The 144,179-nt window shown below is 42.9% G+C and overlaps 3 protein-coding genes, 1 non-coding gene and 1 pseudogene across 4 annotated transcripts; 3 read left to right on the top strand and 2 right to left on the bottom strand.

The window, feature by feature from the left end:
- Nucleotides 1–30,198: 30,198 nt before the first annotated feature.
- Nucleotides 30,199–68,749, bottom strand: LOC147900301 (heme binding protein). Its single transcript, XM_087377281.1, has 8 exons — nucleotides 68,461–68,749; nucleotides 57,970–58,037; nucleotides 56,990–57,056; nucleotides 43,454–43,608; nucleotides 43,216–43,286; nucleotides 43,015–43,092; nucleotides 31,409–31,509; nucleotides 30,199–31,246 (listed from the first exon to the last, which is right to left on the bottom strand). Exons 1-8 carry the CDS (start codon nucleotides 68,734–68,736, stop codon nucleotides 30,953–30,955), a joined length of 1,110 nt encoding a protein of 369 aa, XP_087233407.1. The 5' UTR covers nucleotides 68,737–68,749; the 3' UTR covers nucleotides 30,199–30,952.
- LOC147900302 (uncharacterized) lies at nucleotides 32,555–40,455 on the top strand. Its single transcript, XM_087377070.1, has 4 exons — nucleotides 32,555–32,689; nucleotides 35,119–35,365; nucleotides 38,310–38,822; nucleotides 40,451–40,455. The coding sequence occupies exons 1-4, from the start codon at nucleotides 32,555–32,557 to the stop codon at nucleotides 40,453–40,455; spliced, it is 900 nt and encodes a 299-aa protein (XP_087233196.1).
- Nucleotides 68,750–90,967: 22,218 nt separating the features above from the next.
- Nucleotides 90,968–91,120, top strand: LOC147900303 (5.8S ribosomal RNA). Its single transcript, XR_015541365.1, has one exon. It is a non-coding gene; the product is annotated as a 5.8S ribosomal RNA (ribosomal RNA).
- A 245-nt stretch (nucleotides 91,121–91,365) lies between these two features.
- Nucleotides 91,366–93,959, top strand: LOC147900304 (25S ribosomal RNA; annotated as a pseudogene).
- A 4,960-nt stretch (nucleotides 93,960–98,919) lies between these two features.
- On the bottom strand, nucleotides 98,920–108,172 carry LOC147900305 (uncharacterized). Its single transcript, XM_087377298.1, has 4 exons — nucleotides 107,375–108,172; nucleotides 107,182–107,265; nucleotides 106,916–107,081; nucleotides 98,920–99,477 (listed from the first exon to the last, which is right to left on the bottom strand). Exons 1-4 carry the CDS (start codon nucleotides 107,528–107,530, stop codon nucleotides 99,473–99,475), a joined length of 411 nt encoding a protein of 136 aa, XP_087233424.1. The 5' UTR covers nucleotides 107,531–108,172; the 3' UTR covers nucleotides 98,920–99,472.
- Nucleotides 108,173–144,179: the final 36,007 nt, after the last annotated feature.

Here is a 144,179-nt window from a genome sequence, read left to right on the forward strand (position 1 = left end):
TGTATGCATGCATGCATGCATCCATGTATGTATGTACACACACACACACATATGTATGTATGTATGTATGTATGTGCACTAAAACTACTAAAACTATATGCATCAAATAATGTTGTTGATCAATTTTTGGCATACCCCACCAAAATCAAGACCCCCATTGCAAAGAAAGGTAAGGAACACAAGTGGTTGTTCTTATGCTCATGAGACAACAAAATGCATGACATAGGCAACCAATGGGGTCTTACTTTTGATGTTTGTATGTATGTATGTATGTATGTATGTATGTATGTATGTATGTGTGTGTGTGTGTGTGTGTGTGTGTGTATGTATGTATGTATGTATGTATGTATATATATATATATATATGTATATGTATATGTTGATGCATATATGTATATATTGATGTATATATTGATGCATACAATTTTGATATATGGAGAAAATGGACATGAAAACCATCTAAATTGGTTCTTGTTGTTCGATTTGATATATGACATGATCCTATTTGGATTTGTAAGTCCAAAGATATGGGGTCCTACTTTTAGGGCCTGAATGCCTAAAATAGATAGCGCGTTAACGCGCTACCTATTTCATGCATTTAGGCCTCAAAAGTAGGACCCCATTGGTGGGGTCCTAGTTTTAAGGCCTAAATGCATGAAATAGACAGCGCGTTAGCGCGCTGCCTATTTTAGGCATTCAAGCCCTAAAAGTAGTACCCCGTATCTTTGGACTTGCATATCCAAATGGGGTCATGTCATATATCAAATCGAACGGCAAGATCCACTTTAGATGGTTTTCATGTCCATTTTCTCCATCAACTAAAACTATATTCATCAAATAATGTTGTTGATCAATTTTTGGCATACCCCCCCAAAATCAAGACCCCCATTGCAAAGAAAGGTAAAGAACACAAGTGCTTGTTCTTATGCTCATGAGGCAATAAAATGCATGACATGGGAAACCAATGGGGTCTTACTTTTGATGTTTGTATGTATGTATGTATGTATATATATGCATGTACATACATACATACATACATATACATATATATATATATATATATATATATATGTATGTATGTATGTATGTATTTAAGTATATGTTGATGCATATATGTATATATTGATGCATACAATTTTGATATATGGAGAAAATGGACATGAAAATCATCTAAATTGGCTTTTGCCGTTTGATTTGATATATGACATGACCCCATTTGGATTTGTAAGTCCAAAGATACGGGGTCCTACTTTTAGGGCCTAAATGCCTGAAATAGGCAGCGCGTTAACGTGCTACCTATTTTAGGCATTCAGACCCTAAAAGTAGCACCCCATATCTTTGGACTTGCATATCCAAATGGGGTCATGTCATACAATTTTGATATATGGAGAAAATGGACATGAAAAACATCTAAATTGGATCTTGCCGTTCGATTTGATATATGACATGACCCCATTTGGATATGCAAGTCCAAAGATATGGGGTGCTACTTTTAGGGTGTGAATGCCTAAAATAGGTAGCACGTTAATGCGCTGCCTATTTCAGGCATTTAGGCCTCAAAAGTAGGACCCCATGGGCAACACAATGGGGTCCTACTTTTGAGGCCTAAATGCATGAAATAGGCAGTGCATTAACGTGCTACCTATTTTAGGCATTCAGACCCTAAAAGTAGCACCCCATATCTTTGGACTTGCATATCCAAATGGGGTCATGTCATATATCAAATCGAACGGCAAGATCCAATTTAGATGTTTTTCATGTCCATTTTCTCCATCAACTAAAACTATATTCATCAAATAATGTTGTTGATCATCTTTTGGCATACCCCCCCAAAATCAAGACCCCCATTGCAAAGAAAGGTAAAGAACACAAGTGCTTGTTCTTATGCTCATGAGACAACAAAATGCATGACATGGGAAACCAATGGGGTCTTACTTTTGATGTTTGTATGTATGTATGTATGTATATATATGCATGTACATACATACATACATACATACATACATATATATATATATATATATATATATATGTATGTATGTATATGTTGATGCATACAATTTTGATATATGGAGAAAATGGACATGAAAATCATCTAAATTGGCTCTTGCCATTTGATTTGATATATGACATGACCCCATTTGGATTTGTAAGTCCAAAGATACGGGGTCCTACATTTAGGGCCTGAATGCCTAAAATAGGGAGCGTGTTAATGCACTGCCTATTTCATGCATTTAGGCCTCAAAAGTAGGACCCCATTGGCAACACAATGGGGTCCTACTTTTGAGGCCTAAATGCATGAAATAGGCAACGTGTTGACGCGCTACCTATTTTAGGCATTCAGGCCCTAAAAGTAGCACCCCGTATCTTTGGACTTGCATATCCGAATGGGGTCATGTCATATATCAAATCGAATGGCAAGATCCAAGTTAGATGGTTTTCATGTCCATTTTCTCCATGAACTAAAACTATATTCATCAAATAATGTTGTTTATCAATTTTTGGCATACCCCCCCCAAAATCAAGACCCCCATTGCAAAGAAAGGTAAGGAACACAAGTGCTTGTTCTTATGCTCATGAGACAACAAAATGCATGAAATAGGTAACCAATGGGGTTCTAATTTTGCTGTATGTATGTAAGTATGTATATATGTATGTATATACATACATATATATCTATATGTGTATATGTGTGTGTGTGTGTGTGTGTGTGTGTGTATGGATGTATGTATGTATATGTATATGTTGATGCATATATGTATATATTGATGCATACAACTTTGATATATGGAGAAAATGGACATGAAAACCATCTAAATTGGTTCTTGTCGTTCGATTTGATATATGACATGATCCCATTTGGTTTGTAAGTCCAAAGATATGGGGTCCTACTTTTAGGGCCTGGATGCCTGAAATAGGCAGTGCGTTAACGCGCTGCCTATTTTAGGCATCCAGGCCCTAAAAGTAGGACCCCGTATCTTTGGACTTGCATATCCAAATGGGGTCATGTCATATATCAAATCAAACGGCAAGATCCAATTTAGATGGTTTTCATGTCCATTTTCTCCATCAACTAAAACTATATTTATCAAATAATGTTGTTGATCAATTTTTGGCATACCCCCCCAAAATCAAGACCCCCATTGCAAAGAAAGGTAAAGAACACAAGTGCTTGTTGTTATGCTCAAGAGACAACAAAATGCATGACATTGGAAACCAATGGGGTCTTACTTTTGATGTTTGTATGTGTGTATGTATGTATATATATGCATGTACATACATACATACATACATACATACATACATACATACATATATATATATATATATGTATGTATGTATGTATATGTTGATGCATATTTGTATATATTTTTGTATATATTGATGCATACAATTTTGATATATGGAGAAAATGGACATGAAAATCATCTAAATTGGCTCTTGCCGTTTGATTTGATATATGACATGACCCCATTTGGATTTGTAAGTCCAAAGATACGAGGTCCTACTTTTAAGGCCTGAATGCCTGAAATAGGCAGCACGTTAACACGCTGCCTATTTCATGCATTTAGTCCTCAAAAGTAGGACCTCATTGGCAACACAATGGGGTCCTACTTTTGAGGCCTAAATGCATGAAATAGGCAGCATGTTAACGCGTTGCCTATTTCAGGCATTCAGACCCTAAAAGTAGCACCCCGTATCTTTGGACTTGCATATCCGAATGGGGTCATGTCATATATCAAATTGAATGGCAAGATCCAATTTAGATGGTTTTCATGTCCATTTTCTCCATCAACTAAAACCATATTCATAAAATAATGTTGTTTATCAATTTTTGGCATACCCCCCCCAAAATCAAGACCCCCATTTTGCTGTATGTATGTAAGTATGTATATATGTATGTATATACATACATATATATCTATATGTGTATATATGTGTGTGTGTGTGTGTGTGTGTGTGTGTGTGTGTGTGTGTGTGTGTACACACACACATGTATGTATGTATGTATGTATGTATCTATATATATATATATATATACATACATACATATGTATATATTAATGCATATATTGATGCATATTTTGATGTATATATTTACGCATACAGTTTTGATTGATGGAGAAATCAGGCATGAAAACCATCTAAATTGGCTTTTGCCGTTCGATTTGATATAGGACATGATCCCATTGGGATTTGTAAGTCCAAAGATACGGGGTCCTACTTTTAGGACCTGAATTCTTGAAATAGGTAGCTTGTCAATGTGCTGCCTATTTCATGCATTTAGGCCTCAAAAGTAGGACCTCATTTGGTCCTACATGGGGTCCTACTTTTGAGGCCTAAATGTATGAAATAGGCAGTGCATTGACGCGCTGCCTATTTTAGGCATTCAAGCCCTAAAAGTAAGACCCCGTATCTTTGGAATTACAAATCCAAATGGGGTCATGTCATACATCAAATCAAATGGCAAGAGCCAATTTAGATGTTTTCATGCCTATTTTATTGATTTAATAAAACTATATGCATCAAATAATGTTGTTTATCAATTTTTGGCATACACCCCCAAAATCAAGACCCCCATTGGAAAGAAAGGTAAGGAACACAAGTGCTTGTTCTTATGTTCAGGAAACATTAAAAAAGAGGCCTAGTAGCCCAAAAATGGCAGCGCATCAATGCACTATCATTTTTGGGTTGCCAGGTCTCTTTTTTATTGTCTCACGAGCATACATATGGAGGTTATTATACAATATAACTAAGAAGTAGTATTGAAGTAGTTCTACAATTTGGATGCATTAAGAGCATTCATATAGCAAGGAAGAATATAATAATTGAATACATTTTTTTTTCAATACATATTGCTAGTGAGACTACCAAAAAGAGGCTCTACCCCTCATGATGTCTCTGGATACAGAATATGAGATTGCTTGATGCTTGGATTGCAGCTGGAAACATTGCGTGGGCAAAGCCACTATATGCCTCAAGTGTTGGAAATTGATATATGGCTCAAGTGCTAGAATGTGCAAATCATGGCCAAAATCAAGACCCCTTAGAGATTCCATGAGGGTTATCCTTTTACTACTACACACATCACCTTTAGTCGAGGGAGGAACCATTCGTCGTCATAGGCAGGATGTTCATGGGACCCCATCCCATGATCCAAGGCATTATTCAAAGACAAAGTATTTCTGACCATTCCCAAATTGAGTTTGCCAATTCCTAATCTGATTGATTTCATTTACTGGACTTGCAATGCTTGCAAAGCCCTTGCTTAAGCTTGAATGAGCCTCTTGATTTTGGGGGTATAATGGTAAAAAATGGCTTAACACGCCCAAAATCAAGAGGCTCATTCAAGCTTAAGCAAGGGCTTTGCAGGTCTTATTTTTGGGTGGCAAAAGCACGAAAAATGACAGCGCATTAAGGTGTTGAAAATCTTATGCTTCCCCCCTCCAAAAACAAGACCCCCAAGCTAGAGACACCAAAATGAGGAGAAGGATGATGTGAGGAGTAGAGGAGCTGGCCAATGAGGGGAGGGACAGCCTTGGAATTGCCAACAACAAGCATGATGCAAGGAGGTGAGAAGGCAAAGAAGCAAGGAGGTGAGGAGGTGAGGAAGCAAGGAGGCGAGGAGGCAAGAGGCAGTCTTGAAGGGCAACAAGAGGGTGGAGGTGGCCGAAAGAGTAAGCAGGAAAGGGAGGGATGGAGATTGCTTGTAGGAAATGCTTGGATTAATGCTACAAATGCCATTTTTTTGTGTGTGTTTTGCAGCATGAAATGTTTATGGCATTTTTCTTTTAAAAAATACAAAATTGCTGTGATTAATTGCGCTACAAACAACTCAAGCCGTAAAGCACCATGGATTAGTACAACAATATACATCACAAATGGATGCATACACTCATATACATCACCGATGGATGCATACACTTATACTCACATCGATTTCCAATATTGTATTAGATATACCCTTAGCATATATGTGTGCATAGAAGACCATTTCCTACATTGATCCCTGATTTCATAGTTAAATTATTCCCTTTCTCACATTCTAACATGTGAAGATTTAATGTACACGCATTATGGGCACATTATATTGCAGTTTATGACTAACTTTTTTTATGAATGCATGATACTTGTATATGGTCAAGGAAGGTATATTATCATTTTTGAATGACAACATTACTCTATGCTCCATTTTATCCTATATTAGAAACTATGATCACTAGATATTACATAAATGTATTGCTCCATTATATCCTATACTAAAAACTATTTTGACCCAAATACATAATGCCAATTGAGGTTAGTACTGATGACAAGTGATGAAAACAATCTAATGGTATGAATGAGATCTTGTAAATTTTGGATATATAATATGGATACTATGTTGATTGAGCTATTTTTCTAAGGGAATATTTTCAACTTAATTACTAAATACATACTTACAATGGTGACCTAATTCCCATCTATATGTATAATCAAGTTTTACTTTGTGTTAAAAAAAAAGCTTTTGCATAAGGTTAAAATTTGAATAGTATTACCCATTGAGCTGGCTCCTATCCTTATATTGAACATGATAATGTTCATAAAGACTTTATGAATACAAATAGATAGCATTGGCTCTCTTTTTAGTGGTTGGGAATGAACCCTAAAATGACTATGTATTCCCTTATTTGTAGCATGGAAGTGATCATGGTAGAGTGGCATAATCCCTATTTTGCTTTTTTCATACGTTCTTTTGCTACTCATGGTTGGCGGATACACCACGGCATAGATCCAAATAGATATTTGGTTTTTTGCTTCAACTTGCTTGACTAGACTTTCCTTGATGATTGTTTGATTGTGCATGATGAGTAGTCACTGGCTTAATTGATGCATTAAGTGCAATGTTTTCCTTAAAGTTTTTCATACTACAAGATACGAGTTTGCTTATACGGGTGGAAATAAAAGCTTGTTAATGCCTGGTGCATATTTTCCGTTAGATGCAGTAGGATACTAGTTACCGAGTGTCTTTGCAAATTATTTCACTTGAATCATGCTCCTCTTATGCTTGAGTTTGTGGTCACATATTGAGTTTAACATAATAGTCTACAGGATACTGGATGAGCACTCAACATAGTGGTTAGATGCATTCATTTCTAGTTTCGATAGAACCATCATTCAGACATTGGTCATAATAGAAATATGGAGGGCTAAAATCCTTTTTTGGCTCCCTAAGTTTTTTAAAGCATGGTATTGTCCAGATTACATAGGTATTTTCACTAAGCAAAATTAATCCTTATGATGAAAATGTGTTTTTTTTCTTTTGACATAGTTAGTTCTGTTTCCATGTTTTTGGATCGAATGTATGGATGACCTTCTGCAAGCATAAAAGACATGATATGTATATGTAGCACATGATCATGTTTACATATTTTCAGTCATATATTCTACATTGTGATCTATCATTATCTTGCTGTGTCGATGTTCAATCTGAGTAGTGTTTGCTTTTTTTATCGCAAATTTTATGTATAGTTGTGTCTCTACCTCTCCACAACAACTCAAATTGATAGTATGGGGATGAAAGAGAAGTTAATTGTGAGTTTTAGGCATGCCTTCATTGTTGGAATATGTTTAATTTGCTTATGATCACATCAATTGTTCCAATGATATTGAGAGGAATAAGATGCTGGATGAGGTTCTCGCTCGCTTGAAACCTATTTAATTTTGCTCGCTTATTTGGGGCTGCTCACTTTTCTTCGCTCGCTTTTTGGTAATCCTTTTCTACTCTTGGTTCCATTCCAGTACCCTTCCTCGATGGGGGAGTGTTAGGAAATGGAGTCAAGTTGAGTCAATTTTGGTTTGTTCTAGTGAGTCCTAGTGTGAGTTTTAGTCTAGTGAGTCCTATGGATGCCACGTGTCACATCGGGAGCTATCCCATATGCATTGGTACTCATGTGTGTGTGTGCTCTATATAAGAGCTGTACTTGTCACTTGTCACATCAATCAAGTATCAAGCCTACAAGCTCTTTGGTCTACATGTGAGTACTTTCATTTTGTGCATTGCTCTTGCCATTTCGTTTCCATTTCATTATGTCTCTCTTTGAGTATCATCATCTCTCTCCCTAGCCTACCCTCTCTCTCTCTCCCTCTCCACCATGCACCTTTAATTTAATACAAAATTTTATTTCATTTGAAGACCCAAATGGGCTCATCAAATGTGATACAATGATGTTTACATGACCAGCCTAGACCAAGTCAAGGAATTTTAAATGTGCCACATGTAATGATTCTAATGGATTGCCAAAAAGAAAACATAGAGCAAGAAAAGCATAGGGGCCTCTCTAGTCCCTTGTAGGGGTAAATTTCTTGGTCCTCGGAGAAGATTTGGCAGAAATGAAAATTTTCATATATGATAGGTGTGTTAGATATCAATGCTCCACTCTCGTGTAACTATGCGGGAACCAGCTAACTCTACTTGTAAGCCCCCCCATATGAGGAGAAGGCATTTGAGTAGCTCTGTTATCTGGTAGGCCCTGGTTTGGACACCAGATGGGGGCCATGTGTGGCCTGATGGCTGGACGACTTCAGATAGAGTTGGCACACCGCCAACTAGGCTACATGCAAGTGTGGGAAGGTATCCCTTGACTGACCGCACTGAGGGTAGACGGAGCATTTCTCGGGGCAGCCCACTCTTGGGTTGCGAGGCCCGTTTAGAGCCTCAGATGATCCCGGATGGCTATGGGCCGAACGGACACCATAGGTAAGTTGCTCTGTTTTGCGCACCCATTCTATCGTATGGTCGGTGGCCTATTTCGAGACCGACCCTCAATCGACCGTTTTGGGTGGACTAGGTCGGTCACCCAATTGAGCCTAATTGACTACGACTGGTGGCTATATAAGAGCAAGCCCGTGAAGCCCATTTTATCACTAGCTACAACAACCCTGATTCCTTAGCATCCAGCCTCTGTCTTCTACTATTTCCAGCATGCCATCAAAGCTTCTTTCACAGGAGTACACGATTGGGAGGCAGCGCCATCTATTGTATTAGTTCTATAGTAATCAAATTTTTTATTCTCCATACTATCTTGTTTTCTCTCTTGCGTACGAGATCCTGTTATCTGTTGAGCACAGACGTTGTATTATTTTCTTACATGGTATCAGAGCCTGGACTCTAGCAAGAAGATTTGGTAGTGTGTTTCTGTTTGCGAGCAGATTGTGAGAGATGGTCCAGCCCGCAACACTGCGAATCCCACCGTTCGGCGAAAGCGGAAAGTTGGACGGCTCTAACTATCCACTCTTGAAGTTCAAGATGAAGACCATCCTAAGCGCATATGAGCTTTGGGACACTGCTACTGGGGTGGACGTGAGGCCGGTTGCAAGACCAGATCCAGCCAATGCAAGACAACAGATAGTACCAACTGTGGATGAGATTCTCACGTGGACAAGAAGAAATGCAGATGCGCTGTGTTCTATTGTCTCCAGTGTTAGTGATTATGTCATGGCGTTAATTGAACATGTCACCACAGCGGAGGAGGCATGGACAGTCTTGAAAAATCAGTTTGAGACCACGAATCAGACGCGGATTCAGAATCTGGAGACTCAACTCACGAACGAGAATCGTATGAGTCTGAAGGAGCAGAGAAGTTCATCATTAGGGTGAAGAATCTGTGCGATCAGATAACTGCGATTGGCATCACCATCACCAGCAAGAATCTAGCACGAAGGTGCATACGGATTCTCCCACCAAAGTACGATGGTCTTGTTACGGTGCTAAATACATAGAACAGAAATCCACCCCTCAACTTTGAGGATGTCAGCACGATGCTTCTGGAGGAGGAGATGCGTCAAAAGACAAGGACTGGAGAAGATTTGGCTTTTTGGACTGGATCAAAGAAAGGTAAGGGTAAGGACTCTGGTAACCCATCTTCTTCTGATGATAAAAAGAAAAAGAAGAAGATCAAGTGCTTCTATTGCAACAAGGCAGGACACAAGCAGAATAAGTGCCCAAAGAAGATTGCAGATGAGAAGAATGGAGTAAAGAAAGAGTCCAGCAATAGCACGCAGGCAGTACCAGTAGAGCTGTTCGTCGTAATTGAGGAGATTTGCACGGAGGCAGTTCATGTACCTGCAGATAAACCGTGGATCATTGACAGTGGTGCATCGCACCACATGACCAGTCGGAAGGATTGGTATACCTCTCTTCAGCGGTAGGGAATGACATCCTGGTAGCAGTCGGCAATGATGCAAAATGTCCAGCAAAAGGAAAAGGTACGATTGCTCTCAAGTCAGATGGAGTTGTAAAACAGTTGTCCGATGTTCTTTATGTGCCAGATATCAAGAGGAACTTGTTGTCTGTTTCCGCGATCACGGATCGGGACCTCAAAGTTCAATTTGATAAGAATGGTGCACAGATTCTGGATCTTCAAGAGAAGGTCATTGATAAAGGTACATGGCGCAACAACATTTACAAACTCTCAGCTTTCAATGCTCGAGTAGATGTGAAGAACACTAAGCTGTGGCATGAGAGGTTTGCTCATCTAAACCTTAGTTCTTTGAAGGAGATGCATAAAAGTGGAATGATTGCAAACCTACCAGAAATTTCAGATCTGCTCGATGTATGTGAAGCTTGCATGATGGGCAAGCAGCATCGACATCCCTTTCCTAAAGAGGCCAGCAGGGCAAAGGCTCCTCTAGAGCTCATTCACACGGACCTCTGTGGAAAGATGGAGATGGAAGCTTTGGGTGGTTCCTACTACTTCATGATGCTGATCTCGATGACTACAGTAGAAGGATATGGATATACTTCCTGAAGAATAAAGACGAGGCTTTTAGTAGGTTCAAGGAATGGCATGTAATGGTCGAGAAAGAAATGGGGAGGAAGGTGAAGAAGTTGAGATCAGACAGAGGCGGACAGTTCACATCCACTGAATTCGAAAGTTACTGCAAAAGTCACAGAATCAAGAGGCAGAAACCCCCGCCACATACATCACATCAAAATGGAGTAGCAGAATGCAAGATGCATGTCATCTGCGAAATGGGCCGGAGTATGATGAAAGGGAAAGATTTGCCAAAGACTTTCTGGGCTGAAGCATGTAACACTGCAGTCTACATCCTGAATCATAGGTACACGAAGGCTGTGAATGGGATGACTCCACTGCAAGCCTTTTCTCGTAAGAAACCTTCAGCTGCACATTTTAGAGTTTTTGGATGTGACTGTTTTGTGCATGTCCCTGATGCTACTAGGACCAAATGGGAACCGAAGAGCCGGAAGTGTATTTTCTTGGGCTATAGTGAAGAGGCGAAGGGTTACCATCTCTATAACCCTGTTACCAAGAAGGTAATTGTAAGTCGCAATGTGGTCTTCTCAGAATAGCCGCATCAATTGGAGGAGGATGCTTCCTTCCCAGACAACCAGGACCAAGATATCCATCCAGTACTACCACCAATAGCAGACCAAACTCCCCCAACGGTGCTTGGGAGGATTCAAGACAAAGAAGATGAAGAAGAGCCTACAGAACCACAATGGCAACGGTCATTCTCGAAGTGGGTAAAGTAGCTTTTGGATGGCAGAGAACCTCTAGCCATTGAGGAGGAACCATCCAAACACCACCGGTCCAAGAGATTAGAGCAGCAAAGAAGGGCGCAGGAACACTTGGTCAACTATGCTTTGATGACAGAAGTGATCCGTGTTGATGAACCCAAGTGTCTTGAAGAGGCACAAGGCAATGATAGGTGGATGGAGGCTATGTAGTCAGAGTATGGCTCCATAACGAAGAACAACACTTGGGAACTTGTGGATCGACCACCAAAACGCAAGGTAATCAGAACCAAGTGGGTGTACAAGACTAAGTACAAGTCCGACGGCACGTTGGATAAGTACAAGGCTCGGCTCGTGGCAAAAGGATTTCCACATGTACATGGTTTTGATTATCAAGGTACTTTTGCTCCCACAGCTCGACTAACCACAATTCATAGTGTTTTGTCTTTAGCTGCCCAGGGACATTGGCCTATGTTTCAGATGGATGTGAAATCTGCCTTTCTGAATGGAGATCTCAAGGAGGAGGTATACGTGGAACAACCACCAGGTTTTGAGATCCCCAGTTCAGAAGGTAAAGTCTACAAACTGAAGAAGACACTTTACAGGCTGAAATAGGCCCCACGAGCATGGTACCAGTGAATTGATGCCTACTTTCTATAAAACGGGTTCAAGAGGAGCCCATCTGATGCAAATTTGTATATCTTCAGAGAAGGAGGCAGGTGTATGATCGTGGTCCTTTATGTGGACGACCTTGTCATAATAGCAAACCATGAAGAGAAGATCTCGCAGACGAAGCATTTGCTAGGAAGAGAGTTTGAAATGACAGACCTCGGACTGATGCATTTCTATTTGGGGATTGAAGTTTGGTAGGAGCCGAAATAGATCTTCATTTCACAGTTGAAGTATGCTGGAGATATATTGAAGGCATTTGGCATGGCTGACTTTAAGACAGTTGGTACCCCTATGGAGGTTGATGCGAAGCTCTCAAACGAGGATTCATCACCACTGGTGGACAAAGCGAAGTACAGAAGGCTTGTGGGTAGCTTGATTTACCCGTGCAACACATAGCCGGACATCAGTTTTGCGACTAGTGTACTAAGCAGGTTTTCCAATAAGCCCCGGGAGAACCATTGGAGCGCAGGGATGCGGGTGCTAAAATACATAAAAGGCACACTTGATTATGGCATCACCTATACCAAGGGCAACATCTTGACCAGATTCTATGACTCGGATTGGACAGGAGACGTGGACAGCAGGAGATCAGTGACAGGGTATTGTTTCTTACTTGGATCTGGAGTTGTGTCATGGGTCAGCAAGAAGCAACCCAAAGTTGCTCTTTCTTCTACCGAGGCCGAGTACAAATCTGCATGCTTTGCTTCTTGCAAGGCAGTGTGGTTGAGGAGGATTTCAGGGGACATGGGTGCAGTGCAGAACAAGCCTACGCAGTTATCATGTGACAATCAGAGTTGCATGGCGATTGCAAAGAAGCCGGTGTTCCACGCTCACACAAAACACATTGAGATTCAATATTACTTTGTACGCGAGCTCATCATGGATGGAGAGGTTGACTTAGTGTACTGTCCGACTACAAAGAATGCTGCGGACATCTTCACGAAGGCTCTTGGAAGAGACTTGCTGGAGAGGCATCTTCATCGACTTGGTATTGGGCCAAAAAAGTCAGTTCACTTGCGGGTGGACATTGAGGGGGGGTGTTAGATATCAATGCTCCACTCTCGTGTAACTACGCAGGAACTAGCTAACTCTACTTGTAAGCCCCCCCATATGAGGAGAAGGCATTTGAGTAGCTCAGTTATTCGATAGGTCCTAGTTTGGACACCAGATGGGGGCCATATATGGCCTGATGGCTGGACGGCTTCAGATAGAGTTGGCACACCGCCAACTAGGCTACATGCAAGTGTGGGAAGGCATCCCTTGACTGACCACACTGAGGGTAGATGGAGCATTTCATGAGGCAGCCCACTCTCGGGTTGCGGGGCCCATTTGGAGCCTCAAATGATCCCAGATGGCTATGGGCCGAACGCACACCTTAGGTTAGTTGCTCTGTTTTGTGCACCGGTTCTATCGTATGGTCGGTGGCCTATTTCAGTATCGACCCTCAGTCGACCATTTTGGGCGGACTAGGTCGGTCACCCAATTGAGCCTAACTGACTACGATTGGTGGCTATATAAGAGCAAGCCCGTGAAGCCCATTTCATCACTGGCTACAGCAACCCTAATTCCTTAGCATTTAACCTCCGTCTTCTACTGTTTCCAGCATGCCATCGAAGCTGCTTTCACAGGAGCGCACGGTTGGGAGGCAGCGCCATCTATTGTATCAGTTCTACAGTAATCAAATTTTTGATTCTCCATACTATCTTGTTTTTTCTGTTGCGTATGAGATCTTGTTATCTGTTGAGCACAGACGTTGTATTATTTTCTTACAAGGTGGGCTGATGTGGTAAAGTTTTTAACTGGATTGATTGTTCCAAGTTTCTATGCTTGGAAAAAAAATCCCAACTATAGGGGGAGTATGTGATCCTAGCGGAACTAAGATCACAAGTGTAATGTTCCCTTTAAGCTTGATGCTCGTTACTCCATTTAGGGATCTTGACCCTGGCTCACTAGTTTTTCTTGGCCACAACAAAGAAGTAGAATATCAAGGCAATCCTCTAATCAATCCCCTTTAAGGTTTTGGTCTATAGCTTGGCCTAGTTGGATGTCTTGGTTGGTGTTATATAAAGGGATTCGATTGAAGGTTTTCATTCTCCTTCGAACTTTATTTTGTTATAAGTACAAAATAGTCATGATTCAAGCACGCTAGGATGATGTGGCTTCGGTGAATAACAAGATTCAAACCCGTGTTTTAAAATACCAACTACTCTAAATTATGGACCCTTCAAGTTAATTTTGTGCATTTTTTATTGTGTATGGGAAGGAGTGTTGTGGTATGATGTGGATTGTGCTAGTGAGATAAAAATATTTGGCATCTATGTCTAGTTTCTCATTTGTGTGATCTTAGAAAGTAGCAAGGTAATTACCATAGATGAAGTCTAGTGAATCATCAAAGCTATACTAGTAGTATGCTAAGGAGGAGGGCCTATGGAGAAGGGTAAAATTGAAGGATACATGTGAGTGGTCTGGCTCAACATTATGGGGTGTGCTATGATGCTAGAAATCTCTAATGTGAAGACATGGATCCCCACTACACTATGACCTTGATGTAGGCAGCAAGATATCCCTCTAAACCTTGCAATCTCTTAGTCCTTTCTAGATGAGTATCTCATGACTGGTGCACATAGAACATATCTCCTACATTACAAGATGGGAGATCCAACATGGGTGTCATCCAAGTGTCATCCAATCTACAACAAAACTCCCCAATCTGGAAGTCACTTAGTGCTAAGACATTACATTAGCCTTAGAAATCCAATATCTTTGCCTACGCATCCTTCTTTGAGCATTGAAGTCCCCCATGAGAAGGATACCTCTATCTTTAGATGCCCTCATAAAATTCTAGGAAAGGTGGGATTATGCCTCTCCCTAAGGTCATCCTTGCATAAACGGGTGTCTATAGAGTAAAGTACCATGCTACAATGTTCACGTCTATGGTGTGAGATATCCTTAGTTGGATCCATCTATAGAAGACATGCTCATCCATCTCGATGACTGTGATCTATGTGTGTAGGTGGGACGATTGCACTCTTCCACCCTCTATCTGTGTATATTATTGACCTAAACATAGACTCCAATGTGTATCAATGTACTAAAATTATTAATCCTTCCTCTATGCTCTACTGTGTCTCTATGAATACTATGAGATATTACCCCACAAAAGACTTTGCAAATTTTTGTATTAAGTCCAAAGTCCCATTCTAAGAGTAGGTGACAAATCATTGGTGTCCCCACAAGTTGTGCACATGTATCTCTCCATATTTCTATGCCCAAATGATAATGTAGCTCTCCCATCTCCTTCACATCAAGCTTTGATGTGAGCTAACCTTTTACTTCTTAGACTAAAATGATCATGCTATTAGATCTTGTGAGGATTATATCATCCACATAAAGAACAACAAGAACAATGTTCTATGAAGTCTTCCTAATGTACACAGAAGGATCTAAATGCGATGTGTGAAAGACCATACTGATAAAGTTACGATAGAGCTTTGCATTCCATGCTCTTGGTATGTGTTATAATCCATATAAGCCTATTCGTGCAATTCACTTCTTGTGCTCTTGACCTTTGACAATATAATCTTTTGGGTGTTGCATATAGATATCCTCATCTAGACTTTAAGAAGCATTTTTAATATTCATTTGATGGATTGGCAATTCAACATGTGATGATAGAGCAATAACCATTCTAATTATTCTCATGTTTGCAACTAGTGTAAAATTTTCTTGACAATCTAAACCATATCCTTGTGCATAATCCAAGCTACAAGCCCATTGCATTGCATCCCTTGAATAGCCCATAAATCCATAGTGCATGAAAAGCTCTAAGAAATCTCCTTCCTAATGAAGTCCATGCAAGCCACAAGCTTTCCCTTCAACATCTTCTAGGTCGACATGCATATGCCCACATGTAAGATCAAACACCTTTGTCGGACGTTGTTGCACCCTCGGGTATGTCACTTGAGTGATGCATCATGGTGGGAGTCACTTAGCCTTCATTACTAGCTCAGCTATGTAACATATATTTTGCTACTTAGGGGGCTCAATCCTCAAGGATTGTCCTTGTATCATTGGATGGTGCACACTCAAAATCATAGTCTAAGAGCATGATGTGCTTATGGGATTTAGCATTTATGGCTCAGCCTATGAGATCTGTTCCTTCTCGGATGGGAACTAATATCTTGTTAGAGAGATGGAGTTGTGAGCCTATGACCCTTGCCCCTTCCTTGAGTTGGTAGCAATAGCAATTTGTACCAGTGCAATTTGTTCCTAATGATTACATCTCTAATCCACCTTCTTTGTCCTCTTGCCTAAGAAATCCAAGCAATCCTCTAACCCTCTTACATGAATCTACAATTTAGATGATGTATAGATTCTCGTAGAGTGGTTTCAACTCTTACATTTTCATAAATGAGAGCTTCAACATGCTTAAATTGCAATTAGTGCATATTGTTGTTTCTAATATTTTAAATAGTTAATAATTAAACTAAATTATTTTGATTTATCTTTCTAAATTATATAGATGTTTATCTATACTTATTTTTATTAAATAATATAACAAAAGCTACAAAGAATATTGATTATTTGCATAATGATTTTGACATCAATACTATATTTATATTTTTTATATTAATAATATTATACGTATTTATATGATATTGGTGATATTTTATGTATCACAAATATTATACAACTATTAATATATTTATATCGATTATAGTCATAATATTAGGCTTATAATTTTGTAAGAGGTAAAAGAGAAAACAAATATAATAAAATTATTAATATATTTATATCGATTATAGTAATAATATTAGTCTTATAATTTTGTAAGAGGTAAAAGAGAAAACTGTTAGTTTGTTTAGTTATTCGTCTTATGGATCTAGAAGAAGTCCCAAAGGTATTGCATAAATAATAGTTTTGGAGGAGTTGCAAAATGTAATAAGTTCTATTCAAAAAAAAAAAAAAAAAAGAGGAATGTGTTTCATATGAAAGAGGCTAAGAGGCAATTCAGCATCTTGCAACACCTTGCTAATTTAAAAAAATAAGCAATAGACTTTTAAAGATGCTGTGTAGTACAAAAAAATTTGGGAGGCGATTCACTTGTTAGCACCACTCACTTGTTGGCGCCACTCACCTGTTAGTGCCAAATCTTGAAAATTTTGCAAAAATGAGAAATGAGTTGAGATATAAGAGAACCTGAGAAATGGTGGAATGAATTGTGGGGTGAAGGGATTTGGTACTTATAGATGTTGAAAAAACCTAAAAATATCATGCTAAAGAGCTAGAACAAAAAGGAAAGTAAACCTACACCTAAAACTACATATCTTCCTATGTAATTCCCACTCTCTCATCATTCTCCTCTTCTCACTCAACCTCTCTACTTTGTTGTGGTTGACTTTCCCACACACACACACACTTATGCTTGTGTATACATGATTTGGGTTGGCAAGCTTATCTTTGCTAGACCGTGATGATTTTTCTTCATGATATACATCTGATAGAGAATTGATTCCAAGTCTCTTCTAAGTTAAACATGGGTGTACATCGCCGAATAAGTTATATAGATTAAGATAAGTTTTATGGCCCATACTTGTTGACTTGCATTTGCAACTATATAGACTAAGATATGCCTATGATTGGCCTGTATCAAGCATTGTTTACAACTATATGCAACCGGTAAGAACTTGTGATGGAGGTTGAACTCATATAGCATGAAGTTTTATCTATAAAAAACATCGACAGCAATAGATTGAGTCTCATGATACATATACTATAACTTGAATGCATAATCACCATAAGAGTGCTCATAGGGGTACATAATTTTCATCAAAAAATTGCATGAGATTCATACAATTACTCATGAGAGGTGTACATGATTCTACATTAAACTGCTCAAATGAATCGGTATAGATGCTAGAAGGTGAACTGACTGGGTCGGTTCAACCATGGACTATCTATGTAAGGTCCCCGTGCATAGCTAATATCTCATACATGGCTATTTGCTTCATAAGCTAATGCAATATTCGACTAGCTACTCTCACACTTTGGTTTTCCTCCCTAGCCGTTGCAACCTCCCATACGTGATCATCAAGTAGGTAGTCATCACTGTTTTTGTAATATACTAGACTAAGCGACGGGTAATCTTCTCGTGAAATATCACCTTGGATGTAGCCACCTCCCATACATGATTGTGGAACTAATAGTCGTTGATTCGTTAATATAGAAGGATGGGAAGATAATGGTCTTCGTGTGAGTGGTAGCCAAGGCCCCTCAGGCACTTTACGTAAGGCAACACCCTAGAAGACTATTCATGTAGTGAGAGCGCTACTTGTAGCAAGGCATGGGTTTTCTACTATTCCTCAGACTCGTGATAGATGGTGCAACATGCTAAAAGCTCAAGCCAAGCCTGATAGTGGAACGTAGACATCCACTCTAGTTGAAGACATTGAGGTAAGAGGTGACTACCTCATTTTTTATGATGGGCGCTAGTGTGAATACTTTCTCTCTACTATTGTTTGTTTCAAAGTGATGAATCTCCTCATCTAATGTATTAGCTTACAAATCTTTTTTTATTACGACTGTGATTTACACGAAAGGCTACCTACCTCTATAGAGAGATTTGAAGCTCGCAAGCATATAGAGAGCCTCTGGTACAAACAAAAACCATTGAGTGACTCCAACGCACATAACGTGTACATGGTGCTTCTAGGTCTATCAAAAGAGATCTATTGCATTTGAGATGGGTACAAGATTTAGCGACATGGGGTACATCCTTCTTACTGCACCAAACTAGTGGGAGCAATATTTGAAGCTGAGTACTTGAAGGTAAAACCTTACTCCTTGACTAGTGTTGTAACATTCATTTGTTATCATTATGGCACTTTTCCATGAGCTAATGTTAATCCTACCTCTCTGAGGCTCTGAGGAGCCTGTTAATAATGGTTATGATACTTCCTTCCTCAATGCCCTATGAGGATCTAGTGAGGCAATTAAAGCCCTGTAAAGATCTTAAAGACACAGTGCAAGACGACTGCTACATGATCAACAAATTTGGCGTCTAAAGTAGCACTGACGACGCTTTGGTATACCATCATAAGTTGGGTCTACTGGTTATAAAGCAAATTTATGTATACATGAATAATTTTTTATTGTACTAATTCATCTCTAAAAGGAATAATCCCCAAACACCAATACTTGGGAGTATTTCCTTACGTGACCTATCATATGTGTAGTGTTTTGAAAAGTATGGACTTGGACAATCCTTTTACATATTGTCTTCATTTTCTATCTCTCTCTATATGAATAGAGAAGGAGGCAACTACGTTCTTAGTAGGGAGGCAAATACGACTATTGAGGATTATCAACCATGACCTCCATATAGGAAGTTGAGCCTATTACTATGTGTAATATGATAAGCGTGGCATAATGGTTTATTGTACTATCTTTTGGACATTGTTTGAAGGAGGATACCAAAAAAATGGAGATACGTAGTTGGTTTTGATCCCTTACTTGGGATAATCTGTAAAACTGTGTTTCAGAAAGTGTGAAAACCTTCCACCATATACATGGAGCATCTGGAGACCTGTGACTCTAGTGTTGGGTGCCACACCATGTACCATCGTCCAATGTTGATTTAATTTACTATGAAAAATAGCTTATGATATTGTGACATTGATAACAAGTGGAGCTGCACTTTGAAGCATGCAATCCCACAATTAAGGGTTCTTGTGCTAACTTGTCCTTGTTGTAGATGGATGCAGGTGATTGGAGCTCCTTCAATATCATTTGATATTTATAAATTAGTAAATTGAATATTTTGAGAGTTTTTAAACCCTCCTTGTAAATATTATCTTGTCACGTATTGTCTTGATTGATAAGCCTAAGATGGATAATATTTTGTCTTGAAATACACACACACACACACACTTAGGGGGATGGAGAAGGGAGGGTAACCCTCGTCTATTGCCATCTGTAACATTTATCCAATCTTTTCCTTATGTGTCTGGAACTAAACAGGAATATTGTTGGCATGATGATCTGCTAAAAGTGGGATATATTGATCCCCTTTCGACAATCTTCTGGGACGAGGTGTTTTCCAGGTTGTCTTTGACACTCCGGAGGCTGCAGGCACCGTGCTCAAAGCTGAGTTTTTACACCTGGGACACAGGAAGATTTTCTTTGATGCCTTCAATATTGGTTTAGACCCAATGGAGGCAGACAAGGAAATTTTTTTGCTCTTCATCAAATTTCCCGGGCTTCCCTAGGTTTACCAACGACTTCTTACTGTTATTGGGGAGCATTTTGGTATGGTTGCTGAGATCCCCCCCTCCTTGGGTTGCCGCTAACTGCAACAGAGGCAACCAAGGCTAATGGGTTTCCTAGAGTTAGGGTCCTTCGTAAGGATCCTAACCTCACGATGGACCATGTTATGCTTCAGCGCCTGGATGGTTCTTTTTTTTGCCAGAGAGTAGACATTGTAGGCAGGAAGGACTAGTGCAGGATATGCAAGACCATTGGACACTTTGCCAGGGATTGCCCCAAGAAGAAGAAAAGGCCCAAGAAGCCTTATGGTACAGCAATCGCCCCACAGCCTCAATAAGGGGGTGGTACAGGTACAACACCTGTTCCTCAGCCTCGATAGGGGGTGGTACAAGTCCAACACCTGCTCCTCGACCTCAACAATGTGGTCCTCCTTAAGGTGGTGGTATAGCTCCTACTTGCTAGAGTGCTCCTTGACTGAGCGCTTCTTTTGTATCACCACCATTGCCTTCGGTGCCTCATGACCTTCAGGGGCACTTGTCGCACGTGTGCAGATTCCACCTTCAATTCATGAGGATACATTAGTTAACTCTGCTTCAGCTCGGGATGTCCTCCAATCTCACCTCACATAGTCCAAGATGCTTCAGCTTCAACCTCCTCCCCAGTTGCAACTTCTCCCCTGGACCCAACGAGTTTAGTGCCAGACCCTCTCCCCAAGGCAGGAGAGGTCTCCATGGCCGTTCAAACACAGGGTCATCTTGAGCAATCCTCACTTCCTCCCTTGGTTAGGGGGAAGGGGATGGTTTACACCATTGATCCTCTTCCCTCAGAAGGGGTCCTTCGCACTCTGGTGTCTAGCCTGATTCACAAGAACTCATTTTCGACTCTAGCAGATGCCTCAAATTTCCTAGAGGAGTTTGTGCCCTCTACTTTTGATGAGCCAGCGATTGGGTTTCCCGTTGAGAGGACTTCTTTGTCAGGTGGCAGGGTTCTTTCCCCTGTTGATTTTCTACCACTTAGTTCCATTCCTCGATCCTCGAGCAAGAGGTCTTCCCTTGTTGAGGGGTTTGTTTCTGCCTCTAGGTCGAGTAAGGTGTTCCATTCTACATCATTGATGAGGATTGTTAGCTGGAACATATAGGACCTAGGTGGCATCTCACATTGCCACCACAGACAGTTAATCCGAGATCAGCTTCATCTAAGTGTTATTGGGGGCTCTATTGATGTCTTATTTATTCAAGAGCACAAATTGGATTCTAGGGGTGGGCAAGTTGCTTTCTAGCCATACGTTTTGGTGGTCACATGCCTTAGGCACTAGGGGAGGCACTTCTATTACTCACATGAGGTTTTAGAGATAGATCCAGATGATGTCATGTGCATAGCTTCATATTTCTATGCCACCCTTCTTACTATGGATCCTGACACATAGGATAGAGAGGATGCTAGACAGGTTATTTGGCAGAGCATCCCTATGTTGGTAAAACCGGATATGAATGTTTTGCTTGATGCACCTTTCACCAACACAAAGTTCAGGACTGCACTTTCATCCCTTCACAAGGGCAAGTGCCCAGGTTCAGATGGCCTCACCCCTTCTTTCTTCATTGCATTTTGGGATATGATTGGAGACTACATTACATCAGCCCTGAGGGAATTTGGGACTCTGGTGAGATGCCCGAGTTACTCACAAAGGGTCTCATCCACCTTATCCTGAAAGGAGGTTGCAAAAATTTAGTCCCAGTGGAGGTCTATCACACTTTTGGAGGCATGCTTTAAGATTCTGGCCAAGGCAATTAGCCTTCGATTGCATCCCCTTCTCCTAGATCTTATTCATCATGACACTTAGATGGGATTTGTGCATGGCAGAAGCATTTTTTATAACATTTTCTCCTTTCGGGAAGCTTCAGAGTGGGTCATGCAGAGAGCGGCCAGAATCTAGCCATTCTACTCTTGGATTTTGAGAAAGCTTATGACAGAGTAGAATGGGTTTTTTTGGAGGGCACCCTTCTATGTTTTGGCTTTACAGAGGCTTGGATCAGAGGTGTTTCCTCTTTGTACAGATCAGCCCACAACCAAGTACTTTTTGGTGGGGTAAGGGGTGAGAGATTTCATATTTCTAGATCAATCCATCAGGGATGCCCCCTTGCTCCTTTTCTTTCTTTGTTCGTGGGGGCTGAAGCTATGAGTATCTATATTAGATCTCAAGCTGACATCTTTGGGCTGAGACTTTCCATCAGACATGAAGAGGAGCTACTTGACAGTGAGTTGGCAGATGACACCGTAGTTTACTTGGATGCCACACCACAGACGCTCACTTCTTTCAGGACAACATTGGATTTATTTTGCTTGGCAACGAGGGCACAGATAAATTGGCATAAATCCAACGGCAGGTGTGCTAGTCAGATATTTGGGCTGCCAGGTCGGCTTGGATATTTCCTCCATGCAGAATAGCATACAGACGTGCACACCTTCTTCAGGAGGAGACTGGATGGGCAGTATTAGATGGATCTTCACAGTAGCACACCTCAGGTCTCCTTCATCCCCTCTCATGGTTGCCATCCTGAAAGCATGGGCCAGCAGGAGCACTCTTCGGAGGTTTCCCCCTTCCTCTCATGAAGAGATTGATAGGCAACCAATCATGTGGAATGACAGTATATTGGATGATCTTGGCAGACCACTTGGTGCTTCACTCTACATGCAATGGTCTAGATTGGAGAGGGGACCTGTTGCCTCACCTCTTGGGTCATGGAAAGCTTTCCGAAGGCTTCCAGAGGAGACTAAATCTCAGTTGACAGGACATCTCAGAGGGAGTGCAGGGAGGATCTTATAGATTGAGACAGCCCTTCCAATGGATTGGGTAGACACAGATGATATGCCACTCACTTTCTCCACTTGGGCAGCTGCTTCTACGAGAGGGGGTGTTCCTCTTCAGGTTTTGGCCTTTTGAGATACACACGGGGATGCCTTGGTTTTTGATGTGCATGATGGTGGGATATTGTTCACATCCACAGAGGACATCTTGCTTGAGTCTACCTTTTAGCCTATCAAGGTTGTAGGTCTTTTGGTGCAGGGATCAGATTTAGAGTGGTTCCTTGACCCTGGCCCCTAGCTTCTCTCCACTAGATCTTGGAGACTTTGGCTCTACAGGGGAGTTCCCATTAGGTATTTGCAGTGGGACCCTAGAGAGTGGGACTGGATTGACGCAGGGCATCGAGAGAAGATCATCCCCTTCTTTTGCTACACGGTCAGTAATGCCACAAGATTCCAGCTCAGTAGTAGAGGTTGGAGACCTTCCAGAGTTCCTCATTGGGAGGCATTTGATATCACTACGGATTCATAGATGTGCTTCTAGAGGAGACTCTGGAAATCCACAGGAATAGAAATATCTCTTTTCTTTTGGCTTTCTATCTATGGTGGGATTGCAGTGAACCTTTGGAGATCTAGATTCGGAGCCGAGTACCCTACGTGCCCTAGTTGCCTCTCTGCTTTGGAGACGATTCAGCATTGCTTATGGGATTGCAGACAGGCGAGGATGATTTGGATGGGGGTAGCCAGGATTTTCAGTCACTTTGTGCACTCCCCATTCTTTATGACATGGGGCTCGGAGGCTTGGCTTTCTCTTATTGGGCTCAGGTCTTTTATGAGAGACATGACACTTCTCGAGCCATTTCGATTCAACGTCATCAGGTTGAGTCTTGTTCTTTGGATGTGGTACCACACCTTCCTTTTGCAGAGCTGTACATGCCTCTGTAGATACCTTTCGGGAGATATTGGCGAGCATAGCATCCTTGCAAATCTGGAGAGCCAGATGCACACAGACATTGGAGGGAACTCAGGTTCATCCCTCACACACATTGGCTAGTATCTGGATAGACACCATACATACTTTGATGGCTATATGGATGAGTATGAAGGGAGACGACTCCCATGCAGCCTCAGCTAGGAGGGCTTCTTTGTTCAGGGAATGGAAGGATTCTCTTTTCTTCTCTGAGACTCTTACAGGGTTGAGGTGGCACTTTCAGGCTCAACCTTGGTTGTTTTCCACCTCATTTTGAGGGGGTTTATTTATCCTCATGGTTTCATGATGTATTTCGCTTTGAGCTTGCTCTGGCGGGTTTTTTCTCTTACTTAATAGAAGTCTCTTTCTTGAAAAAAAAAAAACCTCAATGATGCAATCGAAGCTCAATGGGATCCATTAAAGAGGAAAACTTATGATCCCCACTTGGATGAACTTAGAAGAATGTGTATATACACACACACACACACACACACACACACACACACACACACACACACACACACACACACACACATATATATATGTGTGTATACATACAATAATTATTTCATTAATTTTGGACTCATATGTCTATCTTCGGACTAATCCTAAAACTCCTTCCCAAATGGAAAGTTTACTTTATGAAAATGTTGTTCGAGAATCAAAAGTTTACTTTTTGGCACTATCATTTCAACATAATAAATCTCAGAGTATCTCTCTATAATGTTGCACTTAATAACAATTTAAATTAATAATTTAATAAAAAATAATAGTTTAATTACATTTAAATTAATAAAAGTACTTTAAATGTATGAAAAATTATATGCATGCATGTATGTATGTATGTATGTATGGCCCATGCATGACATTAATTTACCATAAGAGTCTTCTAAAATCTTCAAGATATCAGAACGGTATTAACAAACAACTTTTGAGAGTTTAAAAACTCTAAAATCTGGTAGAGATATGGAGTCACACACGACGCTACACATGCATGCATGGATACTACATGTCCTTGGTTCATCGATAGAAGGACATTGATACATATGGTGGGGCCAATCCACTGCACGTGTCCACATGGCATGGGCATGTCCGTAGGGCTTTTAGTTTATCCATGTCAGTGTGAGATTCACGCTACGATGACGACTGTTGATGGAGGGGAGGGAGAGGAAAGATAGAAAGGGAGGGAGGTAAGAAAGAGAGGAAAAGGAAGGGGAAAGGGAAGGAGAAAGGGAAGTGAAGAGGAGAAAGAGAGAGAGGGGGGGGAGAGAGAGAGAGAGAGAGAGAGAGAGAGAGAGAGAGAGAGAGAGAGAAAGAGAGAGAGAGAGAGAGAGAGAGAGAGAGAGAGAGAAAGAGAGAGAGAGAGAGAGAGAGAGAGAGAGAGGGGGGGGAGGGGGAAGGGAAGGGCAGGGCAGGGCAGGGTAAGGAAGGGGGAAGGGGAGAGAAGGGGAGGGAGGAAGGGGAGGGGAGGGAAGGGGAATGGGGTTGGGGAGGGGAGGGAAAGGGAGAGGGGTGAGGAAAGGGGGAAGGGGAGAGGAGAGGGAGGGAGGAAGGGGCGGGGAGGGGAGGGGAATGGGGAGGGGGAGGGGAGGGAAAGAGAGAGGGGTGAGGAAGGGAAGGGGGATGGGGAGGGGAGGGGAAGGGGGAAGGGGGAGGGGAGGGAAGGGGAAGGGGGGGGAGGGGGAGGGGGGGGGGGAGGGGAGGAGCCTACGTTCTTAGCCCAACCTCTATTCAACCCACAACCCACTTCAACAAAGATTCACACTTAACACTAGCCTCAATATTTCAACCAACAACCCGCTCCTTTTAAAATTCGAACTTAACGCTTGTTTTGGCCTATTTAGGAAACTCACTCATGACTCTATCTACACTAAAGGTCCCAAGTTTTGTTCATCTATGTACAAATATGCTTCTCTAGATGTCATGCAAATATTTTCCCTCCCCTTCCTCCTATTTGTAAAGAAGGATGGGGAGGGAGGGGTATACAGGGTGGCTGGCGAGAGGAGGGACATGGGAGAAGTAATCCACCTCAAGTGCACCTTAAATCTTCAAAAACAAAACTCTTTGTTGGAAGCTTGCACTTAATGCACCTCAGATGCTACACACCTAAAGACTTGCACAGCCATGTAATGTAACAAAAGGCTAGTGTAATATCCAAAAATATTAAAGGACGTTAAGGATGGTGTTTCACCATACCATAAGGACATAGGATCAAACCTAAGCCTAGCCCTAAGAGATTCGTGTATATTTTCATGTTTATGATCACCACAAAATGATATGTATGATGCATAGTGTACAGTTACGCATCTTGTGCACTCCTCTCTCTTTCCTAGATCCTCCAACATGGTATCAAAGCATGAGAGAGTGCAAGCCCTTTGCATCATCAAGGCATAAGCCCCTACGGTGTCAAGGCACAAACCCTCCTTCTTAAGGCATCTTCATCTCTTTTCCTAGATCTTTATATAGAGCTCTTTTTACTCTTTGTTTCAATTCAGAAAGCTTTCGATCGTATCATTCAGAGCTTCTATTATCTAGTGGTTCAATCTTTTTCATTATGTTTGAAAGAGAGTTATTCATGATTTGAGAGAGATTTTTATAAGGTCTCTTATGAGAGCTATCGTGAGTTATATCTCTAGTTCTTTTCTAAGTTAGACTATTCAACGCAAGCCTACAACAACCCAACAAACTAAGCAACACCAGCATAGGGAGCGACCCCAAGCTCAGGTATAATAGCAAAGAGAAAGCTACAAAGACTCCACCTAAAGACTAGAAAACAAATGTACAAGCTACACAGTGCAACTTCAACAACAAACTAATGCTCTACGGTAGTCACGACACCAAAATTATAGTGGAACTACAGCAAGGGCAAGTCGAACAGCAAGAGGCAACGTCAAGGAATGGACTTTCACCACATCCACACATAAAAGACAACCTACAATGACTTTGAAGCATTCTACTATGATGGATTGCAATGACAAGCAACTACAACAATACGATAGCTGAATCTAACAACAAAGACTAGTTCTACAATGGCGAAGCCAAGACAAACTTGACGAGCATCAATGCCATGCAATAGATAAGAGGGAGTATCCTCGAAGCACAGCAACAAGCCACAAGCTATAGCACTTTGACTACGCCGACTACGAATGGAGGCACAATTGATGCGTATAAAGAACTATAGCAAGCAAACCAAGTTTCAACAGCGTAACCAACTTCATAGTCAACAATAAAACATCTATCACATTAACGACTCACTCCATCATTAACAAAGTTCTTGAGTATTGTCACATTCACATGGCTGGATCATTTTTACAAAACATTTTATTTTAAGCAAGAGTATCAGAGTTTCATAGATTAACAGGTTTAGCATAAGCCCCACAATGGCAGCTCACAATATATTCTCATGGGTAGATACTCTCGATGATACATGAATAAGCATGTAGGACTAAGTACCAAACCACCTCCAACATGGATCCATACATCTCCACATCACAATGATGGTACATCAATCATGACTCCAAATGAGATATGTGAGTAGAAAGAGAGCTAACTTCAATCATCTATTGCAGAAGGATATATAGCAATGTACAATTCTACTTCTCACCTTATTGATCTTTTGAGAGAACAGACACAGATGCATCCTATGCTAGTATGGATCAACCTCCAGTTTCTAATCACACACATTTGACAGCAATCCCTCAACATGAGGCACTTTAATCTACATCAGCACAGACTGAATTCTGTGATGTATATTCATCACATTTATGCATGGATTAGACTCATCAAATGATACAGATACTTAGCGTGAATTCAACAATGATCGTGCAAATTTTCTATAGGTTAGTTCTCAGTATGAGGCTTTCACATCGCCAACAACATGCATCTAACTCTGCATGCTGCTGGGGATGTGAGCTTTCAGAGGAGCTAGATGCATCACTGCATCTAGCTCCTCTAATGATTCCATTCTAGTATCCATCACTAACGCTTTCACCTCTGACATGAAGCATGTCATGCCCTTGGACACAGTTGCTACCAAGAATGATCAGCAGATTAATCAGTCAAACAATTCAACATCCACTCATATATGCCACAGCTCATTGGTTATGAACATTGTTCCTACCACTAGTTTAGATCATCGGCGGCTAAGTCACACCCCACTGCATCACACTTAGATCCTGTGATCAACATCTCTTCTAATCAATAAATCATTCCTCAGCACGAGAATATATATACATCAGTTTAGTCCTACCCCAATACAATAGACATTATCAACTTTGACTTATAATTGTTGTATATAGACCATACTTGATGCAAATTAGTGATTGGATCCAAGATTATAGATATATCCCACCATCAACGTTCGACATCTCATATGCCTCGAGTACAATCTATGCATTTTTAGTTATATTTTAGGCTTTTAGGACTTTGTACTGTCAGCTTCACCATGAGCCTATTATAGATGCTACAACCCATGCCGACGGATATTTAGCCACACAACAAATCACCTTCAACTCATGACAAATCAACATACAAGTTTGACAAGTCACCATGTCTCGTCAATTTTTCGGGCCCCTTCAACAAAGCATAGTACCATACTCGCACATTCATCCCAGCTTTTATGCAACCACTCTGTCCACACCAATTATACAATCTTCTGAGACCCTACATCATTTGACAGTTTACTGTATTGCAACATGCATCAGAGATTGTTATCATCGCTCTTGGGTTCGTGACACCCTTGTACACCACAACCTTCCAAACCATGTCCTCTCAACTACACCGATTTTCTTCACACGCAAATTGTTCTACATATCATTTGCACAGTCCACAGAGACATATGACATGTTCAGCTTTAACATGTTCACATGCAACCAACTATACACGCAAATACTCACACAATCATCTTTCAACTAATCAATCTTTGATCCAAGGGACTTCTCATTTTCGGCATTCTTCCCTCATCTCTTTGACTTTCAAAGGTGAATGATGACTTCTAAGTTAAGAGAAAATGTATATTAATATATAGGGTCTTATGATTTGTGCCCATTATACCAAATTTCGCTCGTCACTATGCTCACGTGCACATTCTATTCTGATTTTTTAAGTCAATCTTTCTCAATTTTGGTATGCTATCATTTGCGATAAATAAAATCTTACAAAAACCATGTACATGCACCCTCTAGTTACCTAGGGCTATTAAGGATAAGGTAAATTGCACCATACTATAAGGACATAAGATCAAACCCTAACCCTAACCCAAGGGGTTCATATGTATTCATGTTCATGATTAATATAATGTAGTGTAGATTTACTCTCTTGTGCAGTCCATTCTCTCCCCCCGATCCTCCAACAAAGGACACCTACAAAGGCATCCCTATTCTTAAGAAACCATGACTCATGCAATTTAACAACCAAGGTCAAATTTACATAAATGGTTATGGAAGAATGCCGGAAAGAAAAACTAAGAAACCTTCAAGAGTTCGACACTAGAGAATTATAGTAATCTACAATGTTCACCCCAAAAAAAATGTTGTGCATTATAAGCTAAGGGTATTGTAAGCCTCAAATACAATGTGGAAAAACTTACAATAACAATAACAATATCATTTGATGGAGCTAGATCTTTTGTGTACGACTTCCTTGCGAATCAATGATTAACATGATTCAAAATCCATTGAGAGGGAAAAAAATTGAAATGAGGTAGTGAGACAGCTTCTTTCACATTTGGGTTTCTTGGAGCCTTGAATAACCTATAGATGAAGTACTGACTAGATTTCAGGGTCTGCCGCTTATAGATACAAGACAGTCTTCAATCAAACAAGTACATTTTTATAACTAGTCATATTTTTGAAGCAGTATCATGCAAAAAAGAAAATAAAGGATAAGGTTTTAGTAATAATCACCTCTACTGCCATCATATAAGGGACATCACCTTGGGCAACTTGCTACAAGTATTTGCATCATAATTTTAGGATGATGAATAGAGAGAAGTTTGTCAGAAAACTTTCAAGAGTCATAATCGCTTCTTAACATACCTCTGATGTCATGAAATAATGTACATCATCTGGCTCACTTCCTGCAAAATTTTTTACATAATCATAAGATTTTTTCATTACCTCAAATTTTAAATTATAATGTAGTAAAGAGGCTTAACAGACCCTGTGAGCTGTGCTCACTCACCACAAGGGATAACCCACATTTCTCCAATGTCCACAAATTGTCTTGCCAACCATTGCCCCACCCACCACCTGTGAACGTGACATCTCTAGCTTTGCTGATATAAGATTACACATGATACAGGAAACTCAAGCAGAGCAATAAAGATGTTTGAGGTAGTATATTTAATCATCTACTACTATGGAAATAGGCAGCATTGCTTCACAACAACAGGGCACAATGATAGTGATTGGCTCTCTCAACTTTAGCATATGAAATATCGAGCTCTCCTTGAACAAGATGAGAACGAGCTCTTGGTTTTCCATATATTGTGCAGTCACACAAAAACCCATTCATAGTTATACATGCAATAATGTTTTGCATAACCCCTCATACTCTTGCGAAATTTTCTGGATGGAGTTTACATTCTTGCTCCTTGAACATTCTCTCCTCAGTCACTCCGGATTCTCGCTCAACGTGGCTTTCCTCCCTCGAAAAATAATGCCCACTTCAGAATTCCCCATGAATGATAGGATGTCACTCATGAACAAGAATATTTTTTTAAAATGCTATCGCCCTTGAAGCTCGATAGCTTGATATTGCCCCTTTGACCTTGTCCACCAGCAGACTGCAATAGATGTGCTCAGTGCCCCTACTGACAAAAGCATGGTGAAGGCACTCAAGATACCCACGATCTTACTTTTGCTCGAATCCGCAGAATATGTACTGGCAGGAAGAATTTCCAAAGGGAGCCAATCACAACTAGCAGAATAATGCTGATGCTTAAACCATGGAACATGGTTCACAGGATACCAGAACGCTGCTATGAAACGGTGTGCACCTCCAATTGTGAATTGAACATCCTGCACAAATTTTGAAACTTCAGCTATTAGAATCACCTGTACTGCTCAAAGCTATTTATTTCAAGCACAACCTAGCAGATAAGGGCTCATTATCACACACTAGTTTCGTTCATTTTCCTATAAATCACATCAGACCATCCAGTCTAATCACTTCAGGCACACCTGCTGGAGACGGTCAGATGTGCGAAGAGGCCTGGCAAACTCGTATGTGTATGTCCCAACAGTTCCAGAAGTTGAATAGGGGCTATCATAGGGGATAAAACCTGGAATATCAAAGCATCCGCACAAAATTCGTAATTCAAGAAATGCACTGCTACCTAAGAACGTGCATAAAGAAATAAGGATAATTTTCTGCATGTACAAAGTAGTCCAGATTCACATCTGCATTGCAACACTGATGAGCTAGCTAATTTAAGTACGATTGTTGGGCATCAGAACGTCCTCTATTTCCACTAAAGTAATAACCATTTACGGGTTGTTTCATGGCACTGAAGCCCCAAGGGCCCACCTCCTATTGTCAATAATGCATATGTAATCCAGTTTCTCAGTCCTTGTTCCTGACTTTCTAGTGGTTCAAAATAGGTTTCTGTTCTGTACCAAATCTCAACAGCTGAATCTAGAGACATTCTAGTGTGTATACAATTGGAATTGTATTGGAGCCCTACATTCTTTTGTAGCAATCCAAGAGTCTTTTTCATCAGCCAGCAAGTTCCATTTTCAGACACAGATACAACTAGAGCTTGACTTTGTTGGTAAGATCGCTCACCATCCTTACTGTATTAAAAGGAGCCTGTAGGAGTCTGTGCTGTCGTTATGTGTAAAATTTCAGAGGTGTGCAGTGTTAGGCACCCTTTTGTCACCTACACCTACAAGTAACTTACTGTAGGAAATCATTTGGAAAGATACTGCTTAGCAGTTTTCTGCACCAGTGATAACAACTCTCTGTAGAACAGGTCATCATTCCATTCAAGGCATGGATGCAATCATTGTTATACCTTTGTAAGACTATAAAAGATCCAATCGTACAAATTCATATTTTTGTTGTTCTAAAGTCCAAAATTCTACAATGAAAATAAACGAGAAAGCAAAAGAGAAGAAAAATGAGCTAACAAAAGTTTTTTGAAAAACAAAAGATAGGCATACCTAGCAAGCAAAGAAATGCTTATGTCGTCATCAGTGGCCAAGCATAAGCAGCCATACTGGGTTTCTAAAGACCCGTGGTGTCTCTTGGGCATATATATTATTATAGAGACTCCATAAAGATTCTACTTTTGACATGTTATTTGGTATGAATGCACATGCAACATAATGGTTTGTGTGAATTCCCAGGCAGTGAATCCTGTTCTGTTTGAGTTCTCCAGCCTGAGAATGAGCTTAAAGGATAATTTCACATCAGCCATACTCAGCGAATTGTTTCCTAGAGGTTCTCAGAAGAAAGAAAAGGTCAGCATAAAAGCCGTGAATCTTGTAGGACTTACTGTTTCAACTTCATGTATTTTCACTCATTTGTAGATTCTAAGGACAATAGCAACCAATCTGTAAACATATTTATGGGACTGACGCGTGATCACATAGGACCCAGGCCAGGGCACTTTTTACTCCAGCTAGTGGTGGTTTTTCCCCCAAAGCCAGTTTTGCGCTTAGTAAGCACACTCCATGTAACCGTGGGTGTGTAAGGGGTGTGGCTAGCAGTATTTGTACTTTTGTATCTTTCTAATGTGATACTCTAGTCACGACTCCCAGTAATAATATCCATTCATGTCTCCTGCTCCCACGATTCTCTGTGTGTCCTTGTTCTCCCTGCTCCAACAATTGGCATTAGAGCAGGCTATTCCAATCTTCTTGCTTCGAGGCTACATTCCCGTGCTTAGCTTCTCGAGCTTGCCATCACGAGGAGATTACTCAGTTAGCTAGGCTGACTGGATTGGACTCAGTTAGGCCATCATCTATCTTAGCTTGTTTTCGCACTATGTGGCTAGTGGGACTTCTCTACATGCTCATTTGGTTCTATTGGGCTGCTCCTACCTCTCCAAAGCAGGTCACCCATCTTCTATAGTGAAAAATGACCTGTTTGCTGCAGATTTGAAGTCTTCTATGGCCGCCCTACTTTGTCCAAGTTTTGGGATGTTTCTGAGGTGGGAGCAGTCTTGGTCAACATCTCAGGTTCATTTGTTTGCAATCTCTGCACATTTGCTCAAAGAAATTCCTGATCTATACAGTGCAGTATTGTGTGGGCAGCACACATTTGCAGTCAGTTCCTGTGCAGGCAGTTGATTTTGAGCCTGATTCAGTCAGACTTTCCATGGGATTTGCTTGCATTTTGGTGTCAATTGCTGTCATGTGCACGGATTGGTATTTGACGTGTATTGGGTACACAATACTAGCTCAAGTAGTCTAGGGAGGCTTAGGGCTAGGTAGGCTTGATTCTCGGGTTGAGTGGCAAGGGTACAAACCAGTTAGAGGTCTTCGCTATTTTTGGCGCTTGGGGCCCGAGTCTATATAAGGGGCCCAGAGGTTCAGTTCTCAGAGAGCCGATGGGAGCAAGTCTCGTTCCCAGGTGCTAGGTCTGATCCTGGATTGAGTCGCGGACGCGCGCCTGCATCATAGCATAGCCCAAGGCCCAGCAGCAGATCCTAGGCTTCACAGCGCCACCTGGTGGTATGGGACACCAGGTTGGTTAGGATCTGGTTGGGAGTTCGTGCCAGTAGCTCAGCTCGTGGCTTGAAGGGGACATCTCCTGATTCAGGATCGCATCCCGTAGATGTCATGGTTGGGTGGTGAGTAGCGTGCTCAATTTCCTCATGTTTGGTGTGTTCTTATGTATGATTGCAGATCAAAGGTTTCAAGAGTGCTGGGGTCATCTCAGTTGGTATCAGAGCCAACTCCTGAGGTAGGAACATTTGATATGAGAATTCTGGACGAATTTTTCTCCAGGTGTGCCTCAATTTCGAAATTCATGTTCATTGCCCTGCAAGTGATTGATTGGTTCATCGTTAAGGGTCGGAGTTTAGGATTGGGAAAGAAGGAAGGAGGAAGAGAGAGAGGGTGAATTCAAGGCTGATAAGAGGGGTTAGGTGAGAGAGTGAGAGGTGTAGCTTGGAGAGAGTGGAGAGGATTGCAGGAGAGGCGTGAGAGGAGCTGCTAGGCAAGCGATGGGCTGAGGGGAACCCCAAGGGATCCCGTGTACGGTCGGGGCTGCGCAAAGGTTAGGTGATGCCATGCAAGAGAGTGTAGAGGGGTGCGCCATAGTCTGGAGCAGGATCGCAGTCAGGCTGCTGTTTCGGGGAGGCTGGACGCTAAAAAAGCACCACCCCTCCAAGTTTAGGAGGGTGGGCTTTCTTAGAAAGCTTAGCTTTCTAAAAGCTGTACCTTCCACGTTATAGCCTAGCGAAACCACAGTTCTGCCTCAGCTCATGCTTGTGCGCACGAGAAGAGCCCTCCACACCCCTTGCGGATTTCATCACTTGGGTACGGCTTGCAATAGACTTCCGTACGGCACAGCCAGCAACGGGAGAATCCGGGTTCACTGACTTGGGCTGATCGTCAACTTCGTACCTCTTTCATCGGCCAGCATCTCCTCTCTTTCGTCACCTCCTATCTGGACAATTTTTCTTCTGCTCCACTCTCCTAGCTCCGATCCCACCTCTTACTTCTCTTCTCTAAGTTTACTCCCTTCATCAGATCAGATTTCAGATATGTCTGATTCTGTGGACCCCGGGCTCACTATGGGTGATCAGGATTTGAACTACCATGCAGATGATGACCAGGGCCTCTACGATGATTTTATTACGAAGGCTTCCTTCAGTGAATTCACCACTGCTCTCGATGAAAAGTTCGAGCGAGCTAATACAAATCAAACGGGGTTTACATAGCAACTCCAAGGGATTCACACCTCACTCTCACTTTTGACTAGCACTGTTCACGCGCTCACGCATGTGGATGCTTTGGCTTCAGTGTTAGGTCCGAATATCACTCCAGATCCTTTCCTCGAAGATCAGAAGTCTCGTACCAAGGAGGTGGTTGACACTTGGTTGCACAAGTGGCAAGTACACTTCCAATTTCACCCTTATCCAGATGACAAGAAGATGCAGCTTGCAGCAAGGTATATGTCAGGGAAGGGTTTATTTGTTGGAATCGGAGTCCTAGTGTGTGTGGTCCTAGAGTCCTAGGAGTGTCCTACAGTTGTGTGAGTGTGGAGTCTTGAGGCCACTTGTGCCACCTCATGTGGTAGGTGTGATTCCTCCCCTAGATTATAGGATCTAGATTCTCTTGTGTGTGACCTCATCTATGAGGTGTCTGTGTGGGAAGATAAGGCTTGCCCAGCCTATAAAAGAGGCTATGTACTTGCTGTGATAACAAAAATCTATCAACATCACTTCGTGCCTCAGCTCTTGTCTCCAATCATGTGTCTCTCACCCTCTCCCCATTTTCAACAGTTGGTATCAGAGCAGGTCTTCCCTGACTGAGCCTTGCCTCATCACGCATGATTTTCCTGCCATGTCTCTACGATAACATTGCCATATGTCTCCACCGCACGTCACCATCTCTACGTGCGGCGACCAGCAGGCCGTTTCAGTTCTGCCCGCTATCTTCCCTGATGCTGCGCCATTCTGCCCGTCCTCCCTCGCAGTCTGCTCACGCATCCCTCGTAATCCTACCTCTCTCCTCCGTTGGGCCACTCTTCCGTCATCTCCATGTTGCTGTCAGAAGGCTAGATATGGGAAGCTCAAACGGCATGCTCGATGTTGGGTCATTGCTATTGATCATCGGACGAGCATGGACTGCAGAATAAAGATGGATTGCAATCGCAAAGCACATCTATCTCTGCTCTACAGCAGCATTCCGCCCCAATGACCTGCGACAGACGACCTTGTGGGGCCGTGGCCATCGACTCGTACGTCGCCATTCAGCCCGCAGCAAGCAGCAAACAAACCCGCCATCCTGCGGATCTTCTGTCCGCTCCTCTGTTCGCTCTTCTACCCGCCTTTGCTGCCCTACCACGAAACTGCCCACGCAGCTCTTGCTGACCCAAAGCTGCCCACGCTGCTGCTCCAGCTCTTGCCCACGCTGCAGCTCCTGCCCACGCAACTGCTGCTCTACGCTGCACCTCTTTGCCCACGCTGCTGCTCCTGCAAAAGTCGTCTTTCAGCCACCACAACTCAAGCCCAGCATTTCTGCTCCATGACGACCTGAAGAGCGGCTTATTCCAGCCCATTTCTGAGCCCAAAACTCTAAATTGCAATTTTCAAGAATTTTGCCTCATTTTGGGTGAATTTGTTGGGGCTTTTATGGTCTGAAGCTTCCCTAGTATTGCTAGAACACTATGCTCTAGGAAATTTTGAAAAGCCCCAATTTTCTGCAAACCCTAATTTTGCAGCAACCCTAACCCAAAAATTTAGGGCTTTTCTGTCCTGTGTCTTCCTTTGGCATAATTGAAGCTTCTACCATGTAAAATTTGGGCTTTTTTTGCAAATTTTGAGTAAACATTGTAAGGGATTTAGACACTGGCTGTAATAACAGCTAAGACCTTCCCACCAATGGATAGCATAAAAAACTCCTCGTTCATCGAGAAATTCTCAGGGAGCAATTTCCCAACTTGGCAGACGAAACTCCGGCTTCTTCTTATGCGAGAAGGCATATGGAATATCACCAATGGCAAGGAGCCCAAACCCCAAAGTGATGATGCTAGAATCAATTGGTGGGAGAACCAAAATGATAAAGCAATGGCTATCATTGGCCTAGCTTTAGCTGACAACCTTATCCACCATGTGGATTTTGATAAAACTGCAAATGACGTTTGGGAAAAATTAGAGAATTTGTTTGGAAATAAGATCAATAATTCCAAAGTATTTCTCAAACAAAAACTCTTCAAGCTCAAGATGAAGGAAACTGAAACCCTCAATGAACACTTAAGCAATCTTGGGTCAATTCTCCAACAATTATCTGCCATCCGAGCCATTGTTGAAGATGATGATCAAGTTGCTGTACTTCTCTCAAGTATTGAAGACATTTCCAAGTACAATGAGATCCTTGCTGTCCTAAGAGTCATCCGCAATATGAGCTTTAAGGATATGGTAGCTCATCTCATTGATGAGGACTGTAGGCTTACAGAGAAAGCAGAATCTTCCTTTGAATCTTGCAAAGCATTCTTTCTCAAGAATAAGCCCAAGAAGAAAGGAAAACCTCTTAAATGTAATTATTGTCAGAAGCTTGGCCATCCAGAGGATCGTTGCTTCAAGAAGATGGCAAAGGTACAAGCCAAAGAACATGCCAATCTGGTTGCGGAGCAGAGCGAGGACGAAGACGATGAAGCTACATCTTCTGGACCTGAGGAACAAGCCTGCACTGCTGCTGTTTCTGGTCTATCCCTCCATGAGGTGATAGATGAAGAGTGGGCTTTCTAGAGTCATGTGTGTTAGGTACTCTGCAGTCCCCCTAAAATGATGTAATAGTTTGTCATTTTGTGTGCCTTGTCCTATAAAAGGCTCCACTTATTTCCATGTACCCAGTTAGGAGACAGGGGGGTTGTTATGTCTTTCCTTTATCAGGCATGGCCGAGTTCCAGGATGGTGGTGTACTCCCTAGACCTATGAGTTGGTCATGCATCCATGCTCAGATTTGAGTCTCTGATCACGTTGACACCTAAGCCATGAGAGTGCTTGGTTCAACCTCTGAATTATGCTCAGCTGTTAGCCTCTGAGATTGCCAGGGATGCACAGTCTGGATGATGTCATAGTTTCTCACCCTAGCTCCGAAGGGGGGTTTGTTGGAATCGAAGTCCTAGTGTGTGTGGTCCTAGAGTCCTAGGAGTGTCCTACAATTGTGTGAGTGTGAAGAGTCTTAAGGCCACTTGTGCCACCTCATGTGGTAGGTGTGATTCCTCCCCTAGATAGATTCTCTTGTGTGTGACCTCATCTATGAGGTGTCTGTGCGGGAAGATAAGGCTTGCCCAGCCTATAAAAGAGGCTATGTACTTGTTGTGATAACAAAAATCTATCAACATCAGTTCGTGCCTCAGCTCTTGTCTCCAATCATGTGTCTCTCACCCTCTCCCCATTTTCAACATTATTGTGGTGGAAGGAACTCCGACCTAAGCCTGTAACATGGATAGAATTCGAAGAGGTCTTCAGGAAAGAGTTTCTGAAGGAGGAGGAAGATTACGATATCGTAGGCAAGCTCAAAGCCCTCGATATGTCCAAGCTGAATCTGACTTTTGAGGTTTATCTTCAGAGGTTTCGGGATTTGCAGACCAGAGCTACAAAGATGGATCCAGTTACCTTGTTAGGTTTCTTTGTAGATGGTTTCCCTGACTCGTACAAGCTTCAGATTAAGAAGAACAAGTGTACCACTTTGCAAGAGGCCATGAACTATGCGCGCATCTATGATGATACCATGGCCAGCGCAAAGGGAACCACCATTGCCGACACAGGTGGGAAGAACAAGAGGAAGTTCTTCCAGTCTACCACTGGTTCCAGTGAGTCGAAGTCTATAGACAACGCCTCCAAGAAGAACTCCACTCAGACGAAGAATGGTCGTGCCCATATCCTCCGCACATTGAAGTTAAAGAAAGAAGGAGGTTGCTTCATATGCAAGGAGTGGGGCCACACTAGGAATGATTGTCCTAAGCGCAAGAACCAGATGCAAGCGTTGGGACCGAAGCTCCATGCAGGTCCAGGTACCAAAGCTAAGGGAGCTAATCAAGTTTCGATGACAAGTATTTCTCTAAATGTCATTCCCACTTTCTTGTAATTGCACGTTTAATAATTCATTATTTGGTTCCCATGATCTTTTCCGAGTTTATGGAGAAGTAAGGAACCAAAGAATTCACATTCTCTTTGACCCGGGCAGCTCTCACAATTTTGTTAAAGCTCTATGCCAAGATGAGTAAATGTGACTTCTTTATGAAGGAGATCATTTACTCAGGACACAAGATTTCTTCTGAAGGTATTAGCATTGATCTAGATCATATCCAGAAGGTTTTGGAATGGCCTATCCCTCAGACTGTGAAACAACTTCATTCTTTCCTAGGATTCACGGTTTTTCTACGAAAGTCTGTGCGTGATTATTCACACATCACGGCACCCCTGACCAACATATTGAAAGGTCGTGGACGCAGGTCTACCCAGCCGATCTCTTGGAATGATGCATTGAACAAGACTTTTGAAACCTTAAAGTTAACTATCAAGGAAGCACCCGTTCTTGCATTACCCGATCCTACCCGGCCTTATGTTTTAGAGGCCGATGCGAGTGATTTTGCGATTGGGGCAGCTTTATTCCAAGAGGGTAGACCTGTAGCTTTTGAGAGTAAGAAGCTAGACAACACCCAATATCGTTGGCCCACACTAGAAAAAGAACTCTATGCAGTTGTGTATGCCCTAAAGGTTTGGAGACACTACTTGTATGGTTCTAAGCTTCTTATATTGACCGATCATCAGTCAATCAAGTATGTGTGTGACGGATCTGAATTGACGGGAAGAAAGGCTAGATGGGCAGAATTAATGCAAGATTTTGATTTTGAAATACGTTATCGAAAGGGTTCGATGAATAGTGTGGCGGATGCCTTAAGTCAAGTCAAGTTTGTAAATGCTATGTCATTTACGAAAATATCCTCATACCTATTTCAATCCTTGAGAGGGCTTTGCGCAACTGATAGTCATTTCAGTTCTTATTGGCAGAAAGTCTAGGATGGAAGCTCCATGATTGACCAAGACTCAGGGATTGTGCCACCTACGGTACAAGCGGCGGGAGGTCGCGGTGGATGATTGGAATGAAAAGATATGTGTGCCAGATGTTTCGGATCTTCGATCCAAGATTCTCTGCGAGTGTCATGATGCTCCTAGTGCTAGACATCCAAGTATACATCGAACTCTGTCTCTTGTGAAGCATACCTTTTATTGGCCTAAGACGCGTGCATTTATTGAAAACTATGTGGTAGGTTGCCGGGTTTGTCAAGTTACTAAGACAAAACACCTTAGAAGTGCGGGTTTATTACAGCCATTGCAAATCTCGGGTAATAAATGGGAAAGTATTTCCATGGATTTTATTACCAGATTGCCTAAAACGCACAAGGGTCATGACTCCATTTGGGTCATAGTGGACCGTCTGACAAAAATGGCTAGATTCTTACCTACTAGAACAACCATCTCAGCTGTTCAGCTGGCTCATGAGTTTGTGGACCACTTGTTTAAGCTGTATGATTTGCAGTCTGACATAGTCAGCGACAGGGACTCGAAGTTTACTAGTAACTTCTCGACACTTGTTTTTGAGAAGTTGGAAACTACTCTAAGTATTAGTTCCTCAAATCATGCACAATCTGATGGCAGTACAGAGAAGGTCAACCAATAGGTTGAAGATATGCTTCGGGCATATGTTTCTAAGAGACAGTCTTCATGGGAAGATTATCTACCTATAATAGAATTTGCTTATAATAGTGCAAAGCATTCGAGTACTGGTTACAGTCCTTTTATGCTTATGTACGGGTTTCAACCTAAGTCACCAGTTATGGTTGGGTTAAAGGGAATCCAAAATGATGCTGCCTGCAAGCAAACACAAGAACACACCAAACGTGAGGAAACTGAGCAAGCTACTCACCACCCAACCATGACATCTACAAGATGCGATCTCAAATCAAGAGATGTCCCCTCCAAGCCACGAGCTGAGCTACTGGCACGTACTCCCAACCAGATTCTAACCAGCCCGGTGTCCCATACCACCAGGTGGCACTATGAAGCTTGGGATCTGTTGCTTGGCCTTGGGCTACGCTATGATGTAGGCGCACATCTGCGACTCAATCCAGGATCAGACCTGGCACTTGGGAACGAGACTTGCCCCATCGGCTCTCTAAGAACTGAACCTCTGGGCCCCTTATATAGACTCGGGCCTCAAGTGCCAAAAATAGCGAAGACCTCTAATTGGTTCATACCCTTGCCACTCAACCTGAGAATCAAGCCTGCCTAGCTCTAAGCCTCCCCAGGCTACCTGAGCTAGTCTTGTGTACCCAGTACTCGTCAGATACCAATCCGTGCACATGACATACTTCCCCTCCTCTAAGAATTCGCTAAAAAATCTGAGAATGTCCTCTAGAGGTTCTGTAATGTCTCCCATGTTGCATCCTCCTCAACGTGATCCTTCCACTTGATCTTGTATTCCATGATAGTTCTATTACGAATCTGTCTTTCACGAAATTCAAGAATACCCTCAGGCTTGTGTGTAATAAAAGTCAAATCTGTAACTTCTATTATTTCTTGAGGAGAAACAAGTTGATCAACTCTTTTAGTCTACTAACATGAAATACTGGATGTACTTTAACATCAGGAGGCAATTCTAGATTATATGCAACTGGTTCAATTCTTTTAATAACCTTGAACGGACCATAGTATCTGGGGGATAACTTCGGAACCTAACCAGCACTGGGGGATAACTTCGGAACCAACCAGCACTGGGGGATAACTTCGGAACCAGACTAATACTTAGGCTCTTGGATTCCTTGGGAATACGCAAATATACCATCGTTCCTTCAGAGAACTCTCTGGGTGAACAATGTCTATTAGCATAAAATCTGCCCCGATCTTGGGCACTTCTAATAGACTCCTTGGCAAATTGCAACATTTCTTGCATGTCTTGCAAGAATGCGACCAGAGGTTTCAGGAGTGTTGGGGCCGTGTCAATTGCAATGCCAGGATGCAATGTTTTGGCATGCTTACATCAGAGGATAAGCTTGATGGGACCAATTACCACGTCATATATGATGCACCATGTGCTTGTAGCTAAAAGAGTGGTGGGTGTAGTGAGTGGTGCTGAGCTTAGGCATCTTCTCCCTCCACTATCACTACTACCTCTGGAGGTGGGGCTACTACTTCTGGGTCAGGATCTTCTACTGCTAAAGGAGGATCCATGTCAGTGACAAATGCAGTTGTAGCTAAAAGAGTGTGTTCATCTAGTTGTGTTTGCGTATTGTTTTTGTCTTCTACAAACAGAAACTACATCATCTACATCGATGAGTAGAGTAAAGCATACCTAGCGATTTGTACTCCATCACTATGTGCTCTCATCCAATCTTCTAATTTGTCTATGAATAGACCGAAGAGAGTTGGCGAGAGGAGGAAGCCTTGTCTGACCCCTATGTCACTAATGATGATCCCGCTCCAAGTTTGCTAGGAAGGTTGAGAGGTTGGTTGAGGGGCCAACTTATGAATGACTAGAGAGGAATCTTGAGCCCGCTTCCGTTGGAAGTTTGGAGCTCTCCTAAATAAAAGGCCCACCTAGGCAGCACATGGAATCTAGGCTCCATCCCTCTGCTTTCCTCCACAAGAAGAGGAAGGTCTCTGACCTTAAACTGAGCTCTCAGCTCCCATAGCACGCTCAGTTCATTGTCGTTTGATATCTCTTGCACTGGGTGTTGCAAATGGCCAGCACCTTGGCTTTCGGTTCCTGAGCAATGACACCTTGGCACATCCGCGTACCATGAAAAACATCAAGGTTAGCATGTGTCTCTAAAATTTTTAAGTCTTTAGAGGCTCATACCTTACATGCTTCTTACACGCTTCCTACACCAGACCTCTTACAGCAGCTATAGTCGTAAGCACGAAGGGGGCATGCCTTAGGAAGCTCAGACAATCATGAGAGGCCACAGAAGAAACTGCACTTGAAAGGACGACAAGCAGCAAGCATTGTTAAGAAGTTCCTCATCTATAAGGTTCTTTTTCCAAAAGACTTATTGAAAAGATATCCACTCTACAACGTAACCAATCACTAAAGCAGAATATCACCATATGCAAGATTCATGCTTGAATGAGACCAAGCTCCTCGCCAGTCATTTTGAGCGCCACTGCTTGGAATCCTCGTGTCTGTGACACAATATGTCCCAAACAGAAAACATTTGCTTCATCAACCATGATAGAAAGCTAAACAACAGAGAAAGCAAACTCCAAATATAAATGCAAACATGGCCTGGTATATGGGCTGCGTACCATTTGGAAATAAACCATCCATATAGCAACAATGAGGATTCCATCCATACATATCATTCAGATGACCAAAACTGCATCAAAAAGAAAAGGTGGTCAGCATATCCAGCATAGCAGACTAAATCATGAAATGATATATACCTTTGTAAGACTAGAATATATCCAATCGTACAAATTCAGATTTTTGTTGTTCTAAAGTAAATCATGAAATGAACCTATCTGTCCTTGTCAAAAAGGATACCTATCTCTCCCAGTGCTGTTTGCATTGTCAACAATATTTGCTCCATACAAGCGACCTGGAATTGCGCTTCCAAGTGAGAATTGTATTATGTCCACAGCATGGCCATTGCAAGAGATACTAGAGCAAGTATCTGGTGTTTGCTTACAACCGCCCATCTGCCACATTCATTCAAACATACGACAGATAAATATACTCATACTAGAATAGCAGACAATAAATCTCATATGTTAGCATTCAAGGGAAATGAGCCACCAACAATATATGAGGATTGGTCGCCAATGAAAAGCACTGGCATTCCAAGTCGTTGAAGGAGCCACTGAGAAATATTGAAACCCCTTCACAATACACAATCAGCTACTAGCAATAAGCATGGCATTGACCTCACCATAGGCTAATAGTATAAATTACCAGCCCCACATAACAAAAAAGCAACACTCTAACCTTCCAAATGGTTCAATCTTCCTTGCTTTTGTGAAAGACATTGGTGATCATATCCATTCTGTTTGTCAGAACATTTGAGACTTGGGTATCTGCTTCACTCACTAAGGGGGGTGTAGGAACTTGATAAAACACTAGAGGCCGATCACATTTTTGGGCACTATCGAGAATTTAAGAGGCCTATCAAGAACTTTCTTTCAAGCAGACATACAAGCTACTAAGGGCTAAAGCAAAGGGCTCACTAAGGCCCTTGCTGAAGCTGAAGTGCTAAGCTAGTGAACAAAGTAGTAGGAGTAGCAAAACATCAGGAGAGTGTTACGTGCTTAGAGCTAACGCTCCTAGTATATGCCCAGGTTTCATATATCCAGATAACGTAGTGGCTCTCTAATGAGATGTGAGAAGCTCTCATATCTGTGTCTGTCGAGCTGTCTCTCGATGCGATGGAGAGCATCATCTCCTTGATCTCTATATCCGAAGGGCTACATCAAGGGTGACTCCTCGTCTCTGGTGGTCACCTCTGAGGAGAACACAGATGGGCCGAACCTTGGCCGTGCGTGGCCCTCTCTATGTCGCATGTGGAGCGCACGTCTCTCGTCTAGCAGCATCATGGTGGAGACTCCCACTGCTAGTCCATGATGCTCTCATTTCATCGAGCTCCTCTCCCTCAGCCTCGCGAGCAACTAACTCAGATGCATAGAAATCTGTAACAAGTGTCTGTGCTCTGTCAATCCCTCTTGCTCTTTGTTCTGTCGCATCATTATATCTCTCTGTCATCGCATATCAATCACATAGAGCCCAACACAACCCTGATCGGGAACATGGATCAATCGTGTAAGTGGAGCAAAGCCATACCCCTCCTGGAAGAGGCAATGATATCGTCCTCAGATCTCATAATAGACTAGGCAGACACATAGGAAATGCTCCTCTATCTTGATCTCCTCATCTGACATAGGGTGCAAGTCCTCTGCTCTCTGGGTATGCCCGGGCTCTTCCTGCCTCAATCCTCAACTGATGTGACGAGACTCGCAACTGACCGATGGCGATCCTCAATGCATGTGAGACTCTCCTGTCCACTAATGATGTAGCAAATACAAGATTTCCATCAGCCCAAACTCACTTTTCTGTGTGTTGAGGTATAGTTGATTATCGCGCAATAACTGTAGGACACCGCACATCCTGAATAGGCTACTCTGGTGTAGCGAAAAAGATAAGGATATCATTGAGAAAAATGCACTTTCCAATATTATCTGTAAATACCCGAGACATCATCTTCTTGAATGTGGGTGGCAAATTCTTTATACCAAATGGCATGACTAAGAACTTATCATGAGCTCGCTGTGTTCGAAAAGCTGTCTTTGGGATGTTAGCTTTAAAAATCTGGACGTCGTGGTAGTCGCTCTTGAGATCAATTTTTGAGAAATACTTTGCACTATTGAGTCTTTCCAAGATATACTCGATGCCGGGCATAGGGAACTTGTTACTTAGTGTAAGTTTGTTGAGTGCTCTGTAGTCCACACATAATCATGTGGACTTATCCTTCTTCGCCACAAAAAGAATAGGCACAACGAATGGCAAAGATGACGGTCTTATAAACCATGCGCGCAGTAACTGAGACAACTGCTGCTCTAACTCCCCCTCCATAAACTTGGAAAGTTGGTAAGGAAACTTACTTGGAGGTGTGGAATTGGGAATCATATCGATGCGATGGTCCTACGGTCTAGATGGAGGTGGCTAGGGTGGTAGATCATCCCGGAGCATGATGTCTTGAAACTCCTGGAGTAGATCAACCATTGCTTGCCCCATCGGAGGAGTGGCTTGAACTGAAGAAATCCGGCACTGGATATAAACAGGTGCACACATTGCACCCTTGCGGATGGCACGACCTGCTTGGATATGAGATATTAACGGAATCCCTAATATGCTCCGATCACCGCGTATCACGGCGGGCTCAGGTAGAACTTTCACAATCGTGAAGGTACCCTGCCGCTGCCAATTAGGCGTCAGCACATGCTCACAGAACCATTGAATCACAAGGATCATGTCGCGTCCCATTAAAGGTGTCAGTATAAAGTCTCACGTAAAAAAGGCCTTCTAAACTGAAAAAGTAAACTGGATAGCCTTATCCATTATGTGTGCGCGCAAGCTGGGTGTGAACCCATCCATTGCAAGCTCATGAGGCACCAAAGTGCACCCCCACTGTCTTGGCAAGCTGAGAAGAGATGGCATCTTCTAAACTCCCTATATCAAACAAGACAATGAGCTGATGCCCTTTAACTGTGCCATATGCTCAAATAACAGCCTTTTTTTGGTCTGAGAGTTGTCGCCCTCCTTATCTTGAAAGACTGCCGAGGGAGTGGCTTTCAAAGTAGGCAAGACTGCATTTGTAGCTAAGGCTGGTGGCGGGGCTGGAAGAGCTAATACATTGGTGACGGAAGAAGTAGGTGCTCTCGCAGCCTTTTCGGCAAACCACTTAGGATAATCCTTCTTGCTGTGCCCAGCAATATGGTGGCAATGAAAGCAATGATGTTCTCCGTAGTACCGCTTATGTTCGTCGAGTTGTAGATAGCCTCTTGTAATGCCCACTTTAGCTTTCTCATCTGTCATCTTGGGCTTGGACTCCTTCTGCTGACCAGAAGACTGGATGTCTTTCTTTTGATACTGGTTATACTTCTTCTGATCCTTACCCGTTTGGTTGTTTTTTTTTCCCCCCAAAAAAAGATCACTTCATTAAGTATGATTGAAAACCGCAAGAGCAAGCTCTAATGCGGGAGTACAGCATGCCATGCATGAGAAGAAAATAAACAGCTCAAAAAGAGCTAACAAAAATTGAAGGTGGAGGCTGAAAATGCCACCTCAACCTTGAAGAAGACTCAGAGAAGAAGGGAGATCCTCTCCAAACTCTGAAGAAGATAGCCCTCCTGGCAGTAGCTGCTCTAGAGGATCCCTGCATGCTCAACCAAATGGCCAGCAAAGTATGTATAGTATCAGTCCATATACTACTGGAAGGGATGAACCTGTGAACCCTCCATCGCCTCCGTACATCTAACCCTCCATATATGCCATGTTGTAATGCTAGCCAGAATATCCCATGATGTGAGCAACTCTGAAAGGAGTGAAAGAAACATCCTAAAGGGAACAAGAGTCCACAGAGTGTCGTCGTATAATGAAGCCTGAATCTGAGTCATGTCCCTTGAAAAACACCTGAGGGCCAGTGAGAGATAACCATGCCACTGATCCCTAGGTCATGAAGAAGGATGCTCTATGAAAAATACAAAGAATCCTAGCAACACCCTTCCAAATCGTCCTCGCCTGTCTGCACTCCCAAAAGCAATGCTGAACCGATTCAACTGCTGTATGGCCTAATTGGGTTGTTTGACTACTGCGGATCCTTTTGGACCTGCTTGGGATTTCCCCCATTTAGCATCATTTCTTGATTCTGGGCGAGAGTCAACGCCCGCTTGTAATCGGATGGATCGAAGTTCCGGACGAAAAAATGAGTGTTCATATCCAATCCCCTAATGAATTGCTTCAACTTATCGCTCACGGCCACATCCAATTGTTGCACCCGTGAGATGACCTTGTTACGGTAAGACAGTACAGACAACCTATTTTGGGAGAGACGAGAGTACTCGTCCTCAAGGTTAAGCATATATTGCGGCTGTAGAAAACGAGCTTTGAGATCGGTAACTAACGTTGCCCAAACAAAATTCGTCTTATAAGTTGTTGGGTCAGTGTGCTTACTAGCCCAATGTTCCCACCAGGTAACCGCCTCACCAGTGGCTGCTAGGTGGACTTTGTCTTGCTCATCTTGAATTTGCACTAACCGAAAAAGAGTGATGAATTGATGAATAAATTGAAGGATAGCTGAGTGGTCACACTTACCATCATACTTAACAAAATTTGGTATGGACCACGTCAGCAAAGTTACTTTTGTCAATGACGAAGTTGTAGCTGTGACTTCTGCCGTGCTCAAACTAGCCTGCCTAGTGACTAGCATCTGTTTGTGCTAGAGGAGCATCGCCCCTGGGTCTATTTTTTGTTGCCTCTCTGCCTGGACGAGCTCTGCGCATCGCAATGCCTCCTCAGTTTTGCACTCCTCACGCATCAACAAGAGCAATTTTTCAAAATAAGAGGTTCCTTTGTCTTCAAGAAGCTTTTCTGCCTCCCTTTCTTCAAGATCTTGTCTTCTTTGGTCCAGCTGTTCTACATGTTCTTTAACTTGTTGTAGGAGGATCCGATTCTGTTCCAGACGATTCTCCATCATCTCTTGAGCACGAGACGGAAGTGTTTCCTTCTGGTTGTCTTTCTCCTCTTCGTAGTCTTCAAATTTGACATCCTTCCCCGAACCTTCCATGGCGCTTGATTGTGTGTCCTTTATGGATGTCAATTCAACCATACACTCGTGGTAGTCTAGCTAGATACAAACCAAAGCTTTGATACCAACGTAACATGCAACGGTTTTCTGATCGTGTAATTACAGCAAGACCTTTAAACCTTTAGCGAGGAATTAGTGTTATGCACCACAAAGAGAGAAAGGAGATGAGGGTAGAGAGAGAATAGAAACGACAACCGATTGGGTCCCTATACCCACTGAGGACCCTCCCCCGATCAAGAGAGAATTTGCTTTAATACTTGGAGAACTAAAAGATACAAATAACACTCTTCAAGAGAGCACGGAAACGCGCTTCTGAAGAGTACACTGTGCACATGTATTGCAGACCCAATGACCTGAGAGGCAACACCAACCAATACCGAGACCTTGATGTTGTCCACACTGACAATGTAGGGCACTTCTGCAAGGCAAGGAAGAGGCTTGTACTGTCCACCGGTATGTAGGTTACTGCGTGAGTAAGAGTGAAAATTCGGGGCGATTCGGTGAAGCATTCGAGGAGTTCTCTGTGTAGTCGTTTTTCTCCCCATTGCAGATTTTCTCACACACAGGGGACATGTGGCATTTTTGCTAAGGTCTAAGTTACCTAAGGTTTATTTGCTAGTAAACTGCAAGGGTTGACTCTCGGTTTCACATCGTCGATTGGGATTTCGGAGTTCCAAGAGAAGAGTCTTACTGAGTTCGATTATACACAGTGACTCCCATGTTTTGAGGCATCTCATGTCCTATTTTCAATAGCGGTCATTGCCGTGGAGCCGTGATTTTTGGGACATACCTTATGCAGATCATATACCTAGATGAATCCAAGAACATTCCCAAACTCATTCTCTAAAAACACAACATAGTGCAATTTCAATCTCATGATAGTCACTCACAAGGTTGAAAACCATAAACTCCATCATGCATAGCAGAGACTAGCTACTATGACATCCCCACTGACATCATCAACGCCCAACAGTGGGTGTAAAAATATGCTCTCACACATACAAATCCACACACCCATACATACTTGAGCATCCATTTATACCTTATGCAAATCACTCTAGTTGCAATCTGAGCCGTGTGCGCTCATTCGTGGTTTGCATTGAGTTACACTTGATGCTTTATTGGCCATTTGAATGCATTGCAATCCTTGTTGGATGCGCTGATAGGCCCAAATTGCCTTGTGGCATGCTCTATTGATGGACGTTTAGCACACAAATGCTATTTTACACAAGTGTTATTTTAGCACACAAATGCTTTATTGATGGACGACTAGCTTTGACGCATTGCGGTTGATACACTCTTAGTGCTCTGCCCTCTTGGATGAGACATTACTAATGCTTATGCCCATAGACGGTGTTTATGCTTGAGGCATTTGTCTCCTATTGACATTGGGTTTGCCATTGTTTTGTCATTGCACGTTGACATTTTCTTTGGGGCCAAATTTGCTCATATGGATGCATAGTATATATGCACATGAGTCAGATGCATTTTGATGCTTTGAGCCTTTGAGGTTTTGTGATATTATCTTCCATTTTGACATACACATTTGGGTGCACCTGGTATTTTGCTTGATTCTTTCTTGCAAGCACTAGCATTTGGGATTTTGCTTTATTTGCATCATGACACCCTCTTCCATGTCTGAAAAGGAGTTTTTCAGCATTAAAAAGTTTGATGGGACAAACTTTTCTATGTGGAAGAACAGATAAGGGATGTACCTATTCAAAAGAAGCAAATTAAAGCATTGGAAGGAGCCTGCAGCTATGTCTGAGGATGATTGGAATGAATTGGATGCATTAGCAAAGTCTACTGTTAGACTTTATCTTGCAGAGTCACTTTATTTCACATTAGTAAATGAGTAGACTACGGAAGATTTGTCAAAAAAATTATTAGCCACTTGTAAGAAAGAAAGAAAGAAAGAAATTTTATTAGAGTCTTCGGAAGAACGATGGGTCTATGAGAAGGACACTTCCTCTAATAAAGTTTACCTCATGAAGAGGTTGTTTGAGTTGCAGATGAAAAAAGGGTCACAATTGCTTCTCACTTGAATGAATTCAATATTATTTTCAGCCAGCTTTAGGCTCAGAAGCTGAATTTTGATGCGGAGACCAAGGCAATATTTGTCACAGGGACGTGCTCCATATGCGCATACATTCTACCGAGGTATGAATGAACCCATCATTGGTACACATGAGCAGATTTTCTACCTACAACAGGAGGTGAGAGAGTTAAAGATGCAATTGGGAGCTATGACAGCTAAACTCTAGGTTCTTGAAAGCAGGCAATGATAGATGAGGTAGTAAAAGCTTGCAAAGCTTCTCCTCGTAGCCCTCAGCTAGTCTCTACAGTTAAAGATCTCATGCACACTAAAGTACAAACAATTAAGAAAGAAGTGATTATGGAGGTTGATACAAAGGCAACAAAAGTGACATCGAGGAAGAGATCAAGGAACATGAAGCTAGATGTGACAATGCACTGAAGATTAGAGTGGGAGGACTCCATGAAGGTTGGTAGAAAGAGGACTCCTTTAATGAGACTCTAGCACATGTCAAAGCAGCCATGCCCAATATTGAATGGAAGGTTGATGACGATGACGATGATGAGGTGATGCAAGTAATATTCGACACTCTAGAGGACATGTTATTATTACACTCAAGTCACAAAGATTTTCGAGGCAAGCTTCTTCGCCAATCCGACAAGCTGAAAGGGAATAAGGTATGGATATTTGAAGAACGCACTCGAGCTCAACTGAAGAATCAGGCAACAGAATTACCCAAGCTCAAGGCTGCTAGGAAGGAATGAAAATGGGCAGTGTACCATGAAGGCATAGCAATCATCAAAGAGTTTAAATCCAAACCAAAAGACTCTCAGTCTAAATGACTGCTTATGTTTTTTCTAGTCTACTATGTAAGTACTCTAAATGACTAGAGCTGCTTTTTGTTGCACTTCCATGTGCCCTCCCTGAGTAGATGTATTAGATGGGTCTTTGTTCTGTCCCATAGACCTGTTGGTCTCCCATGGACATTAATAGATATACACATATACCTTCCTAAGACTATAATATATCCAATTGTACAAATTTAGATTTTTCTTGTTCTTAAGTCCAAATTTCTACAATGAAAAGAAAAATGAGCTAAACAAAAAATAATAATAATAACAACAACAAACGGTTAGACATACCTAGCAAGCAAAGCAACGCTTATGTCTTCATCAGTGCCGAAGCATAAGCAGCTATACTTGGTTTCTAAGACCCGCGGAGTCTCATTATTTTATTGGATCATACCACTTGTATATTAGCAAAGTGATCAAATTACTACATTGAGTGATAAAAGATTCCTTAGATGTAGAAAGGTGGGAAAATCTATGGAATTGGGAAGAGATTGTTAGAATTATTGGCATATTCTAGGCAATGGCCAATGTAATCCATAAGTGAGTTAGGGGCACTTTTCCCTCAATAGGAGGTTTTTCCCCCTAACCACAGTTAGTGGGTTAGTATAGTTTTATCACTTGGACAAAACTATCCTCTCACTTGTACTCACTTTATCTCTTCTATTGCATTCCACGTTTTGCTCTTGCTCACTCTTGCTTCCTACTCCCACAATCTCACATTTGGTATCAGGGCAGCACCTCCCAGACCTGCCTCTGCTTCTGCCTATCCCTTGTCCAAGCCCAGAATTCGTACCGGTAGCACACCATACAAGCAGCTTCAACTCATCCAACTCGTCCGTACAACAGTACAGACACCCTGCTGCTTTCTGTCCGTACACCTGCGCCAGCTTTCCGTACAACCTTCTCGGGCCGTATAAGTCATGCACTACAACCATCGTTCGTACAAGTCCTGCACTACAAGCATCATCCGTACAAACACCGTTCGTACAAGTCCTGCGCTCCTGCAGTCCGTCGACCATACGTGTGGCTCCGTACCTAGTACAGATTCTGTATGTTGTACGGACAACTTTGCCGTACAACTCTACGCTGCTTGTACATCTGCGCACCTTGTCCATACATCTCTACATAGCTGACCGTACAATTGTTTTGTACGGTCCTGTGCAGTACAGCCATACAGTCTGTACTGTACGGACTGTCCTAACGCTACAGATCATAAATGCCTGCAGCTACCTTGTGTTAGAAATCGACCAACAGAGGGTACGCATAGCGGAAGCCTGATAGAATTGCCCAAGAGCTAATGTGGTGGGGGGTGTGGAATCATAAACTTCTTAACTTAATGTGCATAGATGTGCAAGCCAGTAAATAGACAATGCTCAGAGACAAATATAGAAGCAACACTTTATATTTCCGTCTGTCCACAAAGTAGGACACGATACAATACCAAAAGGTTCTCCTACTAGATGTCAAGCACTTCTAGATCTCTGAGCCCGAGCCCACGTGCTCCACCTTGAGCGTATGTAGACTCTGTCCAGAGTGTTCTTCTCAACCTTGCTGCCCTGAGTGTCAGCCTAGGTAGGCAGCCCCTGCCACCCTTTGTCTGCAACACACAGGTCCTCTTGGTCCTCCTGAATGTAGGCTCCAAGATAGCTGCTCCACTGCTCCAAACTGCTTATGAGTGGCTGCTCCAGAAGATGTAAAATGAGGCCAAGGGGCCTCTCCTTTTATAGGGCACAAGACCCTTGAACCAACAGACCTGGTAAAGTTATTTGGGCCGACCAGACTGCCCCCCCCCCCGTCTGTAAACCGACCTGGTTGGGGGCTGTTCTCCAGACCCACCTGGCCACATGGCAGCCCGCCATGGGCCCAGGCACTCTACCCACCTACTCCCTCTATTATAGGCTTGTCGTAGGCCTTGTACCTGCCGCTCCAAGTCTCCTATGCAGGCGCCCATTGGATCCCGCCTGTTGTCAGGCCTATTGCAGGCTCCATACAAGGCCCAAAGGCCCTGCCATGCATGCACCTTTGGCCACTGCAGATCCCACCTTCAGCCAGGACACCAGCAGCCCTATCCTCTATCCAGTAAGCCTCCGTACAGCCCCGTATAGTGGGGCCGTACTCTGCTGATGTCATCGCGCCCTTCACAGGGCCTTGTTGCAAGCCATACGCCTGCTCTAAAGTTCTGTCTTGCCAGGCCAAATCCAGGGCATCCCTCCTGCACAAGGTCTCCTTCTAATGCATTTCTTGTGCTGTCCACATAGCAGCTCACGTGCTGCCCATGTAGCAGCCTAATCATGCTGCCTTGGTCTACCTCCCCCATGCTCTCCTCATTTGGGGGCTTACAGATGGGGAGGTGACCTTTCCAACACCTTGTTCAATTAGGTGCTCCCATTTTGTGACCTTTGCAGGTACATTTTGCATTAAGCCAGAGTTTGGTTGTGAAAAATTACAGATTTGTGGGCAGATTTGAGCACATTGTGTTTGATTTGGGCATTTACAATCAATTTGGGGCTTTTCTTGGATTTGCTCCAATTTCGGGTCAATTTCACCCTGCAATTTGGGGCTTTTGGTCTTGGACACTCATTTTGCAAGATTTGGGGCTTTTGGCCAATTTGCAAGTGTTTTGCAAGCACATTAAGCAAAGTTGGTGAAGGATTTATCATTTTGGTCTGATGCATTTAAAGCCATTGTTTGGCAAATATTTTGAAAGAGAATTTGGGGCAGATTTTCTTACTTTATAGGCTTTGTAGATAAATCTGCAAATTTGGGGCTTTTGCAGATCATTGCAAAATTTGGGGCTTTTGGTCGATTTGCTCTCTTTCAGTTGCAATTTCTTGCAAGAATTTGGGGCTTTTGCATTTTGGATGCAATTTGGCAATGAACAGATTATTTGGGAGCTTTGCAAACAGTTTTAGACTCAGTTTGAGTCACATTGTAGACATTTGCCATTTTTTGGAGATTTTGGGCATTTGCAAAGCATTTTGGTGCATTTCAAGCCTTTGATAGGCTGTGACAACAATTGGCATTTTGGTCAGAATTTTTGGCAGACTTTGGTTGTGCATCTCACATCCCAGGAAGGGATTTCACTTGTCTAGTTCGCTGCATTTTTTAGTTTCCTGGCAGATATGGCTCAAAACAATCCCAATGAGGTCTTTGGAGTCCTCACACAGGAGGATAAGTTGGATGGCACCAACTACTCCTTGTGGAGTTTTATGGTTCGCAACATCTTGGTTGGCAAACATCTATGGGATTATGTCAATGGAGATGAATCAAGGCCAGAAACTGTGGCTGCACTTGTCACTCCCAGTCAAGGTGGAGGCAAGGGCAGAGGTCACGGTGCAGGACAAGTGATAGGAGCAACAACTACTACTTTGGTGGCTCCCACAGCAGAACAGAAGTGGGATCACAAGATGCACAAACTCTTTCAGTTATTTCCTTTTTTGTCAAGAGGTTTATCATTCCTCACATTCGGTCATGCAAGACCTCGAAGGCAACTTGGGAGATTTTAGAGAGCATGTTTGCGGCAAGAAATGATGCCAGAGTTTCCTTCCTAAAGAGAGAGCTATCTCATACACACATGGATGAGGGAGATTCCATGAATGCTCACCTCACAAAACTTCAGAATTTGAGGGAACAGTTGATGAATAAAGATGAGATTATTCCGGATTCAGAGATGATTACCACCGTCTTATCTCAGTTTCCATATCTCGCTGAATTTGTCATTAAGGGGGGGGTAACAATCCTCTCTCTTTAGGACTCTTGTTGCAAGAAGAGCAGACAAGAAAGAACATGGCAACACGGGCTAGCAAGCATGCCATGCTTTTAAAGTTCAGGCCCAAAGGAAAAGGGCAACAAAAGCAACATGGAAATCAGCCAACACATCAACATAAAGCTGATTCAGGACAGCCCTCTCATAAGGCTAAAGGTGATGCAGAGAAGCCTAAGAGGAAGGGCATTTGTCACTACTACAGGAAGCCGGGTCATTCCATTGGTGAATGCAAGAAGCGAATAGCTAAGGAGAAGAAAAAGGATTCGGGCTTGGCTATCTCAAATGCATCAGCTCCTAATGCACATAATGGAGGGGATGTTACAGCCAACTTTGTGGAAGAGCATTATGCCTTTTGTCTTGCATTTCAGATTTTCCAGTGGCTAGTCCAGATACTACAGCCACTCTTGAGGATGACTTGTATGCTTTCTTGACTTGCAGCTATGACCCTTCAAAGGATGCATACTCTTTCAGTGTCAATGAGACACTGAACACTTTGTATTTTGATAGTGGTGCTTCTCAGCACATCACTTCTAGGAAGAGACTTTTTGCATCTCTGCATGCACCACCCACTAAAAAGAAGGTGACATGAGCAAACAATTCTTCTTATTCAGTGTGTGGAGTGGGTGACATCATACTCACCTCCAAGGATGGCACAGATTTCAGAATTACTGATGTTCTTTATGTGCCAGGTATAAAGAAGAATTTACTTTCAGTGTCCTCTCTCAATCGAGGAGGATTTCAGGTCATATTTGATGATCGTAAGTGTGCAATATGTGTTGATGTTGTCTGGCACTTTGTCTCAAGAAAAAATCAGATGTGTTTATGCATTTCAAACACTTTGTGGCCATGCTTGAAAATGAGACAAGACAGACACTCGCACTGACAAAGGGGGGGAGTATATGTCTCATGAATTTGAGGCATTTTTTAAGGAGAAAGGCATCACACATCAGCTTACAATGAGGCTTACACCTCAGCAAAATGACAAATCTGAGCAAAAAAATTGCACTCACATGGAGATGGATAGATGCATGCTAACTAGCAAGAAGTTGCCTCACAGATTTTGGCTCGAAGGCCTCATGTGTGCCAATTATGTTTTGAATCAAGCTCCCACAAAGGCTTTGAAGATAATCACTCCCTATGAGGCTTGGCATAGGAGAAAGCCTTCAGTGGATCACTTTAGAGCTTTTGATTGTGTTGCATATGCCCACGTGTCTTTGGAGTTTCGACATAAGTTGTCAAAGAAGGCACTTAAGTGTATCTTTGTTGGGTATAGTGCACAAAGCAAAGGCTATCGTCTCTACAATCCTACCACACACAAGATTTTTGTGATGTCTCGTGTGTCGTGCTGCGGTCGTCGGGTCGGGGTCTCTGTCACGTTTGCGGCTAGAGACTGGACGATCAATGTCACTCGATGGGAAGAACTCTCTGATCCTGCTTTGAGAGGTGTCTAATGGTGTGGCCAAGCCCCATCGCCTGAGTAAGTACTCTCTGTGTCAAACCGAAAACAGTTCCGAATTGCTTGCTACAGACTCTCAGGGAGAGTAGACTTGAGACACCTTTGCCTGGCAGGACTCATAGTGCAGTAAGGCAAGTAGGGGGGGCTCTTTATTTTCTGTCTATCTGTCTATCTATCTATCTATCATTTATTAAAAATTTTTAAAAAAATCAGGATAAAACAAGTTATGAGTGCAATAAGAAGAACAAATCTGCAAGCACAACAAAAATCAGAGACCAGAAGAATTACAAACTTTGAAGCTATAAGAAAGGTAAGCTTACATGCATAGCTAAAGAGGATGATGAAGTAAACAAAGAGTCATCAAACTATTCGAAAATGACCACAAGCTCCCTACTGGGCTGAAGTACAGCATGTGCACCCTAGGGTGAACGTAATAATACTTACAAGTGAACACTACTACCAAGAAAAACTCGATTGGTATGCCTCAAGATCAACCACCCTAGGCAAAACTATCTTTCCCCTCAGCATAAGGACCATGGGAAGCATCTTGTCATGCTTTCAAATTCACACAGGTCTGTTGCTTACAAGTTGAGCATTATGAAAAAACAAACTTACATTATGATAAGTTGCATCGTCTCCTACACCAAACATTAAAGCCACAGATGGGCATTTTTGAGAGTCCCTGAGAAAATAAACAAAACATCCATGGTTACTAAGAAGTTCAAAATGCTTTAGAAAGCAAACAAAATATGGGCAAACTGCTCACATTAATACAGCCCCAACTTGCATAACTAACAGGCATCAAGACCAATTTTACATTTCAGATAAAGTACCAGGTCTATTACAATTGTACCTCAAATATTAATACAAGATTGAAACGAACATCAAAGGCAGTGTGAAACAACACCTCCAAATCATGGCCTTAACCTATAAAAGGCCTCGTACTGGTAGAAGTGGTGCCAAAAGCCAAGTAAATGAAGAGACACCAAGCATTGGATAAAAGTAAGCATTTCTTGAATAGTTCATTGCTAATATGGGCACAACATATGGCACTTCTCCAAGCACTGTAACTGTTTCTCTTAAGTGGGTACAACGCCCATTTCCCTCTACTGACCCAGCTTTATCATTTGAGGTATAGCACCCTCATGAGCAGTTACATATCCTGAAATCCAGGATTCGTATGTGACCACAGGCCCGATGAGGCTTGCTGGTTATTAAAGCTGAGCATTGCTGCCCAATGTCCTTAGTTCACAATTTGTTTTCGTTCTCAACAAGTTTTTAGTGGCTTCAAAAGCCTCCCCTTAGGTGTATTGTATTACTTCGGGTTGCATTGATGGCTTGTTTTCCATACCTCTTGTTATAGTCCTGTTGAAAAAAATTATTGTTCCCTTTTGAAAAACAGCTACAACATTAATTTGTAAGATTTTCCTTCTTCGCAATCCTTAGGAAGGGCAAGAATGACTCCTATTATATGCAGATCTTGAAAACACAATCAGCTTTGTAGCTGCTGATATGGAGGCAGCTTAAAGTTAGAAAAAGAATTAGATGCGACAATTCAGGAAAAGAAAAGTGGAGGCTGTTTGCTATTTACTTACCCTTGAGTGAACTCATATGGACCAGGAAACTGTATTAGGAAAAACACATCATGACCATCATGGACCACCTGAATTTCAAAACGACATCCGGAGTGAGCCTTCAAACATCTCTCTCTCTCTCTCTCTCTCTCTCTCTCTCTCTCAGGGCACGCCACTGAGCACCCCTTCCCCCTCGCACAGCACCGCCCAGCCTGCCCCCTCCCCTTTCGCATAGTGCCGCTCAGTCCCCCCCCTCCCCTTTTCTCTCGCACAGGCCCTGCTCCCTCAAAAGCGCCCCCCCCTCGCACAGCACTGCCCAGCCCCTCTCAGCTCCGCCACCTCGCAACTCCCCCCCTCCGCTCAGCAGGTCCCCCCCCCCCAGCCCCACAGTCTTTCCCTACTCTCCCCACCTGGGTTCGGGCTGATCTCCCCAGATCAGCTCAGGAGTTAAACACAGCGGGGCTCTGCAGTTCAGGCCAATATGGAACAGAAAAAGATCCCAGCCACCGTTCCTGCCATCTTGACTCCAGTAAAAAGACTATCATACTGTTAGAAATAAACCAACAGAGGGTACGCACAGCGGAAGACTGATAGAATAGCCTAGGAGCTCACAAAGTGTGTGGTGAGTGGAATCACAAACTTCTTAACTTTATGTGCTTCAAATAGATGTGCAGAGTAGTAAATAGACAATGATCCAGCCAGATATAGAAACCACCAAAACAAAATATTTCAGTCCAAAGCTATGGACACAATACAAAGAAAGAGATCCAGAGTCCCACCAAGATGTGGTCCTCTTATCTTACCACAAGGTACTTCTACTATCTGCCAGATATCTCTAGATCATTGAGCCCGCGTGCTCCACCTCGAGTGTATGTAGACGCTCCGTCCAAAGACCTCAGCTCCTTGCTGCCCAAGAAAACAGCCAAGGCACCAGCCCTATGTGAGCTCAGTCTGCAGAAACTCTTGGACACCTCTGCCTCCTGGATGTAGGCCTGAGGGTGTGTGTACTGCTGTTCCTCCTGCTCCCAAACTTGCTGGACTGCTGGATGAATGAATGCCCTGCAATGGGCTCCTTTTCTAGGCCTCTAGGGGCCCCAAAACAGCCGACCAGTCTGCCCCTTATTGGCCAGCTGGAACAGACCCCAACTGACCCCACTCTTGGGCTGTGGGCTGGCCAACCAGCCTTCTTGGCCCTATATAAGGACAGGGTGCTGCCCTTTTGCAGCCCCTCCCTTTGCTGTAGTACCTGGCCCACTGCCAGGCCCTCCTGCAGACCCTTAACCTGCCCATAGATGAGCTCATCCCAGGCCCTCTGGCCCAGGATACTTCTCTTTCCTGATGCTCTAGATCTACCTCTTTCCAGGCCAGTTCCATGCCTTGTTCCTAGCACCATCTGTTGCAGCCTTCTTCTCCTCTATGTGGCAGCCCCTCTCTCTCTCTTCTTTGGGCATATCCTGCCCTAGGTCTCCCTCCCCCACGCTCTCCTCATTTGGGGGCTTACAGATGGGAGGCGACCTTTCCAACACATACTCTGCCGTCAATTTTACCCCAACACGCAATGACCTATCAGAGACAACAGAGCAAACTTGTAGTAGGACTAGACCCACAAGAACAGATGTCTTTTCTATGGCAAGAGCTTAGAGAAGTCAAGCTTTGACTTGCCTCCTTGGAGAGGACAGTCCTTGACATGGAAAACAATGGAAAACAAGAGGTAATCCAAGAGGTAATGCAGCAGTACCTGCACCGCAGTTGGTATCCAAAGTTCAAGATATCGTCACCACCCAAATCAATTCCATGAAGCATGAAATTAGACAATAATATCAATACATAGGACATGTATGGGGAGGCAAAAGAACAGGAAACCAGGGCTTCCTGTGCCCTCAGTCTACGCTTGGGGGCGCTGCCTGAGACGGCTGGTATCCTGGAGATGGGTGCATGGCAGGAAATATCGATCTCAAAAAATGAAGAAAAATGCCCCAGATTTAATGGGGCTCATAAGACTCAATGTCAGACATCCTTACTATGGTTTCTAGGTCAACATATCTGATCTCAGTAACACACAGAGATGTCACCAAGAACAGCTCTTCGATTACCACATTTGCTTTGGCCCTTGTATCACCCTCTGAATCTGAGTCGGATTCCTTCCTTTTGTTGTTCTAATCCACCTCCTTTCGGCAGTCGTTCACAAAATGTCCTGGCGTGTCACAATAGCACTTCCTCTTCTGCTTCCTCTTGGAAGTGTCCTCGCCATCTGAGTCGTCTTTCTTGGCCATTGTTAGGCTTGCCCTTTCCTTTGCCAACGTAATCCTTCGCCAGCAACACCTTGCCGTGTCGTTGTTGTAGAGCTTCTCTCTAGCTTCTTCCTGTAGCAGTGATGGACCCAACTCAAAAGTCAGAGGTTTGGTCCTCTATCCTGTTGTCACAGTCATAACAAAGCTTTTGAAACTCCGAGGTAGCCTCCTCAGTACCATCAAGGCCAAATGGCACGAGTCCACCTTCTAACCAACTGATGTTAGTTGATCCCTCACCACATTGACCTTCGTCAAGTGGTTATGTACCGAATCTCCCTCATCCATATCAAGATTGTAGAGCTAATCTGAAGAAGCAAGATCCGGGATGTGTTGTCTGTCTCGTACATATCCTTCAGAGTGACCCACGCCTCTACTAACGTCTCCCATCTGGATGTGAGGAAGCACAGGGTCTACCGTAGTCCCAATGATCAATGCCAGGGCATGAACATCTCTATCTTCCCAAGCTTCGAGCTCCTCTCCGTCTACTACCATGAGTATATTCCCCTGTCTGTCCACCATGTCTTCCAGCTTCACCTCCACTCCCATTGTCAATTTCCACAACTTCGGAGCCACTAAATGACTCCGTATCTTCACCTTCCAGATCGAGTAATTTGACCCATCCAGTTTCCCATACTTTCCAAGGTTAGGAGGAGGAAGGGAGAGAAGGGGCTGAAGGGGTCGACATTTCTACTGCTAAACCAGACAACAAAGTTGATCAAACTCAATCTTCAGTAGACCAGAACTTTGAACGCACCTGACTAAACCTGAATCACCCTCCTCCTCGCAAGGGCACAGTCTTCTAATCGTGGAAGTCGATTCCCAAGAGCTTCTGAATGAGGGTTGTCCTTCAGCAAGGTCCCAACCTTCAAGCTCCCACACATGTGAGCCTCCTACTTGGCTCTGATACCATGTTAAAAATGACCAACAGAGGGTACACACAGTGCAAGACTGATAGAATTGCCCAAGAGCTCACACAGTGTGGTGTGGGGTGTGGAATCACAAACTTCTTAAACTTATGTGCATAGAATAGATGTGCAGACTCATCAATAGACAATGAACCAGCCAGATAGAGAAACCGCCAAAGTAATATATTTCCGTCCAGAGATATGGACACAATACAAAAGAGAGAGAGATCCAGAGTCCCACCAATGGTGTGGTCCTCTGATCTTACCACAAGGTCCTCCTATCTGCCGGCTATCTCTAGACTCGAGCCCGCGTGCTCCACCTCGAGCATAAGTAGACTTTCCGTCCAGATCACAACACCTTGCTGCCCTAGAAGACAGCCAAGGTCCAGCCTCTAGGGAACTCAGTCTGCAGCACACATTTCACTCTCCTTCACCCCCAGTGTGAGGCCCAAGGGAGTGGCTTCTGGCTGCTCCTATCTGCTCCTGCTCTTGCTGGATGGTTGGATGAATTATAAGGCCCAGTGCCTCTCTTTTTATAGGCGCAAAGCCTGCTGCAAAAAACCAACCAGCAGCATCATTCTGGCTGACCCAAACAGGCCGACCAGTCTGCTGCTAAAACCGCCCCAAGGGGCTCTCAAAACAAGGGCCTTTGGCCCTCCATTCCATGCAGGGGACCAGCCCCTAGGTCTGCCCATGTGCTGGCCTGGTTGGCTGGCTCCAACCAGCCCCACCAGCCCTATCTAGTGGCTGACCCAGCTCCTGCTCCCCCCAGCCATGTCTGCGCCATGCTGCAGCCCTTTGCCGGCACCATGTCCTGCCTGTACACGTACTGTCCCGTACAAGGTCCATACCATTGCTGACATCATCTGCTCTGTCCTTGACAGTCCCCTCACCATTCTCTGCCAAATCTGCCCTCGAGGCAAGCTTCCTTCTGCCGGGTACTCTCCTCTCTTTGTGTGAGGTGCTGCCCATGTGACAGCCCCCTCCCTCTCTCTTTTCTTTTGCCCACATGGCAGCCATGCTGCTGCTCATGTGTCAGTCTCTCAAACCCTAGGTTCACCCCCATGCTCTCCTCATATGGGGGCTTACCGATGGGGAGGTGACCTTTCCAACAGTGGCAAGGAGCTCACCTCAATTCAGCTCAAGGCAAAAGAAACAGAACTGGCTAAAGCTCGGAAGGAAGGAAAGTGAGCTGTCTACAGAGAAGGGAAGGAGATAATCAGAGACTTCAAGCCTAGACCCAAAGACTCTCAATCTTAAACTGATGCAAATGACGGCTTTCTATCTTTAAATTAGATTATAACTAGTCTATAATAATCTCAAAGATGCTCTATGCACTCCCTAGAGATGCCTTGTGCACTCCCTCAACTCTCTGGTACTCAAATGTAATAGTCACTCTTTTTGGCTATACTTTGTCTTATAGACCCGCGAGGCCTCTTGAAGGCGTTTATATCTCCTCTCTCTCTCTCTCTCTCGCTAAGATACATGTGCACTCATCGACTCTCTAGTTTTGTCCAAATGTGTAAGTCTTCTTGACATTTGGCATTTTTGTCCCATAGGCACGTGAGGTCTCCTGCACGGACGTTGATATGACATGAAGCGGTTCACATTTGACAGATCCCCAGTTGAGATCGTCTCCTCATATACTTACTTGGGTGTTGTCTTCTCTCGCCCGATTTTCACGATGAGGCCAGCGATGTAGGCACGGCTGAGCAGGGGATATGCCTCACTTGCTCGACTCGAGAGACAGTGCTTCCACTCACACTTTCAGGATCCTCGAACCAAGGCTCTTCTCTTTGACTCCTTGGTTCGACCAGCTGGCATGTATGGTCGCCCTTGTTGGGGACCCGGTCTCTTAGCACAGTGGGCACGAGTAGAGCGACTACAGATTCTCTTGCTCTCACTGATGATCTGGAAGAAACCATCGGTGCCACATCATATCATTCAAGCCGAGTTTGGCGCTTCTCCACTGCAGCTCGATGCAGCATTCCAAACCATTACTTATTTACACTGTGTCGGACAATATGGAGACTGCACATCAAGGAGACGGGCTACCATGGCTGGCTATGGCTTCGTCCATGAGTCTTGTAGATGGAGGGGACGAGAGCTGAAGTGGAAGTCAGCTCTGAATGTTGTAGCAGGTCCAAAACTGATCAGGTGGCTATCTCGAGTATGAAGTACCAGGCCTCCAATACGCAAACTGACTGTTGGAGATGAGCTGGAGGCTCGGATCAGTCCTGAAAATGCAGCAGCAACCCTAAAATGAGTCACAAATGCAGTAGGATCCCTCACGTGTGCAAGACGGCTAAGGATGATCTCAAAATCTGCAAGATGGCTCAGAAAAGACAACTTCGAGGTGCTGCAGCAGAGATTCAAAGGTTTGGGGTGCTCCAAAAGGCACAAAGCAGCAATAAGACCTCCGAAATGCAGAGGCTGATGAATTCACAGCACTTGGGAGGGGCTGAAACTGCTCGCAGGTAATGGCTATGGCACTGGAATTGCTTCAAGAAGGTCTGGTATGCAGCAGCAACTTAGGAGAACTTCGAAACAGCCCTCAAAGGTTCCCATTAGGGCAAGAGTGACGAATTAGGGTTAGGGCAGCTATGGAAGGTGGCTCTGATACCATGTTAGAAACATGGTGAAGGGAGAAAGAAAGAAAGTTTATTAAAGTCTTCGGAAGACCGATGGGTCTATGAGACTGCGAAAAAACCTGAATACAATGAGCTGCGGTAGTGGAGCTACTAAACGAGCATCCACACCAATGCAGAATGCAATAAAATGCAAAATGGCAGTACTAAGTCCTAAGTACAAGCCTTATATAGGCTACTCACTCACACACTAGCACCTAGTGCATATGGGATAAGTCCCATGATGACACGTGGCACTCACGCAAGACACACACATAAACTACTAGATCACCTAGTACTACACACTAACACACTCTTTGACATATATATCTCCAACAGCACTCAGATGCCCCGTGTACTACGAGATCCGTGGTCGCTATCATTGTCTCTTTTAGAGACGGCTTTGGATCCCTCTCCATACTCCTTTATACCTAGACTAGGGATGCCTCTTTGCTTTCATTCATGAGGCGGCTCGGCATAGAGAGCACTTACTCAGGATACAGAGACAGGGTTCAGACGCAGAGTTCTTCCAATCACATCATGCAGACCCCGATGACAAACGTAGTAGGGATCCGAAGCCCGAGGCACGGCATACTCGACAACGGACAGACAGCAGATCACACTAGATAACTTCCCATCCTTGTTCCGACCTCGGATACGACCCGCTGGTGCTACAATAGCCTTGGTTAGGCATAGAGCCATTGCCAGGAGATCGAGACGGAGAGCGCCCACATACAGTCGCCAGCGTTCCATCACTGGCTATGCTTCAGCACGACCTCGCCCCCTCACGAGCTCCCCCTGACATTCACACCATACAAGGCCTCATTATACTGGCCAGAGTCAGCATGCCCTAGTGATGTGGAATGATTGACGTAACGATGAGGACTGTGATTATGATGATGACGACGATGATGAGGTTGATGATGATGTCACTACTGATGACATGACTTTAGGACTCACCATTCAGCATGGGTGATGACGCTCGTTTGGTATCTCCATCGTTTCTCCTTGTTGTATCGGGTTTTCTACTAGTCTCATAGACCCATCGGTCTTCCGTAGAATGTAATAAACTTTCTTTCTTTCTCACCCTCAGCACCCCCCCTTCTCTCTCTCTCTCTCTCTCTCTCTCTCTCTCTCTATATATATATATATATATCTATCTATCTATCTATCTATCTTCACAGCGGACGAACAGCAGATCACACAAGATGACTTCCCATCCTTGTTCCGACCTAGGACACGACCCACTGGTGCTACAATAGCCTTGGTTACCTGTGCTCACTGGTTATGTAGCCAACGGAGTGCCACCCGCACATTTTGTGCAATGAACAAGTGACAGAGGAGACCACGACCTCCGCCACACAGCGGAAGACAGCCCAACAAATGCAGATCCGGGATATCTTTGCACCACGGTGCCAAGTTTCGGCTACTGAGTCTCAACCTCTCATTTTTTAGATTTTTGAAATATATAGTATAGTTTAGCATATCACTCAGCAAGGACCCTTAACGCGCCCTCTGCTTCAGCCCTCAACGGCTTGTATGAGTTTCTTTCCATTTGTTGTACTTTGTACCATAGGCCCGTGAGGCCTCCCGAGGACGTTAATCTCTCTCTCTCTCTCTCTCTCTCTCTCTACACACAGAGAGACTTGACTGTTTCGCGAGCATTGTACCGTCACCATAGCTTCATGTACTGAGATGAGCCAATGGAGATAGTGCAATCTTGCACATATTTGGGGGTAGTGTTCACCAGGCTAGGTTTCACAATGACCCATGCAGCTACAGCACAACTCACGCGAGGGCGGTGTGCTCTGGCCCCAGTGTTGGACCCAAATACCCAAAAATGCTTGATGATGGAATTCTGTTCGGAATATGCCTCCAAAGGTATCTTCCCTCCAATTGCCTTCGTTCACTCTAGTTCACAACATGTACAATAAGGCTTAACCTCTATCCTGCAATCATGGTCATCACGAACCCTTTCTGGCTCCACGGAAGCATGCCTAGCACCAATCTAGCAATCCAAGACAATTCTATTTCCTGACTAACCAGCACCAAGTGATCTCTAAACACATACACTTTCGTGATGTAGAGTCCTATATTGAATCTCCCTCATCCATCTTCATGTTGTGATATTGGTTTCGAGGTCAAGTATCCAAGCCTTGTTGTTCACCTCGAACATCTCCTTGAGCACCTTCCATGCCTTTGGTCATGTCTTGAGCAACTGGACATGAGGAAGGACAGCGCCTAGAATAGTCCTAATGACGAAGGCTAGGGCCTCTACATCCTGCTCTACCCAATCCTGGACTATAGCTAGATCTGCTACAAAGGTCAAACAATGTTTTTGATGTCCTTGAGTCTCAACTCCATTCCGGTAATGATTTGCTAAACTCCTCTGACAACAAGATGACTTCGGACCATCATCTTCTACAATGGATAGTTGCACCCATACAACTTCCCGATTTTCCCAAAGTTGGGGATGGGCAATCACCTACCCATAGAGCTTTTCGGTTTTCCCATAGTTGGGGATGGGCAACCGGCTACCCATCTTGAGGTGAACTTTGTTGAGTTGGACCCATAGAGCTTTCTAGTTTTCCCAAAGTTGGGGATGGGCAACTCGCTACCCATCTTGAGGTGAACTTTGCTGAGTTGGCAAGCTGCGGTACTTAGCTAAACATTGAGCGTCCTCACTCCAAGAGGAAATCCTTTCGTCCAGCTTCGAAGTAGACTACGAGAGCCTTCCGTAACCACGCTTTGATACTGTGTTGGAAAATCAACCGATGAGCCCAAGTAATGCGACGAATATTCATTTACCAGGGGTTTGGATCTAAAGGTTCTCTCTAGTCCTATGTCAAAGGTTACAGCATCAATAACAAAACAACAATGCACGCATAATAATGCCGGATTTCAAAACAAGAGCTTCACAACAAAACAGGTTCCTTGATTACACACAGCTATGAGTAAGCCTCAATCCTTCCAACCCTGTCAAAATGTAACAACACTCCAACTGCAACTACGAAGGGATGGTGTAGATCCTACCTGCCTCCAAAGAGGGCTCCAATGGGATCCGCATGCTCGCTCAAATTTCGCTCTGACTCACCAAGAAATGGACCTCACTGCGCAATTACTTCATGCCGATGTAGTGTCCAGACTCTTGCTTCCCGCTACGCAACTACGTTACGCTATTCCAACATCGGATGGTCTCCTCTCTCCAACGATTCCTTGCGTGCCTCCTTTATGAGTTGAGCTCCTTCCCTGCTCGCTGTCTTGCAAATGGCAGTGATTCCAATCTATCGTCCCCAGTAATCACAGAGATTATACCTTGATTTCTAGCCGATGAGTTTTGTTTTGAGTGCCGGTGTTTTCTGTGTGAGGCACTAACACCCACCAGACAACTCATGGAGAACTCTTTCTCCCCACCTTATGTATTCGGCACCACCTCAAGGGTGGATTCCTAGGCGTCGGCTCAATGCATGATTCGTTTCCAGGAAGTCAGCAAGGTTACATGTCAACCGGATAGCCTATCCAGAATCTAGCTTCATTGAGAATTCCGGACGTGGCCTATTCCATCATCTGCCCCTCTATCCTCCTATGGGAGCTCAGATGTGAAGCGGTGATTTCTAAGAGGACCTCCAACAAGACAGTGATCCGATGATTGATGAGGTTCTGAAGTGTCCAAGGATTAACAGCAAGAGAAAACTAGAACCGGGCAGGCAGCAGTGAATGGTGTCAGGCTGGGCGGGCAGAATCTTGTTCCAAGCCACTCTGCTGCCTGCCTAACAAGAAAGGAGGGAGAGAGAGTACTTTTTATAGTGTGCCACATGGCTCAACGAGAGGGCAGAAAGGGGGTTTGGTTCCACTATGCTGCCTGCCTAACGAGATGGGCCATCGATGTTCGAAGGAGTATACCTTAGGCCGATCTTAGAAGGAGTATACCTTAGGCCAGGCAAGGAGTATACTCAGTGGACGCTCTGGCTATAAGAGGGCTGCCCTTTGAGAGAGTCGTTGTGGGATTTAGGAAAATCGTTTTGGCCAGTCTGAGCGGGCGCACGTCATGACCCAAGAGATCTATGATTTCCACCGCCCGATTACGAGTTTTTCACACACAACATGCGTTCGCTACAAGTAGCTGAGTTAGGATGCGAGAATGTTTTCGCAACACGTATCGGACGTAGTGGTGAATGAATTTGATCTGTTTACAGATTGAACACGTCGTTGAAAGCTTTTCCATCCGTTAATGGCGCCTCTCTCTCTCTCTCTCTCTCTCTCCACACGCACACGCACACGCACACAAGGCCTTCCAGCTATAAGTAAGCTTCAGCTAGCCGAGGTTGCTACTTCCGTCGCTTCTGATTCCAGAAGCAGAGACGATGGCTTCTTTTCTCTCTTTACTACTAACTCGCTCTCTCTCTCTCTCTCTCTCTCTCTCTCTCTCTCTCTCTTCTCACCGTGAGCTACTGTCTAAAAAACGACCTCTGTCCCTCTTCCTCCTGTCTGATACTCAGCTGATATTCATCTTTCTGGCTGACCTCGCCCTTCCCGTCTACAAACCACCCACCTCCCTTCACCACTCCTTCCTCTCGTTCTCCCAGCTCATATTCATCATCTCCATCTGCCTCCCCAATTCTTGCTCACTCTTTTCTCATTTTCGGGCTACAAAAATTGGGTTTCAAAAAAAAAGTCCGCAACGCTGACCTTGATGTCCAAATTGCCATGAGGATAAGGGTTCTGGGGATCGGGCTGGATGGCCTGCAAAGGGACGAAGGAGAGAGAGGGAACGGTGGTCCAATCGGAAGAGTTGCCATCAACGGTGATCAAACCAGGGCGGAAAGGGGCGTGCAAAAAGAGGTTGGGGTCTCGGGAGCAATTGGGAGGGGGAGCACCGTCGTGGTGAGCAAAGGCAGGAAAGCAAAGCAAAAGGCCAAGCAAAAAGAAGAGGCAACAGGCCAAGGAGCTTAGAGAGACTCCCATTTCACTATAGAAGTTAGAACCCAAAATGAACTTCTAAAGCGCTCTCTCAAATACATTTGTAGTCTCCAATTCTCATTTTGTCAACCGTGGGGACATCCTGAGACTTCCTCAAAAGTCAAGAGTGGAAGGTCTCCTGAGTCCTCTCTCTCTCTCTCTCTCTCTCTCTCTCTCTCTCTCTCTCTCCCCGGCTCCATAGGAGATAGCAAAGCTAGAAAGAATGGGGAGGCGGCATTTCGCTCTCTACTTGCACTGATATTTTCCTAACCTAACATCAACACTTTTGTGATTTTAGTGGGTGCTTTTATGTCTTCGCCAAAGCAAGGCAACTTGCCTTCAGCATTTTGTAGTTTGCAACTATTCGCGAGAACTAGGGACCAAAGGTGGAAGGTTCTGGAAGAGAGACTGGAAGAGAGGAGACGGAGGGTGGGTAAGGGGAAGAAAGGCGAAAGGTGGACAGAGGTAACCCATGGCCAACAAGTGTCCTAAAAGTGAGGCCAAAAAATTGGACGTACCAAAAGAAGAGACAAAAAATGCTAGATCTGAAGCAAGTTCACAAAAAGGTTTTAACCTTGAGAAGGCATCCCTACACTCGCGCTTGTGCACACTATTAACATGACCAGGCCTTGGCTTAGTCGTTTTGGCATTGGGTCTCCAATAGGTTATATGTTAAATCTTTGAGGCATAACCTTCAAGGCTTCCATTGCAATTCTATGGGTCTTGTGCAAGGCATCATGCTCAATTATTATGGGGTACACCTGATGTATAGTTCTCCACCTTCACATGTTATGTACAGTGACATGTTGTATCAAGAGGGCCCTAGTGTCTCATCAACCTTAATCATCAATTTACACCTCTCCACAATGAAGGTGATATATCTATCGTCATATGCCCTTTGGTCAAGGAAATGTGACCATCATTAAGGAAGGCTATCATATTTATAGAGATGGGGTGAATGCTAACAACAATCTTGTCACCTAGATGCTTCCACGAGGCCAAGAACTATGACTGTACTATGATTAGTCACCACATCTTTAAGCACAATGGTGGGCCAATTGTGACTTATGCTGTTATGTCTATTCTCAAACGCTATTGGTAGATTATGTCTAAGTCAACTTTACATTTTGACTAATAAATTTGTACTGAAGAGTAAATCTTGATAGGAAAGGCCAACAAAGACAAAGCTTCACTTGGGTAGAGCCATTCGTGACTCGTCTTGCTATGCTCAAGTCTTAACATGATGATAATCATCGTAAGTGTTTGCAAATATCTTTGTTAGGTCAAGGTATGTTGTGTTAGCAACACCCGATAAGGAAAGACAAGACTTTTGTAGCATGTATGAGTATGTTTAGAACTACTCCAGCTCACTTTACAATCTTTGAAATTTCTAGTGTCAAAATGAGCCTTAAGCTCAATACATGAGTTAGAATGTACCACATTTCATAATTCAAGTGATTGGTATGGAAAAGGTTTTATAGTACTCTAATAAATGCTTATAGACTTTCTTGAGAGCAAAACAAGATAGCCCTTGCCCTCTTGGGAATTTATTATCAAAATTCTAGTGTCAAAATGAGGCTTACTCCAATATTTCTTAGAGACTCTCTTGGGATCAGTGTCAAAATGAGGCTTACTCCAATATTGCTTAGAGACTCTCTTGGGATCACTTCAAGGGGATACCCCTTGCCCCTCACATAATATGGGTACCTCAAAATCGAGAATTTTTATAAAGGCCTTAAAAAAGTGTGATGTCAATTATTAAGTTCCAAATCCTAGTTGCATGTGGCAGAATTTGCATTCTATTCACAAATATTTACTTAAGTAATCGGGGTACCATCGAGCTCATGGTATTGCTAGTAAAAGATTGTAGATTTTGCATCATATCTCATTGTGGATACCATCAAGTACACATAAAAGGTGCAACCCCTACCCACCGCCCCTTCCTAATCATGGTCTCAATATGGGTTGGCTTGCCCTCTCTTTCGATCCTCCAATCACATTATGTGTGTGTAGAGACAACCCTCTCTTAAGGGACCTAGACTTGCACAATATAGATATGTAGCCTTCTATAGTGAGGTGTGAGTCACTTTGAGAGAGAGGAGAGAGAGAGAGAGAGAGAAAGAGAGAGTGTTTATTAAAGTTGTTGAAACAGCAAAGGGTGTGTGTGTGTGTGTGTGTGTGTGTACGAGCACGCACGTATGCATGCATGCACATGTGCACGTGTGTGTCTCTGTGTGTGTGTGTGTGAGAGAGAGAGAGAGAGAGAGAGAGATGGGGTAGACCAGGGGGAGGAGGGGTTGTGCTGACGCTAACGAACTGGGGTTGGTTGGTGCTTTTAAGGTGATAACATTTTTCACACACAAGTGAGTATTGAATCCATGTAATCATAGTAGGGTGCGGTAATATTTTATGCATATAGGTAACCTTTGAAAGGCATAAGTGTGTGTGGTTGCCACAACATTGATGTCTATACTGATCTGCAAATTTCAGTCTCTATATTAAGACCAAAGCAAGACTTGGTTTTTAAGCAAAATACTAATTGTATATGGTTTGGTGATAGCTTAAATCACTCCATAAATGGTCCCAATTACTTGCCAAAATTTGTGGAAATTTCAATAACACATGATAATGGATTTTTCCCATTTTGGTAGTCTGCATACTTAGATTTAGGGTGACGAAAACTACAAGATGATGGCCCAACATGTGGGGTGCAAAATATAATGAATGCCACGTTTTTTGTAAATTTTAAATACCCAAAAACTCTCAACATCGAGCACACCATTGTCCATCTTGTCTCCCAATATATTTTCATTAATGCTACAATGATCCATTCTCCCAAACTCTTTCCATTCATATCAAATTTTCTATTCCTTAGCCTTTTTCTCAATCATTCTCTACTTGCCCCTCAATTGAGAGGGATTGATTTTATGATCTTCTTTGCTTCTTTGTAGACATTTCCTACTACTCTAAGAGCTAGATATTATCTTCTCCTTATTGTCTTTTCCTCGATAATTGCTCAAGCATCATGTATCTTTCAATAAAACATTGTCCATCAACACCCACAAGCACAAGAGGTTACAAAGGAAGACACACAACCTGACCATAGATTAGTAGACCTTTATGCCCCATACCGACGAATAAGCCCCATCCACTAGGATGCATTGACTAGCTTGCCAGCCATACCATGCCTCAAGCAAGATCCACTATCCAAATATTGATTAGGTCCCCAACCCTAAGCAGCCAGTGCCAATATATAGCCATGATATACTTCTATAATTAGCATTCAAGGTCTATTCCCATATATACCTCCATCTAAATTTCAAACTCTGGTTAGAATTACCTTCCTAACCCACTGACTTCACCCCTTAGGGTCTCCCTCAACCCATAGGTGAGTCACATTCTTCACTCTTTCATATATTTACATCCTAAAAAATAAAGCTAATGAAACATTTCTTTAAGCTAGAAATTCTCTCCCAAGTTGAATCTTCATTAGTTCTATACCTCCACTTAATAGTAGTTAGTAATAATTTTATTCTTAAGCTACTTTTGCCCTTTGTCTAGAAGCTTTTCAAGTTCATGTGAACATAGGTCATATCTTTGAACTCTTCCAACTCTATCAATTCTCTATGAGATCCTAACCTATTTGCATGTCTAATTTTCCCCTTGGGTTTTATCATGTGGAAAAATGGATGAACCTTGCATCATAAATTTCTTTAATGATGTGGAAGGATCACAATACTTGTGGAAGATCTTTAGATATTTTCTAGTCCTCAAAGTCTTAGAATCCTTTGGAATTCTACAATACACCCACATGCCTTCTTTCTAATTCATAGAATAGTTTATCTTGAGAATCAATTTATATGGAATCCTTAGCCTATGCTAAGATTTCTTGCATTTCGTTTAGTAAATATTTTGTAGTAGATAACTTCATATTCTTAGGGCCCAAGGCAATTGGTGATCTATGTTGGCATCCATAAATAACATACACAAGTTTTTCCAAAGTCATAGCCAACTTGGGATCCCCCTGATGCAAGAGGCAAAGGTAAAGTGATGAAGAAGCCAAAACTTGCTACCAAAGAAACCCCCATCAACTTTCTTTTGGGAATAGGTGATCCATGAGAAGTGGGTCAAAGAGGTCGTTACTCATTCATACGCAAATTCCACTAGATCATATGTGAGAATAGGTAGAGCCTCACTCAACTCTTCATTCTAGATGAGGCAGTTCTTCAATATTTTTGCCCCCCTTTACCACCTTGAAGTGAAATCATATTCTTGAAACAATTGGTTCCATTTGACAAATCAACCAATCAATTGAGCACTTGCAAGTCCGCTCTTAATGGAACCATCCTTAATGAGCTCCACAAAAGAACAACCCAAAAGATAATGCTTGTAACCCAAAAAATAGTGCTTGTAATGCTTACGGTGAAATACCAATGCTAACACCATTTGTTCTTCCTTGGGTTAGGCTTGTAATATTTTCCTTGAGGAAAATTAAAGAGGATACATTCTATTGCCTTTTCCCTGTTGGAGCAAAATGTCAGCCAATGAGTATTCAAAATTCTCAACATTGAGATAAAAGATCTCCTCCCAAGAACAGTATCTAAGAATGGGAGTAGTAGTTAAAGCTTGCTTCAAAGAATCAAAACTGGATTGGCTTTCTATTGCCAAGACATAGGAAACACCTTTGTGAAGTAGCTTAGTTAAAGGGTTGTCTAGGCAAGCAAAGTCCAAGATGAACCTTTAGTAGTGTCTTTCTAGGACTAGGGATCCCAAAGATGAATGTTTCGTAGTAACCTGCTAGGATTAGGAATCCCTAAAGTTGAGAAATAGTTATTGGAGCCTTCATCTTTTTTGGTCTGTGTTGATGCCTTCTTGTGAAATAATATAGCCAATTGTCCTCCCCTCCTTTGTCCATATTAGTGTTCCCTATCTAACACTTGGAAGAGTTTAGGTACCTTCTAGCTTATTCTATCCTTGTCAAAGATTTCTTAACCTTTCTAAAATGACTCACTTTAGTACTATAAGTGTTGAAGTCATAAAGTTATATTTGCACGAATTCATCTAAATAAGGTGCAAAAATCTTATTTGTCAACCGTTGGAAAGTGGCTAGGGCATTGGCTAACCCAAAAGGCAAGACTATGAATGTAAACATATCCCATGTGGGGGTTGTCTCGATGAGAAAAAATCAAAGATGGACCTTTATAGTAATCTACTAGGACTAGGAATCTCTAGCCCTTTAGTATTATCAGCTAGGACTAGAAATCTCAAAGTTTAGAAATCATTATCAAAACATTCATACGACTTTGTTGATCTTTCTTGGGTCCGCCTTGATGCCTTCCTATGAAATAAATTGTCCCTTCCCTCCTTGGTTCCTATTCATGGCCCCTATCCAACACTTGGAATAATTTAGGCACCCCCTAGCTTGCTCTATCCTCATGAAAGCTTCCTTGGTATTTCCTAAATGACTCACTTGAGTACGATAGTTGACAAAGTCATCAAGGTATACTTGCATGAATACCTTCAAACAAGGTGCAAAAATTAACCTTTGGAAAGTGGTTGGGGCATTGGTTAGCCCAAAAGACACGAGCGTGAATCGAACATACCCCATGGAGTAGTGAAGGTAGTCTTTCTCACATGAGATCTAGCTAAATCATTGAGGACAAAATAAGGTTCTTTCCCCTTTCCCATGGGAAGATTGATTGGGACCCGGATGTCTCCTAGATTGTCTATATTTCTTTATAGGGGTGTCTTTAGACATTTTGACTTTAGAGGGAGCAACTTGGACTTTAGGAGTAGGTCCTTAGTGTCTTATTTCTAACTTCCTAGAGATATAGCTCACTTTGTGTGTTTAGAATCACTCCCTCTCCTCCTTCTCTTGGCTCTAAAAACTTCCACATCAAAAGATTCTTGTGATTGCAGGATACACTCTAGGTGCTAGATGAGGACACTCAATCCAATAATGACCCTTCTCTCCACACCCATATACCACTTCATCCCAAAGGGGGTGATGATCACCCCCTAGATTAAAATTTATAGGAGATGAATTACTATTTGATCAAATTTAAAACATAGTAGGGCTACTTGTTGTTTGATGGTAGAAGAAGAGGCGGCTAATAGCCTGCTTTTGTGTAATTAGGGTTCATTTATCTCTTTTGGTGGGAGAAAATCATAAAGGACTAATGGAATCTTTTACTGGCAAATCTCAAGAGATACACCTTTCAAATTTGTGTACTTCTAGGCAAAGTCATCTCCAATCCTATAAACAAGTTCTTTATCTCCTGGAGCTAGGTCCTTAGGATGGACATTTTAGGAACTCAACCAAGGACCCTAATGAATTCCCTAGTCAAGGAAGCAAGAAAATCAGGAAGTTGATTGACGAGCGAATGGGTAAAGGATAGGGTGAAGTGTGGAGCAATTCTTACCCTTGTCAACATTATGTACTAGATGACCAGCCCCAAATAGACAACCCTACATTACAAGGGTGAGATGGCACTATGTGATAAGGGTGAGGTGACAAACTTACAGGAGCCTTTGTTAGATGCTAGATGAAAGTAAAACCTAGGATCAGCAAAGGTCAAAGGCATCAACATGATCTGATATGATGAAATAGAACCTACTCCTCCAATAGGGGACGTGCGAACACTGGTAAAAGCAAGGGATAGTACCCCCTGTGAATATAGTGAGAAAGAGTCATGTATATAAAGTCCTAGAGTCTTAGGAGTTTAGGTCCATCTTGCTACCAAGGCAACGTGTGTGCATATAGTGTGGTCTCCTTTGAGTTAGTTTTATCTGATTGCCATTTTGGCTCAGTAATAAGAGAAATTTCTAATTCATTGTGCACACATCTATCTGTCTCTCTTTCTATAATTTCCCTCTCTTTGCAAATACATCTATAAAAAAAGCCTTGCAATTAGGATTTGTGGTGAGGTGATGCTTACGACCAATAACAAAATCATCAATTAAAGTGTTGAAACTACTCTACAATTTCCCAAAGTTGATATAGGAACCAATATAAGCATCAATAAAAAAGTCAAAAATATTGTTACAATTAGCTCAGACACATTGCATTAGAAAATATTTTCTTAGCCTTCTTTGGTCCCAACATTAGGAGATTTCTTTTGTAAAACCTGGTTTGGACTCCTAAAATCATTGTAACAATGTGAGTAAGGTAAACTTCCCTTTCTAATGAATCAAAGACTAGTTTTGCTAACTCGAGTGGGTAAAAGGGCCTAGAGTCGAGAAATAAGTATGCAAGACCTTCTAGTTTATGGGATTGAGCTTGTGTGACAAGTACACATAATTCCACTTGTCCCTATAAATCAACCATGAAAGGCCTTTGATCATACTTTCTATACCCCAAGGGAGCCATGTTTTATTGGGATCAATAGAAAGGGCAAGGGACCTCAAGTTGGTCAAAGAGTATGTAAGGCCTTTATAATCTCTGAGATTCAGCTTGTATGAAGGACAAATAAGTGTTGGATTCCTCTTTCCCATCTAATTTAACCATAAATGGTATGTTTTCACACTTTTTGTACCAAGGGAGCCACACATGGGTGTGCCAGTGATAGGCGGATAATATCCTGATAGTATTTTACTATATTTCCATATAGATATAGTAGTTGTGTATGCTGAAAGATGTATCAGAATTAAAATAATTGTGTATGTTCAAAGATATATCAGAATCAAAATCATTATGTATGACATATCATTGTGTATGCTGAAATATATATCAGAATCAAAATCAAAATGTGTGTGTTGCAAGAGTAGTTGTTGTTACTAAAATCAAGTGTATTCTTTTAAATGATAAAGATGTCTATAAACTTTGATCACATGTGCACTATTCTATTCTCTGCAATTCAATAGTTTTGCAAGTTTCTGGATTATATTTCAATGGTGTTGTTTCATGCATGCTGAAAGATGTATCAGAATCAAAATCAGAATGTGTGTTGCAAGAGTAGTTGTTGTTACTATAAGCAAGTGTATTCTCTTAAATAATGAAGATGTCTATTACCTTTGATCACGTGTTCATTATTCTATCCTCTACAATTTAATAGTTTTGCAAGTTTGTGGATTATATTTCAATGGCATTGTTTCATGCAATGCATAGTGTTAACATAGTATTATATATATATGGTGCTACACTGGAAGATGCTCATGAGTTGTGAATCATTAGTAGTTTCTCTATTTTCTAAGGAATGAGGTTGGTAGAAGTTTTGTATGGAACACTTTTGCGGGTTCCAAATGAACCCCAAAACAAGGCTCTATGTAATGCTTTCTTCTTTGACTATCTTATTGTACTTAAGCTAGCTTAACTTTGGGGAAAAAAATCTCAATTTTCATCTTCCTCACCTAGGTGATGACCTCTTTGCTTCTCCTCTTGTATCTTCATTAGGCCTTTTTGGCTTCCAAGGCAATACACATTGCTTCTAGTATTTGTAGTTTGGAATTTCCCCCATAGGCCAAATTCCATAATTCCAAGGTGCTAGGATTCCTCTTGGACCTAAGCAATTACATTGATTGCTTTGTTGAAATATCTAGAATAAGCGTTGCTCTAGTAATTGAGATCTTGTTCAATAGCCCAATTTAGGGAATTGATGGTAAGACTTTCCCATCATATTGGATCCATAGCTAGTTGTAAGAAGTTGGAATGTGGAGTCCTACTTCGGTCTCCTTCTTGGATCTTCCCCTTTTCCTTTCTTTCTTGTTATTCAAGCAATTACTCTTATCGAGGCTTTTTGGCCATTTCTTTGATTGGTGCAGGCTATGTTGGTCCTTTAGAACTAGTTTTGAATCTATAGGTTTTGAGGGTGTTTCATCGATGCACCATAGAGATAGGCATGTTGTATTACAAAGAAAATGAAGTATACAGGTATATATTTCAATTTCTTTGTAAGACAACATAATCTACCCTTAGTCATCTCTTGTGCACTCCTTTATCTCTCCCCCCGATCCTCCAACATGGTATTGGAGCCATTGGCACTCTATCCTTTATAGGGAGAGTGTAAGGCCTTGCTTTATCAATTAACAAGCCCTTGATTCCATCAAGCTAGAAGCCCTCCTTCTAATGCATCTTCAACCATGTAGAGGTCCATCTCCTCTCTATTTTTGAGATAGAAAGCTCTTCATTTCCCCTTATAGAGCTTGACTTATTTCATCTTGGTTGTTCATCTTTTCATGAAGTTTCATCCTTTATCACAAAAGACACAAGCAATCTACTCACATAACAATTACATTAGCCGACAATAAAAACAAAGTTGGAAGTAGCAATTTGCAAGCACAAATTACAAGCAAGGATGTGACACAAGACAATAACTCCAAGCAATGTGTAACAAATGGTAAACAGTAGCTATAACACACATCATTGACACATAATAGCAAAAAACAACCAACACTGTGATGCAAGTGCAATGAATAACATCCTCTTTGATTGAGAGCTATGATTCTCCAATCATATGGACATGTAGCTACTCTCATTATTACTTATACTTGTACCTAGCTTCATTATGACCTTGTGAAGGGGTGGCCTCCCTTTACAGATCAGCCCACAACCAGGTTTCGATTGGAGGGGTAAGGGGTGACAGGTTTCATATTTCTAGATCAGTCCTTTTAGCCCCCTTCCTTTTTCTTTTTGTGGCTGAAGCTATGAGTATTTTTCTTAGATCTCAGGCTGGTTTATATGGGATGAGGTTGCCCTTGAGATAGGAGCAGGAGCTTTTGGACAATGAGTTGGCTGATGACACTACCATTTTTATTGAGGCCTCCTCGCAGTCACTGGACAGCCTTGGATATCTTTTGCTCAGCTGCAGGAGCACACATTAATTGGCATAAATCCTTTGGCTTTTGGATCCGCGATGAGGACACTCCAAGCTGGGGAGTTGACATTGGCTTCTCCTAGATTCAAAGGGGTGTTCCTGTCAGGTATTTGGGATGCCAGGTAGGGTTGGACATCTCTCCAGTACAGTAGTTTACACCAGTACTAGAGAGTATAAGGAAAAAGCTTCTCTTCTAGAGCTCAGCCAAACTTGACCTTGCATCTAGAGTTGTGGTAGTGAACCAGGTTCTCTTGGCGGCCACTGCCTGGTTTGTGTGTTCCTGCTGGTGCTTGTCTAGAGAGTGCATCACTCAGCTCATTAGACCAATCAAAATTTTTTTATGGAGTGGACTCGATGGCGCGGCAGATGTTGCAGCGAGGGTGGCCTGGGAGACCATTATTCTTCCTACATGTGAAGGGGACCTTAATATCATTGACTCGGACCTACAATGCAGGGCATTACTTTGTAAGGTGGTGGTGAGGGGTCTCATGCCTGGGCAAGAACCTTGGAAGGACTTCTTTTTTGGACGCATTCAGGCTTGCACACCTACCTTGGGAGATGACTGGGTAGACAACCCTTGCTGGATTTTTACGTCTGCCCCTCTCAGATCTCCGAAATCTCCTCTCATGGCTACCATCCTGAAAGCTTGGGACAGCTTCAGGAATACACTTCGCAGGGTTCTACCCTCTACCCTTGAAGAGATTGATAGACAGCCAATCGTTTAGAATGACAGTATTCTTGATGAGCATGGCAGACCACTGGGCACTTTGCATTACAGTGGTAAAAATGTAATGCCAAGGCCAAATTTTGGCTGGAGTGTTTCTTAATGGAGGTTCGAGAGTGAACATCCTACTCTAGTACATGCTTAAGAGATTGGGACTTTTTGGTCTCCATTTTAGGTCCGCGTGGCAGATCAAATGAGAATTCAACCAATTGGCATAATCTGTAATCAGGTAATTCACATGCATGGAATAATATTCAGCATAAATTTTGTGGTTCTTCAAATGGAAGAGGAAGATGTGGGCTACCCTATGCTATTGGGTAGGCCATGGTTAAAGTAAGATTGGGTTTCCTCAATGATCATAGTACGGAATGGCAAGAAGAAACTTAAAATGCAAATGATCTCGTCGAGTACAGACCTGAAGAACAAAGAACGACCTGTCATGGTGCCAAGGGTGAATATGGGGTGTTGACTCTGTGCCAATATGAACTTATGTAGAAAGAGAATGTGTTGACTTTGTGCCAACATGAACTTATGTAGAAAGAGAATGTGTTACAACTTTGTGATACAACTTTGTGTTACAACTTCTACATACGACTTCTACATGTAGAAAGAGAATGTGTTACAACTTTGTGTTACAACTTCGTGATACAACTTTGTGTTACAACTTTGTGATACAACTTTGTGTTACAACTTCTACATACGATTCTACATGTAGAAAGAGAATGTGTTACAATTTCTACATGTAGAAAGAGAATGTGTTACAACTTTGTGTTACAATTCCTACATGCAGAGAGAGAAGCTCTCCAACTTGTATAAATACCCCATAATGGAATGAAGCCCACACTCTTTGGGGCATTGTGTTGAGTCTACTTTGGTATTCCAAGCATTTGTCTCAAGTGTCTATGCTTCTTTGCACTCCATGTCCAAAAGCATGTCCTAACCTTGAAACTCCTCCCTCCTCCTCCTTCCTCGTCCTCCTTCCTCCTCATCCTCCTCCTCCCTCCTCCTCCTCCACCTCTCTCCTCCTCCTCCCTCCTCCTCCTCCTTCTCTCTCTTCTTTCCCCCATGCTCTTACACCTTCTTCCTCTCCCACTCCTATGCTCCCCCTAAACCCTTTATTCCTTAATCCTTAAACTCCATGATCTATGAGGGAGACGAGTTCTCCACCATGTACTCTATCTTGAACCTTGGATCCTCCTTCTAACCCTGGACTCCTTTTGAACCTTGGAACCTCCTTCTGACCCTGGACTCCTTCTAAACCCTGGAATCTCCTTCTAAACCTTGGAATCTCGTTCTAAACCCTGGAACCTCCTTCTAACTCTGGAACCTCCTTCTAACCCTTAAACTCCTCCTAAACCCTGCAACCCCCAATGAAGGCGAAAGCCTTCATTACCTCAATCATGATAATACACGTTCCTTTTACACATGCATGCACTTTGTTTGCTTACCACACTTAAGCCTACGTCTCTCATTGGAACACGACTCGAGGTCTTAAGCTACACATGTACTGCAATCGACAACTCTAATATATCTGTAGGTGACAAAAAGCCTCGGAACCCTACGAAAGCAGTAGGAAAGAGCCAATATTTGGCACCACTGTCAGGGAGACTAGCGTCTCAAGTAGTGAGTAAACATATGTAGGTATGTGTAAAAAACAAGCTACTTCGAACTTTGACGAACACAACACTCAAGGGCAAGGAGAGTAAAATTTTTTTTCCATTTCTAGCCAAACATATCTATGCCAAGCATCAACCCTGGGTTACTACCTTAAGAAAATTCTTGAATTGAAGCCACATGATAAACAATCAGGCTATGTAGTGGACACGAATGCGTAGAGCTTGCAATTTCGATCATTTTACCTTTTTTCAGAAAAGCAAACCGAGCTATCCATAAAGAGTTATGGCTCGAGAAGAGTTTAGGGTTAAATCCTAAACCTAAACCCTAAACCCTAAACCTAAAATCATTTTCTATAAAAACCCACTCCACCCCTTCATTCTTCATCTTCACATTTTGTCTCCATCCTCTTCATTCTGAGCCCTATGCAAGACACTCCTCCCTCTCCATCGACCACCACCTTACTCCCATCCTCACATTGTAACTTTGAGCCCATCTCGTAGCGATAACCCAGCCATACACCCACCGTCCATTGTTTCTCAACAATCCCGTTACATCGAGAAAGACTTGGAGAGCGTTCAGGTGACCACCTCTCCCATCCTTTCGATTTTCGTCTGTCAAGTTTTTTATTTTTTCTCTCTTTTTTTTTCCCCTCCCATTTTCTAGCACCCCCCTCCCCCTCCCCCTCCTCCCCTCCATTTCCACCACCCCCTCCCCCTCCCCCTCCCCCCTCCATCTCCACCACCCCCTCCCCCTCCCCCCTCCATTTCCCACCACCCCCCCCCCTCCCCCTCCCCCCTCTATCTCCCCTCCCCCTCCCCCTCCATCTCCACCACTCCCTCCCCCTCCCCCTCCCCCTCCATCTCCATTTCCACCACCCCCTCCCCCTCCCCCTCCCCCTCCATCTCCACCTCCCCCTCCCCCTTCCCCCTCCATCTCCACCTCCCCCTCCCCTCCCCCCTCCATCTCTATCTCCATCTCCTACCCCCCTCCCCCCTCCATTTCCACCACCCCCTCCCCCTCCCTCCACCACCTCCCCCTCCCCCTTCCCCCTCCATCTCCATCTCCCTCTCCCCTCCCCCCTCGATCTCCACCTCCACCTCCCCCCTCTATCTCCACCTCCCCCCCCCCTCCCCCCTCCATCTCCACCACCCCCTCCCTCCTTTCCCCCTCCATTTCCACTAGCCCCTCCCCCTCCCCCCTCCCCCTCCATCTCTACCTTCGCCCCCCTCTCTCTCTCCCTCTCTCACTCTCTCTTTCTCTCTCTCTCTCTCTCTCTCTCTCTCTCTTACTCTTTCTCTCTTTTACACACACTCTCTCTCTTTTACACACTCTCTCTCTCTCTCTTACTCTCTCTCTCTCTCTCACTCTCTCTCTCTCTTTTTCTCTCTCTCACTTTCTCTCTCTCTCTCTCTCTTTACTCTCTCTCTCTCTCTTTCTCTCTCTTTCTCCCTCTCTCTCTCTCTCTTTCTCTTTCTACCTCTCTTTCCCTCCCCCTCTATCTCTCTATCCCTCCTCTTTTCTCTCTCTCTCTCAGTTTCTCTCTCTCTCTCTCTCTCTCTCTCTCTTTCTTTTCATCTCTCTCACTATCTCTCTCTCTCTTTTTCTCTCTCTCACACTCTCTCTCTCTTTCACTCTCTCTCTATCACTCTCCCTCTCTACTCTCTTTTCTCTCTCTCCACTCTCTCTCTCTCTCTCTCACTCTCTCTCTCTCTCTTCTCTCTCTCTCCCCCCCCCTCTCTCTCTCTCTCTCCCCCCCCCCCCTCTCTCTCTCTCTCTCTCTCTCTCTCTTCCCCTTACCCCCCTCTCTCTACCTTCCCCCTCCCCCTCTCTACTCTCCCTCTCCCCCTTACCCCCCCTCTCTCTACCACTCCTCCCCCTCTCTGTTCCCCCCACCCCCCGTACCCTGCCCTACGACGGCGCTCTGTAGAGATGCCCCGCACGCCAGTGGCGGTGTGCCAGCCATTGCCTGCGGTAGAGCGCCAATGGTGGTGCCCACCCGCCACCCCGCCCAGCGCTCCCCGCCCCTCCGCACCTTGCTCCGCGCGCCTCCGCCAACACCATCTGCCTGCGTCCACCTGCCCACAGTGCCACCCGCCTTGCTCTCCACCTCCCCCTCTCCATCCTCTCCTCCTCTCCACCTCCCTCACCCGCCCCTCCACTCTCCCCTCTCCCCCTCCCCTCTCCCCCCGCCGCCCTCGCAAACACCCCCCCTTGCCGTGCCACCGCCGGGGATGCCCCCCCCACACAGTCTTTAAAAAAAAGAAAAGAAAAGAAAAAACCCTAAACTAACTTTAGTTAGGTTAGTGGGTTAAGTTAGGTAACCATGGTTAGGTTAGTAAACCTAGGTTAGGTTAGCTACTATAACTAGGTTAGGTTAGTATTAACTTCGTTAAGGTTAGTTTTACCTTAGGTTAGTGTTAACCTACTTTAGGTTAGTTTTCACCTCAATTAGGTTAGACTAAGTCTTCAGTTACGAACTAACTACAGTTAGTCAAACCTCCAGTTATAGTAATTGGGAGGATGTAGGTTAGTTACCCTCACTTGGTTTCAACCCCTCAGTTGGACTTAAAGTCCATTCACACCACCATTAGGACCCCCCCTCCACAAAGCAAATTTTACCCCTACTTTAACCCCTCGAAACTCATCCGTTTGGGACCCAAACTGAACCCCATTTGAACCCAAATTTCACACACGAAAACACCACGCTACAAGGTATTTTTCCACCCCATTGCACAGCATTTTGGCATCCTTAGCACTCATTCATTCGTGCCTCCATGTGGGCCTCGTTTCGCACAAATTCGATCATATCTTCACGCCGTGACCTCCGATTAATGATCCGTCTACACTGGCACATTTTCCTACACACGTAGTATAATCTTAGGTACATTATTAACACAACCGTCCCTTCAAAAACTAACACCACTCTAACCCTCCTAACAAAGCTACATCCACACCTGCACTTGTGGCAGAGACACCCTTGGCAAATCTCACCTTATTTGCATGCAGTTACGTTCCGACCAACACCATCGACTCCAATGCTTGCCACATCTACATATAACTCCGCTGCAACAACCGCCCCCGCCAATCCTCTACCCCGGATCCCCCCCCTGAGATTCAACCACTCCCTCTAACTCCTCCACGCCCCAACATGGCTGGACGCCATCACGACAATGATGGGGATATCGACCTCGATGCAGAGGCTGACAATTTCTTTAATCGAAGAAATAACAACAATCAAGGCCGATGCCCCTTGGGAAAACTAGAACTTCCCAAATATAATGGTAGGGGAGACCCAGCCCGATTCCTCTAGCATTTTGATTCCGCATGCCGCGCAGGTGGAGATCAATCCCATGAAACCAAGGTGGCTTGGTTTCCCCTAGCCTTAACGGATGAAGCGTCTGAATGGTACCTAGACCTTCTAGTGGAAGAGCACGCCACATGGGACCTACTTCAAACAAAATTCAAACGATGCTTTCAAACAGAGAGGCTATAAGATGATCCCGCTCTCCAACTCGGCAAGATCGAACAAGGCCAGAGAGAAGATGTACGCACGTACTTGGGTAAGATGAAACAATTAATCACCAAATGTGACCCATGCCCAGATGCAAAGTATCTCACGGCATGGTTCATTGCAGGACTCAGAAAGAAAATCCACAAGGATATGAAAAAGATAAGCAGCTATGAAACATTCAGTGCTGCTTATGCAGTAACCATTGACATCGAGGATGGCATGACCGACTCAGACACTAGCACTGATGACGGTAGATCTAATACACGAGATAAGTGCTCGAAGAAGGGTAAATCAAAGGACACTGCCGAAACATCGAATGAAGATCGCTTAGAGGCCATGACCAAGAAGCTGAAACAAGACATGATACAGGCCATGGAACAAAAACTTCTCTTGTCTCAACCGCCAACTCAGACATATCCACGGCGAGAAAATGTCTGGTGTCCACACTGCATGGCAAATCATATAGCAAATGAGTGCCCAGCCCTCAGAGCTAGGATCACTACATAAGCAAATCCACCGCCAAGGTTGTGGTGCCATATCTGTGTCATCGGCAGCCATGATGAGAACAGTTGCATCTTCAACATGCGCAATAACCCGCCTTGACCTCAACAATACCAAGTGGCATCCATGCCAATATACAGGCAGCCGGTACTTGTACAAGCGCCCCTAGCTCCAAGGCTAAATCCTATACCCATTCAGACACAAGTCCCATAACTCCTCAGGAATCCAAATCCACGACCATATCCAAGAGCACCAAACCTAGCTCCTCAGGCAGTTCCAATACATCAATTACAAGCCGAGGAAGTAGATTCATCATTTGAGTGTGAAGCAGAGTACCCAGTGTACTATGTAGAAGGTGCAGAGGGTCTAATCCGAGTTTATGCAAATCAAGTATGTCCCAACACATATCGCACCCCAATCAAGTGCTACGGTTGTGGAGAAAATCATCAGATCGCAGAGTGCCCTTATCGTGATAGCCCAGCTACTTTCCAACCACTCTGCAGAGATTGTGGTATAGGACATGCCTCTATGGATTGTCCCATGAAAAATAAGGTCCTAAAACAAATAGAAATTAAGCCCGACATCCCCATTGGCATCATTGGGATCAACCATCAAAGTCTGGGTCCGGCAAGTGTAAAATCACAACCTGTAAATGTAATTACACGCCAACAGAAAGAGGCCACCAAGGACTTTAACATTCTAATCCAATCAAAGCGACTTCTTAAAAAGAAAGCACAAGTGCCTCCACCCTCGCCAAGCAATGAGCAACTGAGCTCATCCACATCAACACCCGAGCCTCAAATAAAAGAAGCTCCATATCCAAATGCAGAGGTGGAGAAGGCTCATTTTCAAGAACTTCAATAATGGGTACAAAAGGAACAAGCCCAATTCGAGGGTGAGAAGCAAGCTCAAGACCCAATCCATGACTTGGCCCCACAAAGTAATGATACTGTACTCGAGCCTCTATTCCAACAACAGACTTCACAACATAACGTACCGCCACGTCAACTTGAAGGAGCCACACTCTAGCATCTTGAGTTGCCCTGTGTCAATTTCCATCGGAATCCTCCTACGGAATTGTCCCAATCTTTTTGAGAGTTTCAAAGGATGGATTGAACTTGCAAATCCCCCTCCACCTATGAACGACATTGAAGATATCCCTGTGCGGATGGGTGAAAGAGATGACATATGCAACATTACTGTGCCTTTGATCCACAAGGCATATAATGAAGTCCAAGCCATAATGGATGGTGGAGCAGGTGTAAATGTCCTATCAAAGGAGCTCTACGAAGAATGGGATCTCCCACCAATGCAAAAGGCTAATTTCAACATATGCCTTGCCGATGATTCACAAGCTAAACCCTTGGGGATAGTGAATGGCATGTCCACAAAGATCACAGGAGTCTGTTTTTCCCTTCAATTCCCAATCTTGGATCTCCCCAAAAAATCCTATCAAATCTTACTGGGACGTCCTTGGTTACGGGAAGCATCAGTCCTCCATGACTGGGGAACTGATAGACTGACAATCTAGAATCGAGACACTGCAGTCGGGGTGAATGTGGGGACAGGAGCTATTAAACCAATTGTGCCTAGAGCGTTGGATGACACATCTTCAACAACAATCTCAAGCAAATCAGCTCCCTTGCAACAGCATGCCATAGCAGGTGACTCACAAAGCAATGTCAATAACTGGATACAAACATTGGCAACCATCGACAACTGCCATTCATTAGACCCCATCTTCTCACAGATCGATGCTAAGGCGCTACAGGTAGATCCTCCACTTCAACATGAAGAACCAATCGATTTAGAAATGCCATTCTTATGGCTACCTGGAGTGGGACAATGAACCTGAAGAAGGTACCCATACCAACGATGACTCAGATTTTCCTTGGGACCTTGAAATAGAGGCTGCAAATGCTGAAATTGAAGGTCAAATCTTTGATAATGACTTAGCCATTCTGCATGCCCTAATGGCAGTCGAGCTCCCAAAAGTTGAACCTCCAAAGTTTAATAACAGTAGAAGATCCCGGAAGAAAGCTGGAGGAAATCGTAGAAAAGCCAAGGCCGAGCACTTCAATGAATTTGAACGAGTCTAATCAAGGATCATCGAATTGTACCTTGCAAAGTTAACTCCCTCAAAATTAGAACCACCGCCTCTTGAATGGTCCCCTGAGGGACTGGAAGGAGTATGTGTAGCAAATGAACCCTTACTTGGAAGCACCTTACCAGCGGAAAAGTTTCCCCACAATTCCCAATGTAAGAAGTTTCAGAAATATAAGCCACGTGCAGATGAAGCTCGATCAAGCGACTTCAGAAAAAGAAAGTCAAGAAGAGCCTAACAAATTAATAAATGCAACCATACCACCCAGTACACATGACACATGTCAGGCTAGTTCAACCCCATCAAAGGCCGATCTTCGAGAAGTGTCGGAATACTTCAAGAATTATACAAGTGGCAATGCGCCAATAGCAATGCCAAGACCACTCAGAGAATCTGAAGTTCAAGAAACCGATAGCATTGGCAAAACTCCAATCTATGAGGGACCGGCAAAAATATGCACAATAAACCTCACCCTTGAAGGGGAGGAAGAAAAATTGGTTTGCATTGGGAAACAGCTTCGTCAAGAAGATGAAAACAAACTCAAAGAACTCCTAATGGAATACCATGACTGCCTAGCATGGTCATAAAGGAATTTCACCAGAAGTGGCAGTACACACGATACCTATAAGGGAAGGTGCTCACCCTAAGGTATGTGGACCTTATTGCACAAATTCTTAATATGGCACCATGGTTTATGACGAGCTGGAAAAACTCCTAGATGCCGGATTCATCTACGAGATAGGGGTTTTACCCATTGTCATTGTACCTAAATGTAACAAGAAGCTCAGAATATGCGTAAACTTAAAAAATGTGAATGCCGCCACAATTAGGGATCACTATCCCCTACCCTTAACAGAAACAATGTTGGAAAAGGTGGCAGGATCTGAAATATATAGCTTCTTGGATGGCTTTAGTGGCTATAACCAAGTGCAAATTGCTCCTCAAGACCAATCAAAAACAACATTTGATACAGAATGGGATATTTTTGCATATAGAGTCATGCCATTCGGCCTTTGTAATGCCCCGGCCACATTCCGGCGAGTCATGTTCACAGCTTTCAAGTCATTTTTGAATAAGTTTTTACAGGTGTTCTTGGATGATTTGTGCATCCATTCAAACAAACAGGACCACTTCAAATGTCTTGAAGAAGTACTAATCAAATGCAGGGAGTATGGCATCTCCCTAAATCCAACAAAATGCCAGTTCATGGTCACCCACGGAGTTGTTTTGGGACACATCGTCTCTCAACATGGGATTGCAACTGACATGGACAAAATCAAAGTCATCATGGAATTGCATCCTCCTACAAATTCCAAAGGTGTACAGGTCTTTATGGGACATGCTGGCTATTATAGAATATTTATATTATGATATGCCATGATAGCTAGACCACTTTACAAATTATTAGTGGAGTTCTTATGGACCGAAGAGTGCGACCAAGCCTTTGAGCTTTTTAAGTGGCGCCTAATCACAGTACCCATCCTTATATCTCCCAATTGGGATATTGGTTTTCATGTACATACTGATGGATCCAAGTATGCAATTGGAAGTATGCTTTGTCAACCTGGTGAACATAAGAAAGACTACCCCTTCTACTTCACCAGTCGACAACTCAATGATGCAGAGATCAACTATACAACCACAGAAAGAGAAGCCCTAGCAATGGTGTATAGCGTAAAGAAATTTTGGCACTATCTACTGGCAAATGATTTTGTCTTCTACACCGACCATCAAGCATTGCTTTATCTTGTGAACCATCCGTGTACCACAGGAAGAATAACCAGATGGCTCCTCTTGCTTCAAGAATTCAACTTCAAAATAGTAGTCCGCAAAGGTGCCCAACACTACATTGCTGATCACATGTCTCGAGTCAAGTTGGGAGAAGAAGCCACTGGAGTAGAAGACGACTTACCAGATGCCACATTATTTCAAATAGATGCTGTTCCGAGATGGTGCAGGGATATCATTGGGTACTTGATGGCAGGAAGACCACCCCCTAACATGAAAGCAGTAGATGCCAGAAAATTGATTCTAAAGGCTGCACCCTATCAACTCATTGCAGGACAACTGTACAAGAAGGGCAAGGACCAGATATTAAGAAGATGTGTAATGCCTCATGAGATCATGCCAATCCTGAGTGAAGTCCATGAAGGCATTGCAAGAGGACACTTCCAAGGGGAAGCCACAACAAGAAAAATTCTCCTCGCAAGCTACTGGTGGCCAACACTGTGGGCAGATGCCTATGAATATGTAAAAGACTGTGATGTATGCCAACGGACTATTAATCCACAACATAAAGACTTCAATCCCCTAACACCAATTATTGCACAAAAACCATTTGAAAAATGGGGGATTGACTATGTGGGTCCCATACATCCAGCAGCAAAAGGAACACAGGCATGCTACATCATTATGGCCATTGATTACTTTACAAAATGGGCTAAAGCTAAAGTAGTCAGAAAGGCAGATGCTAGAAGCACCAGCAAGATTCTTATACGAAAATGTGATCACCTGATTCGGATGCCCCATTGAAATTATGTCGGATAGAGGCACACATTTTGTCAATGAGGTAATCCAAGAACTCTTGTCTAGCTTCATGGTAATCCATAGAAAAAGCACACCCTACTACCCCCAAGGGAATGGACTAGCAAAATCCACCAACAAAATAATATGCATTATCCTCACCAACGTAGTAGAACCACAGCATTCTGATTGGGCAGAGAAACTGAATGCTGCCTTATGGGCATACAGAACCACATTCAAGGTCAGTACAGGGAACACACCTTTTCAATTGGTGTACAGCCTTGAAGCTGTGGTCCCACTCAAATTTGTAATACCAAGTCTACGCATCGCAGTACATGAATGCATGGGAGACCAGGAATCCTTGAAAGAAAGGCTCTATCAGTTGGAGAAGCATACAGAGACAAGATTAGTCGCCTACCATGCCATGATAATAGAAAAACGTACAAGAAAGGCATGGTTTGACAGAAACCTTAAAGCTAAAGACATCAAGGAACATCAAGTGTTGGACCGAGAGGCCCGAGTAATCTTTTGAAATTTCATCATGATGGGGATAGATCATTGCAATTATTGATCTTCAACGAGGAATTCCTAGTAAGCGCAAGTCATCAGCTCGTGTTGACTATGTCCCTGCCCTTTGTACACATTGCCCGTCGCTCCTACCGATTGAATGGTCCGGTGAAGTTTTCGGATTGCGGCGACGTCGGTGGTCCGCCGCCGGTGATGTTGTGAGAAGTTCATTAAACCATGATAATAGAAAAACGTACAAGAAAGGCATGGTTTGACAGAAACCTTAAAGCTAAAGACATCAAGGAACATCAAGTGTTGGACCGAGAGGCCCGAGTAATCTTTTGAAATTTCATCATGATGGGGATAGATCATTGCAATTATTGATCTTCAACGAGGAATTCCTAGTAAGCGCAAGTCATCAGCTCGTGTTGACTATGTCCCTGCCCTTTGTACACATTGCCCGTCGCTCCTACCGATTGAATGGTCCGGTGAAGTTTTCGGATTGCGGCGACGTCGGTGGTCCGCCGCCGGTGATGTTGTGAGAAGTTCATTAACCCTTATCATTTAGAGGAAGGAGAAGTCGTAACAAGGTTTTCGTAGGTGGACCTGCGGAAGGATCATTGACACACATCCATGGAAACACCGTGAACTGTGGATGTAACGTCGAGGGGCCGCGCTCGGAGGCGTGGCTGTCGACGCCACGCTCCTCGCAGGAGCCGGGTGAAAGTGGGCGTGGCATCGAGTCGGGGCGGCCCATCGGCCGCATAGCTGGTACGGGGATCTTCCCCCGTCTGCCACGCGGGCAACCCCCCTCCTCCGTGCCTCGGCACGAGGCCGCATGATAAACCTTTTGCCCCCCTCACGAAGGGTGCGAGGCATTGAAGAAACGCAACGGTCTGATCTCCCTCCCTCGTGGAGGACGTAACACAAGTAAAAACGATTCTCAGCAACGGATATCTTGGCTCTTGCAATGATGAAGAACGCAATAAAATGCGATACATAGTGTGAATTGCAGAATCCCACGAATCATCGAGTCTTTGGATGCAACTTGTGCCCGCGGCTTGTCCAAGGGCATGCCTGTCTGAGCGTCCTCACCACAACCATGCCCCTTACCCCTCCTCTTCGAGGGGGGTCAAGCGACGGAGCTGGCCATCCGTGATGCCCCTCTGGGGCGGTGCGGTCGGCTGAAATGGATCGGTGGCACCGAGTGGCGAGGCGTCACAAGGGTGGTCCGTCCCCTCGTGGGGCAGCAGTTTGCGGACGAATCGCTCGGAGGTGCACGTGCCGAGATCAGGTTCGCGGGGGGTGCCGACGAGCTCCCCCTGTATTGGAACATGGACCTTAGATCAGGCAAGGCTACCCGCCGAGTTTAAGCATATCACTAAGTGGAGGAAAAGAAACTAACGAGGATTTCCCTAGTAGTGGCGAGCGAACTAGAAAGAGCCCAGCAGTCCCCTGGAAAGGGGCATCAGAGAGGGTGAGAGCCCCGTCGATGAGCTCGGACCCTGTTGCTTCGCGAGGTGCCATCGGCGAGTTGGGCTATTTGGGAATGCAGCCCTAAGCGGGTGGTAAGTTCCATCCAAGGCTAAATACGGGCAAGAGACCGATAGCGAACAAGTACCGCGAGGGAAAGATGAAAAGGACTTTGAAAAGAGAGTTAAAAAGTGCTTGAAATTGCTGGGAGGGAAGCGAATGGAGGCTACGGGTGCGCCCCGATCGGATGTGAAATGGCGAGAGCTGGTTTGCCGCTCGACGCGAGGCATTGGTTAGCGCGGGCTGGTGCGATGGGACAAGAGCGGGCTTTTGATGGCCCGCCTATGTCATCGTGTTGGTCGAGGCACAAAGCGTGTGCCACTCATGGTGGGCTTTACGCACCTGCGTGCTCGAGGCGCTAGTGTTCTGGGCTTTCCATCCGACTCGTCTTGAAACACGGACTAAGGAGTCTAACATGTATGCGAGCCGGTGGGTGGCAAACCCATGGAGGCGCAAGTAACCTGAGAGGTGGGATCCCCCTTGCGGGGTGCACCATCGACCGATCGTGATCTTCTGTGAAAGGTTTGAGTGGGAGTGTACCTGCTGGGACTCAAAAGATGAACTATGCCTAAGCAGCCAGAGGAAACTCTGGTGGAGGCTCGTAGCGATACTGATGTGCAAATCATTCGTCAGACTTGGGTATAGGGGCGAAAGACTAATCGAACCATCTAGTAGCTGGTTCCCTCTCAAGTTTCCCTCAAGATAGTTAAAGCTCGTTGTGCAGCTTTATCGGGTAAAGCGAATGATTAGAGGCATTGGGGGTGTAACACCCTCAACCTATTCTCAAATTTTAAATAGGTAAGCAGCCGGGGTTGCTTCGTTGAACCCCGGTGCAGAATGGGAGCTCCAAGTGGGCCATTTTTGGTAAGCAAAACTGGCAATGCGGGATGAACCGAAAGCCGGGTTACGGTGCCAAACTGCGTGCTAACCTAGATCCCACAAAGGGTGTTGATTGATTAAGACAGCTCACCTGCCGAATCAACTAGCCCCGAAAATGGATGGCGCTAAAGCACGCGACCTATACCCAGCCATCGGGGCGAGTGCGAGGCCTCGATGAGTAGGAGGGCGTGGGAGTTGTGGTGCAGCTCTGGGCGCGAGCCCGAGTGAAACGGCCCCCAATGCAGATCTTGGTGGTAGTAGCAAATATTCAAATGAGAACTTTGAAGACCAAAGTGGAGAAAGGTTCCATGTGAACATCAATTGGACATGGGTTAGTCAATCCTAAGAGATGGGGCAATTCTGTGTCAAGGGCGCACTGCGTGCCGTGCATCGAAAGGGAATTGGGTCAATATTTCTGAACTGGGACGTGGCGGTGGACGGTAACGTGACCGAATCTAGAGACGCCAGCGGGAGCCCTGGGAAGCGTTCTCTTTTCTTTTTAACAGCCCGCCCACCCTGAAATCGGATCACCCGGAGATAGGGTCCAATGGCTGGTAAAGCACCGCATGTCTCGTGGTGTTCGGTGCGCCCCGGCGGCTCGTGAAAATCTGGAGGAGCGATTGCCGATCATGCCCACTCGTACTCATAACCGCATTAGGTCTCCAAGGTGAACATCCTCTGGTCGATAGAACAATGTAGGTAAGGAAAGTCGGCAAAACGGATAAGTAACTTTGGGAAAAGGATTGGCTCTGAGGGCTGGGTCTAGAGGTCTACGAACTGACCCCGGAGGTTGTCGGGGATCTGCTCAAGTTGCACCAGTGATGAGGGCGGACCTTTGCGTGCCGACCGGGCGATGGGCACAGAACATCGTCCCTTGCGGGGCGGCCCTCCCTAGGCGGTGAACAGCCGTCTCAAAACTGGTACAGACAAGGGGAATCCGACTGTTTAATTAAAACAAAGCATTGCGATGGTCCCTACGGATGTTGACGCAATGTGATTTCTGCCTAGTGCTCTGAATGTCAAAGTGAAGAAATTCGACCAAGTGCGGGTAAACGGTGGAAGTAACTATGACTCTCTTAAGGTAGCCAAATGCCTCGTCATCTGATTAGTGACACGCATGAATGGATTAACGAGATTCCCACTGTCCCTGTCTACTATCTAGCGAAACCACAGCTAAGGGAACGGGCTTGGAAGAATCTCTCCCAATAAATACATCCTCCCACATGCATGGTGTGTGTGGAAGAGTCTCCCATGTGGGCTAGGCGGTACAAATTATGGATAAAGCACATTCCTTGATACAAACCATAATTCTAACCAAGTACCTAACTATGCTTTTGGCTTTCTTGTAAATGTTGATGGTTGGATGCTTAAATCAATTGGAAACTCCATCTACATACCAACCTATATTACAAACCAAATGCTCATAGTGTAAAGCCTCTATTGCCTTAGAATTCTTTGATGGATAATCAATTGTAATCTATTGCAATTGCAAGATGTATCCTATTGAAATCATCTTAGCTGGGATTCATATTGTTAAGTAGACCTACTCTCACATGATCCAACTTGCTTTTATTGCCTCTTGCACTATACACAATCATTTTAACTATTGTAGGCCCATTGGCATAGAAAGGTATTTCATGTATAATTGTATGTCATCCAATGGTTATCACCTCATAGTTGTATATTGTAGGCCAAGATCCTGTGCATTTTGCCTCACTAATTTTTGGTAGAAGAATATACCTAGCCTTCCCTATACGTAATTATTAATGAAATCAAAATCTCCAACCTCTTGCCTTTTCACATTGCTAGGGTTTTTAATCTATCTATCTATATACATTCATTCATGAATGCATGCATGAACTCGTTCATTTATATTTACATTTATATTTATGAGTGAGTGAGTGAGAGAGAGAGAGAGAGAGAGAGAGAGAGAGAGAGAGAGAGAGAAATCCAAGAACATGCCCAAACATATTCTCTAAAAGCAAAACAAATAGTGTAGTTTTGGCCTCATGACAATCATCCACAAGGCTAAAAACCACAAACTATATCACGCTAGTAGAGACTAGCTATTATGCAAGGCCCATCGACATCATGTACACCCAATAGTAAGCATAGACCTAAATATAAACATACGCTCTCATACTCACATCCATTTATAAGATCCTCATATTAAGTGCTTGCCAACAACAACAAACTCAGTCATGAAAGACGCTAGAGCTAAAGGATAACCATAATAAAAAAGTAGGCCACTCTATCACGAGGGCGTAAGTTTTAGAGCTTGCTTGTGGATGTCAAGGGGGGGTGAGTTTTAGAGCTTGCATGTGGCCAGGACCTTGGGAAAATGAGGGGCAAGGCCTTGGGTTGCTAGGGGAGCAAAGGGCCCCTAGGCATTGATTGTGCCTTAGGGGTGAACTTGTCGTTTGGTCCAAAAGGGGGGCAAAGGACCCTTAGAATTAAAGGTTGCACCATTGGTATGGTCCAAAGAGAGCCCCATAGAGAGAGGGCATGGGGGCAAATTGTAACCTAGGCACCACATGGCACCTACTAATTCCAATAGGCTATGTGACATGCAATTGGGACTATTGGAAGCACTTGGAGGTGGTGGCGTGGGTGTTGCATGAATGTGGGAAGATAGGATGAAGTTCGTATGAGATCAGGGCCACGAGATGAAGCTAGGGGCCACATATGTTTTTCAAGGCTATGAGGAGCTTCAACTGAGCATTGCCATCCGTACGAGGTGTGAACATCTTGTGGAAAGGAGTTTGGCTAACACGATACACAAGCAGTAAGATTTGCCACGCATACAATATTGTCAACATACACAAGTTGTACGGAGGCTAGACGTAGGATATATGAACGCTATGTGTACAGACTATTCCCGAAGTGGCACACTATAGCTGATGCTATGTACAGACACCTACCTACATGACAACATAGAGGTGATAGCCCTATGTTAGTGTGCATAAGCTTGAGTATGAGCTGAGTTAAATGCCTTCGTCATTAGCCAGAAAGTCTCAGTTCAACGCCCAGAGATTGCTCTTGGTTGTGAGCTATTTTGGGAGAGCCATTGCGGGTAGGGAGATGCACTATTGTTACCATCAAGGAGAGGTGCAGGCTCTCGAGATTGCAAGTTGGTTATAAATTTGATCATTTATTCCTTTCGTCTTGTGTGTACCTGAGGTTGGCAAGGAAGTTGTGTGGTCCCACTTAGATTGCTAGTAATAGCGTTGGGCTTCATGCTAGTACTAGGAACTGATTTGGATGCCTATTGAAATGTATGGTATGAGCAAACCCCAACAAGGTTGTTGCTTGGACACTAATGCCAACTGAGAGTGGGATGTGCATTGAATGCAAGTGAGATTGAATCCATTGTGTATCTTATCTGCAAGGATTAATATTGAAAGGGGTGCCAAGGTTTGGGGCCAATGTGTGCTATTGTCTTGAGTAGGAGCGTTCTAGCTCCCATTCTAGTGGTTGTTTATCTGTTCATTTGTTTATGTGAGAGCATTGGTTGGTTAATTGTCTATTACGTCTCTCCTGTTTGCCTTGAGACCGGTTCCATGGTTCCATTGTTGAGACATCACCATCTTCTTTAAGGAGGTGAGCTTCTGGTTGTCTCTAGTGTTAGTATTGCCAACTGTAGTTAATTTATGGATGAACATTAAGTATGTCTTTCATAGATGAAGATTGTGATATGGTGGATGAGTCCTCTCAAAATGAGCAAGATGGACAACTTATGAATGACAAAACTTCTCAAGATGCTCAAACTGTTGATGGTGGACAGGAAATTGTAAATGCCCTTGATGTGAATAAAACACAACCTAGAGGGTCTAAAGATGCTAAAGATGTAGAGGAGGCTGATGCATTATTCAAAGCACAGCTGCTAAGTGCAGTGGGAGCACTTGCTCATCTTACCCAGGACTGAAGGTTTGTTGAGTTTATGTAAACCACTAAAGAAAAAGGGTCATTCACATCCAGGGGAAACCACTGGGGCCCAAAAGCAACCCTATGGCTCCGTGCCATTCAATGGACAACCATCAAGAATGCCAAATGTACAAGGTGCACCATTGCAACAATCTATTTATGGTCCTAGAGTTGATTTGCATGGTCAAGTTGTTTGAGAAACACATGTGTTGGGCCAACTTTTTATCCCATGTTTCACTTCTAGATAGTACATCTTGAGGATAAACAGAATCTTATGGCCGATGCATTGTCAGGAAACCCCAAGTTTCAACAGTGTCCATTGCGTACCACCATGAGTTGAATGAAATGAAGAAACAAGATGAGGATTTTGCAAGAATCTCTGACTAGCTATCCAGTGGTAAGTGACATGAACACTACACTCTCAGGGATGGCTATCTTATGATGCATAGTCGGCTTTGTGTCACAAAGCAATTGAGACCTAGGGTTATGACAAAGAGTCATGCTCCACCGCATGCAAGGCATAGAGGCATTGATGCCACGATGAAGGCAGTAGAGCGCTTTTTCTATTGGCTAGCTTTGAGATGGATGTGGATGCCTTTGTTAGAACATGCACTATTTGTCAAAAGGTCAAGTTTAATCGACAAGAAGCATAGGGATTGTTGCATCTGTTGCCTATTCTAGATAGACCATGGGAGAGCATTGCCATGGATTTTATATTTGACCTTCCTAGGACACCTATGAGGAATAATGGCCTAGATTCAACAAGTAGGCACATTTCAAGAAGAAAATTACAATGGATCACATGGCATGATAGTTATGCAGAACATCTTTAAATATCATGGAATGCCTCAATCTACCATTAGTGACAAAGATCTACGCATGATGAGTCTATTTTGGAGAGGGCTTTTGAGAACACGCATACTACGTTGAAGTTTTCATCTTCTTTTCATGCTCAAACAAATGGTCAGTCCGAAGAGGTTAATCACACTGTACTTGATTTGCTGAAATGTTGTGTGTTTAAGCATAAAACACAATGGGGATAATATTTGCCATTAGTGGAGTCGGATGATGGCACTGACATGTGTTTGAGTTTATGAATGACTGTCACACTTAAATGCAATCGATGTTGCTGGCCATTTGTATGTCACAAGAACGTGAGTTCTAGAGCTTGCATGTGGATATCATAAGAGTGTGAGTTTTGGAGCTTGCATGTGGACAGCCCTAGGAAAATAAGGGGCAAGGCCTTGGATTGCTAGGTGAGCAAACGGGCCCTAGGCATTGATTGTGCCGTGGGGATGAACTTGTTGTTTCGTCCAAAAAGGAGGCAAAGGACCCTTCGAATTAAAAGTTGCACCATTGAGATGGTGCTAAGAGAGCTCCATAGAGGGGGCATGGGGGTGAAGTGTATCGTACGAGCCACATGGCACCTATTGAATTCAATAGGCTACGTGACATGCAATTGGGACTGTTACAATCACTTGGAGGCAATCATGTAGGCATCACATGAGCATGATTAGAAAGGACAAATTTTGTACAAGATCAAGACCATGGGCTGAAGCTAGGGGCTGTGGATGTTAGTACGTACTGCCACGCAAACTGTACAGTCAATGTACGCAAGTTGTACGGATGCTACATGCAAATTGTATGGACAGCGAGTACAAGTGTACGGACTATTCCCAAAGTGGCACGCTGTAGCTGCACTGTGTGCAAACAACTGCCTATGTGGCAACATAAAGGTGACAACCCTCTGTTAGCATGCATAAGCTCAAGTATGAGCTGAGTTAAAGGCCTCCGGCATTGGCTAGAAAGTCCCAATTCAATGCCAAGAGATTGCTCTTGGTTGTGAGCTATTTTGGGAGAGCCATTGCAAGTAGCAAGATGCCCGGTTGTTGCTAACAGAGAGAGATGCAGGCTGGTTATAAATGCTTTATTCCTTTGGTCGCATCAATGGTCTAGTGGGCACCAGAGGTTGGCAAGGGGCTTGCATGATCCCGCTTGGATTGCTAGTAACAGCTTTGGGCTTTATGCTAGTATTGGTAACTGATTCGGATGCCTATTGAAATGTATGGTGTGAGCTGAGCCCAGCAAGGTTGTTGCTTGGGAAACTGATGCCTACTGAGAGTGGAATGTGCATTGAATGCAAATGAGATTGAATCCACTGCATATCTTATCTGCAAGGATCAAGGGGTGCCAAGGTTTGGGGCCAGTCTGTGTTATCGTCTGGAGCAGGAGCATTCTAGCTCCCATTCTACTGGTTGTTTATTTGCGAGCATTGGCTGGTGAATTGTCTATTACCGCCCTCTTGTTGGCCTTGAGGCCAGTTTCACACTCTCTTCATCCCAGCTACAAACTACCTGTGGCAACAAGTAATCTGTTCTGGACCAACGGGCATTTCTAAGTAGAACAGTTGAGAAAAGAAAGCTGTACCGCTATCGATATGGCCCCCTACACACACATACATACATATGTGCACGTGCATGTGCCTGTGCGAGAGAGAGAGAGACTCAGCACCAAAAACAGAGCAGAACCAACTTGACTCTCTATATGCTGAGAATATAAGAACCTGCAGGTTTTCTTAAAAAGAAAGTCAGTCCGCAAAAGTTTTACACAAAATAGGAATTTGTTGCCTGGTATCTACACAAGTTGGGCCTGGAGAGTACGAAACACATCATGTAGGTTTAGAGGACCATTTACTACAATTAATTTCTGGTGACGAAGAGGGTATTACCTCCACTAACCTCCATGGTAGTTTAATTGATATGCTCAAAATCTCTGTTACAAACCCTAGTCCCATTTGCTTGTAAAAGCAAATTTGAGATCACAAATACCACCAAACAAGCAATCCTTCACAGAGAAAAGCACCATCTTAATACTGCATTCCATGCTTTGTAGAGTCCATATGCTTACTGGATTCACACTCATGGACATAACACTGCAAACCCGATTGCAATCAGAGCTCACTTCAAGAACTGGCAAGGAAAAGGTTTGGGTGCCATCCTTTCCTGTGCACAAATCTCACTCTGCCAAACAAATTTCCATTTATGCTAAGTAAAGCATCCACGACATCAAGGTGCCTGTCACCGATCGTGGATGCCACGACATCAAACTCAGCCTGCAAAACCAATGAGTAATCTTTTAAGACACAGTGCAAGACTAACGTTCTGCAATACATGCCCACCATCATCATTCATTTTACATACCATGGATTTTCCATTATGAGCAAGTAGAAGAGAGGATGGAATTTGGAGCTGCTTTTGTTGTTTGTTTCATGAGCAAGGATTAATTATTCCATCCTCCTCAAAAACAGCACAAAGACCCCATTCAGCCTAGCTTTACTTATGATAAGGATAAAAATTAAAGGCTTTGCTGCAGCCTTCCATCATGAGAGGGTATTGAGGCTTTGTATAAGCATCTATTTTCAGAACCACCTGCCAGGCTTTGTCACCCTCTTTCAATTATAAGCTGTTTTCCCCTTAGACCTTCTAAATGAAGTTCTGGCCCAATGACATTAATGCACACAAGATTTTCTTATAGATGACCCAGCTGAGAGGTTTCCTTGGTCTAGCATCATTTTATAGAAGATTTATAAGGCATCTTGCCAAGTTGGCAGCTCCTCTCACTGATCTTCTAAAAAAGAATGCTTTCCAATGGTCTGACAGTGCCAATAAGAGCTTTGAAGCATTAAAGGAGGCATTAACTTCAGCGCCTATCTTGGTATGTCCTGATTTCTCTCAACCTTTTATAATTGAGGCTGATGCTAGTGGAAGGGGCATTGGAGCTGTCCTAAAGCAGAGTCATGGAGCTATTGCCTTTGAAAGTCGGAAATTGGATGACAAGGAGTCAAGTTTCCACATTTATGACCATAGATGTTGCCAATACTTCATGCAATCAAAAAGTGGCACTACATCTATGGCAGCCATTTCAAGGTCAAGACTGATCATAAGACTCTCAGATATTTTCTATCTCAGTCTTCTCTATCACCCAAGCAAAGAAGATGGCTATCCATTGTGCAAAACTATGACTTTGACATAGATTACAAGATGGGCAAAGAAAATATTGTGGCAGACTCTCTGTCCAAGATATGGGCTTGTACTTTGTCATCTATTACTGAGGTTTATAAAGATTGGATCCATGGCATTCACGAAGAGTATCTCAATGATCCTCAAGCAGCTGCTATGTTCCAAGACTTGCAAGATCCTGACTGTCAGCAATATCCCAATTTCAAGTTGCACAATGGACTCTTGTGGTATAATGATAGAATATTTCTTGCTGAAAATTCCTCCTATAAGCTGCTAATCTTGCAGGAATTTCACTCATCTCCTATGGCTGGGCATATAGGCCTCAACAAGATGTATGATAGGTAAAACAGAGTTTTTACTGGAAGGGGCTTTGGAAGGATGCTCTTGCTTATGTACAAAGCTGTAAGCCCTGTCAACAAAACAGGGAGTTGAATATGAGACCAGCTGGTCTACTACAACCTCTGCCTATACCTCAAGGTAAATGGACACATATCAGCATGGACTTTATTACAGGTCTACCAGTGACCTCTAAGGGTTGGAACAGCATCTTTGTGGTTATTGATAGACTTACTAAAGCTGCCCACTTCATTCCTACTAGGACACAATTTATAGCTTCCAATGTGGCTAAGCAATTCATGGAGAATGTGTTTAAATTACATGGTTTCCTCAGGAAATTGTGAGTGATCGTGATGCTAAGTTCATGGGGCATTTTTGGCAAGAGCTTTTCAGTTCTATGGGAACACTTCTTACCCCAAGTACAACAAATCACCCTCAAACAGATGGACAAACAGAGAGGGTTAACCGCTGGTTGGAAGAGTACCTAATGCATTATTGCTTTGAGACCCAAACATCGTGGGACCAATGGTTGCATCTAGCTGAATTTTGTTATAATACCACCAAGCATACTTCAATTGGTATGAGCCCTTTTGAAGCCATGTTTGGCTGTAAAGTTCCATCAACCATTATTGATCAAGCATTGACCAGCCAGCAAGCCAAGGATGATTTGGCTCACATGACTGCTATATTACAAGAATGTAAAGATAATATGATAAGGGCCCAAGCAAGGATGAAGGATTATCCTGATGAGCATAGAAGAGATCTTCATTTTGAAGAAGGGGATTATATGTTTCTCAGATTACACAAGTCCAGGCATGCTTCTTTGAAAGGTAATACCAATGTTAAACTTGCTCATAGGTGTTATGGACCTTACAAGGTTTTGAGGAAAGTTGGGGGAGTGGCTTATGAGTTGGAGCTTCCATCATCCTCTAGAATACACAAAGTATTCTATGTATCACTTCTCAAGAAGTATTTGGGGCCTAAGGAGCAAGTTATGGAAGAGCTCCTACGGATGAAGAGTGTCAGATTGAGTATATACCTGAGAAGATCCTTGGATTTAGAGATCATGTGTTGAGGAACAAGTCCTACATGGAATATCTTATCAAATGGAGAGGTCTACCTGATGAGGAGTCTTCTTGGCAGCCATCTACAATTGTGGAGCAGTACCCTCAATTGCTTAGCTGAATTCTATGGCCAAAATTGCATCTTTATGAGAAGACCTGATTTTCTTTTGCTATATGGCATATATAGATGTGTTGCAGCGAGCATTCACTATTCTTTCTCAGATCAGCATGTCTCACTGGATTATATGATCAGATCTGTTATATTGGACAGCATAGCTCTTCCACCCGGTTGCTTGATTTCTTGGGAATATTATATGATCCATTTACAGATCAGCATGCCTACAAGGAGGTTTTTGACTAAGAAACTTCATTGTTCAGCTGATATGACTAGAATTGAGCTATTCATGTTTACAAGGAGCATTGTATGTCCAGGTTACAGCCTTTTCAAAATTGAGCACAAATTTCCATTTGAGGAGGGAGGATTGTAACAGAGGGGTACTTTTTACTTAGGCTAAACCTAGGCTAAAGTTAGTGGAAAGGCCTTTATAGCATAAGTTGCCACGTGGCATCCTAGGAGGTAATCCCAAAAGCAATACTACTTTGTACTTCCCTAGGCCATACCTATATAAGGGCTCTAGTTGTACTTAGCATATTCATTCATTACTTGTACTTCATATACCTAGATATATCCAAGAACATTCCCAAACTCATCCTCTAAAAACACAACATAGTGCAGTTTCAATCTCACGATAGTCACTCATAAGATTGAAAACCATAAACTCCATCATGCATAGCAGGGACTAGCTACTATGACATCCCCACTGACGTCATCAGCGCCCAACAGTGTAGTATAAAAGTATGCTCTCACACATACAAATCCACACACCCACACATACTTGAGCATCCATTTATACAAAGTTTTCGTACTCAGTTTCTGTCGGCACTTCGGAGGTGAAGGGCAAACTCAGCCATGACGAAGGCTAGCACTAAAGGAAAAGGCTAATCAAAAAGTAGTCCAAATCTCTTCATTCAAGCTACAACTACTTGTGAAGTCTAAACGATTTCATTTTAGTCTGTCCCAAACGAGCATCTAAATCTAAATGACTTGTACTTCATTACTGAAATAAAATATACAGCAAGAGTTCAATACTCAGCTGAATTGACTTCCTCCTGTCCTTGTGCAGCCCCTCACAAGTCTCTTTTGAAGATCCAGCCCATGATCTTCCTCTCCTACCCTTTTCCTAAACATAAGGTACTACACTACTTAACTTTCCTGCAAATTCTACTAAACTTAGTAGTGTTTACTGTTAGTTAGGAGCAATCTTGTTGCAAAGGAAGTGACTGTGGAAGTGGACACCAAAGCAAGTAAGTCTGATATTCAAGCAGAGCTTAAAGAACACAAAGCTAGATGTGATACTACACTGAAGATTAGAATAGGGGGACTCCCAAAAGATTGGTACAATGAGGAGGACACATATAGTGAAATATTGACAAAGATCAAAGCAAGCTTGCCCAACATTGAATGGGTGGATGATGATGAGCAGGATGATGAGTGCATGCTTGCATGCATGTGTGTCTGTGTGCGTGTGCACGGGTCAGCTTCTATTATGCACTCTAAAGGTCATGTAATCCTTACAAAGAAGTCAAAAGATATGTGGATCAAGCTTCTTCGACAATCTTACAAGTTGAAGGGTACCAAAGTATGGATAGCAGAGGAGCTTACACAAGCTCAACTCAAGAATAAGGTAGCTGAATTAGCTAAAGTCAAGGCTGCCAAAAAGGATGGAAAATGGGCAGTTTACCGTGAAGGCGTAGCCCTAATAAGAGAGTTTAAATCAAAACTAAAAGACTTTCGGTCTTAAACCTAGTTTATGGCTGTTTACTCTTTCAGACTATTATGTAGGTACTCTAAATAATGTGGGTTGCGTTTGCACTCCTTGGGAGCTGCCATGTGCCCTCCCTAAAGCAGATGTACTAGAGGGTTTCTTGCTGTCCCATAAACCTTTTGGTCTCCAGTGGACGTTAATAGACTCTCTCTCTCTCTCTCTCTCTCTCTCTCGTCTGTTGGAACAACTCTCTCTTTGCTCCCCAAACACTTTTAGGACCGAGGACACATACCTTTTCAAGGTTAATCTTCACCCTGTATACAAGATAAGCCAAAGTGTAGCTCAATTTTGTTTTCCCTTGCTTCCTAAGCTTTCATTGTTCACTATCAAAGAAGACATTTGCTCCTGCCTTGTGGGAAATGCAGTCCACCTTGTAGCCGAATGTCGATACACAAGACAAATATATATCTAGACGATTCAAGAACATGCCCAAACTCATACAGTGCAGTTTCAATCTCGTGATAGTCACTCATGCATAGCAGGGACTAGCTACTATGACATCCCCACCAACGTCATCAACGGTGGATGTAGACCATAGTACAAACACATGCTCTCACAGATTCAAGTCCACACACTCACAGATACTTTGAGTGTCCATATATACAAAGGTCTCCATGCTGAGTTTACTTGGCACTCTAGAGCTGAAAGGCAGACTCAGCCGTGACAAAGGCTAGCACTAAAGAAAAAGGGTAATAAGAGAGTAGTTCACATTTTCTTCATTCAAGCTACAACTGTTTGTGAAGACTATACAATTTCAATTTAGTCCATCCCAAACAAGCATCTACTCCAAACAACAGTGTATGGAGGACCATGGGGGAACTAGAGGTCACAAGAGTTGTCTATCACACCCTCAACAAACTATTGGTAAACCTAGGAATAACAACATAAATATATCCAGTAGTTTCTATCATGACAAGGAGAGATGGTAAGACAAAGATTTTCACCCTGAGGTCTACCTACCATAACCTATTAGCAGCCCTCCAACCCCTCACGTCACTAGATGATGTGAACAGACACAACAAAAGCTCCTACCCCTTCATATGCTTGGCCTATCCCAAAAGCAAGACACCCTTCTCATCAAATGGACACCCCCCTTTTATATGGGACTAACTCTTTGTGATGGGACATACCCTTCCATTTACGGAAAACACATCCTTATAATAGGACCCGAATTTCACCTTAGAAACACACAGCGTCCGAAAGGAGCACTCCACTCATGGGTCACACCTGTTCACAAAATGATGCACCATTTTTTCAAAAGTATATTCCTAAGGTCACCCCCATTTGCAAAAGGATTCACCCCTTTGACAAGGGACATATCTATTCTAGCCATGCACATGAAGAGGTGGCACATGCATTGATCAAAACCATAGAGCTGCTTGGTGTATAGGTCTTCTGCATCCAATCTCTCTCTGACATATTGATAATGTGTCTCAATGTGTTTCGTTTGTGCATGGAACACAAGATTCCATGCCACTGCAATAGCACTCTGATTGTCATGGCTGCAAACCACCACGAAGCTTCTCATACCAAGCCTGTGGGGCTTGTTTCAGTCCATATAGTGAATTATGCAACTTGCATACTTTGTCTTCCTGACCAGGCATCTAAACACCAACAGCTGACTCACATACACTTCTTCATGCAAATCCCCACTGAGGAAGGCTGTTTTGATATCCATTGATGTAGTTCCCACCCAAAATGAGCAACCAATGAAACAACACACCTGATAGCCATTATGCTGAAAGTGGGGGCAAAGGCCTCATCATAAAACTATCCCCCTTTGCTGAGAATAGCCCTTCACAACCAAGCTTGCCTTGTACCTGTCAATGGTACTGTCAGATTTTCTCTTGACCTTGTACATCCACTTTGTTCTAATAGCCTTCTTTCCTATAGACATCCACCATTTCCCATTGTATTGTTCCTCAGGATAGAATCCACTCCAGCTGAATCAGCAAAGTTTGTTGCACTTCTTCTTGAACCAGCCCTTGTCCTTCTGGAGAGAGGGGCTGAAAGTCTGCTGTCCTGCAGAGCTTGTAACAACCATCTGGGGACTGTTCTATCTTTCTGTAAAGCAGCTCCCTCCTCTCTAACAACCTCTTGCACATCCTCATGTGTGACAGGCTGATGCTCAACCTGATTGGGAGCATCCGAAGGCTGCTCTGCATCATCACTGGTGTAGCCAACAAAAATGCAATGGTCTTATCATGCACCTTGCCTATCAATTGACTAGGCATATGGGCAGCCAAATTACCTGAGGTAGTCCACACCTTAGAAAGATTTTCTGCTGGCCAACTGGGGCCCCTACAAAAGGAAGACCTGGGCTGTCACAACTGCTTCTGTGGGGGCTTGACCCTGATGGCCGGCTTGACCCTGATGGCCGACCTCATGCCCTAGCCCCGAAAGGCCTCCTGCCAACCCTATGTACATGGCCGACCTCAGGCTAGTTGGGGCTCTATAAAGGCCCAGCCACAGCAACATGTGCCCTCCTTGGGGCCCGTCTATGCCAGCCCACTGCCTGGGTCCATGTGCAGTCCCAATGATAGGCATACACAAACCTGCCATAAATGGCAGATCCAATCAACACAAAGATGGATCCATATATAGTGCCCACGTAGCAGCCACATGCTACTGACGTGGCAGCCCTCTGCTACTGACGTGGCATGTATGCGCTATTGCACCAGTTGTCATAGTACGGAGGATGGTAGTATGTGCGCGACATGTACAACAGGGGCCTGCGTGGACTCGTTAATTTGTCAGTGCCATGGAAGTTGCCCTGCTTGCTAAATCTCGCCCAATTAGACAGCCGGTTTGACACCTCATTCCGGCAGTCGTAATTCTCAACCTCCTCGGCATTCGTACAATCTTCGAAATCGTGGCAAATTTTGTAGTTGTGGCACATGAAGCAACAAATGAGCTAAATAAGATGTAAAAATCAATTTTCTTGCTATGGGTATTTCTCTCAAGCTCGCGTAATCGACAGTGACTGGCAATTGAAGTTTTCCTGTACAGTTTGAATCTAAGCTTTCTACCTTGACAAGCAGATTTTGTCATTGCAAGTTCTAAACTCTGAGGGGCAAGATTCTACAGTCACCATGCCGATCATAAGACTCCATGAAGAAACCAAAAAGATGAGACAAAGTAAGAAGGCACAGTTTGTGATATGCACATATAGATCCACTGAATTCTGTACCTGAACTCTCAACTTAAAATGGCACCTTGAACCGGGATGAGATGTTTGGACGTACCTGTGTGAAAGCCGTGTAGAGATGCAGGCTGAAACCTCTGCTCGTCTAGAGCTAATCCAGTCCTGCCAAAAGGATTAGGAGGAGCCAGCTGATACTGAGAAGGCACAGCCGGACTTTGTACCTGACATAACGTTATTTCGGTCTGGCTCAAATTCTCCAATTCGTTCTGTGGATCAGATATCAACTGTCAACGTCGCTTCACTACTTGAGAAATATATACTTTGGCTTCAATTAAAAAGCTAATGCATTCGAGAAACTGCACCTACCTTCAAGTAGTTGAAAATATCTGCCGTGGTCGGGGTGACACCGAATTGATGCTGCTGTCTCTGCATCCACTCACAAAGCCTTTCCTGGAAAAAGCCATACCATCAGGTATGATTTCGAGTAAATATTTCAAGGGGAAAACCAATGCAGGGAAACCAAAAAATGGCCAAGCAGAAGAAGCTGCGATAATCTCACCAAACTGAATCGCTGCCCTGCCTGGAAGGCGATCTTGTTCTCATGTTGCGCCTGAGTGTACAAGTGAGAGATAGAATTGGCAGCAGCACAGAAGGAACTGTGGAGGGTAAGTTCAACATCTTCAAGGCCAGAGCTATCGGTTCGACGCTTCTTCATTGGATATGTCTATCGAAGAACAAGAGATGGCTAGAGTGCTTTACGAACACAAGCGATTCATCGATCTGGCTATGGCTGTATGACAGGGACGATCATACCCTTTATAAAGAGCCTCCTTTCACTTTGTCTTAGCTTTCACCAATATATATTGAATTCATATTTTCATTTCAAATAGTAACGTACTTTTTCCAGAATATAGGCCACTTGGTGGTTTTCATTCAAGGCCTTTGCGACATGCATTCGGGGGCTGAAATAGACGGACATAACGTTCATTAATTGTGTATTGATGAGCTCTCGAACACACCTGGGTGCGCCTACACGAGTCCGACAATTTTAGTTCGACTCGTTTGGCCATCGGTGTTGGTCCCCGATCTACCCAGCCAATCGATTGCATGAAGATTTGTATTCTTGTCACTCTCCAGACTTCGTACAAAGAGCTTCTGCCCGCCCCTTGATTAAGCGTGTGGATTGAAGAGATGCACTTAGGTCACCTTTCGCTGCTCCACTGGTCATTGCACCTCGCCTCGCGAAAATACGGCTAAGGGCCTCTTCATGCGAGCTGGGTGGTTTGCAAACTAGGTGGGCACCAAAAAACTAGGATAGATTCACCATCGAAAACCTGGTTGCTCCTCGAGCCCTCGCTCTGGAATAGAGCCAATAGAAAAATCAATATCTCGTCAGCTTTGGCAGGGACAAGTGTAGAGCAACTCCCCATGGAACAAAAATTATCCTCGACTTGTTTGGCAATTAAACTATGAAGCAAGGGCAATGACCCTTCTAATGATTGTCATCCTTGCAAAACTGGTGCAAAGGTCTCTTCATAATCTGTTCCATAATCCTGGGCATATCCCTTGGCGACTAATCTGCGTTGTATGTGTCGATTGTTCCATGTCAATTTAGCTTGACTTTGTAAACCCATTTGTAACCTATGGGCTTTTTCTCTTCAGGTATATGTGTCATTCTTATTTTGTATAAGACCATTGTACCCTTCATCATTACTTGTTGCCATCCTAGGATCTTGCATTGCTTCTTGTGGCAGTTTATGAGAGGAGAATGCCAATGATAAACTCCTAGTTAGTCAACTCAATTTCTCAGCAGTGAGAACCGCAAAATCTACAACACATGCTTATGAGATGCTCATATGCTTCATGAGAAAATATGCCAACATTTTTATAAGCCTTGATGCAACTTACATGCAGATGTTGCATGATCAACTCATAGATGAGCAACTATGATGCCTTTAATGATGTTATATTTGAATCTTTAGATACTCACTCAAGCAACCCACATTCAATCATGCCCAATATTAGCTTTGATAGTTTTTGCACCCCCACTAGTATAGAATGATATTACCATACATATATGCTAATCCTAATGGTAAAAATCATACTATTGCCTAAAATTTTGTGAATATCGGTAGTAAACTAGGTGGGAAACAATATGCCAATACTATTAATATTATTGCCAAGAATTATACAAATACTCCAATTACCGATAGTAATAGGAATAGAATCAATGGTACTAGTAGTATGACTGGTGGTAGTACTAGAGCAACTATTTATCAATCCCATCAGTTCTTTTCTACTACTTTGACTTCAGAGGTGATTTTCTTCTCTTATCTTAAGTTAGCCCAGAGCCTCACCTAGGGAGTGGTTCCTAGTTTCTATGCTCACAAGGGATGGGGCTAGGTGGAACTACTTCTTAGGTGTAGACACTTGGGATCTCTCGAAGGGAAACTATTCTACCTTTTTTTCATTTGCATACAAATTGCTTGCCTGTATAAAATGCATTCTATATCATACTTCATGCATACAATTTTGCATTCTTTGGTATTTGTATCTCAAATCATTTCATATATTCATTCATGTTTCATCGTCATGCATGCATAAAATCATGTGTATGTGCCATCATGTGTTAGAAGTAACTTGTCTAATGAATGCACATTGTGTATGCACACATGATATGGTAGTTGAGCATCATGGAGGATGTCCATTCAATAGAATCACAACACAAATTGCACTAACCCATGGATCTTGTCTTGCTATATGCAAATACTGGGGATGAAATCTAGCTAGTATGGGGAGAGTATAGAGGTTGGGGAGGTTTGGGAGAAGGAGCATGAAGAGGGAATGGGGTGGGGCTTGTATAAGTTGGCATGGAGGAAACTCTAATGCCATGGGTTTTTGTGCTCAGGTGGCCAAGCTAATTTGTAGGGCCTTAAGATTAAGTGTTCATGTGGGAGAACATCACTTTGATGGGGAGATCCTCCTAGGATGATAGGCTCGGGCCTCATACTTAGTATAAGAGTCTGTGCCTTGGGCCAACCTCCCAAAGAGGGGCTTAAGGATGGATCTGAGATGGTCGACACCTTTAGAATGGGATGCTTCCAAGCTATTGGATGGAAGAAGCCATCGAAGTTAAATGGGTTGTTGGATGTGTGAACACCAATTGAAAGACACCATGCTTGCTAGTGGGTCACTAGAGATGGAGAGGGAACAATGAAGTGGTGGGGTTTCTATAAGTTGGCATGGAGGGAGACTCCAATACCCATGGGTTTTGGTGCTTTGTTGGAGGACCCCAATATAAGTTTTCATGTGGGGGAACATGACTCAGAGGGGGAGCCTTCCTTAGAATGGTAGCGTGTACCTCTTGTGGCTTTCCTAATGTAGACATTGCAAGATTACTAAAGGCATCATTAGCTTCTTGTTGTTCACAATTGAACTATGCCATATTTTCAATAGAAAAAATTATGTCCATTTTGGATGCATGTTATGGCATTCATGGCCATATCTTGAGCAATTTTGGTGAATGCTTGTAGGTGGCATATTCTAAAATATGCACATATCATATGCTTTGCTCAAAGCATTACTTTGAGTCTCTGACTCAAGACATAAAATGCCTTTGCCATTTGGATTGACTCTTCAAAGAGTAGATTTAAGTGCTCTATGGCATTTTTTATTTGCACAAAACACTATTGCATATAAGTGGGTAACATTGGGCACAAACAAGAATAAATGGAATATTTCCTTTTGAAAAGAAAATTCTAATACTCTTTTTATGATAATTGAAAATACTATTGCACAATATCATTGTGGAAAATCATGAAAAAAAAAGGCCTAAATTTAAGTGCATTTTTCATAGAAAATTTGAAAGTTTTCACAATTTACATAATTTAGAAAACACAATACATAGTTCTTATGTTTTGCTAACCTTCATACAGGAATTGAAAAGTTGGGAAGTTTCTAACACAATGATATTCCAAAGAAAAAACCTTTTGGAGATTGATACACAACCAACTCTCTCACTTTGCAAAGTGCATACTCTTCTATATCAACACCTACAGTTTCATTATCATGAAGGTCATTGTCATGATTCCATGGGAATTCAGAAGTGGATGATCCATCCTCCTCAATGGTATCAACAAGACCTTCTCTTCGAGTCTCTGAGAAGACCTAATGCTCCTTCCATTTGCGACCGTGTGAATTTAGAGGAGGAGGATCCAACAAGATGGGTTGCATAGGATGGAACCTTCTCAACTAGGATGTATATTGTCTTTTCTCTTAGGAATCATAAACAAGTATGTCTACTTCTCTAAGATCAAGAACATCCAGTTGTGGCTAGTTTTTGGTGCCCCTTCTAGTCCTTTTCCTTTTTCGACAGGCAACTAATTTAGGAGCATATTTTCCCTTTGATGGATTACCATGCATACTCCTAAACCACTGCACAACAATGAAAGTCACTTGCTCTTGCATAGGCTTTTGAATTTTTACCACTTTACGATCTATAATGGATGTCCAAGAGTGTCCTCTTGAGCAAGAGTTGCAATCATAGATTCAACCTTCAAATCGTATACAAACCTACCCATAGTTTAGTGAGCTCTTCTCATCTTTGGCGTGATCATCATGCACCAAGGTAGATCTCTATCCGGGTATGTTGATTAAAGATTCTACCTCAAGCGGTAGACTCTGAGGTTGTCTAGCCTATCCTAAAGGAGGAGAAGATGTTGGCCATACAAAAGCATTGCAAAGATTAGTAGTGTTACTCTTGAATTGATCCAAAGATGAGGACTTGGTCTTCTAAGAAAGTATTCCAACACAGTCCACTGCACAATATCATTGGTGGGTCATTAGAGATGAAGAGGGAATACTAAAGTGGTGGGGTTTTCTATAAGATGCCGACTTTGCAAAGATAGAGCACACAAGAAAGAGGAAGAGCACAGGCGAAAAAAGTGGCTTGCACCTTAGTGGCCATTGTATTGTATTGTTTACATTTGTTGAGTATGAAATTGTCCTATTACATTAGACTATTACATTGGTTCATGTAACAATTTGACACTTTTTACAAGTCCACACTGTTCATCATCAACACAAAGATGGGTAGAATGTAGGGCTACTCCTTGCTTCTCCCATCCTCATCCTCTCCACTGGGAGACTCCAACGCCCATGGGTTTTGGTGTTCTGTTGTAGGACCCCAAGGTTAAGTGTTCATGTAAGGAACATGATTCAAAGGGGGAGCCCCTCCCTAGAATGGTAGCCAATACCTCATATGGTTTTCCACATATAAACATTGCAAGATTACTAAAGGCATCATTAGCACCCATTGTTCACAATTGAACTATGCCATATTTTTCATCCACTAAATTATGTCCATTTTGGACACATGTTATGGCATTCATGGCCATATCTTGAGACATTGTGCTACATGTTTCATTGAAATTGAGAAAATGTGCAAAGACATCACTCTAAGAAATTGTACCATCACTCTAAGAAATTGTACCATAGAAAGAAATTTGGATAGTTAGACATTGCCCAATAGAGCAAATCGCTTTCTATTGTGAAGTTTGTAAAAACAATGCATTAGAAAGCTATTTGGGCATTTGAAGATAGCCCCAACTAGACAAGTCATTTTTTATTGTACATTTGTGGGACATAGAAATTTGAGACACATTTTCTTATTTTTTCTATTTTTGACTTGGAAAAAACTTTTTGACGCTTTGCAAAACTCTTTCCATGCCAGGCATGGATGATGGAAGGAGGGAGGTTTGGGTCATAGGGATAGGGCCCTTAGGGATGAGGGTGGAATAGAGGAAAGGGGAGATCTATGGGTCAAAGAGATGAGGGTGAAACAAGGACAATGTTGGAAAATGGTGGAAGGTAGGGAGTAGGGGTGGAAGATGAAACAAGTGGATAACAGAGTGTGGAAGATGAAACACCCTAAAAATATTGGGATTGTGGAAGATGGAATGGGCAGGATGAGATCTTCTCTTCGGTTGAGAAAATGACCACACTTAGATGCGTACTTGGACTTGTGGAAACAAAGGATATGGAGCTTATGCAAATGGATGTTAAGACAACTTTCTTGCATGGGGATCTGCATGAGGAAATTTACATGGTACATCCGGAAGGCTTTGAAGAAAAGGGCAAAGAACATTTGGTTTACAAGAGAAAAAAGAGTCTCCATGGACTTAAGCAAGCGCGTAGAGAATGGTATCAAAAGTTTGATGCTTTCATTCGAGCTCAGGGTTTCAGAAGAAGTGAGATTAATCACTGCCTCTACACTAAAAGGGCTAAGGATAATAGCTTGATACTCCTGGCACTTTATGTAGATGATATGCTATTGGCTAGCAAGAACACTTATGAGGTTGATGCATTGAAGGCCAAGTTTCATGAGGCTTTTGACATGAAGGATTAGGGATGTGCAAGCCATATTTTTGGTAGGCACATCATGCATGACCGGATTAGGAAACTCCTTTGGCTTTCACAAAAGGAATATGTTACAAAAGTGTTGCAACGTTTCAATATAGAAGGTGAGAAGGTAGTAAGTACTCCATTGCCTCCATATGTGAAATTGAGTCAGGTAGATAGTCTCCCAAATCAGATGAGGAGAGGGCCATGATGGCCAAGGTTCCTTATGCACCAGCGATTCAGAGTCTTATGTATGCTATGATAGCTACTAGACCGGACATTGCATTTGTAGTGGGACTTATTAGCTAATATATGGCTAATCCAGGAAAGAGGCATTGGGAGGCAATTAAGTGCATCATGAGGTACATGAAGGGTACCAAGGAGATGTGTTTTTGCTTTGGCAGAGGAGAGGTGCATGTAATTGGATACACAGATTCAGACTCTATCCAGGGCATGTGGATAGCATGAGATCCACTTCTCGTAATGTGTTCACCTTTGCAGGTGGTACAGTGTCGTGGATGTCTCGAACACAAAAGTGTGTTACTTTGTCTACCAGGCTAAGTATGTTGTACATAGAGGGTTGCAAGGAGGCTATATGGCTTGATTGGCTAGTGGGAGATTTGGAGATTCATACAAGTGTACTGACATTGCTCCATGAGTGCTATTCAGCTAGCACGAAATCTAGTCTTTCATGCAAAGACCAAACACATTGAAGTCAGGTACCATTTCATCAGGGAGGTACTTGAGGACAAGCGCATAGATCTTGTCAAGGATCATACATATGATAACCCTGTAGATATGCTGACAAAGAGTCTACCTAGTCAACAATTTGAGTATTGTCGTGTATTGATGGGCATTGGATAGTATGTCCACTGGTTGTTCTCCCTTAAAGGCAGATTGGCCTTTAAGTGGGAGGTTGTGGGGATTAAAAGCCAGTGTACCTTAACCCCAATTATGTACAATACTCAACCGCATATATATATGGATGACATATAAGATTAGGGTGTTTTGCACTGACTAAAACTTGTGAGGCTCTCTCTTCTGGCTCTCCCTCTCTCTCACCTTCTTCTGTTCCACTTCCGTTGTTGAGATCTCTTAGGATGTGGGTGATTGTGACTAGCAATGCTTGGCTAGAATCATCTGAAAGGATGAGATGGACCTTGTACTTAGCCTATATAGAGGCAGCTTTCTATTGCAAGATAATCATGAGTGTTTTCCTCCTATCATGAGGCTTTTGTCTTTGATCCTTCCTAGATTTTGTAACATGGTATCAGAGCCACCTCTCCTAGGTTCATTCTTGTTCGCACTAGGTTGTGGCTCTAAGTTGCTATGTCCGTCTCAAGTACTATAGCTCTAGTTTGCCTCGAATGCATGCTTGTGATGGTCGTGAAAAAATCCAAGCCAAGGACCGCAGTGCAAAGCTCATGCACAACATTCATGTAGCCAAGTAGTTTGGGCAGACGACCACTCTTTTCTTTCTGAAATGCTTGAAGTTGGACATGATAATCATCAATCCTTCGCAAATGACATATCTTATTCCATATCTGCCAAGTCTGGACTCGCTTCAATTGAAAATTTGGCATCAATTCACCGAATCTGCGCTTTCACCTCTACAAATTGCCCCATCTGCTCTTCTTTTTTCTGTTGGAGCTCCTCCAATTGTGGCTGCACTGCGACCAACTGCTGTTTCAAAATCCCAGCTTCATCCCAGATTAGCTGCAACTCTCGAAGCTGAGACCCACAAGTTATGTAAGATTCTCCTTTCGACATCTCTGTCTACAAGAAAGATGGCCGCAGCGTGAGGGCAACGTGATTTACAGAGCTTGAAGAAGTGAAGCAGGATGAAGGCGAGCAGTAGGTGTGAAGGTGAGGACGGCTGCAAGGCGACACTCTCTGAAAATATGTCTCAAGAATGAGCAACGTTTCAAACCAAAAGGGAAGACAGTTTCGGCACGAGTTGATGGTTTACAAAATGAAAGCCCGAGGAAAGCGCCGTGCAATTTCAAGAGCTCCTATAGTGACCTGGTGACGAATAAAAACTCCCGTTTGTGACTGCTGTTAATTTCTGCTGTGATGGATTTCAATGTTTGATAGGCTTCTTGTAAATTGCCACATGTCACACAATAATATTTGTGAAGCACACTGGGAAGTTTGCATGTGAACTTGCATGCCATGTCATCAAAACTTTAATCCACCACAATGAGTAATCTATTGGGAATTCTTGGGTGGTTTAGAAAGCAAAGTTGCATGATTTTTGGAGCTCTACATATAGTTGTTGATACATATTATGAGATAGACACTACCAAGTAGTGAGCAAGTAGTACTTGGAAAGACCCCTCATGAGCACATGGAGGTGACCATAACAAACTTCCATGGAGTTGGATTTTATACATGGCAAATGAAGACCATGTACACATTGATGAGAAAGGGTTTATGGGAGTTAATCGAGCTGAGTGAGGAAAGTGAGCGCATAACAAGCACCACAAACAATCACAAATCACTTGGCATAATAGCCCAAGGGTTAGGGGATGAGGTTATACGTCACATTGTAGGTATCAAAGATACAAAACAAGCATGGGAGGAACTTAACAAGAATTTTAGAAGTGATACTAAAAGCTCGAATGTGAATCTATTAATGAAATTCTTTGAGTTGCATAAAAAATAAGAAGACACAATGATGGCGCATATCAACAAATTCAAGGCAAAGCAACAATTGGCAGGTATGAAGAAAAAGATTGAAGAAGATGAAGCTGTAGCTGTACTTCTCAACTGTGTCGACAAAAAGCCATATGGTACTCTAGTATCCACACTCCAAAATGTTGATAAAAGTCTCAATGAAATTGAAGTAGTACTGTGTGAGTATGAAGCAAAAGTAAAAGACTAAGTACTCTCTATTGTCACATCACACACTCTATGTCAAAGGAAGGAAAAATAACTCCTCAACTCCACCAAGATGTTACCATTGTGGGAAGCTTGGGCACACCAAAAATGAATGTCACAAAATAAGCACAAACCAAAGTTAGAATGCACATTTTGTGGAAAGACTAGGCATGTAGAAGAGCAATGCTATCACAAAAAGAATCAAGCCAACTACTCCAAAAGCCAAAGAAGTTGTAGTCGAGGGTTTCTATAAGAGCCATGGTATGTTTTCACCCCTTTTTCGCTAAAAAAGTGTTGTAACCCACTCTTTGAGGCCATATGATGCACTAAAGGTGAAGATCCAAAGTAACTACAAGGCTAAAGTTGCATGAGCACATAGAGAGAGTGAGGAAGAGTGAAAATAAAGATTGTAATCTTACATCTACCTTCTTGCAATAGTTGTACTAGCACCAAGGGGGGGTGTTGAGAAGTGTGGTGCCAAAGTGCACATGGATGCATTCCTAAAGGATAGAAAGATTGGTATTGCGAAGGAAAAGAATGATTGGATGTGGGTGATTGTCACAATCAATGATTGGATGAGATGGACCTTGTACTTGGCCTATATAGAGGCACCTTTTCAATGCAAAATAATCATAAGTCTTTTCCTCCTATCATGAGGCTCCCTAGATTTTGTAACAAAAAGTATCCCACTTTGTGAGAACGTTGCTATTTTGACCAACATTTCAAATTGCTTTCTATTATACAACTTCTCAGAGTGTGAGTTTCACACATTTTCGCCTTCCAAAATCCCCTATTCTGCCCTATTTTGGTAGTCGTATACTTCTCAAAAGTGGAACAGGTTAGAATTATATACAAGAATGAGACAAGAAAGAAGCATCCATTGTTTTTATATACAAATGGGGAAGTGACAAATTCCACCATCCTTGTAGCTCTCTAGTAATTCTTAGCTTGTTTTGTAGCACGTGAACTTGCCATATTTTTCTTTTATCATGCCTTACCAAATCCTTGTTTTCATAGCATGTTTAAGCTAAAATTGCTAGAATCAATTTAGCATATTGTAGAGCCTACAATCTCCTTCAAGTTGAGTGATTTTTTGTTCATGTCTCTTTAGCAGGGATGCGATGATCCTTCTATACCAACAAGCAGAGTAAGTGAATATCTAACTATGCATTACATAAGCTTCAAGGTTTATTTAAGCTATGAATTTAAATCTATGAGTACATCCTTTATTTCAATCAACATTAGAGTTTGGTGGCAATTGAAATTTAGGAAAAATAGTGCTTTTTAACTCCATCATTGGGACTCATAGAGAGATTGGCCTCTATGTAATATTTCTTAGATAATACTTTGAAATTTTACAAAGGATCCTTTTAACCAACTGCTTAGAAGAAGTATCTAAACTGCAAATTTATGAAGAGTTTATTTGATTCTTTGGATCCTTGTCCACCATATATTGATTTGTGAGAGTCTATTATGCCCACTCACTTGGAGATAAGACCAGAACTCTATCTCTGTCTTTTGAACATTATTATTTTAACCTTACCCAAAAAGAGAGATATTATGTGTATAGACACCATAATAACAAGATGCACAGTCTTGTGGGTGGATAGGATTGATCCATTTAAAGTACATACTAGATAGTTTCTTTCAAGGATTCCACTAGATGTTGTAAGAACCAAAAGATTTCCATTGCAAATGTTTCATGTAAAAAAGTTTGAGGTAGACAAAAGAAAATTGACTTTTTATTATTGTTTGTGATAGTCGAGAGAGGATATTTACAATTTGTACTACATATACAGCTGTAGAGCCAATATGTTTCTCCTACTCCAAGAGTGAAGAGTATGGAAGAAAAAAGCTCAATAGAAAATGAAGAGGCCATTCTTGAGGAGTTGGAGCATGAGGAGAAGGTGGAGGAGCCAAGGGTATAGGAGGACAATAGAATGTAGAGGAGCAGGGATGGCTGGATCATCCAAGTGATGAGCATACTTCAGAGGAGCTAGATCACCCAAGTGGTGAGCATAATTTAGAGGATCATCTAGATGCATCAGAGAATGTATAGGAGATGGATCATCCACGTAGTGAGAATTCTTTAGAGGATCATCTAGATGCATAAGATACTTAGCCTATAGTGTAGGAGTAGCCTTTGATTGAGAACTAGCCTCCTCTATGAGCTACATGTTACACATGTACATTTTATTTTGATGGTGGCATGTTGCTTATCCTCTCACATTTGTAATATTGAGATATTATACATTCAAAAATCATGAGGCTAGGGTAATATAAATAGTCTCTCGAGGGATTTTGCATTGAATTGTGGTTTCTCTCTTGTGCAATAGCTTTTGCAATGTTTTATTAGTCATGTATGTCACATATATAAAGAAAATGAATCTTGCATATCACAAATGAAGACAATGAAGTGATGGTTAGATAATTTACCTTTTTGTTATTGAAAATGAATGAATCTCTTTTAAAATGCTACCCTCCATCTCCATATGAATGTCATGGCACAATACTGCAAGCATACAACATTGTCTTATTGATATAATGCCAAGTAGTATTCCATCTTCATAAACAATAATATCCAATGATTAATTTTTAGGGACCAAAGAGGTTAAGGTCTTGGTCCAGTGGAACTAAATGGTTTGCAATGAACTTGCTATGTTTATAGTAGAAAGAAAATATAAAATTATGGCTTGCAATCATATATTTAATCATAATTGTACTTGGCATCACTTCACAATAGAAATTATTAGAGGTTGATTTATCTGAGATGTTAACCTCTTGTTAGCAACAAGTAACCTAGGCTATGGTCAAGGAGCTACATGATAATGGTACCATTGAGTTGGTTGACTTAGAGGAAGGGTGATCCCTGAGTTGATTAATGGAAGCCAATTTAAGCCATATAGAGGTGCAACAATGGGTTTATTCATAGCAAATAGTTCATGGGGATTAGATGGGATGCCACATGGTAGCAAGTCTCTTAAACTAACTAGCTACAGTGAGTGGGTTTGGGTCGAGATGTCACATGGGATGTTGGATTTGGTGGCATATCATCTTTAATGGAGTGGGTGCTTCATGCAATAACTCACACTACTTTTAATGGGATGAGATGTCACATGGGATGTTGGATTTGGTGGCATATTATGTTTAATGGAGTGGTTGCTTCATGTAATAACTCACATTGCTTTTATGTATGCTATTCATCCCTCGCATTTGCCTTCACACCCTTAGCCTACTCTTGCATCTTTGTGCTTGTAGTCCTTCCCATTCTCACTACATCCATGGCTTCTTCCACTTCCCAAAGAGGGAAGAGACTTTCAAAGAGGTAGAGGTTTTCTTTTCAACTTCAAGGAACTTATCCTATTGATCGACAAGTTGTTGAAGAGAAATAAGCTATTGAAATGGAGAATCTACCATGGTTTGATATGTGGAGCCCTAAGGTTGCTGCAAAGTTTCTGAATTCATATGAGGGAGATGCACATAGCATCAACATCCATGGCCAAAGAGTTCATCTTAATAAGTGGTTGTAAGCTAAGTTTTTCATGTTAGAACCACTATGGCTAGGACACCCCAAACAAGAGCAACATGCAATCGTAGATTATGACCAACCATTTAAAAATAATATCTTTCGCCAGTCACAAGGATTAGTTGATTAGTAAGGCATGAGATGAGGGGGGAAGACATTTCTTTTGGTTCCTTACTGAGTACATTGGCTCAAAGAAGAGTCTTAGATACATTCCATGCAAATTTATAGCCAAGGCACAACTTATGAAGACAAGGCTTAGATTGGTTGAACTAATACTGTCAGTGGGTCAATAGAGATATCAATAGGGCCAAAGGGAGTGGTTGCATTAAAAGGGGCAAGAGGTGAAAAAATGGAAACTGGAAAGAGCTCAACCATAGAAGAACCAAAGGTAACAATCTTGGAGTCCTGTTTAGACCCCCACCTCCCCTACTACCAAGTCTTTTACAAAAAACTCACTCCACTATAGCTCACCTCCATAGGCAAACATTTCTTAAGAATATGAGGTTTCCTCCGTCCACTCACAAAGTAGCCTCCTCACAAGAGTCTCATTCTAAACAAGATTCCTCCTACTCCTCTAGCCTCCCAAGATACCATCCTTGCTAGCCTTGAGCATCATTCATTGCCACCACATGCCCAAACCTCACCAATACCCCAAGAGGTGACTTATACTAGTGAAATAGAAGCCACATTTGGCATCATAATAGCTGAATGGAATATCACCAACACTATTTGTGTGGATAAAAATAGCCCAGAGTTGAAGGACACAGAGACTCCAGATGATTTCGCCAAGGGGGATGCAGAAGGACAAGTCACCCTGAAACTAGGTACAATAAGAATGGAGGGACAAGACAAAGAGAATACACAAGACAAAGGAGATACCACTCCCATGGCCAAAAATCAACTCAAACATGGAGCATAGAGAGGGAAACCTATTGTAGAGCCAAACACAAAGAAGGATGTCCCTAAGGGGACTATGGGTTCCATGAGCTCTAAGGAGGATACAAAAAAGGTTAGAAGACCATAGTTGCCTCCTTTGAAGCACCAAGCTTGGGACTAGCTTTGTGCCTCTATCATGGATAGAAACAATTGCAACTTGTTTGGACTACACAGGGGATGACCACAAACAGGAAAAGACTTCTGAAGCCCGTGTCAAACCTCAAGACATTGCTCAGAACAAGAGAAGGATCTCTCAAGTCAAAGGCCAGAGTGCCCCACCCAAAAGCCCTACCCCCAAGGCAAAGAAGGTGAAAAGTAAGAATGGTAAATAGACCATACTTATTCTTCACACTCAATGTGTGTGGGTTAATTAACCCATGGAAAAGTCAGGAGCTAGCCAATTGGCTAAGAGAAAACTATTTTTCTTCAACTTTTCTTGTATTATAAGAAGTTAAAGTCATCAATGACACCTAAGAAAACAGACTAAAAAACGTTGATAACACGAGGGTATGGTGCTTTACAAATCATGATGAAGGCAGAGGAGGCACTGCAATTGGAATACTTTCTCACTACAAAAACTGTCATTAATTGCCAACAGGATCTAAACCACAGATGGCTGGCTCTAGAATGCAAGATGAAAAGATTCTCTTTTACTATAGTGTCAGTATATGCCCCAACAGGATCAATGGACAGAAGAGCCACATGGGACTCAATGATGAACTTGGGTAGTGACTGTGTTATTTTAGGGGATTTTAATATGGTGAAAAGCTCAAAAGTTAGATGGCTACAAAAGGGCTCTATAATTAGAGGTCTTGAACTTCAACTTTGGGAAGATCTCAAGGAAAACTTACAAGTGATAGAAATTGGGACACCTAGCATTTACTTGGTGCAATAGATAGATAGGCATTCTAAGGAGAGAAGCCAAAATAGACAGAGTTTACATTGCCCAATGAACAGGCTTTAGAAGTCAAACAAAGAACCTTCTCTTCTCTCACTCTGTTAGACCACAAGCCACTTCTAGCTTGGATTGATTTTGGAAATGAAAAAAAAGGAAACTCTTGGTTTAAGGATGATCCCTCTCTGTTCAAGTTTGAGACTGTACAAAAATAGATTATAGAGAAATGGAATTTGGCTTTCTCTATAGCAGAATCATATTCTCACGGTTGGCAAGATGCTATAGAAAGTGTACAAACAATTCTAAAAGAGGCCAAAAAATGCAGGGCTACTATTAGGGCAAGGAGAATGGAAGCTGAAGATGGAGGTTGAAATACTTGAACAAAGAGCAAGGATGAATGATATTAATGCTCAGCAACAACTTCTGGATAAAAGAAAGGAAATTAGAATATAGGAGCAAATTAAGATCCATAATGCCAAGATATATTTTAGGGAATGTTGGGCAGGAAAGGTAGATAGACCAACTAAAGAAAATCTTTTTGGACTATGAGAGGATGAGGCACTCGAAGTCCTATTGGGGATTGATGTTGACACAAGTGTCAAAGATCCCAAGGTTTTAGGTTCGGAAGACCAGACAATGGAAGACTTTCTCGTGACGACGCTGGTTTCAACGATGGATACAGACATGTCTGTATACAATGCACAACGCTCTCATGCAAAAGCTTCCACCTCCAACATAGGTCAGGAGAAAGCGTCCACCTCCCAAATGGAACATCACATAGCACCTGGTTCCATCAACATTGCAAATGAGGAAGGGATAGAAGTTGATGACGCTGTAGTGGTAAGTTCAAACAATATTTTTTATTTTGATGTTCTTTCAGTTTAATTTGTTTTGTCGGTCTTCTAATGTTTATTGAATTGTTGCAGGATGCATTTGAGCTTGATGAATTCTCATCTCAATGGGGTAATGTTCGCAACGCATTTGGGTGAGATCATTATTTGGTCCATCACCTTGGCAAAGTCATAGAGATGGTCTTTCATAGCAAATTTTCTCCTCGAGGTCCTTCGGAGCTGCTGAAGTGCAAGGCATTGTCATGCACTATCGGATACTCCAACATTACTCAAAATGCTGACAAATTCATTTTGGTACACTGCCTGGCCTGCTATCAATGCCTTTGGATTGAACATTCGTGGCAGGGCATTGATGACAACGGCTATGTCGTTGAAAGCAAGATGTTAGTGCTGTTGCGGCTAGATTTATATCTAGGAATCCACTAGGGGATTCAAAGACCCCTATTCTCGATGTACTCAAACTAGCCAAGAAGAAAGATAGCATGTGAGGCCTTTTGTATATATAAACATATATTTAAATGGATACATGACTGCATGTCTTTATTATTTGTTTTAAGTTATTGTTGCTTGTCATGAATTCCATTGTATTTTGTTTAAGTCGTTGATGATATATTTTCTCCATCATTTGAATTGTATTAATTTAATACACTTCTAGCCAATTTAGTATCATTTTCACCAATTCTGGGTATCGAAAGTTTATTTCTATCAAATCTTGAAGGAATTTTATCATCATGCAAAAGGGAAAAGTGTCCGAGACATTGCTAGGATCCTATAAAGCCCAAAACCCACCACGGCACAAATTTGTCATTCTTGACTTGGCCACGGTGCAAATTTGGGTATTCTAGCAAGTTCAAAATGCCCAAATTTGCACCATGGCAGGTTTTGGGCTTTCTAGGGTCCTGGCGATGTCCTGGACACTTTTTCCTTCTACGCAATGATGAAATTCCGTCAGGATTTGATAGAATTCAAAACTTACATTAAAATGATGAGCTACTTCAGTCATAGAAATGGAGAATACACAACAATGCAATAGTGTAGAGAATGTGGATATATTTTATTAAAAAAGATTGGCCCTTGGGCCTTAAATACAAGGTAGTGCCTTAAAGGGCAAGGGGTGGTCTAAGTTCTAATAGTGGGTTGCAAGAGAATCTAGGGCTTAAAGCTTGGGTCACTTTGTAGCCGCTTCACCAGAGCCATGTCCTTGTCCATGACCGTGACGCGCTTTGCATGGATGGCACACAAGTTGGCATCCTCGCGAATAGAGAGGTGGTCACTTGCTCTGTAGTCTCCTTGAGCGCCCCCATAGCTCCTGTGCTGAATCGCATGTTGTCCTTGTATCCTTGTGCTATCTCCCGTACCATATGTTGGAAGGGAGCACACGGGATTAGGTTGTCGGTGGTCTTTTGCATTTGTCTGATCTCCCTTAGGGCCCACGCTCTTGGCTTTGCTTTGTATGGCTTCTTGACTCTTAGTGGAGGCTTTACAGGTACCCGAACATGATCCCATGGCCTCTTGTCTACCTTGAATTTCTTTTGCTACTCTTGTCTGCATTGATCCTCCTTCGAATCCTCCTCTCATGGATGTCTTGAGCTTTGTATTTCTTTGGGATGGGGCTTCCTCGGCATCTACTTTACCCTCTTCATGGGCACGGTTACAATTTCTACGATGGGCTGTATCACTAGGAGAGGGAAGATTGTGCTCTTCCTAGCAGTCTGTTGGCCCTCAGGAAGCCTCTCTATGTCCGGGACGTTATTGAATACATTTTATTTGATCGAGGGAGTGCTCTCATGGGGAGGGGAAGGCCGAGGGGAAGGGTGAGGGGAAGGTTGAGGGGAAGGTTGAGGGGAAGGATGAGGGGAAGGTTGAGGGTCAGGTTGAGGTTGAGGCAGAGGGGAAGGTTGAGGGGAAGGTAGAGGGGAAGGCTCATGCTCTTGGGGCTTGGGAGTGGGCTCACGAGACTTGGGAGGAGGAGAAGGCTCACGAGACTTGGGAGTGGGTTCACGGGACTTGGGGAAGTGCTCACGAGAGTTGGGGGAGGGCTCACGAGAGTCTTGGGAGACCTCACGAGAGTTGGGGGAGGGCTCACAAGAGTTGGGGGAGGTGCCACCGAACCCGGATAGGTTCATGTGCATAGATGCCAAGGAGGTGGTGGAGCTAGAGGAGGAAGGGTGGAGGCAGTGTCTCATGTTCTTTACTCTTGCCATTGAATAATGAGAGTTAGGGTTTTTAAAAACATTTTATATAGGCCCATAATGTTTTGACACCCCTTTTAATTACGTTTAGGGTTTCATCATGCCCCCTCTAATCCCTCCAACCCCCCCCACCCTAGTCGCCCTCCCCCCCCATTGCCCTCCTCCTACTTGCCCCGTTCACACCCGTTGCCCTCCCCCATACCCCCCATCCACCCCTCCCTCCACCCTTTCTACCACTCCACCCCTCCCCTTGCCCTGCCCTCTGCCCCTCCCTTCTCTCCCCCCTCCTTCACCATGTCCCCACTTTCCCCAACGTCGTGTGAGTACAAAAATTATGGTCAAAATAAGCAAGATATTAAAGAGTGAGTACACAAATTGTGGTCAAAATAAGCAATATATTTATTTCATATTTGTATACAATTACACCATAGCTTTTGTTAGTGGTTGGACCCATTTGCTCCCTTCTCTCACTCTAGCTTGTAACCAATGTGCGACTCCTCAACTCCCTATGGATGCTTTCCAAGCACTATGCCTTCTATTCTTTGATACAATTTGAACTGCTTTTGCAAGTTTTGATGCCTTTACTTTTTCAAACTTCAAAGTCCTTCCTAGTAAACATATAAAAAACCAGTCAAACATCTCATGCAATGCATTGCTGCAAGTGACACCACCACCATGCCTTGAGTTCTTGAAGTAGGCTGCCTTGGCTCTATAGTGCGACTTCTCCATACCTTGTGTATTCCAAATGGACAAAGGGCCCCAATTTTGTACAAACCATGGTCCATGTGCATGGAGAATATGCTGCAAAACATGATGAGAATCATTTCAGCAACAAAAACTATTTATAAAGCAAACACTAAATATTACGATGGTGCCAAGATTACCATGTAATGTGTAATGTGTGACTCCCCCCATGCTTTCACCATTAATTTCATAAACTCTTTCATAGCCATCCTGAACCTTTCATAATACATCTCATCGATTTGAACCTGGCGAAGCAATTTTATCAATGCATCTACCTTTGTTGATACTTTAGCTCTCAAAGTTGCTACTTGAGGATGAGAAGCCTTATTGGTCATGCATTCACACAATGCTTTCTGGTATTCACAACCCAAAATGCTTTGAGACAATGTATGTTTGTCTTTATCGAGATTGTGGTTCGATAGGAATCTCCTTGTCTTCCCTCCACCCATGGACACTTTTGCAGGAAGATTTTGTGTTGCCCCAGAATTTTTTAATCCTCCTTATCTCTGACAGCAACTTCTCAGCTTCTACAATGCACCATGTGGATACTTCTTATGGAATTAAATTCCAAGCATACTTATCAAGTATGCACAGTTTTGCGTGTAAAGTACACATGTGTACTCTCTCAAGTGGGATGGGAAAGATGGGATCCCACTTTGGATCCTTCTTGTCATGATTGGGAGCTTGCATTTGATTGCAAGACAGAATGCCATTCTCCCATTGTAAGCCACCCTTTTGCTTACATTGCGAACACATGCAATAAAGGCATGTGTTCATTGCATTTGCCCTTGTATCACAACCATGCAAGAACTTGAGGGTTTTCAAACCACTAGCAAGATGCCATTCAACTCAAAATGTTCCACGGCCATTGACTGTCAATGTTTGCCCTTCCTCTTATCTTTGAATCATCGATGGGATTCTTGTTCTATCTAGAACCCACTTGAATGTCTCATGGTACTCTTTCAGAGTCTCAAATGCTACAAGCCACCATATATCTTTCTCTGATAGCACTAAGAAATCTTGCTCTACTTCTTCGTTTCCTTGAACAAAGGCTAAGGCTTTATTCATAACGCAGATGCTCACTCTCTCTAACTTATGTTCTTTCACCAATTGAGATTCATCCATTTTGATGACAAATATGAGCTTTCCATTGCAATGTGTACAACGAAAGAGAGAACAACGAAAGAGAGAAATTATTAGGATAAACATGATATAGGAAATGAACTAAGTAAAGTGCAATGCTATAATGGATTTCCTCTTACCATCTTCTCTCATGCCATAGAATTTGACCATTGCTTGTTGTAGTTTCTCAACATCTAAGTAGACATTGTTGAAAGCATTCATCTCAAAGGGTTACAAGCCAAATTTCTTTTTACTCTTCCAAGTCATTGTGCCCCTTACGCAATGGTACGCTCCAAGCATTTCTCTTGCACATTGGTTTATTTCTTGCTGTGCACATCTCACAGACCAAGGTGTGGGTAGGGGCACTGTAGAATTCTTATACTTTCCCAAAATAGCAAACTTGAAAATTTTGAAAATAGATGTGTAAGCTTCACGACTTACACTAGCAATATCACAAGCTGCAACTCCGCCGCATCCACAATATCCTTGAAGTCCTTCATCACCTCTTCAGCGACTTGGACACATAGACGCTTATGTCTTGGGTCCCTTAGTATCCCAATGACATCGCTTGACTTCAATAAACTAGCTAGAACATATGAACATTCAATATCATTCCCATCCATTCTTCCCATCACATCTTCCATGAAGTTCCTAAAGAAGAACACAAGAAAAACTTAGTCACAAACAATGTAGCACAAAAGAGTGTAATTTCATTGGAACATTTAATAACCAACCTTATAGCTCGGACTCTCCTCTTTCTAGCACCACTAGTGGGTGCCAATGCATCCATGTTATGTAAGTAACTTCTTTTCCTCTCCTTCAATCCCAAAGATGTTTCTTTCATCTTTTGCACTCATTCTTTTGCCTTCTCTCATTCCTTCTCTACGGCTCGTCGAACTTGATTGTATATAAATCATCTAACCTAGCTTATAGAGTGACTCTTCTAATCTATGTTGCTCCAAGTCCAATGCATTTCGCTCCAAGTCCAATGCTTTGGCTTTATCATGAAGATCCTGGTTCTTCCTTTGAAGATCCTGCATAGAGTTATGTATTGCAACAATGGTGCTATTTCCTAAATGTGCTACATCTCTTCTTGGGCTCTGCGCATCTCGCTTGCTTGCATAGCCATTGACTAAGATTTGTATAACCGATTGTAATAACCAAGCAACCCTGCATGTCCATTTCCAACAAACTGAACTAGATGCATTGTATGGAAAGGAGGGCTCTTTTGGTTGGCAGGATCTAAAGGAGACAAGGATCCTTCTACCCAAAGGTCAATATGCTTCTTTCCTTGTGAACAAAGACTGTGGGTTTTGGAAGCTCCCCTCAATCCTAGACTACGTGTGCTTGCATATTCAGCCTCCAACTCTAAGTGGACGTGGAACTTGTTGGAGACGTCCTCGAATGGTGCCATGACTAAAGGAGTGTAGAGAAGGAGAAGGTGTGGAGGTGCAGGCTTGAAGGAGCAGCACATAGGAAGAGGGAGGGCAAGGAGGAGGAGGGATGGGGGAGGGAGAACTAGTAGTTGAAGAGGAGAAAAGGGGGGCAGACTAGCAGGTGTGGAGGGTGAGGAGGAGTAGGCATGGAGGAGGAGGGATGGAGGAGTAGGAGGGAGGGGGAGGAGGAGCAGTGGTGGAGGAGGAGGGAGGGGGAGGGGAGGAGGAGCAGGTGTGGAGGAGGGAGGGAGGGGGGGTAGGAGGAGCAAGCATGGAGGAGGGAGGGAGGGAGGGGGAGGAGGAGGAAGGGGGAGGAGGGAGTGAGGAGGGGGAGGGGGAGGAGGGGGGAGGGGGAGGAGGGAGGGAGGGAGGGGGAGGAGGAGGGAGGGGGAGGAGGGAGTGAGGAGGGGGAGTGAGGGAGGGGGAGGGAGGAGGGGGAGGGAGGGAGGGAGGAGAGAGAAGGAGGGAGGGAATTCAAAATTCAAATTTTGAATTTTGAATTTTTTGGTTCCCACCTAAGAGTAAGAGTTGTGTAAGAGGTGTAAGAGGTGGGGTCACTTTTGGGCTTAACCCACCTAGGTGAGGGGGGGTTAAGACTTTTTGGGACCTACCTTGGCCCTTTCATTAGGACTAATCCATTTCTTAATCCATTCCTTATGAGGCCCTTTTGAGACCCCAATTCTCCCCTAATGAGAATTCCACATGGTTAAATATTTAGACTATTGGGTATTCCTATGGGCTTCAAAGCTAAGATGAAAGACACATGGGAATGGTTTTTAGATAGATTAAAAAAAAAAATGGATAGGATGAGAGGGTTGCAGGCCAATCTAGTAGGGAGGAGGGTTGTTCTAAACCATTGCATATACCCAATAGCTATCTTTTATCTCTCCTGCTAGTGTCCATCCAAAACAAGATTAGAAAAGTTTATAAGAATCTGCAAATCCTTCCTGTGGGGGGGAAGTGACAAAAGAAGAAGAATAGCCAAGGCCAAATGGTCCTTTTGCACCAGACCTAGAAAGGAAAGAGGGCTGGGAGTTATTAATATACAGTTGGCAGCATACAAATTGGCAGCCACATGGATAATAAAAGCCATCACTTCTCTTGATGTGACTAGGCTAACCTCCTTCTGAGAAACTTCAAATATGTCAGACCTTACAGGGCCCCTAGGTGGAAGGACTTTCCTCTTCTGTCAGCTATAGGCAACCCAGATCCCTCCATGGCTAAGGGGAGTTAGGTTTGGAAAACCCTATGGGGGGCCTTTGAACAGATCAAGAGTCACATTATCTTCTTTAGAAAAGGGAGCTTCATGACTCTAAATTCAATTTGGGTGTCTGTCTTCTTTACCAAAAACAATTAAGTGATGAGGGCTTCCTAAAAGCATGGCATCTCTCAAAGAAGGGGTTAACCAGTTGGGGAGATGTGTGGGATGAAACCAACTTCAAATGGAAGACATGGTTGGAGATAAGAAGGGAATTTAGACTTAGTAATGCAGATTAAAAGCTAGTTATGAGCAAAATATAATTGTGGGAGGGTGATATCACCTAGAAAGGGGACAGGTTCTAAACATCAATAGAGGGTTGGTAGTTTATCTTTCTTACCTATCGGGATGGCTTGGACTTAATGTGATTGTCCTAAACCATCCTGGTGGTGGTTCGAGTAAAAAATGGCAGTTATTGATCGAAATTATGGTTGAATAGAAATAAAGAAATGAAAAGCAATATATGGGTATTGTCTAATTGTGAAATTTGGATTTTTTTTTCTAATTGTGAAATTCAAAAATGAAAAGGAACATACTTGTTATTGTCTAATTGTGAAGTTATGACCATCATGCCAAACCAACTCGGACTTAGCCATTCTACATGCCGTAATGGCAATCGAGCTTCCAAAAATTGAACCTCCAAAGTTGAATAATAGTAGAAGATCCCGCAAGAAAGCTGAAGGAGGTAATCGAAGAAAAGCCAAGGCCGCACACTTTAATGAATTCGAACGAGTCCAAACAAGGATCATTGAATTGTATCTTGCAAGGCCAGCTCCCTCAAAATCAGAACCACCACCTCTTGAATGGTCCCATGAGGGATTGGAAGGAGTACGCGCAGCAAATGAACCCTTACTTTGGAACACCTTACTAGTGGAAAAGTTACCCCACAGTTCCCAACGTAAGAAGTTTCAAAAATATAAGCCATGTGTGCAGATGAAGCTCGATCAAGAGACTTCAAAAAAAGAAAGTAAAAAAGAGCCTAACAAATTGGTAAATGAAACTATGCCACCTAGTACACATGGCACATGCCAGACTAGTTCAACACCATCAGAGGTCGATCTTCGAGAAGTGCCAGAATACTTCAAGAATTACTCAAGTGACACTGTCCCAATAGCAATGCCAAGACCACTAAGAGAATCTTAAGTTCAAGAAACGGATAGCATTGGAGAAACTCCAATCTATGAGGGACCGGCAAAAACATGCACAATAAACCTCGCCCTTGAAGGAGAGGAAGAAAAATTGGTTTTCATTGGGAAACAGCTTCAACAAGAAGATGAAACCAAACTCAAAGCACTTCTAATGGGATACGATGATTGCCTATCATGGTCATACAAAGAGATGAAAGTAATTTCACCAAACGTGGTAGTACACACGATACCTATAAGGGAAGGTGCCCACCCTAAGGTATGTGGACCTTATTGCACAAATCCTAAGTATGGCACCATGGTTTATGATGAGCTGAAAAAACTCCTAGATGCCGGATTCATCTATGAGGTAGAGCACACTAATTGGGTTTCATCCATCGTCATTGTGCCTATACGCAACAAGAACCTCAGAATATGCATAAACTTAAAGAATGTGAATGCCGCCACAATTAGGGATCACTATCCCCTACCCTTAATAGAAACAATGTTGGAAAAGGTGGCACGCTCTGAAATATATAGCTTCTTGGATGGCTTCAGTGGCTATAACCAAGTGCAAATTGCTCCTAAAGACCAATCAAAAACATCATTTGCTACAGAATGGGGTATTTTTGCATATAGAGTCATGCCATTCGGCCTTTCTAATGCCCCAGCCACATTCCAGCGAGTCATGTTCACAACTTTCATGTCATTTTTGAATAAGCTTTTACAGGTGTTCTTGGATGATTTGTACATCCATTCAAACAAAAAAGACCACTTCAAATGTCGTGAAGTAGTACTAATCAAATGCAGGGAGTATGGCATCTCCCTAAATCCAACAAAATGCTAGTTCATGGTCACCCACGGAGTTATTTTAGGACATCATTTCTCAACATGGGATTGCAACTGACATGGACAAAATCAAAATCATCATGGATTTGCCTCCTACATATTCCAAAGGTGTACAGGTATTTATGGGACATGCTGGCTATTATAAAACATTTATATTGTGGTATGACATGATAGCTAGACCACTTTACAAATTATAAGTGGAATTCTTATGGATAGAAGAGTGCGACCAAAACTTTGAGCTTTTAAAGTGGTGCCTAATCACAGCACCCATCCTTATATCTCCCAATTGGGATATTGATTTTCATGTTCATATTGATGGATCCAAGTATGCAATTGGGAGTGTGCTTTGTCAACTTGGTGAACATAAGAAAGACTACCCATTCTACTTCGCCAGTGTTGACAACTCAATGATGTAGAGATCAACTATACCACCACAGAAAGAGAAGCCCTAGCAATGGTGTATAGTGTTAAGAAATTTTGGCACTATCTACTAGGAAATGAATTTGTCTTCTACACTGACCATCAAGCATTGCTTTATCTTGTGAACCGTCCATGTACAATAGGAAGAATAACCAGATGGCTCCTCTTGCTTCAAGAATTAAACTTCAAAATAGTGGTCCGCAAAGGTGCCCAACACTACATTGTCGATCACATGTCTCATGTCAAGTCGAGAGAAGAAGCCACTGGAGTAAAAGATGACTTGCTAGATGCCACACTATTTTAGATAGATGCTGTTCCAAATTGGTGTGGAGATATCATTGGGTACTTAATGGTAGGAAGACCACCTCTTGAAATGAAAGCAGTAAATGCCAGAAAACTAATTTTAAAGGCTACACCCTATCAACTCATTGTCGGACAACTGTACAAGATGGGCAAGGACCAGGTATTAAGAAGATGTGTCATGCCTCATGAGATCATGCCAATCCTGAGTGAAGTCCATGAAGGCGTTGCATGAGGACACTTCCAAGGGGAAGCAAGAGCAAGAAAAGTCCTCCTCGCAGGCTACTAGTGGCCAACATTGTGGGTAGATGCCTATGAATACGTAAAAGGTTGTGATGTATGCCAATGGACTACTAAACCACAACACAAAGACTTCAATCCCCTAACAACAGTTGTTGCACAAAAGCCATTTGAAAAATGGGGGAAGGTCAGTATAGGGAACACACCTTTTCAATTGTGTTGTGTATGGCCTTGAAGCTATGGTCCCACTAGAATTTGTAATACCAAGCCTATTGAGATATTGAGCTCCACTCATGATATGCCAGGGTGACCCTTGTGCATTTATGTCACCGACTTGTTAGCTGCAGATGTGGTTGGTACATCGCCCATGAATAATAGTTAGATGATAGCTATCTTTATGTACTCTAGTTAGTGGCTCAGTTAGTATGCCACCTAGGTTAGCTGAGCTTGGTTTGAGACCCACATATAGGGTTCACCTATTCCTTTTATATTTAGAGAGAGTTCTTTTGGCTTTCACAACTAAGAAGAGGAAAACTATTTTTAGCCTCCACCTTTGTGTGTATTCCCCCAATGTGTATGTGAGAAAGCTACAAGTGAGGCTCCTTACTTCTCTCCCACTCTCTTCTCATGGTATTAGAGCTCGGTTCATGGTAAGGAGCTCAAGAAAGCAAACCGAGTTTACGGTGTCTTGGTAAGAGGATCAATGTTGCTATCCTTTTTCAAGTTTGGGAGCAAATCTCTGTAGGTAGCACAGTCAAAAAGTGCAAGAGTGCATTGTCTCAAATTGGGACGCCCTTCGCAGTATGGCGAGAGGGTAGTAAATTCGATGCCATTTCGGGGCCCGTTTTTGTTGCGCGACCACTATTCTGCATGTCGGTGAAAAGTTGCCACATAAATTGCATCGTATGCCTGTGCATAGAGATATTGGGAGTGACAGAATTATTCTTATTGCCTGTTGATGCAAAATCATCACTAGGAAGTGATTGTGTGGTCAAATACCACTTTTGTCAGTTTTGCAAATTAGCCCTTGTGAGGCAGAAGTTGTGTTTTTTGCAGTGATAGAATATTTTTACAGTGTTCTGTAATGGCGTCTGATGCTCTTTCATAGATAGTCACTGAAAAGCTTGACAAGAATAACTTCCAAGCATGGAAATTTAGAATGATGAATTTCCTTAAGGGAAAAGGTTATTGGGAGTTCATTACTGGAGCTAAACAAGAACCAGTTATTCCTAATGTTCCCAATCAACAGGAGTTCAAGCATTTAAAGGCTGGCATGAGAGAGCCAGAAAAGTTATGTACTAGCTGTTTATCAGTATTTTAGATTCTATGATTGTGCATATTTAGGATGCAAGCATGCCAAAGGAGGTGTGGGATACTTTGACAAAAATGTATAGCACAAATATGCAAGCCAGGAAAATGCAGCTCAAGCAGGAGTTGCATAATGTGCAGAGAGAAAATATGAGCATCAATGACTACCACATGAAGGTGAAGAAGATTGAAGATGCACTTGCTTCCAGTGGAAGATGATGATTTAGTTTCTGTGACCTTGAATGGTCTAGGAAAGGATTCTGCACAATTCCAGACATCCATTGCCGTCTGTGAAAAATTTCCTGATTTTGAGGAGTTGATTGCTCTTCTAATTTCTGAAGAGCAGAGAAATGGTGGTGCATATTCTTCAGGAGGAACTTAAAAAGAAATTGTCTTTTACTCAAATGCTGGAAGAGGTAGAGGCAGAGGTAGAGCAAGCTGATTTGGAGGCTGTGGCAGAAATTGGAATATGCAGCAAATTCAAGAAAACCAGTCCTATGGAGGAGGACATGGTAACCTTAGAGGCAGGGGGAGCCAAAGAGGTCGTGGCGGATGGCAGAGAGGCCAAAATGCAAACAACAATGTTGAATGCTACTATTGTGGTAAAATGGGTCATATGGTTAAAGACTGCTATAAAAAGCAGGACATCATGATTGGAAAATTGCAGTAAGGCAATTATGCATCCTCTAGTAGATAGGGTGATGATAGAAATGAGCATTTGTTTATGGTGCAACACATGACCAATTTTGTGACAAGTGCAAAAGAAAGCAATGATGTGTGGTATGTTGACTCAAGTGTGTCAAACCACATGACAGGTCATGCAGAAGGTCAGATTTAATCCTCATGGATGCTTTGTTGAGGATATGAAAATAAAGGTCGCTTCATAGCAAAAGAGAAGAAGAAGGGCAGGATGTTTACATTGGATGTACACATGATTGAATTGAGTGTAGCAATGTTTGCACATGGGACCCTTGTAGTTGCAGATATTGATATCTGGCATAAACGCATTGGTCATGTTAATGTACGATGACTTAAATTAATGCACGCCCAAAATATTATTGCAGGATTGCCTAAGTTCAAGGTTGCAGAAATGCATAAGGTATGTGAAGCCTGTTGATTTGGAAAACAGGCAAGGAAACCATTTCCTAGACATGTTTAAGAGAGTAAGAGGCCATTGGAATTAATCCACTCTGATGTGTGAACTACTAAAGCTGCATCTATTGGAGGCTGTCATTATTTTGTCACTTTTATTGATGACTATAACAGAAAAGTTTGGGTGTATTTTATGAAAGAGAAAAGTGAAATGTTTGGGCATTTCAAAGCTTTTAAAGCTATGGTTGAAAAAGAAACAAGCCTACAAATAAAATGCCTAAGGTCAAATGGAGGGGGAGAGTACCTCTGAAATGAGTTTGCAAGATTCCTGCATGAGCATGGCATAAAGTAGCAATATTCATGCAGTCATACCCCACAGTAAAATGGACTTGCAAAAAGGAAAAACAGGCATATTGGAGAGGTATCTCGTGCCATGCTGAATGAAAAAGACCTGCTAGATTATTATTGGACTGAAGCAATTGCTACAACAGTCTACATAATGAACAGGACTCCCACTACAGCAATACATGGCATGACGCCAGAGGAGAGGTATACTGGTAGGAAACCAGATATTTCTCATTTGAAAATTTTTGGTTGCATTGCCTATGTTCATGTGCCAGATGAGTTGAGATCCAAGTTGGATCCAAAAGCTAAGAAGTGCATCTTTATTGGTTATTCTCTGCAGTAGAAAGGTAATAGATGCTATAACCCTTCTACTCATAAGTTTACAGTGAGCAAAGATGTTGTTTTTAATGAGATGAGCATCTGGTATAAACCAATAAATGTGATTGATGATGTAGATGCACAAAATGGTAATGCTGCACAGAATTCATAGTAGCAATCACAAAATATTAGTGGACCTTTAGTGTCCTCTAGCAATGGTTCACATACTTCACCATGGATAGGCAGATTGAGATAAGAAGAATCTCCTCAAAGCAATGCAGATAGTGGTATGAAAGTATCACAAAAAGGAAAAGAGAAAGTAGATCAGCCCATGGTTGATGTGAATGAAGGTCACTCTTATGTGGATGGTGAATCCAATGGCTCCAGAACAAAGCCTTGATGATGAGTTGGGTATTCCTTCTGTTGTTACACCTGGAGTAAGGAAGACAAGGGATGTTTTGAGAGTACTTAGTAGTGATCCTATTTTGCATAGGTCTACTAGAGTTAGGTATCCTCTGGATAGGCTGAAATATGATGGATTTACAGCCATTCACTATGCCTATATGGTCAAAGTGATACATGAACCAGAAGCCACTTCTTTTGAGCAAGCCATGAAAAGAAAAATGGGAGAAAGCCATGGATGAAGAAATGGATGCCTTGGAAGCAAATGCTACATGGGAATTGGTGACTTTGCCTAAAGACAAGAATTCAATTGGCTGCAAGTGGGTTTATAAGGTGAAGCACAATGCAGATGGTTCGGTGAACAGATACAAGGCAAGATTAGTTGTCAAGGGCTACGCATAGACATATGGCATTGATTATGAAGAAACATTTAGTCCGGTTGCAAGGATGGCAAATGTAAGAGTAGTCATTGCTATGGCTGCATCAAAGGGATGGTCTTTACATCAAATGGATGTAAAGAATGCCTTCTTGCATGGTGATTTGCAAGAAGAGGTCTATATGGAGTAGCCACCAGGTTATGTTCATGATGTTCATCTTGAGTTTGTTTGCAGATTGAAGAAAGCCTTGTATGGCTTGAAGCAAGCATCCGGAGCATGGTCTGACAAGATAGGACAGTATCTTGTCACTATTGGCTTTCAGATTTCCAAGGCAGATTTCTCACTTTATGTTAGAGAAATAGAGAAAGGCATTATGCTACTTGTCATTTATGTTGATGATTTGATCATCATAAGTGATCGTGATGAAGATATCTTTCATGTGAAAATGCTATTGAAGCAGAAGTTTGAGATGAAGGATTTGGGAGAGCTACATTACTTCTCGGGCATTGAGATGATTAGATACACAAGTGGGATATGGATGGAGTCCAATTCAACACAACAATAAACAGGAGCCGACTGAAGTGCTACTACTTCAACACACAAGCCATCCCTAACAAAAACAAAGATTTGGGAAACCCAAGTCTTCCTTAGTTAGGATTAGATTGTATCACGAGCACTCACTTGCATATGTATGTCTTCGTACATATAGGTAGCATCAATCGATTTTAACCTAGGGCTCAGAAGTGATGCCTGAGTTCTAGCTGCCCTATGAAATCCTAGCAACAAAAGAAAGCATATAGTTAGTCCCTACCTAGCTACTAGGTCACGTGCACTCACACGCTTTTGCTTGGACACATAGATGATTGCATGAATAATTGTGCCACACACTTTCATTCCATACTCTCAAAGCATGTATAAAAATAAGGTCTCTCACAAACACACACAAAGGTCATACCTGCATGCCAACTAATCTAATGATCAATGGTACACCACATGCACATGGATGTAGGTTCAGAAAAAATGCTGCCACTAAAGAGGATGTGCAGAAAGAGTCCACCGCCTCAACCACGAGACCCCCTCCAGAGTTCACAGTCATCTACATCCTCTCAACCATGGCGACCACAGGCATTTGTGGTCCAGAGTGATAGCTTCGAGGAGGATTCAGTGCATGACCAAGAAGAACAAATGCCACCCCAGTCACCACCGGCCTACACAACCATTGACGGGGCCCAGTCACTGGAACTTGTTTGGCTGCCTACATCGACTTATGCTCTTTCCAAGGTAGCAACATCTTACTTAGAGCAAAGGGGTCTAGGTAGTTTGCATGAGAGCCTAAAATTCTTGGAGGACAGTCCTACAATGACCACATACATCAGGGACTTTCTCCATTCTTACCACTCCAACAATGCACAGGTTGGCAAGTACGGTACCATCATTGTACATCAGAGCCCACTCAGCATAATCCTTGATAGTACAGTTATTCAAAGGGCTTTCTCATTCCCAACACAAGGTGCCAAATACCCTACACGGCCTACCGATGCAAAATTTCTCAAAGTATAGCCTCTCCTCGCCAAGGGCACATTGATCCATAGGGATGGCATATTACTTCGCACCATCCTTAACCATCACCTCAGGGAAGCAGCAAAATTCCTATCCACAATCCTGGGGGTTAAGTGTGGCAAGAATCAATCCCTTCCACTCCGCACATTTGTTTTGTTGAGTATGAAGCTAAAGCAAGACTGGATCCAGCACTTAGTCATCTTCTTTACAAGAAAACTAGATGGCTAAAAAAAGCTACAAGAACGAGAAGTGACTCTGCCCCAGTCACCAAAATCAATTGAGGAGTTAGACATTCCCTTCTCACTAGTATGGGAATCGTCACCAACTTCTCCTACTATCACATTGGCAAGTGCAGATGCCTTAGAAGAAATACCTATTCAGGATGTCAGAATTGAGGAATTGTCCCACGAGATGCTACAGTTCGGTGCACAATTGCAACCAATATATCTCCAACAACAGCATCAACCAGGGCCTGAGGAAAGATCAACACCAGAACCTGAGGCTACATCAGCACTAGAATTGCCCATTAACACCATGCCAGTCGATAAGTCACAAGGAGAGCTGTTAAATTACACGGTGCAGCGAAATAGAAACTGAACAAAGAATAGAGAGTACATAGCAAACTGAACAAAATTTTCCTTCAATACTAATGTAGGGTTATTGCTGGTTTGTTGCCATTGCTACAAAGGCCATCACTATTATTTGTAAGGGATGACATAACCGACATCCCACCCATGTAGCTGATGATCCCATCGCACCAGCAAAAATAAGTGTCAAAAGTTGACAGGGCCTATCTCACATCCAACTTCCCATATCTAACCACTCTCTCTACCAACCTCATAACCTCACTTACCCTTGTTGCTACCACCCTCTTAACCTTCCTCGAGCTCCATCCTAACATCTATTCCCTCCATCGTCTCTTTGCTCATGCCTCTCACCATTTTTAACTAACCAAACAGTCATAAACTTACGAGCCCCTCACAACTAGCTTCTTCCCTTCCCTTGATAATCCTACCATTGAGGATTACCAAGCTGCTCAAACCATTTGCCTAGTTCTTGCCCCCTACCCTCTGCTCCCCCTTCCACAACTAACACTCTTCCATGTTTCTCCCCCATGTCCCTAGATTCTCTCCCTGCCCCAACATCACCTCTGACACTACTTGTGCTTCCATCAGTAGAAAATGACATAGTATTTGATTTTGAATATCAGATCCGGATAATCCAATTCGTACTCCCATGCCAAGTTCCAATGATGGGTATGATTTTGATGAGATACCACTTCCTAGTAACCCCATCAAGGAATTTTGGAGCAAATATTCTGATATGAAAACTTGAGGTGGATGGATGCTAGACAACTTTCATACCAATCTACATCAGCATCAAATTAGTGAAGCTTGGATAAGCAAGTTGGATCCACAACCTGATCTTGAAAGAGTACCTACGTGCACCTCCATGTCTCATAACCCATCCCAAGTTCTATGCAGTTCCACAACATAAAAAATGGGAAGCCAATGTACACACTTTGGATGAAGATTGCACCATTAATTGGCCAATGATCGAACCATACTCTGGTGTAGAATGGAATATCCAAGGCACAATGATCTGAGCACTTCAGCAACATGAGCAAATAATGCGCGGTAACATCGATCGCTTCCTTCGCCTAAGTGCTATCTTTTGCAAAACTTTGGAATTCATTCTAGAGGTCCCATGTTACCTCGATACCCATTTGCCTCCACTCCGTTTCAATCCCAATGAAGGGGTCGATGCTCAGATTACAAGCCAACTCTATCAAAGAGTGATCTTCTTAGAAGCATGCCACATATCTTTGTTCAAACAAATGGTGGATACAGGCTACCTGGAAACTGAACAAAAATTGTATGGTGCCAACGCTTTACAGCAGGATCAACTGGCACAACACAAGTTTCACAGCCACTGGACTAAAGGCATGGCAATCTAGCTACGTGCTTGCTATAAGCCATAACCCGAGGATGGGTTATAAAATGGATCCGGGAGTATGTTGTCTCTGTGCCAACATGGACTTAGGTAGTACAAAATGTGTGTATAGAGTAGTGGCAAAGCTCCGCTTATACTTGCATAAGGCTAGGAATAATCTCTCTTAGGAATCCTCAACATGTAAGTTCTACTTGCGATTCCTACATGCAAGTTATACATGCAACTCCTACATGCAATTCCTACATGCATGTTCTACTTGCAGCTCCTACATGCAAGTCCTACATGCAAGTCCTACATGCGATTCCCACATGCATGTTCTACTTGCAACTTCTACATGCAAGTCCTACATGTGATTCCTACATGCATGTTCTACATGTGAGTTCTACATGTAACTCCTACATGCAACATGCAACATGAGAGTTCTACATGGAGCTCCTACATGCAACTTGCAACTCCTACATGCAAGTTCTACATGTAGAGAGAGAATGTCTTACAATTCCTACATGCAGAGAGAGAAGCTCTCCAACTTGTATAAATACCCCATAATGGAATGAAGCCCACACGTGTTGAGTTCTACTTTGGTATTCCAAGCAATTATCTCAAGTGTCCATGCTTCCTTGCACTCCACGTCCAAAAGCATGTCCTAACCTTGCAACTCCTCCTCCCCTCTCCTCCAACCTTGCAACCCATCCTCTCCCTCTCCTCCTCCCTCCTCCTCCTCCCTTCTCCTCCTCCCTCGTCCTCCTCCTCCTCCTCCTCCTCCTCCCCCCCCCTCCCTTCTCCTCCTCCCTCCTCCTCCTCCTCCTCCCCCCTCCTCCCTTCTTTCGCCCATGCTCTTACACCTTCTTCCTCTCCCACTCCTATGCTCCCCCTAAACCCTTAACCTCCATGATCTACGAGCGAGACTCTCCACCATGTACTCTACCTTGAACCTTGAATCCTCCTTCTAATCTTGGAATCTCTTCTAAACTCTGGAACCTCTTCTAAACTTTGGAACCTCCTTCTAAACTCTAGAACCTCTCTCTAAACCTTGGAACCTCCTTTTGAACCTTGGACCTCCTTCTAAACCCTGAACTTCCTTGTAACCCTTACACTTCTCCTAAACCCCTCAACCCCCAATGAAGGCGAAAGCCTTCATTACCTCAACCATAGTGATACACGTTCCTTTTACACATGCATGCACTATGTTTTCTTACCACACTTAAGCCTACATCTCTCACCAGAATACGACTCGAGGTCCTAAGCTACACGCATACTACAAACGACAACCCTGATATATCTGTAGGTGACAAAAGCCTCGGAACCTTGCATATGGAGAATACCCTACTCTTCCTACGGAAGCCGTGGGAAAGAGCCAACAACTAGTTTGTCCTTTTTTTGTACCCACAGGTTTGTTTTTTCTCTATGTCTCATCTCCACATAATTTATACACTTCAAATAATGTGGCATTCTATGTTCAGGGTGATCGAAAGCTCCCAAAGTAGAGTATCCAAAGCAAAGGAGGTTGTGCCTTATAAAGGAGAATTTTTTAGGCTGAATAGGGCCTTATGTTGATAAGAGGTGATAAAAAAACCTTAAAGGAGGATAATTTGTCAGAGAGGGAGTGGTCGGGCATGCTTAAACTTCCAGAGATCCCTCCATGTATAGAATTAAGTGCAACAGTGTTTGTCTTGAAGCATATAGGGATTTTCTTCATTTCCACAATAAGGTGTATAAAAAACAATGCCCTACGAATATGGAGGTCACAGTGGCTTTGCAAGGGCATACACAACTAGTTTAGCCAGGTTGTGATTGAGCATGGCAGTTCAGTCGATTTTGCATGGGCAATTTTTGCATAGTAGCACATCAAGGAATTAAAGAAAAGTGGCTATTTTGAGAGCCACACCATTGAGTGGAAGAGAAATAATGAAGGAAGTTCTACAATCCATGATGACAAGGAATATTACTTTCAGGATGACATTACTGGAACATATGAGAAGGGGCATCCTGAAGAAACCCCCATATCAAGGAGATAGTTTACAGGGTATGGCAATAAAAATAGGGTCAAATGCTTATTTGCCACCCACTTGTAGAGGAAAAAATATTTCTCTGATTGATCACTTGGATGTTGAACTTAAAATTGTTGCACAAGAATTGGAGAGGGAAAACACTTCATTTATAGATGCAATGGTTAGGAAGAGGAGCTGGGAAACTATAAGTGTAGTTGTACAGCAACTTAGAGCAGAGAAGGAGGAAGCAGAGATTGAACTGCAATCCTTGAAGCTAGACTCGATAGATACAAAGAGGATGTTTGAGCTGCAATTGACAATTGAACATCTCTCTAAGACCCTGGTGCACTTGGACACTGAACATGCTGAGAACGAAGTGTTTGATGCCCAAGCATGTGCATCCAACTTTAATTGTCACTAGTCCCATCTTGAGTTGCATTTATATATATTCATTCAATAATTCTAATACTTGGTCCATGTTGTATCATGTTTGCAAATTGTAGTTAACCTAAACTTAGAGCATTTGTCAGAGTTGGGAGGCTAGCATGCTCTAGCTTTGCAGATGCCACAGGACTTGAAGAGAAAGGGGCATGCACAGTTTGTACCTACCCCTCCTCATCCCCAACGTGCAATAAAGGACCAAATCAATGTTGTAGGGTGTAGGTGCATAGCTTGTGGGATGTACCTTGAGCATGAGAACACCATGATGTTAATATGCTTGCCATTTACACCTGTATTTCAAATATGTCTAGATATAATTAAACCAAAAAATCTAGTCCCCAATTTAGTACACATGGAAGAGATGGAAGAAAGATTGCAGTTGTCCATCCACATCAATAACAAGCTTGAAAAGAATGCATGCCCAAAATCAATCGCTAGGTGGCGAAAGAGGAACAGAGGAGGGAAGCAGCAAAATGGGATCAAATTTGATGGTGGTGTTTGTGACAAAATATGAAGAGGGGAGAGGAGAAGAGTGGAGATGAGGAGAGAGGGCACAGCTAGAGAGCACACCACAAATGACTAACTGTACACTAGATTTAGTTGAAAATGTAGAATATATACAAACCCATTTAGGGTTAGGGTTAGGGAAACTAACCCTTTCCTTTATAGCACTCTATTGGGTTAGTGCTATCACATATGATCACATGATGGTGCTATTCACACATGATCACATGATGTTGAGAGTGAACTCTCAACACCTTCCCTCAAGATCAACATCATGAAGTAGGCCTTCCCTCAAGATGATGATTCTGGGGAATCGAAGAAGGATTGAACAATACATTCCATCACACCCCTTTAATGGGAATGTCCTTCCTCTGCATCAAACCAAGAGCTAGTCGGTGTTTCTTGAAAAGCACTTTACCGAGTGGTTTGGTAAAGATGTCTCCACCATTCTCTTTGCTATCACAATGCTGTAGTGTGATGTCACCAAGTAACACTCTTTCTTTGATGAAGTCCTCTCTGACATCAATGTGCTTTGTCCTGGAATGATATACTAGATTCTTGGCCAATGCTTGAGCCGATTGATTATCACAGTATATTGTTGTTGGCTTTGACTCATCAAAGTAATCTATTTTTGATAATAGTCTTTTGAGCCATATAGCCTCACATGTATCTGTAGTGAGTGCTCTATATTCTGATTTAGTCAAAGACAAAGAAACAGTTGGTTGTTTGTTTGAAAACCATGATATAGCACCTTGACCAAGGAAAAATGCATATCCCTGTGTCGATCTCCTGGTCCCATGATCTCCGGCATAGTCACTATCACAGTATCCATGCAACCATGGATGACTTCCTTTGTATTGTATTCCAAACTGTCTTGTACCTCTGATGTATCTCAAGACTCTTGTGGCTGCATTCCAACATTTGAGATTGTTTTGGATTTGCCATAAACTATGCAAGTGAGCTTACTGCATAACAAATATCTGGCCGTGTGATAGTCAGATATATAAGAGATCCGATGAGCTACCTGTAGTATCTGTCATTGACTGTAGGCTTTTTTGAATCTTTAGTAAGTTTCAAACTCTGTTCCATGGGAGTGGCCGCAATCTTGCAATCTGCCATATGAAATTTCTTCAGGAGATTGTCAACATACTTGAGCTGACTCATGAATGTGCTATCTGAATCTCTCTAGAACTCAATTTCAAGACAATAGTGCATAAGTCCAAGATCTTTCATGTTGAACTCTACAGATAAGTCTTATTTTAGTTTTTTGATGAAGCTATCCTTGCTTCCTGTCACAATCAGATCATCTACGTACAAAAGTGCAATAGTAATATCTTCCCCTTGAACTTTGTAGTAGAGAGTATGATATTCATTGGATTTCATGTATCCTAGATCAACAAAATACTTGTCAATTCTACTGTACCAACTATTGGGTGCTTGTTTTAAGCTTTAGAGACTTTTCTTGAGATGGGAAACCTTATTCCTCTTTCCTGGTTCAACATAACCTGCTGGTTGTTGCATGTAGACTTCCTCATCTAGGTAACCATTGAGAAATGCATTCTTGACATCGACCTGATACACATTCCATCTGTTGAGTGTAGCTAGTGATATCAAGAACTGTATGGAATCCATCTTTGCTACTGGAGCATAAGTCTCATCATAATCCTGACCATATTGATGTGCAAATCCTTTTGCAACTAGTTTGGCTTTGTATCTTTGAATACTTCCATCTAGATTGTACTTCACTTTGTATACCCATTTGTTTTCTATGGCCTTCTTTCTTGGTGGAAGGTCGCATAATGCCCAAGTATTATTCTTATACAAGGCATCCATTTCTTCATTCATAGTAGTTTGCCATTGTCGCTTGTCTACTGCATCTTCGAAGTACATTGGCTCTTCTGTAG

Source organism: Dipteris shenzhenensis, chromosome 7 (assembly GCF_047967505.1).
Source record: "Dipteris shenzhenensis isolate YYH24624 ecotype China chromosome 7, Dip_SZ_1.0, whole genome shotgun sequence".
Lineage (NCBI taxonomy): Eukaryota > Viridiplantae > Streptophyta > Polypodiopsida > Gleicheniales > Dipteridaceae > Dipteris > Dipteris shenzhenensis.

What these genes read in the sequence shown, in the direction of transcription:
- LOC147900302 (XM_087377070.1), top strand. Translation starts at nt 32,555, where the DNA reads ATGGTTTGTGTGAATTCCCAGGCAGTGAATCCTGTTCTGTTTGAGTTC. An exon ending in GTTCTCAGAAGAAAGAAAAG is followed by an intron (nt 32,690 to 35,118) that starts GTCAGCATAAAA and finishes GGGTTTACATAG; the next exon opens with CAACTCCAAGGGATTCACAC. An exon ending in AAGGTATATGTCAGGGAAGG is followed by an intron (nt 35,366 to 38,309) that starts GTTTATTTGTTG and finishes CCCCATTTTCAA; the next exon opens with CATTATTGTGGTGGAAGGAA.
- LOC147900301 (XM_087377281.1), bottom strand. Translation starts at nt 68,736, where the DNA reads ATGGGAGTCTCTCTAAGCTCCTTGGCCTGTTGCCTCTTCTTTTTGCTT. An exon ending in ATGGCAATTTGGACATCAAG is followed by an intron (nt 58,038 to 68,460) that starts GTCAGCGTTGCG and finishes TTTGAAATTCAG; the next exon opens with GTGGTCCATGATGGTCATGA. An exon ending in AAGCATGAATCTTGCATATG is followed by an intron (nt 31,510 to 43,014) that starts GTGATATTCTGC and finishes TTGATATTCCAG; the next exon opens with GTTTTATCCCCTATGATAGC.
- LOC147900305 (XM_087377298.1), bottom strand. Translation starts at nt 107,530, where the DNA reads ATGAAGAAGCGTCGAACCGATAGCTCTGGCCTTGAAGATGTTGAACTT. An exon ending in CAGGGCAGCGATTCAGTTTG is followed by an intron (nt 107,266 to 107,374) that starts GTGAGATTATCG and finishes GGCTTTTTCCAG; the next exon opens with GAAAGGCTTTGTGAGTGGAT. An exon ending in ATATTTTCAACTACTTGAAG is followed by an intron (nt 107,082 to 107,181) that starts GTAGGTGCAGTT and finishes TCTGATCCACAG; the next exon opens with AACGAATTGGAGAATTTGAG.